The sequence below is a fragment of the Rhododendron vialii genome, chromosome 2a (assembly GCF_030253575.1).
Source record: "Rhododendron vialii isolate Sample 1 chromosome 2a, ASM3025357v1".
NCBI classification, from domain to species: domain Eukaryota; kingdom Viridiplantae; phylum Streptophyta; class Magnoliopsida; order Ericales; family Ericaceae; genus Rhododendron; species Rhododendron vialii.
In genome coordinates this window covers 16,876,928-17,002,387 of record NC_080558.1, presented here as the reverse complement: position 1 = coordinate 17,002,387, position 125,460 = coordinate 16,876,928, and the positions used below count along the sequence as shown (strand labels likewise).

At 38.1% G+C, this 125,460-nt stretch overlaps 9 protein-coding genes and 1 pseudogene across 11 annotated transcripts; 9 read left to right on the top strand and 1 right to left on the bottom strand.

The window, feature by feature from the left end:
• Positions 1 to 1,962: 1,962 nt before the first annotated feature.
• On the top strand, positions 1,963 to 7,239 carry LOC131311062 (glucose-6-phosphate/phosphate translocator 1, chloroplastic). Of its 2 annotated transcripts, XR_009195386.1 has the most exons (6): positions 2,002 to 2,785; positions 3,511 to 3,736; positions 4,100 to 4,322; positions 5,038 to 5,251; positions 6,837 to 7,047; positions 7,103 to 7,239. XR_009195386.1 is itself a non-coding variant. In XM_058338385.1 (5 exons), the coding sequence occupies exons 1-5, from the start codon at positions 2,285 to 2,287 to the stop codon at positions 6,846 to 6,848; spliced, it is 1,176 nt and encodes a 391-aa protein (XP_058194368.1). In that variant the 5' UTR covers positions 1,963 to 2,284; the 3' UTR covers positions 6,849 to 7,239. The 2 variants fall into 2 exon arrangements, 1 of the variants encoding a protein (XP_058194368.1); XM_058338385.1 differs by having other exon boundaries at positions 1,963 to 2,785; positions 6,837 to 7,239.
• Positions 7,240 to 10,230: 2,991 nt separating this feature from the next.
• Positions 10,231 to 17,877, top strand: LOC131311017 (beta-glucosidase 46-like). Its single transcript, XM_058338332.1, has 12 exons — positions 10,231 to 10,897; positions 11,404 to 11,470; positions 11,565 to 11,623; positions 14,111 to 14,186; positions 14,446 to 14,520; positions 14,678 to 14,765; positions 15,542 to 15,794; positions 16,655 to 16,770; positions 16,854 to 17,109; positions 17,194 to 17,296; positions 17,376 to 17,484; positions 17,614 to 17,877. The coding sequence occupies exons 1-12, from the start codon at positions 10,643 to 10,645 to the stop codon at positions 17,810 to 17,812; spliced, it is 1,656 nt and encodes a 551-aa protein (XP_058194315.1). The 5' UTR covers positions 10,231 to 10,642; the 3' UTR covers positions 17,813 to 17,877.
• On the bottom strand, positions 17,845 to 28,196 carry LOC131311045 (RNA pseudouridine synthase 6, chloroplastic). Its single transcript, XM_058338364.1, has 9 exons — positions 27,894 to 28,196; positions 21,585 to 21,713; positions 21,206 to 21,460; positions 21,039 to 21,120; positions 20,219 to 20,334; positions 20,079 to 20,133; positions 19,761 to 19,872; positions 19,064 to 19,233; positions 17,845 to 18,639 (listed from the first exon to the last, which is right to left on the bottom strand). Exons 1-9 carry the CDS (start codon positions 28,115 to 28,117, stop codon positions 18,367 to 18,369), a joined length of 1,416 nt encoding a protein of 471 aa, XP_058194347.1. The 5' UTR covers positions 28,118 to 28,196; the 3' UTR covers positions 17,845 to 18,366.
• LOC131311081 (uncharacterized) lies at positions 23,781 to 25,202 on the top strand. Its single transcript, XM_058338406.1, has 2 exons — positions 23,781 to 24,302; positions 24,420 to 25,202. Exons 1-2 carry the CDS (start codon positions 23,925 to 23,927, stop codon positions 25,086 to 25,088), a joined length of 1,047 nt encoding a protein of 348 aa, XP_058194389.1. The 5' UTR covers positions 23,781 to 23,924; the 3' UTR covers positions 25,089 to 25,202.
• A 19,765-nt stretch (positions 28,197 to 47,961) lies between the features above and the next one.
• On the top strand, positions 47,962 to 54,165 carry LOC131311035 (cytochrome P450 77A3). Its single transcript, XM_058338353.1, has 3 exons — positions 47,962 to 48,841; positions 53,041 to 53,266; positions 53,448 to 54,165. The coding sequence occupies exons 1-3, from the start codon at positions 48,023 to 48,025 to the stop codon at positions 53,927 to 53,929; spliced, it is 1,527 nt and encodes a 508-aa protein (XP_058194336.1). The 5' UTR covers positions 47,962 to 48,022; the 3' UTR covers positions 53,930 to 54,165.
• Positions 54,166 to 65,285: 11,120 nt separating this feature from the next.
• On the top strand, positions 65,286 to 70,930 carry LOC131311072 (N6-mAMP deaminase). The gene is made up of 11 exons (XM_058338395.1): positions 65,286 to 65,583; positions 68,108 to 68,178; positions 68,271 to 68,362; positions 68,439 to 68,498; positions 68,764 to 69,000; positions 69,088 to 69,164; positions 69,266 to 69,335; positions 69,435 to 69,548; positions 70,021 to 70,087; positions 70,246 to 70,350; positions 70,441 to 70,930. The coding sequence occupies exons 1-11, from the start codon at positions 65,489 to 65,491 to the stop codon at positions 70,563 to 70,565; spliced, it is 1,113 nt and encodes a 370-aa protein (XP_058194378.1). The 5' UTR covers positions 65,286 to 65,488; the 3' UTR covers positions 70,566 to 70,930.
• A 1,972-nt stretch (positions 70,931 to 72,902) lies between these two features.
• Positions 72,903 to 84,216, top strand: LOC131310984 (phospholipase A I). Of its 2 annotated transcripts, none has more exons than XM_058338284.1 (18): positions 72,903 to 73,680; positions 75,927 to 76,074; positions 76,261 to 76,339; positions 76,459 to 76,612; positions 76,704 to 76,913; positions 77,004 to 77,249; positions 77,349 to 77,511; positions 77,593 to 77,853; positions 77,943 to 78,064; positions 78,414 to 78,575; positions 78,672 to 78,864; positions 78,983 to 79,119; positions 79,540 to 79,678; positions 79,886 to 80,089; positions 80,196 to 80,676; positions 81,313 to 81,529; positions 81,630 to 81,719; positions 83,588 to 84,216. In XM_058338284.1, exons 1-18 carry the CDS (start codon positions 73,081 to 73,083, stop codon positions 84,032 to 84,034), a joined length of 4,053 nt encoding a protein of 1,350 aa, XP_058194267.1. In that variant the 5' UTR covers positions 72,903 to 73,080; the 3' UTR covers positions 84,035 to 84,216. The 2 variants fall into 2 exon arrangements, with proteins under 2 accessions (XP_058194267.1, XP_058194276.1); XM_058338293.1 differs by having other exon boundaries at positions 73,578 to 73,680; positions 75,909 to 76,074.
• A 1,363-nt stretch (positions 84,217 to 85,579) lies between these two features.
• Positions 85,580 to 91,280, top strand: LOC131311088 (cardiolipin synthase (CMP-forming), mitochondrial). Its single transcript, XM_058338417.1, has 8 exons — positions 85,580 to 86,094; positions 88,488 to 88,554; positions 88,675 to 88,749; positions 88,885 to 88,936; positions 89,152 to 89,237; positions 89,321 to 89,395; positions 90,410 to 90,504; positions 90,654 to 91,280. Exons 1-8 carry the CDS (start codon positions 85,664 to 85,666, stop codon positions 90,745 to 90,747), a joined length of 975 nt encoding a protein of 324 aa, XP_058194400.1. The 5' UTR covers positions 85,580 to 85,663; the 3' UTR covers positions 90,748 to 91,280.
• A 1,834-nt stretch (positions 91,281 to 93,114) lies between these two features.
• LOC131311096 (F-box only protein 6-like) lies at positions 93,115 to 109,385 on the top strand (annotated as a pseudogene).
• Positions 109,386 to 116,806: 7,421 nt separating this feature from the next.
• LOC131317229 (uncharacterized) lies at positions 116,807 to 117,958 on the top strand. Its single transcript, XM_058346796.1, has one exon. It carries the CDS (start codon positions 116,807 to 116,809, stop codon positions 117,956 to 117,958), a length of 1,152 nt encoding a protein of 383 aa, XP_058202779.1.
• The last annotated feature ends 7,502 nt before the right edge of the window (positions 117,959 to 125,460 follow it).

Here is a 125,460-nt window from a genome sequence, read left to right as displayed (position 1 = left end):
TTATTTGCTCAACAAAATGGAAGATTGTTTAGATAAGAACATCTTTAACGATAGTTTTAGTAACGCCATGTTCGGTTTGGATTTTGAGAGAGGTTTTTTAGAGTAAGAGCATCCCCATTGTAATAAGCAAATGGGTGTGGATAAGCAAATTTAACAACAATATTCAAAAAAATATCATATATTGTAATAAGCAAAGTTACAAGTCTTTTAGCAAATAACCAAATTCCACCCATTCCATAACCAAACTTAACAACTTTTACCAATAACCAAACTCAATAACTCAAAAACACTCCACATTAAAAATCGTCTCATCGAGATGAATAATTTGGTATGGTCAGATGCATGATTGAAACTTTTTTGCGATTGAACAAATGTGCATTGTGTAATGTAAGGGTTTTTTTTTTTTTTGTTAGGGATGCAAAAATAACCAATGTGAAGGTAGAGGTTGCTAAATTTAATTATAAATTAAATAGATAATCAAATGCTGACGTGACATATTTTGATTATTGGTTTTGATTATTTCTATTGCGAATGCTCTAATGAATAAAGAGAAATAAATAGGGAAAATGGTGCCTAGAGATTTTTTGCTTTTACTAGTATTAGGCCTTTTCCGCTTCATAAATAGCAACTCTCATTCAATTGGGTAAACTATAGTTAACCCCCTTTAACTAAGCCTTGCGTGCACATTGCCCCCTCTAACGTTTTTTTTTTGGCACTCAACCCCTCTAACTAACTGAAATTCAAACGGTCATAATTTCAAACGATCATAACTTCTTCGTCCGAAATCGAAAACATGCAAATTATATATCAATTTTGAGGTCTTGAAGTCAGCTTTCTAATGACACCAAAATCACATCACGATTCAAAGCACACAGAAAGTTATGATCAAAAGAGTAAGGGCTGGTAGACAGAAAGACCGTTTTGATCATAACTTTCTGTGTGCTTTGAATCATGATATGATTTTGGTGTCATTAGAAAGCTGACTTCAAGACCTCGAAATTGATATACAATTTGCATGTTTTCAATTTCAAACAAAGAAGTTATGACTGTTTGAAGTTATGACCGTTTGAATTTTAGTTAGTTAGAGGGGGTTGAGTGTCAAAACAAAAAGTTAGAGGAGGTAAAGTGAACGTGAAGCTTAGTTAGAGGGGGTTAACTGTAGTTTACCCTTATGTTTGATCCATACCTTAACCAGAATCGAACTACAATGGATCATAAAAGCTACCATCTATCAATTTCAATGCGGTCAATAGGCTATCCCATTTTTATCTCTCTTTATATTATAAAAATCTGGAGCTATCTCTTAATTTGTCTTTTCGTGGGCAATTTGGTTTGATTTTAAGTATGGACTCTCTTAATTTTTTTAATAAACATATTTTTGTTGTTAATAAATTATTTTTATTTTAAATTCAAAAATTTTCTTCCTAATTCCTCTGTACAAGAAAATCTAAAAATTAAATTACAAAAATTAATGTAGGGCTTCTTTTGATAGAAAAAGAATGATATTGATGTTCCTCTGTTTGATTAATGCACTAGTTTTTGTATTCTAGCAAAAACAAAAAAACAAAAAATCGTATCCTCGTCTATTTTTATTTGAAGGATTTTGACGTATGATTTTGAAACCGAACCGCTCATCGTGACTTGTCATTTTTTCCATCTGCATCCGTTTATGAACATTATCTTGTTTGGGCAGTTCATATATTAGAAAACAGCTCAAACCGTCCAAATCGAACTCGATCAGCCAAAATTCACACTATTATGAACCATATCCATCCGTACCCCATATTTGGTGAGTTCGCATACGGTTCGATTCGGGTGAGTTGGGCGGTTGGATTGATCGGGTGGGCACCCTAATTAATTGAAACTACAAGTCTACAACTATGAAAGTGTGAAAGTCATGTTTGGTAGTAAAATATTTAGGGCACGTGATTGTGTCAAAAATGGAGTCCGGTAAATGAAATTGCTCACAATCATACTCCCTCCTTTTCTCAGCTTTCTACTTACCCGCCGCTCTGCAGACCTATGTATACATATCACTCTCCCTCATCCCAGGTGATCATCCTCTCTCTCTCTCTCTCTCTCTCTCTCTCTCTCTCTTCTTGTTTAATCCGTCGAACAAAAACAATCCTCATTTGGAGGTTTCAAAAAATAAATCTCCTCTCATGCTCAACCGACCCTGTTTCTCCTCCTACTGTATTTTCCAAAACCGTCTCTCTTTCCCTCTCAAACCCTTTTCCCAACCCGGACGGAACTCTATTTATCAACTCATTAACCAATTCCCACAATGATTTCCTCCATAAAGCAATCAACCAACCTTACCACATTCTCCACTCCATCACCCAGAAAAAACCTCTCACCCTCAAAAAACACTCAAATCCAATCACTACCCACGATTCAAAACCCCAAACAAGCCCTAACCCACAAACCTCTCTTCATATCCTCCATTCAACGTTTTGGTCCCAAATCAAGAACCCAGAGACAAAACCCTGCAATTACATGCAAGGGATACGAGGCCGCCGACCGGTCCCAGCCCATTGCCATCGGTTTGACAGAGGAATCAGAGGCCGCACGGAGGGTGAAAATCGGTGGGTACTTTGCGATTTGGTGGAGCTTGAATGTGGTGTTCAATATATACAACAAGAAGGTTCTGAATGCGTTTCCTTACCCTTGGCTCACGTCGACGCTGTCGCTCGCGGTGGGGTCGGCGATCATGTTGGTTTCGTGGGGTGCGAGGATTGCTGAGGCTCCTAAGGTTGATGTGGAGTTTTGGAAGGCTCTGTTTCCGGTATGAGATGTTGGGTGTTTTTTTTTTTGTTTTTTTGTTTTGTCACTACATCGTGTATGAATTCAAAGTACCCTCAACTAATACAATAAATAAAACCCATCACAGGGAAGAAACAAAGAAAGAAATAAAAGGTATACGTTGAATCTATTAATTTGTCCTTTTCGAATTTTGGACCAAATTTTTACTGCAAGAAATATATAATCTCTATATACAAAAAGAAAAGATTCAAATTGTGTTGGTGGGATGTCATTTTTTCAGTTTGGTTTACAATTTTAAACTTTTTCGTGATTCGATAAACCCGGAATGGCACTACCCCTCTCTCCCAAATTGCTTGTTAACCACAAAAAGTCGTGTAATTTTTTGGTTAATTAGTAATATATTACCAATTTAAAATAATTCATGAGTTATTCGATTTTTTTGTAAAACGATATTAAAAATTATGCGCGAAAGTACTCTATTAATTTATTAAAAAACACAAGACTTCTTATATAGCACAAGCAATTTGGGATGGATGAGGTAGTAACTTTGACCCTTTATTTGGAAAAGTTAAGTAATAAAGACGAGAATATTCCTTAAAAAGGGAAAATCGAATCCCAAAAGTAGTATTTTTTATTTTTTTTTGTTTATATAACAATGTTTCGGTAGATGTCCTGTCTTTTTTGTGAACTTTTTTTACTGATGAAATGAGCGCAAATTTCTGTTGCTGAATTGGGTTTTTCATGTAGGTTGCAGTGGCACATACAATTGGGCATGTAGCTGCAACTGTGAGTATGTCAAAGGTTGCTGTTTCATTCACACATATCATCAAGAGCGGTGAGCCAGCTTTCAGTGTGTTGGTGTCGAGGTTTTTACTCGGCGAGTCTTTTCCAGCATCTGTTTACTTGTCCCTTTTGCCAATCATTGGTGGTTGTGCGCTTTCTGCAGTCACAGAGCTCAATTTCAACATGATAGGTAAGAATTGTCAATTTAGTTTATGGACATTGTTTACTTGTTCAACAAAGTTTCTTCATCTATTTTCGTTTTGGCTGTATAAATCCCAAAATACCCATAATTCTACTTAACTTAGCTATATGAACCCCACAATAAGCATAGTTTATTTGGTTATGATTTATATGTGGCGTGTTGTGATTATCGTAGTGAGATTTTGTGGGTATTTGAGGGTGTGAATTGTGTTCGTTTCTTTGGCTGTACAAATCCCGAAATACCCAATTCCATTTTAACTTCACGCAAAGTGATTTGTGAACTGCGTGTGTTGTGGTGTGAATGTCACATTTTTATTTTACGGTGTTTGACTTTTGTTTGTTTGTGTTGCAGGGTTTATGGGGGCTATGATATCGAATTTGGCATTTGTGTTTCGTAACATATTCTCAAAAAAGGGGATGAAGGGGATGGCTGTTAGCGGGATGAACTACTATGCTTGTTTGTCTATCTTGTCTCTATTGATCCTTACACCTTTTGCAATTGCTGTTGAGGGCCCTCAAATGTGGGCTGCCGGCTGGCAAACAGCTCTCTCTCAGATTGGACCGAATTTCGTATGGTAACCTCAATAACTTGCAACTCTGCTATATGCCATGCGGTTCTATTATGCATACATTTGTTGTTGTACACAAAAATTCAGGTTGGACCGAATATCGTATGCTTTGTGCTTTGAGTTTGATGTTTCGACAAAGCAAAAAGTTAATGGTCACTTGTACTGGCCTATTTCAGTAATAAGTTTATTATGCACTTAAGATGACGGGTCTTGAGGAAATTGGACTTCTGAGGACATGCATGAGGCCCGGAAGTTGAGCAGAGGGGCGTATTGTCTTGAAAACTGAACCTAGCAACATGTTCCCATATCCCTTTGTTGGCATCTCCCTCTAAGAAAGAAAAGAAAAAAGGTCCTTGTTGGAGATTCATGGACTAAATTGAGTTCATCATCTCTAAATTGAGTTAGTTGAGGCTCATTCAATTTTTAAGTCTAGGAAATCTGTTTGACTAGCCATTTAGTTTGAATGTTGTCTTTTCCTAATCGTGTATCAGCATGCTGTTTTTGACTTGAATCACGCAAGGTTGCAAGTCATTTAGTTTGAATGAAGTGTTGTGATTTCCTAAACTTGGTTTTTTTCCTGGTTTCTTCTGGTTGTTGAAATATCAATTTCTCACTGTGATGGTTTTGGTATTTGGTTGCACTTGTATGTCATTTGTACTTGAACTCTTATTCACATTCAATTCCATGCTGATGAGAAACTTCGCGGCTACAATTTGTATAGGTGGGTGGTGGCCCAGAGTGTCTTCTATCACTTGTACAATCAGGTATCTTACATGTCATTGGACCAGATCTCTCCCTTGACATTTAGTATAGGAAACACAATGAAGCGAATATCCGTCATAGTCTCCTCCATCATCATCTTCCACACGCCCGTCCAACCCATCAACGCGCTTGGAGCTGCCATTGCAATCCTTGGAACATTCCTCTATTCACAGGTAACATGTTTTCCTCTCTGTCAATCGCTTTGATAACAGGTAGTATGGATACACATGTAACATGTTTTCCTCTCTATCAATCACTTTGATAACTGATACTCGTAGTATGGATGGGGGGAGCCATGGGGATACAAAAGGGGTCAATTGACCCCATTGAGTTTGTTAAATCTCTGTGTATTTTCGTTCTTGGTTTTCAGAATTATTTACCAAATTCCCGTAAAAATTGTACTTTTTGTTCTTCTATTCTATTTTCTCCTATGATTTGCAGTTTTTTCCCTCAAGGAAATCAACTTTTCTCAATTGTAGGATAGACAATTTCTGTTCTTATTTCTAGATGAAGTTTTTCCATAGCTGGGCGAAGATTCCAGCTACGGCCGTTGGTACCTGTTAGATTTTCGTTAGGGGACAAGAAGGCCTTGCCATTTATGAGTATGAAATGCTCATGTTTGCATACTTCTTGTGACCATCGTTTGTGTGATGACAAAGAGACTGGAGAATAGCCTATCAATTGTTGTTAGGGAATTCAAGTCCTAAAAGCATTTTACATTGTGCAAGTCTAAAGGGATTCAACTTGAGACATTGAAATTGAAGTGTTTACAACATTTAGTAGAACATCTCATCACTTGGTTTACCATAGGTGGAGTCTTTTCCTCCATTTAATAATTCAGCAAATATGATTTGTTGGAGTTTATCCCACATCGGTTAATTATCTCCTCCAAAAAAACTAGTATATGAGTCTGGGCGGCCTCTTCACTCATTACCAATTGGTTTTGAGTTTGTTTTAACATGGCATCAGAACTAAGATTTCAGAGAATTTGTTCCCCCTTGTTTGTGCCATAAGTGCACTGTTGTTTGTTGTGATCCAAGTGTTGTGAATCGTTTGTTTACCTCTCCACGTGCGAGTCGGGCGTCCCACGTGCGGGGGAGTGTTGGAGTTTGTCTCACATCGGTTAATTATCTCCTCCAAGAAAACTAGTATATGAGTCTGGGCGGCCTCTCCACTCATTGCCAATTGGTTTTGAGTTGGATACTTTAACATGATTAATAGAAAAACTACAATGGTTAAATCTTAGATGGTATGGAACTTGTGGCTCATTTTAGGATGTTTTTCCTTTTCTCCTTCCATTAATCATCTCCTAGGTTTTCTGCATTACTCGTTTCCAACTGTATTAGTAGATGAAGTTGGATAAGACCTTCGTGAATACTAGGCTTTTTCTACATAGAACTTCCTAGAAAAAATTTAGGACGCCTTTTGAAATTTTCTTAAGTTTTTTATGTTAATGTAGCTGTTGTGTTACATTCTCTCCAGATGTTTAGCCTATTACATGCAATCTTTATTTAAACATCATGGAAGGGTCACTTTAGATTGCTAAATTCATCGTTTTGAAATGAAAGTGTTCCATCTTTCTCATTGTGCGTTCCATTAGTGATTCCCTGGGATATTAGTGTTTCCTTGTAAGACAGGTTCGACGTCTATTATACGAATATAAGGTAAGATGTTGTACTTGATGATACAGTTAGAGTTGCGATATTTTCCGGCTTGTTACCTTAGACTGATGACGATATTGGACTTCATTATTGACAGGCAAAGCAGTGAGAAATCCATCCACAGCAAGCAGATTTAATTTAGGAGACACCGATGAGACGGCTTTGCAGAGGAGTCTGGTAAGCACCATTTTGCTTACCATTTTAGTCGGCCGCCGGGTGTTTCGTGGATCACGAGGATTTCAAAAATAATTCTTCGTCGGATGATATCATTATAATGTTCATGAGGATGTGGTGATGTAGGTGGTCAGGTAGATAATGGTACCATTATAATGTTCATGAGGATGTGGTGATGTACGTGGTCAGGTAGATAATGGTACCGGAATCCTTCATTCACAATTAATCTCATTTTTTATTATTATTGAGAAATAATTAATTTAAGAATTGTTATGTTGTGTAGCCGTGTGCACCTTTATAATAATGCCAGTATCATACATGCACTATGTCTTGGTCCCAACACAATGTGTGGTGAAAAAGAAGCCCGTGACTCTGCCAAGTGGTCCTAGGCATTGAATAATTTTTCTAGTTCTTGATTTCAAGTAACTCATGTAGTCTAAATTAGAGGTGTCAAACGGGCCGGACTGGAATGGTACGACACGTTCAAGAGTGGCATGGCACGACACAATCCCTATAGTGAGTTTGGCTGGGCCGTTGTTTTGGGGCTCGTGAAACGGGTAAGAAAAAGCACGTGCACAACACAACACAAGTAAAATACAAAGACATAATAATTAACTACAAAAGTGGATGTACACTATATACATTATTTGTCCCATAATTATGAGTCACAGTGTCGATGATTATGGGTAGAAGTATTATAGTATTTATTTTGTAATTTTTGTGCGTTTATAAGGTTTAAGAATTGTAAATGATTGATAGTCATGGTTCAAGAAAAAGAAAATTACAGTTCTACTCCATTTTGTGTTTGATCATTGATGGCTTACAATCAATAATCCTAAATGTGAGGGCCGACACATATGCGAGAGAGGAGTAATCGGTAGGAGCATACATAGCATTTGTTGTAAACTTGTCTTAGAGACAGTGGGTTAGCCCTTGGCTGCCTCGTTTAGATTGTTGCGGCGGTGACAAAACAGAACAGCAGATCAACTAAGGTGGCGGTGAACCGGCTAAGATCGCGAAGGTTAAGGCGGTGGTGGTGGGGGTGTTAAATCTTTTAGAGAGAGAGAGAGCACGCGCGATTGTGGTTGATTTCTCCAGATCTTTGATTGAGAGAGATGCTTTCTCTTTCAGGGTTGTTGTCGATCTATTATTGGTTTGGAAAAAATACACCTACACGCATATTGTTGCAATCACAATCAAAGAGTAATCTTATTGATGTGAGATTATTTACCACAATGGGGCCCGGATGGAGGGCCGGGCCGGGCCGCTCTCTCAAGTTTCGAAAAGTTACGAAATACAGTACCCCGGTATTATAATTTTGGCATATGTTTAAGCAAACTACTAGCACTTTAGCCTTTACAATTTCCTTAAAACCATTATCATTACCTCACTAAATATAAAATAATTTTACCTTCAATATTCAAAATCTCAAATATTTTTTTACGAACGTAAAAATCCTCCGTTCACCGGTGGGAGTCAGGGGACCTGCTAGTTGGGAGGACTTGGTGTGCGCTAGACACAACAGGATTGGCTGTGGCTCGAAACGGCATCGTTTTGAGGCCGAACAAAATCCCAACAATAACCACTTCTGAGGCCTAGCGCACAGCAGGCCGGCTGGCTCTGGATTTGGGGATGCTGTAGGACATCCCGACTCCCCACCAGTGATGGAGCCAAAAAGCTTTATAAGGACTTGGGACTTCACATAATTTCCCATGATCGATCTTCCAAGATTATGTCCCCCATTTCGCATGTTCTTACTTTCATTCTGAATCGTTCATGTTTTGTCAGTTCCATTCCACTGTCATTTGTCTTGTCACTGCCTCTCTAGTCTTTTATGCTGTCAATGTCAATTACTACTTACCCTTTTAGCAATTTACCAACTTTGTCAATACAGTTTTTTTTTCTCGGCAAAATGAAGATTTTATTAGCTCGAAAGGGGTACATCGAGAGGAAAACTCGTTAAGCACAAAACGCTTACGAGCAAAAGAGAGTAAAAGACCCAAAACAAAGCACAAAGGTATAGAGGATCGTCCAATAGAAAATTGGACCACCCCACTCCTCAAATTAATACATTACAATTTGACCTTCCTCACGCCATCAAGATATTCCTTAAAGTTTTCCACCGAGTACACCTTTATGTCGAACTTCACTTTAACCCACATTGCTATCCTGGTTTTAATTAACTCCCCAGGATCCTCTACATGCCAAGAAATATTCTTGAACACAAGATCATTCCTTGCCAACCATAAAGACCAGGGGCGGAGCCACCTTGAGACAAGGGGTGGCATCCGACCCCCCTGCCTTCCAAATTACAATGGAGATAGTTATAGTTTTCACCCCAAAATTGCTTACTTGACCCCACTTTTACATTACAATTTGCCCCAGTCCGTTTAGAAGTTTGGAACTTGAGGAAAAAAAGAGGGCAAAGTAAAATATCCTCATTTCTCCCCCCCAAAAAAAACCCCAAAAATATCTACTTAACTCCTTTTTGTTTACCATTTCAACGTTTTTTTTTTACTATCAAGTAGTATGAAACAAAATTTTTTTGTGCTATAGGAAATTGACCCCACTGCCAAGAATTTCTGGCTCCGCCCTTAATAAAGACCATGTAGTGGCATGGAATGTTGTTTCCCATAGATATTCCTCCAGATTTTTGAAACCCATACCCAGCCACCAATTAAACAGATCTAAAAGGGAGGCAGGGCACACCCAAAAGACATGCCACTAGTCCAACACCAGAGACCAAACTTCCCAAGAAAATTGGCACAGTAAGAATAGATGCTCAGGCGATTCAAGGTGTAATGAACAGCGTGGGCACAACACCGACTGGCCTACGGGAAGCAAGTCTCTATGGAAAAGTACCGTTCTCGATGCCACTCTATCTTAGAGAGCCAACCACGAAAAGATTTCCACCTTTGGGGGGCTAATGTTCTTCCAAATCGATCCCATTACCCAATTGTTTGAAAATCCCAATTGCTCCCATTTGTTATAGACTGATTTAACTGAAAAGCAATTATCTGAAGCCCATCTCCACCTTAGCTCATCCCGTTTGGATTGACCCAAAATAACTGATTGTAATCTCAAAATCAATTCTTCAGATTGCTGCACTTCCCATTCCCGAAGCCTTCTGTCAATACAGTTTACCTCAAGTGAAAGTGTGAAAGTACCCCATGTGTGAGAGGGCTCTGTCTTCTTGCTTACTTGAAAGGTGCAAATGAGCCTGCCTTGGCCCCATTCTAACCATTGTTAGCAATTGCACTTTTTTTTTTTTACTGTTGATGTATTAGGATTGATTGGGAAATTGGCTACGCCAACAGTGACTAAAAACAGCATTGCAGTTGTGTCTCGAGTTCCACCCAGATTACAATCAATTATTATAACATGTTTGCAATCTGCACGATTCGATTAATGGGCAAGTAGCGAGGGTATCCACGCGTTTGCCCGTTGCCAATTTTCAAAACCATTGCCTACGTTTGACGTAATTTGTAATGCAAGGTTTTCGTGTGTATAATGGGTGTTCTGGGACTTCGGGATTTAACGTGATGGAGAGTTAAAGATGTCGCATGCTCATTATATTCTATCTCTTAGTTCACAATGAATTTCCTCTGTCAATCTTGTCCATGGAGAGAGGCTACCTAATTTTTTTGTGTTCTTGTATGATTGTGCTATTTTTCATTTGTCTTTTTCGCGTTCCTGTTTTGACAGAATAGGTCACATTGTGGATCTTAGATGTGCTTCTCTATTTATACCCCTCTCAACTATACTGGGACCTTATCTCTCTCTCTCTCTCTCTCTCTCTCTCTCTCTCTGTGGACAATATTGGGCAACATGCACGTTGCACTGTTGTTTCATGTTCTCTTTCTGCTTGAGATGTGCTTTTCTAGTCTCATGGTATCTTGTAATCTCATAACCATGAAAGAAAGGGAAAATCCATCTCCGTTTCCCAGCGACTTCCTATTTGGAACTGCATCCTCTGCTTATCAGGTTCTTTAACCTTCTTTTATCTGTCTCAAAACATAGGCATGTCTATTTCACCGAGCTCTCTCCCAGACAGTGTCCAGATCAATATTACACCTTTCGTACTGGTCAAAACCTTAGGACCGTTCGAATAATGTTTGTGGTCAATTTTTTTTCTTGTTACAAGGGTGTCCGAGCATTTCAAATCCCTCAATACACGTACCGGATCACCCATATATCAGCTTACCAACCTAAGCCTAGGTTGTCCATCAGTCTGCCGCTTAAGATTTAAACGTACGACTTCCCCATTTTAGAATTAAAACAGCAGCACTATGTTCGGTTCGGGTCTAGAGACCCAACTCTTTTTCTTTGTGTACGGTTCCTAATAAGTTTTCAACCCAACTATTACTTTTATTTCTCTATCTACTCTCTCCGCTCAATACTCCAAAAACCCCCCTCAGAGTGCAAACTTAAGTCAATCTAGTCGGGTTCTCTCTATTTTTGTTGTTTCAATGGTGGTTTTTTTTTTTCAGTTTGAAGGAGCTTTCTTAAGTGATGGAAAAGGCCTCAATAACTGGGATGTTTTCTCCCATAAACCTGGTGAGAGTGCCCTCCATGTTAAGACTCTTGTACTGTTTCAATTTGAGTATTGATTTTCATCTCAATTACAGTAGTATTTGGGGGCCTCTTACAGGTAATATATTGGATGGGACTAATGGGGATGTTGCCGTTGATCATTACCACCGTTATCTGGTAAACTTTCTTCCTTCGAGAATTTGCGTTCTTCTACTGCTGCCACAATTGGCACCAGTAGTAGTGGTGGATAAGTGGTGAAGCTCACTTAAGCATTCTACGAGGAATTCCTAGTAAGCGCGAGTCATCAGCTCGCGTTGACTATGTCCCTGTTCTTTGTACACACCACCCAAGGAAAAAAAAGAAGAAGAAGCTCACTTAGCGTTACATTCTTCACGTAAAATTGAGATTAAAAGTCTGTAGGCTTGTTAAATCAATTACTGAGAATACGTAGCATTTAAAACAATAAACCATAGTAATGTGTTGTCTATTCGAAGAAGAGTAAAATTTAAGGGGTGAACATAACCGGGCGTCAAACGCTCCTTCCATCCATCCACAGAAAGGGACCGACGGATGAAGGTGCAGGCAGTGGCGCGTCACCCCCAAAACTCTAGTGTAACTTTATAGAATTTGGCTTGTCCGCGATCTAGTAGTCCATGCAATTTCAAACATTTACAATAAAAAATAAAGAATTAATCCTTCAGATTCATTAAAAAACCTCTAATCAGTAGTCTATTCGTTCTGGACGGAGTATTTATCATATGGAAACTAATTTTTGCGCTCCATTTTTTACTGATAGCGCTCCATTTTTAACAAAGTGAAGCGCCATCAATAAAAAGTGTAGCGCGAATATCAATTTCCTTATCATATCTGGCCAAATTGTAGAAATAAATGTATGAGATGCAACTGATTTGTTCAATCCGAGGTTGGACCGCAGAAAAGCCGGTCCATTTTCAAATCTCCGTGTGTGATGGACCAGATCATGATTTTGTTGGTTCGCGCGTCACATTCAACAGTTAAATTCGCATATCCTCTTTGTTTTAATTGATGACCAAATAACTCTTTTATGGAAAAGTTTTTTTTTTTTTTTTAAGAAAGAGTTTGAGCGAATTCTGATCATTTACTACATCAATGGACAGCTAAAAATTCGTTGTGTATTATGTTTTATACAACCGTTATGTGTGTAGCACTTTTGTGAAGCACCTCCTATCAAAAGTTCCTCTCTCTTTTTTCCCTCGGTTTATGAGTTATCTTCTAGCCTTCATTCTGAACAATACACTGGTTTGTTTTTTAGTGTGGGAAGGGGCACAAATGTAGTTGCCAATTATTTACTACTCCGGGAGTATCATGTGACATTACCATGTGATACTCTCCACAAAACGAAAGGTGAATGATAATGTCCGGCTACCGCATAGTTTATCGCTACGTAAATGGTCAGAATAGCACGTAAGTCGGAAGATGCATAAAGTTCGTACCCCGCAACGATTAAGCCTCGGAGTGAGTGTACATGGTCCACTGGTAGTGGTGGTGGTGGAGGCCATGCGATAATTTTTTATGCAACTAGAACGGGATCTTCCTTTCTTGTCCCCCGCCCGCGCAGTGCACAATTTTTTGTTTTTTGAGTTTAGAAATTTTTTCGCCAGATACAGAAATCTTTCATCCAACACGTACAGTTCCATGCATAATCGGAACAGATAGCAATATCGTATTGCGACGAATCATAATCGGAGTGTAGTGTGTCATTATTGGTTCATCTCGAGCTTAACATCATAATTTGAACTATTCATGATGCATCTGTTGATAAGTTGATTGGACAGTAACAGTCACATGATCGGGTGATAACTCAATAGTCATCGTGAATTAGAGAATGAATTATTAGACAAATGTGTCGACTCAGTATAGCGACAATTAGTTTGAAAATGGATCTCGCCAAAGTGAGCTACATACACTCTATAGAGAGCTTTTAACACACACTATAACTCAGTAGTCAGAAGACAATCACACAGGACAGACAAATGCATCACCAGCTTGCTCCAAAATCCTAATCTCACAGGACACATGGAATCCTTTAAAAATCAGATACACATAAAACTGTACAAGACTATGTGACTAATATAATTAGAAAATAAAATCAAGGTGCCGGATCCTCTACAAGGATTCTTCTCTGTGAGGATCGTGTGAGAATTTTTATGGTATCCGGACCGTCCATCTCAACAATCAATAGTCCATAGTCCGGATTAAAAACAAACTTTTCGATTTTGTAGCTTTTTGAGTCTTTTGACCAAAAAGCCTTTAAAAGTCTCTCCGCACATAAAGCCAAATAAGAGAAACAACTTGACTTTTGTCTACAGTTTATAGGGGAAAAAAAACCAAGAGAAACAGCACGAGTGTTCTAAAAACACGGTCGTGCCAAATCAATGTATAATGAGTAGTCATGTATCCACCTTGTCTCTTTTTATACCAACAAGATAAATACCTGACCAGTATTGGTTGGGCACACTACGTGATTGTATTCCCTAACAATCTCAAGAGACACCGTGGTTTTCCAAACTACATCCATGTGTTAGTGTGTATACGTTTCGTACTGTTTTGTTTATGAATGTACGTTTAGTTTCCTCGAAAATTTGGCTTTTAGAAAAAGATTTGGTTTGTGATGATTGAAATCAGGAGGATTCAGATCTCATGGAAGACATTGGAGTCAATAGCTATCGATTCTCTATATCTTGGGCCAGAGTTCTACCTAGTAAGTTTTACACTCTTCCAAGACAAAGCTTCAATTCATTTTTTTACTAACTCAGGTTGTCCAGTCCAGTTTACGTGCATCTCGACTAATCTTGGAGGCCTAATCTCACCGCTCACTTGCGGAGAGCCCAATCAAAGCCGGAGCCATATGAACTGGCCTGAAAAAACTTCAATTTTGATACAAGTTATACAACAACTACTTGCATTTCTTCCAAATTTCATTATCAAAAGCTCATTGGCATTCTCAACTTTGGAAACAGGGGGCAGGTTTGGGAAAGTGAACATGGCAGGCATCAGACATTATAACAAGCTCATTGACTCGCTCTTGCATAAAGGTTTGAATTAAATTCTTGAGAAAAAATTCAGGTTTATGTTTTTTCGCTACCGGTAACAACTTCATTCTTACATAAAGGTTTGAGTTTAATCATTGAGAGAAAAAATCAGGTTCATTTATTTTCTGCTACTTGTAAGAACTTCAATTTTTGGGTTTAGGGATCCAGCCATTTGTGACATTAACTCATTACGACATCCCTCAAGAACTAGAAGATAGATATGGAGCTTCGCTAAGCCCAAAAGTGCAGTAAGTCGTGTCTTCTTATACCCTCCTGTAGTTGTTTGTTTGTTTTCATAGTAAATCATGCTGTGACACTTGATGCATCAACAAATTGTTAGAAAAATAGTTCTTTAAAAAGAAAAGAGACTAATTTCCTGCAAGAGAGAGAGAGAGAGAGAGAGAGAGAGAGAGAGAGAGAGAGAAAAAAAATGGCTATGATCAGTAACGCAATAATGCCAGAATGTAATGGCGCAAATTATTCACTTCTGATAAAAAATTTATGAGTTATACAACCTTGTAATGGGAAATACTCTTGCCATGGTTCCATCTTGTGGTTAATGACAGACCTAAGAAGCATGTACATGGATACAAGACACGAAAATTCAGAAGGCATGGAAAGGGACAATGCTTTTCCAAAACCAGGATAAGGTACTTGTTACGTACCTGAATCCCACACAAACCACAACTAATAACAATAACAAAAATTCAACATGGAAAACCTTCCAGGCACAAGTAAACATCATTCAACACATTTTCCACTTGCATAATGATTCCAACAAAGAAGAAGAACCCAGCAATCCACTAAACTCATCAACAACCTAGTGCATCTAAGGTGAGATGTTTTGGCACAAGACACACTTTCAAGCTGTCTCTAATGTGTCAACCGAGAAACTAATAACAAAAGGAGAAGGTACACCATCGGATGTGTCCGATGTGTATCCTATACAGGTGTCGTTAAAATTAAATTTTTGTGCTTCATAGCCTGGAATTATTTTAACTAACGGAGACCGTATGTTTTCCAGAGATGATTTCAGATACTATGCAGATATATGTTTCAAATATTTTGGGGACAGAGTCGAGCACTGGGTTACCTTCAATGAGCCCAACGTTGCAGTAATTCGCGGTTACAGGTCCGGCATCTACCCCCCATCTCACTGTTCGGGTTCCTTTGGGAATTGCAGCAACGGCGATTCAGAAAGAGAGCCTTTTATTGCTGCCCATAACATTATTCTGTCCCACATAGCTGCTTTTGATCTCTACCAAACTAAATACAAGGTATCGCAACAAATATATGCACATATTTTTCTGATCATGAACTATAGCTTCAACCACCCATGGTAGTAGCATCTTGGTGCTCAATGGGTTACTCCCATAGGGTTTGGGCCCTGAGAGGTCATAAATTTGAGTCGTGTTAACCAAGCACCCTCCCCTCAAGTTCCTGCCAACTGACTGCTTGCTTGGGGAGGGCGGTAGTTGCTATGGCTCTTTGGTCCCTTTCGTCATCTGCCATGTGTCTTGAGTGGTCACCTCCAAAGAAGGGAGGGTGACAACGCTTGGTCGCCCCCTCCTCCACCCTTTTTGCAGAGCGAAATCAACTACAGCTTGGGTCTAGAAACATTAATCAAAACCCTGTTACTCTTCGCACACGTCAGTTTTTTGTTTTCTATTTTCTTTTGGCAAATAACAGGAAACATGTTTTCGCTACACATGTTTCAAGAACTTGTTTTCAAAACAAGAGCAGGTTTGAAGGTAGGGTTGGCGGTTGGAGAGGGAGTGGGTGGAAGCTAAGGCAGGATCTGTGAGTGGTGGGGTCAAATGCCTAGAACCATAATCCATATAATCAGGTGTGCAAAAGGTCTGAAACATCAATAAAACTCTTACCTATTCTCACAGGGAGTGGTCGAAGGAGGTAGCTGGAGGAGGGAGCAGTGATTGGAAACTCATTTTGAAAACAAGACAAAAACACTTTCTTTTGTTTCCCCTATGGTTGAAATTTTAAAACAAGCAACTTATTTGGGCAATGAAAATTGTTGACATACACGCATTTGTTTCCAGTCTCAAATTTCTTTGGATACAGAAACCAAGTACCAAAAACATTTGCGTAACCAAACTGTTCTATCTTGCTACACCGGCAGAAAACACAAGGAGGAAGTGTTGGCATTGTTATGAATGCCATATGGTTTGAACCCATCACCAGCTCCTTAGAAGACAAGTTGGCAGCTGAGAGAGCTCAATCTTTCTACATGAACTGGTAAGAAATCTAAAATCTTACCGCATTCCTAATATATTGACATAAGCATGACCAACAAGTAATTGAAGAACATGAATTTGCAGGTTCTTAGATCCGATTATACTAGGAAAATACCCGGAAGAAATGCATAAGATTCTGGGATCCATTCTGCCCAATTTTTCGGAAAAAGATTTGGAGAAAATGAAAAGGGGGTCAGATTTTATAGGCATAAACCATTATACTAGTTTCTACATCAAAGACTGCTTATTCTCTGTGTGTGAACGGGGACCAGGAAATTCCAGGACAGAAGGATTAATTCTACGAACTGCTCTAAAGGATGGAAACCTTATTGGAGAATCTGTACGTATACTTCATAGTTCTTATAACCTAAACTTAGGACTGCAGCATTTCCCAAATTAATGAAACCTGTTGTCAACCATGTAGACTGCAGTGGATTGGCTATATGTTTACCCCAAAGGAATGGAAAAAATTGTGTCATACATAAAGGACAGATACAACAACATACCAATGTTCATTACAGAAAACGGTCAGTGAAGAACAATTTTGAAGCGCTTTCTGAAAAGTTTTGGCTATGAGTGTTTCATAAGTTTCTTATGGTTGTGTAGGGTTCGGTGAGATGAACAATCCCAACACAACAATCGAGGTTTCCCTCAACGATGTCAAACGAGTGCAGTATATGAATGGTTACTTGGATGCCCTAGCAAGAGCTATAAGGTACGAATTACAATCCCCAAAATCAGTTAGAGAGTGACTCAAAGATACTGTCTATATTTTCCAATTGCTGGAATTGAAACCTGAAGCTTAAACGAATATTGAAGCTAGCTTCTGCATTTAAATGAGTAGGAAAGGAGCAGATGTGAGAGGGTACTTCACCTGGTCCTTGCTTGACAACTTTGAGTGGATATCTGGATATACGATAAGATTCGGGCTTCACCATGTTGATTATACCACCCTCAAGAGAACACCAAAACTATCTGCAATGTGGTATAAACAATACATTTCTGGACATAAGGCTCGCAGTACTTTGATGTCGAGGAAATAGCAAGTAAGCTTGTGATGATATTTCAGCAGAAATGAAGGCAAAATGCAAATTATCATTCACTTCTTTCTTAAAAAATCAATCTTGCGGCACGTTCTATCATCTATGCCCTTTGGTGCCCATACAATTTTACTGAACGATCAATTCCTTCAGTATCATTACTTACTCTTTTGTCTAAACACCCTTAAAAGAGACCCTCAGGACTACAAGAATAGATACGCGTAAGAAGAACTTCAATTGTATTGTGCCACTCATCCCCAAACCCATTTTCATTTGACATGCTGTCCTCTAACCATTTTGAGTCAACATTTGCTTCTACGGACACATGAAATGATATGGTAAATTCAGGTGACAGTTGAACCAAGTCTGAGCCACTGCATCCCCTAAATCAACTGTGGTGCTGGATAGCACTGCAAATTCCTTTTGGTTCTAAAATAACTTCCTTCTTGAGTTTTGACGAGGTTCCTCCAACAAGTGTGGCCATGAAGAGTTTGTTGTTGATTATGGAAAGTGATTTTTCTAGGTGGCCCTTCTCTATACGTGCATCTGTGGTCTTCCTATCTCCACCAGGGTGATCCAGCCTCATAAAAGTGCTCCCCATCATCCCAGGAAATCTGACAAGCTTGAAGACCAATAGCAACACTGGGTTCCTTCCCATGATATGCAACACGCTCCTGGATAGAAACTGCTTCATCATTCTCAATTGGGTACTGACGCTTGTACTTGCCAAATGGATTAACTGCAGGACTGATCATTTCCGCAATTGCAGCAGGCATGTACATTGAGTCACCCACTATTGGCGCTCCACAAGCGGCCAATTGTGCTCGAATCTGGAACAAATAACTAGATATTGTCAAAGTACTAATGATAGTAGCTGAAATCATAATGTTAATGATTTCGAATGAGGCTCTCACAACAAGTGAAAATAAAAATCTTGCAATTTGCTGTGTTTTTTGCCACCAAAGCCCTCTTCTACTCGATGCCTTTGGAACTGCAAGTATTTTCTCTCACTTCAAATAAAGCATTGTATTTTAGGACATTCCTCAACAAGATTGGGGGAAATAACTGTGAAAATTTGTAACCACTTGTGAAATTTTTTTATCAGAACCACTTGTGAGTTTGAGCTGCCCCAAAACCAAACAATAGTGACGCAACATATGCTGCAATTGTCCACTCTCATTGCTTATGAAAATATGTTACCAAAGGATCCAACAATAGTAGCAATCAAACCAAAAAGGGCCTAAAACAAAGTACCTGATGCGTCCGACCTGTCAAAAGGTTTATTTTACATTCATATGCAAAATCTTTCGAAGGCCACCCACAGTCTTCAACACAATATTTCGCTTCGGTTACAGAGTTTGGCCATGGAACCTTCTTGCATTCCAAGACCTCAAGTTGGCACAAGGGCCATCCCTTAATGAATTCTGCATGGCATAACAATTTTAAAGCTGAACCAATCAGAAAAGGAGAAAGACGAAGTTGTTTCTGCACAACACCACCACTCAGAAAGACCATTCAGCAATTTATACAGCACCATGCATTGTTGTCATTTTAAAACAGGAAATACCATAAAATGTTTGAAAACTAATTTATTCTCTCCTATAGCAACACCCACAGAAGCCTCCAATGATAGGGTTTGTATCAAGTGACTTTTCATGGTGTATGCATAACTTGAGGAAAAACTTCCACACTACTTGAGGAAGCCTCCGAAAAAAGAAAAATAAAGAGAGAGAGAATCATACTATTTCCTAATCTCTAATATCTTGCAAATTAGCCAAATGCAATTAAGCACTTTTAATTCAGTCAAGTCTAAGAATACACAAAAAATGATCACATCTATCCAGGTCATACCATTCATCCATTGCAGTATGGTAGTACCAACAGACATACTCTAGCCACAAACCCTAGTAAAATGTATAAAACGAATGTGTGGATTAACAGAGCTGGTTACCTTCCGAAATAAGTCTTGGAGCCATATTGACACGCCGCATATAGTGGGTAATTACTCCAACAGGAAGAGGAGCAGCAGCAAGAGCTAGATACAACTTCTTCACCTTTTTGTCCTGATGATAGACAATACAAAGCTTCAGAGGGAAGGGACCGAAGCAGAAATGTAAAAGAAATAGTTCACAGCTAAAACAACATAAATTTCATCTTGGATGGGCGTTGTCCCCCTTATGGGATGTGATGTACACACTTTGGGCTGCAGCTCTTCACTGGATATGTCACAATGTACTCTGTAAATCAGAAAATGAATTCACCAACTTACTCTGATCTTTCCATGGAATACTGAACAATACTCCTTCGTTCTAGCTAACACAAGGCTGCAATAGATAGGAAGAGATTAACAAATACTCGTTATAAAATGCCGAAACACACAACTATTTTAATCCAGTTGAAATATCATACCAGCCTTCAGTGCAATTATCTATCTGATGGGTAGTTTTAAGTGGCTCTGTAAATCCCAAGGCTCGAGTAGCAAAGGTTGCACAACTTTCTTCAAGATTGTCTGTAGTTCCTCCTACCTTAATCAAAATAGAGGTGTGCAGTCAGCTATCGGTAAGGTACAAAATACAAAATCAATGGATAGGGGGGGAAATTGTGGGAAATTGAAGAAAGAAGCCCATGTAAACTCTATCAGCTAGCCAGCTGAGAATTTATGCATTCTGGCAAGTAACACTAAACCCTTTGAAAAGAACAATGGAAAAACAATGAATTGTGCTGCTCAAATATAAAAGTTGGATTTTGACATCACGAAATGCATTGTTTTGATTGATTGGTCGACATAAACATAAAGACGAATATATATAACAATATACGGATTGATATTTATTCTTGTTGTTTTGTCCCCTCCAATGGCAAGAGAAAATATAGATAAAGAAAGAAAAAGATTAAAAAGATAAGGTCATTTCATTGCAATAAGTTGGAAATTCCCACAGTTGAAGCTTAGTTTTGCTCTCACAACATCTTTGCTTTGCAATCAGGAAAATTGAGGCAGAATCGTTGGAATCAGAACCAAGGGGTAACAAAAACACATTGAAAATGACTAGAAATTTCCTTACATACAACCAACCATAAGTCATATCTTACATCAGAGCAGAAAAGCCATGATGCACCTAATTTCCTTAAGTACAAGTGCTTCACTATGAGATCACCACATAATCATGTCACAACTTTGCCAACGTCACATCAAAAGAAAAGATGGATAATAAATGGAACATTTACATACCGATGTACCCGCTGGTTTATCAAGAACAACGTAGGATTCAGTTACAGCAATGATTCTTGATTTCCAGTCAATCTCATAACACCTGAACAACACAGAAATGTCAAAAGAAGCCAAGCTATTGTAACAATAAAGCTAATAATCGTAAAGGATGATAACTAATACGTAACCTTGGGGAGCGTTTTGGGTGCACATGCACCCTTAAATAAGTTCCAGCTTCAACAAACTCGTTAACATGAGTTATTCGAAAAGTTTTTTGAGCTTCTCGAACAGTTTTCCCTTTAATGGAAGATCTCTTCATCAGAACTGATGGAGCTGTAGCTTCCTTAAATATTCTAATTTCTTCTGGTGTTGCAGTTGGAGGCGGCTCAGGGCATACAAGGGCATAATACACGGCTCCAAAATGGATAAGATCTGCAACATACCTTAAATGGAAAGACTTTTTTATTCAATAATTATCCTGGTTAATGGCTTGTTGTAAGTAGGGGCCACTGTAGATATTTATATGAGAATCAACTCAAGATACTCTAAAAATGAGGCAGCACTCACGATGGAGGAAGATCCAAAGCTTTACAAACATATTCCAGAACAGGCCCTCCAACAGATACAACTAAGTGCTCAACTCGTGGCGGACGATTTTCTGAGGGGCAAGGAAGCAAGCGATGATATTCGGGATAACTGGAAGAAAATGAAGGGCTAAACATCAGCAAATCGAAACAAAAGCCATTAAATGGTAAAGCAAATGTGAAATCATATGCATCTCACATCAAACTAACATGTAGCAGCTCAAGCTTTAATTGAGCATTGTTAGTAAGTGTTCATCCATAGCAGAGGTGATATTATGCCTCACCAAGTTTAATCACCTAGATATATGACTATGAGTGAAATGGAAGACTATGACACATTCTGTGGATTCGTATGTTATAATCCAAGAGACATTTGGTATCCAAATAAATTGTATACCCTATGTTCAGGGGCGTAGGTACCCTTAGAAATTTCAAAGTCCCTTTAAAGGCTGTAATACATATCAAATAGCCCGCCAGGTGTTTAACGTTCCTTCATACTACTTCGTATTTCATGAATATCCCTCCAAAAATCTCACATCATTCCACTTTTTCTTGTGTTACCTAACAATTTCAGTTTAATTATAAGATAATTCTTGTTGTAATCAAGAAATCCAACTTTTTAGATTTTAACCCTTTTTCCCTTTCCAAAACTAATTTTGACCTCTTGAAGCCTAATTCCTCCTTCATCACTGCCAATGTTGAAGTTCAACCATGTTTGAAGGACGTTTCTACACAATCGACTTACAGCAGCACTTTTAAAGAACCTGAAATCGTAAATAGCGTAAATTGGAACACTGACTTTCCACTCTAACGAAAACAAAACTACTAAAGAGCAATCTAATTTTTTTTTTATCAGAAGAGCAATCTAATTTGGCACCTTGAATTCAACTAAAGTAGGTTACAACCAAAATCAATCATGTCTTCTTAGTTTTTCTCTCACCAAACGCATTAGTGGTGGGAGGGGCTCCACTATACCGGGTACAAAAAATGCACTAAAAGTTCGTATCTTTTTACTCCTACATCTAAATTAATTTTTCTTTACTATTGCTGGCACGGAATCATAAATGCAGCTAAAGAAAATGAAAATTCACTTGAACTTATTCATGCGTATCTAAAGTAAATGAAAATTAACTTACATCTGTGAGTAAGTCAATAATATAGCTCAACAAAACAAAATGAACTAGGCCTAATAAATCTTGGGCCTTTTACCTCTAGGTCCAGAAAATAGAAAGTAATTCCCACCGGGTCTCATCTAATTAATGAAACGCTGAAATCCTATGAAAGTGCCTAAAACCCTAAACCCTTAAATTGCCTAACCCCTAGGGCACCCTATGAAAGTGCCTAAACCCTAGGGTACCCTATAAAAATGCTTAAACCCTTAGGTATCCTATGGAAGTGCCTAAACCGCTAAAACCCTATAATAGGAAAGTGCACCCTAAAACCCCTTTGAAAGTGCCTAAAACCAAACCCAAGGGTTCTATGAAAGCGCGTAAACCTAAACCCTAGGGTACCCTAAAACCATATGCTACCCTAAGAGCATCCCCAATGGGGATGTAAAACCAGGTGCTATACTTATAATACAACCCAGATGTAAAAAAAACTGCTCCAATGGGGATGTAAAATAGCAATTTTGGAGATGGAAAATAGCACAAATGGAAAGGGAGATGTATATTTACATCTCCTTTTGGCTGCAGCTATAAATTACAGGTCACCAAAATCATCCAATCCAACTGAAATACCAGAATTTTGGACAGCCGGAGGTTACCTGATTTCGTCGGAAAGGCATCGGAAATTGGAAGAACACGCCGGAATCCGGTAGAACACGCCGGAATCCGGAGATGACCGTCTCGTACCCCGATTCTTGACGATCCATGGACGGCGCATGCCGCCGGCTGTTCGCCGGCTGTACCCTTCTGAAACTCTGGCCGGCTGTGCCTTTCTGTCTAGGATTTCTCCCTTCGGTTCAGAGAAAGGGAGAGGAGGGCTGGGTTGGACGCCAGAGAGAGAGAGAGAGGGGAGTCTGCTACAGAGAAAGAGAGAGAGAGAGAGAGAGAGAGAGAGAGAGAGAGAGGAGCCGTCTGGTTTGAGAGGAGAGAGGAGGGGTGGAGTCTGTCTTCGTAGAGAGAGAGAGAGAGAGAGAGAGAGAGAACAGATGATAAAAGATTAAAAGAAGAGAAAGAGTAAAGTTGGACACCGGTTGGAATCCGACCGTTGGTCTTTTTTTTTTTTTTTTTTTTTATTAAAATCCGACCGTTGGTGACCCAACGGCTGTTTGGGTGTTGAAAAAAATTTGTAACGGTCCATTTTTTTCCCCTGCCTATAAATGTGTCTTAATAGAATTTTAGACAACAAAATTTTTATTCATTCTCCACAAACACTCTCCAAAAAAAATAGTGTATTAATTATGGCAGAAGGAAGTCGTAGTGCGAGAGGAAAATCGTTCAACTCCGATCAAGATGAAGCAATTTGTAATGCTTACTTGTGCATTAGTCAAGACCCGATTATTGGTACCAACCAACCAAGATCTAAATTATGGGATCGGATTGCAAAAAAATACACTGAATTCACAGGAGGCGATGTACGATCGGATGCTTCTATCAAGTCTCGATGGCAAGTCATCCAGCAGGCTTGCAACAAATATCGTGGATATTTAAGGCAAATTCAAAGGCAACATCAAAGTGGAATGACAGAACAAAATGAGGTATTATTATTTTGTTAATAATATTATTTTGTTAATAATATTATTTTGTTTTCATAAGAATTTGTTAATATTATTATTTTGATAATTAATTAAATTATTTTGTTATTATTTGTATAGATTGATCTAGCGAAGAGACATTACAAAGATACTGAGACTAAACCTTTCGCCAATTTGGATTGTTGCTGGGCAATCTTAGAACACAGTATGAAGTGGGCGGATTTAACCCCACCCAGGTCCGACCCAAGATCTTCACAAATGGATACAAGTTCGGTCCCGCTATCTCCTGATTTCTCTCAAAATCCAAATTTAGACTCTCCTGATTTCTCTCAAGTTCCAAACACAGCGACTACATTAGAAGATAGCAATCCTACGAGTGGAGGTAGTGTTCAGTCTCCAAGAAAGAGGCCTCCCGGATGTAAAGCATCGAAGGCAAAATTATTGAAGACCAAAAAATCAGGAAATGAAGAACGTGAATGGATAAACTTGATGGAAAAATTCAACCAAACTACATCTGACAAGGAAAGTAGGAGAGCTGAAATGGAAGCAAGAAGAGTCGCGGCTTTGGAAAGGTCTACAACAAATGATGAGAGAAGGGTGGCGCTTGAGGAGAGAAAGGCAGCAATAAAGGAAAAAGAGATGGAAGATAGGATTATGCAAATGGACTTGGATTTGGTTCAAGACCCCCAAATGAAGGCTTATTACCAGTATCGCAAGGGTGAAATCTTGGCTAAATGGACGGCTAGCTCAAGTTCGAACGGTTATTTTCCTGATTTTCCTGATTATTGATTGTAATAATTTTTTATTGTCATATGTAATAGTCTTTAGCAATTATGTAATAATCTTGACTTTGATGTAATCGTTGAGTACTATTCGATAATAAAATGCATTTTATTTAGCTAATGAAGTACAAGACTCGATAATGAAATACAAGACTCGATAATAAAAAACAAGACTCGAAAATGAAATACAAGACTCGATAATGAAATATAAGACTAGAAAATGACATACAAGACTCGATAATGAAATACAAGACACGGGAACCTCATTCTTCATCTCCATTACGGGCCCATAGGTGTTCAATAAGATCATTGCGGAGCGAATGATGTGCCTCATTTGATCGAATCCTGCGGTTATTTTTAAAGAAATCAACCAATGCAGGAGTGATATCTCTCGATACTTGAATTGGATTGGAAGAAAGAAGTTCAGTAATTTCATCACTAGCATCGTGATCACGTTGGTCTTCAATTATCATGTTATGCAAAATGACACATGTTTTCATGATGCAGCCTAGATCCTCCTCATTCCAGAATCGCGCCGGTCCTCTCACAATTGCCCAGCGCGCTTGGAGTACGCCAAATGCCCTTTCAACATCTTTGCGACATGCCTCCTGCATCCTCGCAAAGTGTTGCTTCTTTCTTCCTTGTGGTTGAGAAATGGTTTGGACGAGAGTCGCCCATTTTGGATAGATACCATCAGCAAGGTAGTACCCCATGTCATACTGACTCCCGTTAACAACAAAATGGGCTGGAGGGGCACGACCGGCACTGAGATCATCAAAGAGATGAGATTGATCAAGAACGTTGATATCGTTGAATGACCCAGGCATGCCAAAGAAAGCATGCCAAATCCACAAATCATACGATGCAACTGCTTCAAGTACGATAGTGGGTTTTCCGCTGCGGCCACTGAAGAAGCCGTGGTAAGCAGTTGGACATTTGTCCCACTGCCAATGCATACAATCTAAGCTGCCTAGCATTCCAGGAAAACCACGCTGATTGCCCACATGTAAGAGCCTTGCAGTATCTGCTTCATTTGGTTTTCTCAGGTATTCTGCTTCAAAAATAGAGATAACGCCTCTACAGAAGTTTTGAAGAGAGTCAACTGCTGTACTTTCTCCAATCTTGAGATACTCATCAAGACTATCAGCAGGCGTCCCATATGCCATCATCCTCAGAGCTGCTGTCATCTTTTGGATACCAGAAAGACCTGCAGCTCCCGTTGCATCATTCCTTTGGACGAACGTCACGTCATGTTGTTGGAGTTTGCCCAAGATCTTGTGAAATAAGGGTCGACTCATTCGAAAACGTTGCTGAAACAACTTTTCGTCGTAGAGCGGATACTCACAAAAGTAATCATCATTGAGTCGTTGGTCAGCAGCAACTCTGTCACGGGGGATCCAGGCTCGACCGCTTGTAGAACCAACATGACCTCTTTGTTGGCGTCTTCTTTGAAATTTTTGGTATTGCCTGGCCATGATCAATTGCGCCATTGCAATCTCATCATCATCGGAGGAAGATCCGTCAAATTCTCCCAGTAATATTCTGTGGGTTAAATTGCTCATGATGATTTTTTTGGAAAGAGAAGACTGTATATAGATTTGAGTGTGAGAATGAATAATGGGGAGGATAGTATATATAGAAGGTAAGTAAATGGTGTAGTTGAGAGTAGATAAGAATAAATGACTGAAGTAAATGATGTAGGTGAGAGTAGATGAGAGTAAATGATGTAGGTGAGAGTAGATGACAGTAAATGATGTAGTTGAGAGTAGATATGAGTAAATGACTATAGTAAATGGTATAGTTGAGAGTGGGGAGTAAATGGATCAATTAAATGACGTGGTTGAGAATTGATGGGAGTAAATGGACGAAGTAAATTGTGAAACTGAAGTGGATGAGAAGTAAAAACAAAAATATGGGACGGAAGTATTTTTTTTTTTCCGGAAATATTTTTTTTTTTAAGTTCTCGATTACCGGATACCAAAATTATTTTTCAACGGAAGTAGTACTTAAATTAGAATTAAGAAAGTTGAGGAAAATTAAGAAGGATTGAAAGTTTGTTAATTATCCATCTTTTTTTTACATCTCACCATTGGATAGGCATAGGTTCTATTTTACATCTAACCAACTTTTAACCACTTTTTTCATCTAAAATAACTATACAACCTCTTCTATTTTACATCCCCATTGGGGATGCTCTAAGATTTTAGGGCCCCCAAGGATACTAGGGTACCCTAGTGACCCTTGCATACTCTAAAACCCTAGGGTGACACTTCCATTAATGGTAAATGTATTTTTGTAAACGTGAACCTAGTGGTAATTAAGTATTTCATGTCTCCTTAATGGGAATTAAGTGTCACTTTTTTGTACTTAGAGGTAAAAATCTAATAAATCTTCAACCACAAAACAAGTATGTTTATTCTACATGAGCTTTATATACAAAAGCAATTGTCTTTTACATTTTTGTCAGCAATGAACTAAAATCCTTGAGCTGCCCATAATTAGTGGTTGCACAGAGTTCACAACTGTCCTTAATTACGAACTTGAAACCCAACAAAACCGCTCAAGAGAGCTTTGGGCCAACGGCATTAGGGGTGCACGTGCACCTAGGCGCTAAGAGTAAGGTGGTCAAGAGTTCAACTCGGTTAATCTCACTACACTAACAATACTAACTTTCTCCGAGCAAAAAAAAAAACTAATGGCAAATTGCAACAATCAATGCTCTAACGCATAACATAATTAAAAATTACACATAAACAGCGAGGCACCCAAGTACAACATGATCGCATAGTATAAGAAGGTGAAATTAGTGTACCGACTGGGGGAAGCAGCGGGAGTTGAGGGTGTAACATCTGGTGATACCAAAGCAGAGGATTGAAACCTCTTTCTCTGCTGTGACGTCCGGTTGTTGTTGTTGAGAGAGTGGGCGGAGGCTGCTAACGAGCGCACGAGGGACACCGGGGCGCCGGCTAAGGTCCGGCGATTCGACGCCCTGAGGTTGACAATTATTGACGCGAAACCGGCGGCGATAGTCGCCATGGGTTTTGGATTGTCTTGTGGGTTGGTCTCCGAGACCAGAGGATAGATAGGAACAGAAACTTGGGCCGCGGAGTAGGCAATCGGCTATCTTTTTTTAGTACGGAGTAATACTTATTTTTGTCGTTTTTAAAAAACATTATAAGTTCCCATTAAAAAAATTTACTTTTTCGATTTCATTCTTTGAGTCGAATCATTAAGTCATAAAAATTTAACACAAAATCAACAAATGCGAAAAAAATTAAATAAAAACAAAAAAAAGTCATTTCTTACTTTTTAATCCAAACCTAGCCTTGATCCGACCATAATTTTCAATTTCTTTGTCAAATCAAATGAGTAAAATCCTTCCTCTAAGGTTAGGAAATTTACCGGCGTTTCCGCTAAGCGTTAAGTTATGGATTACGTTTTGTAATCCAATCCATAAACTTCAACTTGTTTTCACTAAACTATAAGTTGTAAAGAATATGTTGGATGAAACAAGTAACTTTTGACAAAAAAATTTAGTTTAGTATGAACAACTTCACAAAAGCCAATAAGTTATGGTGCAAGTTTTTTTAGTGGAAACGGGGTATTGAGGTTAAGCACCCGGTCCCATTCTTCCTAAAATTTTGGTATTTTTTATTTGGGTACTTTTTTAGATCACGTTATATTTTTAGTATTAATCATTCATTTTGACAAGATCGGAGTTTAAAAAGTAAAAAATAATGACAAAAATTACTAAGGTCGAAAACAAATACTACCAAACATCTAGTAAATTTGGTATTTTGTCGTCTTATATGAACTTTATTCAATTTCGGTCTGTATTTTTATATTTTTTTAAAGTACAACGAAAAGTTAAACAAAGAATTACGAAAAGCAAAAATTTTGTAAAAAAATACCAACCAAAATTTTATGGAGAATGGGGCCTAACCTGTTATGCATCCAGCATCCCAATCTAGGTTGAATAAGCTTTTTAAATTGGTTGTGTTTTGAGAATCGGTTACAGAAGTGAAAATCGACACGAGAAGTTTGCAATATGTTTAAAACGTAGTAAATTTTTTGAGCTTAGTTTGATTAAAGTGCACTTGAGGTTGGCTCAGTTCTTGGAGTAATATTCTTGGAGGATTGAAAAGAAAAGTGGCTCGCAACTGAGATTGTTGACTAGGTAATTTTGGTCTGGATCCTCCTCAGTCAAATGGTTTGGACCAGATGACACAATCCAAATCAAGATCGTTCATTGGTATAATTAATGGTTCGAATTTGTCCAAAAGATCTTCTATGTAAGTTTTTCAATAAATCTCAATTATTCTCATGACTCTCGTACAGTCCAAAAATACTTGAGCTTCTCAAGATCTTTTAACTGAAATTTACTTGATAAGAACTCTTGTAAGCGGTGGATAGATGCTAAATTGTTGCCTGTAACAAGCAAATCATCAACATAAACGAGAACAAGAAGTATAGTAGAACCAGTTTGCCGAGTAAAGAGAGAGTGATTAGCTTGAGATTGTTTAAAACCAACGGAGATGAGGACTGTAGATAGTTTAGAGTACCAATTGCGGGATGCCTGTTTGAGCCCATAGAGTGATTTTTGTCATCGACAGACACGCATCTCCCCCTGTCGACCATAGCTCGGAGGAAGAGACATATAAACATCCTCGTCGAGGTCACCATGTAGGAAAGTATTATTAACATCTAACTGGTGTAAATGCCAATTCCGAGTGGCAGCGATAGCTAGCACACGACGGACAGTGACCAATTTCGCAACTGGAGCAAATGTGTCATGATAGTCCAACCCCTTGACTTGAGTGTAGCCTTTGGCGACCAAGCGCACTTTGTATCGTTCTTTGGATCCATCTGCTTTTAATTTGGTTTTAAAAACCCATTTACAACCAACCAGTTTTTTGCCAGGCGGAAGAGGTGTGAGGACCCAGGTTTTGTTTGTGTCAAGTGTATGGAGTTCTTTAGAAATGGCATCACGCCAGTGTGTGTGCTTGATGGTTTGACCATAGGAATTGGAGTCATGTGAATGAGGTAAAGCCGAGACAAAAGCAAAGTGAGATCGGGAGATGTGGGAATAGGAAAGGAAATGACTGAGAGGATAAACCGTACCTGAAGATGGAGACGGAGCAGTGGTACAGGCAGCCGTGGTGGAGGGAAGGGTAGGACATAGGTAATTAGGTAGTCCCGAAGATAGCCTGGAGGCCGATGTGGTCGGGATGGCCGAGAGGAGATGGCTGGGGAATGGCCATGGGAGTTTAGTTCGGGTGGTTCGGGATTGGTGGTGTGGGCTAGTAAATTAGCTGGAGGGATTAATTCGGTGGAAGGGTTAGATGGTGGGGGGTCGGGATCATTTGGAGGGGGAATGGTGGGAGGATTATTTGTAGTAGGGGTGTGATTGGGTGGAAGAAGATGCATGGCTTAGAGGTTCGGCCGGGTATGAGTCAGTGAGACTAGGAGATGGGTTGGCGGGCGGAGGAATGTAATGCGGGCTCAGGGTATGGAATGGAAAAATACTTTCAAAATAAGTGACGTCCCGAGATATAAAAAAAATGTTCATGTCGAGATTGAAAAGACGGTATCCGCTGTGGCGAGGAGGATATCCCAAAAACACACAAGGGACACCGCAAGGTTGAAATTTGTCTCGATCGACACGGGATGTCTGTGCATAGCATAAGCATCCAAAAACATGTAAGAATTTGTAATTGGGGGTTCTACGAAAAAGCCGTTCATACGGGGAGGTATTTTTTAAAGTTTGCGAGGGGGTGCGTGTAACACCCGTTCCGAGCATGCACGTGCATCGCATATGACATTTAACTTATGTTGCATAGGTCATGCTATTTGATACATGTGTTGTGTTATCATTCGCATATCATTCATTAATTGTTTTAGCAATACATGATTTAATTTGAGGGTTTAATTAAGTTAATTAAAAGGGATTGACTTGGTAGGTGGAATGAAGGGTAAAGAGAGTTATGACTCATTTGAACCCATACACCCAACCTCATTGGATAATTCCTCCCTAATAAACCTTCTAAGGTATTCTACACCGTTCCACCCCTCCACCGTTTTGTTTTGTATAACGTAGAGAGAGAGAGAGAGAGAGAGAGAGAGAGAGAGAGAGAGAAGGGGAAAGAATTGGGGAAACTAATTGAAGGTAAACCCTATCTTATACCTAATTTATGTTTTGGGTATTGATCAAACATGTATATATCTGCATATTCATGTAGTTTAAATCCTAATTAGGTCTTAGGAGAATGGATTTTGTGTAGTTAAAGTAGTTTAGAACAGAAATTACTTGGTTTAGAATTCTGAAGAATTGGAAAATTCATGTTTGTCTGATTTTGGAGAATTTTATTGAGATAGTTCGGAAGTTCTGAAATTTCTGGGAACTTTTCTGAGAGTTCCTCTATGAATCTTCTATCTACAATAAAAATTTCAGGATCTAATTCAAAGTATTGAGCTCTATAGAAAATTTCAACCTAGCATCACTCAAATTCGGAATTGAGCAATCAGCACCGACATAAGTTGGAAAAACAATCATATCTCCTAGCTCGAGACTCGAAAACACATTCCGCTTGCTTTGCTGAAAACTAGACACATAGAGTTTTCCAACGATGCAACCCATGCGCTGTATTTAGGCCTGAGCAATAACAGAATTGCTGTTAAAGTTTACTCAAAATCTATCTTTGCATCAGTTTTAGTATTATGTTAAGTTATAATCACGAGGCCGTAGTAAGGTTACCCGAACTTTGTTTTTGATGAATGACCTGTCGATTCGAAGAGGAAGAAGTTAACTTTTCAACAGTTTAAGTGAAATTCTTAGAATTCACGATTATGTAATGGATATGGTCAGAACCGTACACGTTGGCCATGAACTAAGCCTTATTCTTGAAAATTCTTGTGTCAAACCTACTTGAATCAACTTTGGAGCATTGAATCACATCATCCACCACTTTTATTGCATTGGTTTCATTTAGTATCATACGAAGGATGAAGATTAAAAAGAAGATCATATGCTAGACTTATTGATGCATTTTACTTGCATTTTAACATGAGTTGGAGTATGAAATATACTAAGTGCATGTAGTGTCAATCATATTCTAGGATCGGGGGACGAGTCTCCACCTCAAGGTTGAGAAGGAGGCTTTTCGCTTTTGTCTTTTAGATCTCTAAGGTGAGTGTGCTATTCCATTGAAGTGGCTAGCTAAAAATAAACTTATACTTTTTCTGCAAATGTTGGGAATTTTTGACGGTTGTGGATATGAATCAAGTTGCTTGAAACATGATTTTATTTCAAGAGCATGTCATAGTTGTGTTGTTGGTTGGAATTGTTTTCTTCTTGATGTATACAAGAAGGGTATAAATTGTCTTTTTGCTGTACACAAACAGGGTATAAATTGTTGGAAGTACCCTGTTCACAGGGTCACGGTACCGTCATAACTCTTGGTTGCGAGGGAAGCAACCCTATGGTTTCTTGAAATATTGTTGCTTACTTAATGGTTTGAGAAAAATAATATGTTTCTTGCAAAATATGATTAGAAGCATTACTCGATCCATGTTTGCTCGTGTAAACTGTTTTATGCTTTCCACTTGACTGAAGTAGTAACACTCACAATTCTTTCAGGCAACCAAAGTAGAGTTTTGGTCCACAACTAGTCTGACAGGCTATAGGAGTGGAGGTGAGGGGCGACTTGGTGTCCTTCTGGCATAGTACTTTTTATGAAACAAATTTTTTGGAAGTTGTTGTAGCTTTTGTGGATGTGAATTCATCTTGTATAGTTCTCTTGTAAATTTTATTTTGGAAGCTGGTTGTAATCTACTTAGTCAGCATTGTCTTGTATTTATGGAATGAATTTTATTAAGGTTGATATTTAGCTTTTATTGAGACAGATTATGTTAATCTTTCTAGAGCGGGTCGTTATAGTGCGGTTAATAAGATAGACCTCGGTTAAGACACATTCGCCCCAAAATTTGATGGGTAGATGGGCTTGAAAACGTAAACAGCGAGCCACATTTACTATGTGTCGATGTTTACGTTCAGCGACCCCATTCTGTTGAGAGATATCAACACAGGTTAACTCTTGTAAAATCTCATTGTCATGAAATAATTTTTGTAGGGGACGAGATAAAAAATCCATGGCATTATCCGAACGAAAAAATTTGACTTTTGCGTTAAATTGAGTTTGGACCATAGTGATAAAAAAATTGGAGCTTGGAAAGAGCATCTGATTTGTAACACAATAAGTACACCCATGTAGTGTGGGTGCAGTCATCAACTATTGTAAGAAAATACCAAGCCCCTCAAGTTGAAAGAGTATGATAGCCATCCCAAATATCAACAAACATACGAGCAAAAGGAATATCACTTTTATTGAGATTTAAAGCAAAAGGTAGTCTTATATATTTTCCACATAAACAGGCATCACAGGGAGAAATATTATTCTTGCGGCAAATGAAAGAAGGTGGTAAACTGGTGGGTGCGGGGTGACCTAATCGTCAGTGCCATAAGGTGGGATCATTAGACGGAGTTGCGATGGCGATGGAGGACGAGGTGTGGAGGTTGTACAAGCCATGGTGTGCCTCACCTTTTCCAATCACAGTCTTCGATTTGAGATCCTGAAAGAGACAAAAAGTAGGAAAGAAAAAAACAATGCACTTAAGGATCACAAGTTAATTTCTGAACACATAATAGATTGAAACGAAAACTGGAGACATGTGATATATCAAAAAGAGTGATAGAAGGGGTGACATTTATATCTCCGGTATAGGAAACGATATGGGTGGAGCCAGAAGCGGACCGGACTGGCAAAATATTATTAGTAGTTGTATATGAGTTAAAAAGAGATAGGTGAGGCGTCATGTGAGAGGATGCCCCACTATCAATGATCCATTCGTTTGAAATAAAATCGGTATTACCAGTAAAAAAAAAAAGCAGATGGATTATCGTAAAAATCAGATGCTTGGGTTGCCTCTGCGAGACTCAAGTGAGAGTTGAACTCCATGACCAAAGGTTATGCTGCATAATAAGACCAGCCAGATGATTGATTTGAGAGGCGATTGAAGAACCAATCTAGATATCCATTGAGCTCAAAACAGCCCGACTTGTAGTGACCCGTTTTGTTGCAATGAGCATATAGGGCGTTCAGGTCTTTGCTGGGTCGAAGTTGTGGGTCGGACTGTTGAGCTTGCTGTAGTTGGCATGGCGGGTTGATGCGTGTAAGAGGCGACTGCCAACTGGGTTGTTGTTGTCAGGACTGAGGTGCAGCATAAATGGGCTGCGAAGGTTGGTTCAAATGTTGGACCCGTGTTTGATTTTGCGAAAAAACGCGCTGATTTTGCAAGTTTCGCTGCTGTCCATCGTTGGGTTTAGGCCGATTTTGCTGGTTGTGAAATTTCTGACTCACCATTGCCGAGTCTTCTTGTATGGGCTGAATAGTGGGGACAGATTATGAGATTTTGGTTGGTTCTTCCGAGATTACTAAGCCATGGACTTTTCCAAGATCGGGAATCAGGTCCATGGCGAGGATCTGAGTGCGAATGACCCAATATGGTTCGTTGAGGCCCATCAAAAATTGATATACACGTTCATTAAATACTCTTTTATGCCATGCTCTAGCGGTACCACACGTACATTCCGGAAATGGTTCAATGCCATCAAGTTTATCCCAAAGAGTTTTGAACGTGTTATAGTAATTGGTGATATCAAGATTACCTTGTTGAAGGTTGGTGGTTTCCCTTTGAATTTTGAAGATGGTAGCATTATTGTCTTAAGTGAATCTTGACTCCAGATCACGCCATAATTCATATGGCGTCTGGCAACTCGCTAGACTTGGGGTGATCGTCTTGCTTATGCTATTAAGCATCCATGAGAGAACCATTGTTGATACGCGTTTCCAAAGAGGCTGAATATCTGGGTCTGTTGGGCACGACAATGAGTTGTCGATGAAGCATAATTTATTTTTCATGCAAAGAGCCATGGTGATGGCGCGACTCCAGGAGCCATAGTTAGTGTAGGTCAAGGCAATATCAACAAGGGGAGTGCGGGGATGATCGGCGGGGTGCAAGAAATAGGGAGAAGAAAGGTCAAAGATTAATTACTGAACCTTTTCTTGAGCATTGACCATGTTAGGAAAGATGGACAGAAGGTTGAGGCTGTCATGTTCTTCCAGCTTGTGGTGGATGTTGTTTTATGTGGAAGAAGGAGAGCAAGGACGTGAACAATCATGCTCTGATACCATGATAAGAACGGTATTGTGATGAATATTGTCTGTATTTCTCATTGAAAATCAAGGAAGGATACAACCATACATATAGGAGCTTGTGGTGGATGTTGTTTTATGTGGAAGAAGAAGAGCAAGGACGTGAACAATCATGCTTTGATACCATGATAAGAACGGTATTGTGATGAATATTTTCTGTATTTCTCATTGAAAATCAAGGAAGGATACAACCATACATATAGGAAAAGATAAACATGGAAGGAGAATACTTATCCTATAATTATGGCAGTGATGGATCCTAATTTGATTGTTACCGATCAGAGTGAGCCAGCCCTTAATTTCCGTTGATGCGGTTTTCACTAATAAAACACTACTACAAAATGATATAAAGATCACGGTACAAAAATTAAAAAGATCTCACTTTTTGTAAAAGCGTAGTAAAATCTTATAGACTATAGTTTTCATCTCAGTTATACGAAAAAACTGAGATGGAAAGATTTTTTAATCTCAGTAATCTAAAAAGTGAGATCGTAACTTGAAGAATAGATCTCATTCTCAAAAACCTGAGATTATATATGAAAGAATATATCTCGTTTCAAAAAAACTGAGATGAAAAGATTTTTTAATCTCAGTAATTTAAAAGTGAGATTGTAACTTAAAGAATAGATCTCGTTTTTGGAAAACTGAAATTGTATGTGAAAGAATATATCTCATTTAAGAAAAACTGAGATAAAAAGAATCTTTAATCTCAGTTATCTAAAAACTGAGGTTGTAAGTTAAATGCATATGTTATATATTAAATATTTCAATTATATATTGAAAAGTGTGAGTGGTGTAGTTAATTAAAGCTTCTATATAAAACTCAAAAGACTTGGGTTCAAAACCCAACAGGAGAAATAGAGTAGAATTTTTTCCCTTAGGAAAACACCACTTTTAATCTCGGTTTTTTCAAAAATTGAGATTATTTCTCTAAACAACCACGGTTTTATAATAAAACTGAGATGTTAAGTTATTAAAGGTCACGGTTTTATCAATTTAATCATAGTTTTTATGTTTTTAGTCACGGTTTAAATGAGTTTTAATCACGATTTTTATCCTGTGGTTAAGAGATAAAGACTTTTAGTTACACCTTGATAGACCACGGTTTTGAATGCGAGATTAAAAGTGAAAGATCACACCAAATGACCGAGATCTTTATCTATTTTTGTAGTAGTGAAACCTTTGGACCCGAGAGGATCCATTTACGGTTTTTCTAACAGCTGTTGCACTTGCCCGGATCATAACCTTGAACAGTGGCGAAGCCAAGATTCATAACCGGATGTTGTACCAAAAAATATTAACATGCTTACCACTTAAAATAGAACAATATTCTAAAGGGGTGTTTGGACAAATAAACCATTCATAATTGATAATACCAAAAGATCTACACGCTTTTATAGTTTAATCATCCGTCATATAGACGGAAGTAGTTTAAAGATCTATCCAAATGGAACTCGATGTTCTTTTCAATTCCGAAAAATTATCCAAAGTCATTTTAAACTAAACTTCAAAGATTTTTTTTTGAAAAGAATGATTTTTCTATTGAATTGGACTGAGAGGGAGAACAATTTTTCTTTGTTGAGAGAGCAATTTTTCGTAGACCTACATTTTTTTCTCCATTATTTTTGAGACCTGGGAGTGGCATGTGCCAATCACCACCACCACACACACACCCCTCCGCCACTGACCTTGAAGTTATTAACCAATCAAAATTAGATTTCAAGCACCTTTCATTCCTAGGCCTATTTTGGCCTAATAAGCCATTTTTTCTGTCTTTATTCAAAAAAATTGAGTTTCGATTGTAATTTTTTATTTTTTTAATTTCTCTCGTCATGACGAATTAATAATTCACAAAAATTGACAAAAAAATTAATAAATGCAAGTATTTTTTAAATATATATATATATATATATATATATATATATATATATATATATATACACAAATTATCAAGTAAGGGATCCCTCACTTTTTTAAAATGCAGGACTTTCATTTCCCGATCAAATTTTGAAAATCCGAACCGTTCAATGTGTGCAGAACGTGATTTTAAGGGTCCCCGCGAGAAATCAGCAAAAAAAATGACCGGGAAGGGCTTCATCCGAGCAGTTTTTTTTGAACCGTTCAATGAAAACTGCTCGGATGAAGCCCTTCCCGGTCATTTTTTTTGCTGATTTCTCACGAGGACGCTTAAAATCACGTTCTGATCTCTTTGAGCGGCTCGGATCATCGAAATTCAATCGGGAAGGAAAGTCCCGCATTTTAAAAAAATAAGGGATCCCTCACCGGAACCTGACTGTATATATATATATATATATATATATATATATATATATATATATATATATATATATATATATATATATAACCATCTGGCTTATTAGGCCACGATAGGCCCTAGTTTCCTTCACTTAAATTTTCTCACAGTGAACGTCACGTGTTATGTATACGGCTCTGAATTACATCAAAGCCTAAACCTATGAATCCATTAACTTTCAATTTATTCACATGCATCACATTTTTCTTAGTATAAATCTGTTTTGTTCGTATATCTATCGATATTCAATCAAGTTTTTTTTTTTACGTGAATGACATACTCAACAAATTCTGTCAAATGAACGTTTTCAATTATTGTTGTCTGGACAGATGCACTGGTACACATATATGAACATGAAGAATTATGCGTCCTAGGATTTTGTTTTTTTTTCTGCAGAAAATGCGTGATCTACCGAACCTGGGAGGCATTGAATTCTTCATGTTCATATATGTGTGCCAGTGCATATATGGAGTTTTATCTACCCAACCTGGAAAACATTGAATTCTTCTTGTTCATATTTGTGTACCAATGCATATATGGACAGAGCGCTTCCCCAAGTGAATGAGTTTTATCTACCCAACCTGGACTTATTGAATTCTTCAGTCCTTTCCCAGTCCCCCCCCCCCCCCCCCCCCCCCCCCCCCCCCTCATGGAGCTGGCTGTGAATCAGTTTTTAGAAGTTGCATGCTTTAAGCTCCTATAAAACGTTAGATCAAACTATGACAAACACACATTTTAAATGGTCTGTTTCCAAAATTATCCCACACGTTTTACAAAAACACGTGGGCTTGTTCATTTAGGGTATTCAAAACCTTTACACACGGTTCTCAATAAATTTTTCTATATCTATCTCTCTCCACTTCATACATTTTGAAACCTCACTCAAAATGCAAACCGAACAAGATTACTTTATATAGTTAATACATATCCACCCAGGCGGGTCCAATGCACAATCAAGAGTAATCATTCAGTGGTTCCGGAGCATGCCTAATTCTATGCCACCAGGGCCGGCCCTGAGGTGAAGCCGGAGGTACGACCGCTTTAGGCCTCCGAATTTTATATATGCAAAACCAAGGCCCCATTGTCCATATAATAAAATTATATATTAGTTTTTCCGTGATATTCTAGAAGAGAAGTTCTGGCCGAATGGCGACTGCATGGTGCACATAATATATGATGATTGTTATCCCTCTTATATTTTTAACTACTTAAGCTTTAGTGCCTCAAGATCAAGGTTTAAATCTTTTGCGCACCGTAAATATTTTGATAGGGATTTTTTGTTTGGTTTAATTTTACTTAAAACTTTGCCATTTGCAGCAGCCCCATCCCCATTACTTCCTCTCACATCTCACAATTCCCCACACTCCATCCTCTCTTTTCCTACACAAGCAAACCCCATTTCCTTTCCCCATTTATCTCGGCAGAGACGAGAGAGAGAGAGAGAGAGAGAGAGAGAGAGAGAGAGAGAGAGAGAGTGCATTAATATATTACAGTCCATTTTCTTTTTCTTGGTGTTTGTTTGTTGCTCTTTCTTCTAAATTTTCCGAGAGGGAAAGGAGAGTGACAGGTATAGAAGAAAAGAGGAAGAAGGAGAAGACCGCACCGTTGCTGCCGCGCACCAAGCTCCAGTACTTCCGAAAACACCATTTTTATCCGCCGCAGCTAGGACTCCACGGACCTAGGTAGATATCTCGTTACTCCTTAATTCTAAGTATATTAGTCTAGTTTGATGTAAATGATGTATATTTGTGGCTTGGATCAAGCCTGTGCAGAGAGAAACCGGAACCACCAAACACTGTCAAACCAGTCAAAACACCTTGCGTACACCAACCGCGGCGTCACGACCGCTATCTCGAGTGTTGGTTTTCGGACCAAACACAGTTTTGATCCTAGTGCATGTTTCACTACTTGTTATGCCCTGGTTGTTTATGTTTATACCGAGTATGGCTATGCCTTTCTTTGATGCTTATGCTTACTTATGTACTCCCTCCGTCCTAAATTCTTTGTCCGGTCTGCAAAACGGAGTGTTAAAAATAATATAATTTTTTCAAGAAAAAATTCAAACTTTTTTCACAAATTAAAAATACTCATTGATATCTAAGTAAGTTGTTGAAAAACTTTTAATTTTTTCTTGCAAAAATTATTATTTTTAACGCTCCGTTTTGCGGACCAGACAAAAAATTTAGGACGGAGGGAGTATTAAAAAAAAGGTATTAAAGGATGAGAGGTAACTATACTGGGAATGGTTGTTATAGGAACAGAAAGTCTACAATTACCGATCGGGAAATCCCGATCGGAATCCCGACGCTCCGCCGGGCACTCTCCGGCCCACCGGATGGCCGATCCGATCCGTCCAATAATTCTAAAAAAAAAAATCGAGTGGGGCTAAGCGAGAATAAATGGCATCCGACGTGTGTAAGTAGCCGATCCAAGCACTCCTTTTTTGGCCGATCCAAACACAAAAATGGAGTGCTTGGATCGGCCACTTACACACGTCGGATGCCGTTTATTCTTGCGAAGGCCCACTCGGTTTTTTTTTTTAGAATTATTGGACGGATCGGATCGGCCGTCCGGTGGCCGGACAGTGCCCGGCGGGGCGTCGGGATTCCGATCGGTAACTGTAGACTTACTCTTATAGGAAAGCCTAATAGTCACCTATTCAAAGAAGAGAATAAATTCTTTATATTGCGCCATGTTTTATTAATTGGGACCACTATTATGACACGTGTCGTAATACAATTGATTTGAAAAAAATAAATGTTTACACTGGCAGTGTAAAGAATTTATTCTCTGCAAAGAATAATATGGTAGATTTTAAGAAATGAAGTCTTGAAAGATAGAAGGTATTTTAAATAAAATAATAATAATAATACTATAGTATTAGTCAAATTTGAAACTTTTCATTTTGCTTACGGGAAAATTATAAGGAATTAATCTTAGAATGTAAAGGATGTTAAGTTACAAGTATGTTATGATTAGTTTAGCGATAATTAGAAACTCAAATTATAAAAAGAATTACTAATACAGTAGGATAATAAGTTTTTTCTTATTTCATGAAGAAATAGATGTGTTAAGAAAAAGAAGTGTTAATTTAACAAATAAAAGTTGTACGGTTTTAAGTAAAACTTTAAGTTAATTAATACTTTGGTTATATTATTTATCCACATGCTATTACTCTGTTACGAAGACGTATCAAGATTGTTGTGAAGTTAGTTTGGACTTAAGCTCGTAGGAGAGAGATGCACGGTGGTTCAGTTATCCTGCGTATATGGTGATATTATGATCTGTTTACTTGTCATTGAAATAATTGCTTTGTCGATTGAGCCGACAATGTAGAAAGGACATTAGGGACATTGAACGAGTTGTGGACTTAGAGAAATTACGTAGACGTTGTATGGTTAATGGAAAAATGAGATAGATGAAAGGTTGTGGGCTTAGCAAGACCTCGGGGGTATCCTGACAAGATCTCTTGTTATCGAGGGTAGCCTGGTATGACCTTGAGATTAGCCTGAAAGACCCGGTGTAGCTAGGGTGGCCAAGCAGAACCTCAGGGGTAGCCTGGCAGGACTTCAGGTATTGAGGGTAGCTTAGCAGGATCTTAAGGACAGCCTGATGGACCTAGAATTGTGAGAGTAGCCTACTAGGACCTCGGGATGTTGAGGGTAGCCCTGCAGGACCTGTAAAGTATGTCAAGTAAAATTCTAAGTTTGGGAACGTGATGATTATTGCGGTGCTAGAACGATTATACAAGTTGAGATTATGGAATTTACTTAAGTTGACGGTTATATAATTAATGAACAAGTTTTGTGCTCTTCAATTCTTACCTCTTATTATTATAAATGTGGTTACTTGTAGAGTAAGGGCTAACGGCTAGGATTTATGTAGTGAGTGTCAAAACTCATTTTAGTGCCGATTGCCTTAGTGTTTCATGCTAGGTACTCAGGAGACAAAAGGTGATCATCATTTTGAGGAAGAGAATCCAATTGCTAAGACTAGGCAAGAAGAAGCTTGAAATCCGTACCAGAATTAGAGTCATGCTCTGCCCTTTTGTTAAAAATTAAGTTGTCAAACTTCTGTACTTGTACCCTTAGATGCTTTGACTTATTTTAAATACTAAAATTCGGGTTCCAAGAAATGTAATCTTAAATGATTAACTTCTTCTTTTGTAAGATTCAAATTATATTTTCTTTAATTTGAATTTTAAGACTTCCGCTGCTAAACTTTGTTTTGAAGATTAATCAACCAAAATTTATTTTTTAAAGTTTTTAAATCTTTTGAAAAAGATTAAATTAACGTTTCTGAAAATTGAGGCGTTGCATTTCCAGTAGCCGGCGTCGGTGTCGGTGTCGGCGTCGATCGCTCCGCTACCCCCCACCCAAAGGTTTGTGGGGTATTTTGGTAATGTGTTCCCCGGATAAAATAAGGTGTCTAAAATTAAAACCCCTACTGGGGGATATACATATCCAGGGAGAATTTTATCCGGGACTCAAACTGCAAACAAACAATGGATATGGTTCACCCAGATATTTATATCCGGGTCATAGCTATGTACTGTTGCCAAACATGCAGTTTGTGTCAAAGAAGTGAATTAATGAAAGGGTAGTAATGCAAATACATATGAATATACAAGTCAAAAAAAAAAAGGAAAGTGCAATAATAAAAGGGATTTGCAAAATTCAATTTACTATCATATTTTTATTACTCATATACTAACTTCATTGTATTGCATGTGTAATGACCCGAATTTTCAAGTCATTTTTTTTAATTAAATATTTTATTATAATTCTTTTACTAATTTTTTTTATCATTTATTAAAGTGTTTGTATTATTATAATTTAACTCTAGGAGCTAGCCATTAAAAATCTTTGATATCATAGTATTTTTATTTCTATTTTTTTCATATCTTGAACCTTGATATCCTTGTACCCAACTATTATAGAACCCTAACCCTACTTCATAATCTTAAAAATCTAGGATAAGATTACATTGGATTATGATAAGATATGATTGGATATCCAATAGATATACTTAGATTTGTTTAGATTTTACTAGATATCCCTATATTTAATAAGATATCCTAAGATATACTTAGATAGATACATTAAGATTTGTTTGGATTTTATTAGATATTATTAGATATTATAAGATTTTGTTTAGATATAGTAAGATTTTCTCTAGATTTTATTAGATAATTCTAGATTTTGTTAGATAATATAAGATATTGTTAGATTATATAGGATTATATAAGATATGATTTGGATATTCTAGATATGATCTAGATCCTTCCTTCATTAGTATAAATAGGCCTCCACTCCCCTCCACACACCACACCACATCTCACTTCTCATTCCAATTGTTAGCTGAGAGAGAGAGAGAGAGAGAGAGAGAGAGAGAGAGAGAGAGAGAGAGAGAGAGAGAGAGAGAGAGAGAGAGAGAGAGAGAGAAAAAACTTGAGAGTTTATTTTATAAATAGCTAGTGATGTTTTGGATTGGTGGGCTAGTGATGTTTTGGATTGGTGGGCTAGTGGTGTATTTAGTCGGAAGGCGGAAAAATGTTTTAATGCATTGATTCGTAGATGTAACAGCCGGGCATATTTGAGGTAATCCGGGGAGTATATGATATGCTTCCTACTTCCGGAATCCTTTATTCACTCTCATCTTTGTACTCCTTTTGATTATCTCATGATATTTGTTCAATCTTATGGATATCATTGGAAAGTGGAATAATTAGTATCAAATATGATATTGTTGGCTGAGTACTATAGAATTGTTTAGTACAGATATCAAGTGAACTCATGCACCAATAGCCTATCCAATAGCCAGAATGGGTCGAGGATGACTCGGTGAGGAAGGTATTAGGGGAGGGTCACTGGTCATGTGCTGAGAAAGACATGGTATTAGGTCCTTGTGATTGTTGCTTCGAATTGGTGGTCGATTATCGTTTATTGATTCCACTTATGAGCTTTGTTATTCTGTTGTATCATATACTTTCTGGATAATTTCCTTTTTTAGGTGTGGAGCTGAATTAGTTGAAATTGAATCGGTGCATATAAGGATTAATTTGGAAAGGTCTTGGAAGAGTTGATAATTTTAGAGCATCTAGAAGATTATTTAGAAGGCGGCGTAAGTTTATTTTGGTGATGTAATTTATTTATGGAGAGAATAGGAGCTTAAAAGTGTTTGAAATACAATGTATTTTTGAGTTTATTTTTAGAAAATAGCAGGGCGTTACAGCATGTCTATTCAAGTTAATGTCATCCAAGGGGAAGTTTGCCTTAACTTATTTTGGCTTATATTTGTCTTTTGTGAACTTTTATTTAATTTTATAGTATCAGTTTTTGAATTACTTATTCTTGTTGATAAGAGAAATTAAAAAATAAAATATAATGACCAAACTCAAAGCAGTTTACTGAAGTAAAAATATTTCTAAATATGTAGACATATTTTTTACATTACCTTTATCTTTTCTTAACATTGTTTTTCAAGTTTGATTCCTAATGTTTTGTTTTTCTGATTTGCCTTGTCGAAATGAACAAATAATTAGAATGATAAAGCAAAACTAACAAAACCAAATCTATTTTTTGACTTGCTACAGTGTGATTTTGCCAAATTTTGACAAAATTACTCAATGGTACCAAAGCTATTTTTTGGCCACAGAATCACTCTCTATCCCAGCCATGGGGATAAACGGCCAGGCCAAATTTGGCCGAAGAAATCGCTTGGCCAAGCCATTGGAGAGATGTAAAACCTAAAGTCTACCCCTACCACTCTCATTTATCGCTCTCAATTTCACCATCCACAAGTATTTTGGACGATTCGGCTTAAAAATAAATTATTACCGGTCAAAGTTTAAAAATATATCTCTCAATCATTAATTGCTGAGAAGGACGGTGAAATTGAGCGAGCGATGAAACAAAGCGGTAAAACAAAGCGGTAAAGGTAGTTGGATTGGATGTAAAATGGTCTCTTGGAGCCATTTCAATTTCACTCCACCCGTTCCATTTTCTTTGGACTTTTTTCAATACTTATGCCGTTTTTTCTTATATCTTTCAATATTAATATCAAAAAATATGAAATATAAATTTTGTTTGATAATTCTCGATTAGATTTATAATACAAAATTTTCAAAATTATGAAAAATATTATAAATTAAGAGATGTAAGAGTTTGAAAAATAGTACGAATATCGAAAAAGATAAAAAATAATAATAATAATAATAAAGAAAAGAAAAGAGGGAAGTGAGGGAGTAGCTCTGACTGTAAATATGACTTGCCGTAGGAAACGCCTTTTAAGAGGTGTGGGAGCTAGGGACCACCAAATGGTAGTAAAGAATTAATCTCTACTATAAACATCAACCCTAGTCATACGGTAGTACTTTTCAACCACATCAATCCATGGCATGGCTCTGTCCCATGAGTAGTGGAGTAATAATATGTGTTTCTCTGTAATTGGGTAAACAGTCCTGCTACATATACACAGCAAACTGTGCACAAATTGTGAACAGATTTTATTATGGGGTCCACCATAGATTCTACACAAATCATCCGAGCTGTTCATTAAATGTAAAATATTTTTTCAAAAATTCCCGTAAAAAATAAGAAATTGCCTTCTTTTTTTAAAAAAGTTTTGTTAATGTATGCCCTCTAGGCATATGATAAACACTAGTATATATTCTCCTCCATTTATTTCTTTTTGTATTGGAAATCTAAATTCCAAACACTAACCATAAACTCTTCATTTATTATTTTTGAAAAGATCAACTTTTTTTGTTTTGGACTGAAATACCCCCATCAAATATACACCTTCCCTCCCAAAAACGTTCGGCTCATTCAACAGTCGAGATTTGAATCATTCAACATACGCATCTCTTTTCCACTTAATAATGCTTCACGACACCAGCGAGGTGATAGATAAGTCGGTCAAATTCGGTAGCAATCTTTGTGAAGAAATATACTTAGAATTAATGTGACGGCAAAGGATGCTCCAAAATTCAAAGTGCGTGCATGCACAGGTGCTCTTCTCACCATCCCACAAGACCTTGTGCTTTTGACTACACCTGTCCTTGTAATATTGCAACACATTGAATTGTGGATGCATGTCAAAAGTCCATGGAATGTGAAAAGGCAAAAAAAATGGAAGGATCCAAATGAATTGTGGAGGAAAAAAAGAAAAACTAATTGAATAATGCATAAACTTTTACCCGATCAGTTGTCCACTGGAGGTTCATTTGATTGGGAAAAATGAACCAATTAATTTTGGGAGGGGATCGATGAGCCTAAAGTTTTTGCAAGGGACAGAGTGTATATTTGATGGGGGTATTTCAGTTCAAAACAAAAAAAAGTTGATCCTTTCAAAAATAATAAATGAAGAATTTATGGCTAGTATTTGAAACTTAGATTTTCTATACAAAAGAAATAAATGAAGGAAAATATATACTAGTGTTTACGTTAACAAAACCTTTTTTAAAAAGTTCTTTTTCTCAGAAAGCGAAACACCCTTTTAATCTCTACAACTATAAACATCAACCCTAGTCATACGGTAGTACATTTCAACCACATCAACCCATGGCATGGCTCTGTTCCCTGAGAAGTGGAGCAATAATAGTGTTTCTCTGTAATTGGGTAAACAGTCCTGCTACATACACAGCAAATTGTGCACAGATTTTATTATAGAGCCTATCACGGATTTCATACAAATCATTCAAGCCGTTCATTAAATGTAAAATATTTTTTCAAGGGTCTCCGTAAAAAATAAGCTCAATTCAATATCTATAGGTGTTTCATCCAACCATCTAAATTTTCATTCAGATTTTCGGATAATGAAAAGTTATATGATTGGATCGAGCACCTATAGGTATCGGATTGAGATTATTTTTTGTAGGAACCTTTGAAAAAATGTTTTACATTTAATGAACGGCTTAGATGATTTGTACAAAACCTGTGGTGTGCTTCACAATAAAATATGTTCACAATCTGTGCATAGATTGTATGTGTGTAGACTTTCTGTTGGGTAAAACGTCAACCCCACCGGGGCCTAAATTCTGAAGTGATTTTGAGTGTTTTGTTAACACCTCTAACGATATCGAACGAAACTCATTTTTTACAGAGATCTTAAATAACATATTTTGAACAAAATGAGCGACTCCGATCATCTTTATGCCATCCGAGGAGGGAGAAAATGGGATTTGTGCACAGCTTGCTGTGCATGTAGCACAACTCATTCTCTTGAAAGTTTCAACACGTAAACAAACCCCTTCAGTACCTCTGTGCAACCGTACACTTACATGACAGAGAAACTTCAATAAAAGATTCAATGCGCTCCAGTTGGGCTGGGGTAGGTAAAAACTCATTCAAAGCAATTAGGGCTGCAAGCATACAAACAAGCATAGTCGAGCTGAGTTTTGCTTTGCTCGAGCTCGGTTCGTCTTAGTTTTTTTTAGCTCAAGCTCGAATCAAGCTGAAATATGTGAGCTCGAACTCGGCTCGAACATATATTCAAAAACTCGAGCTCGGCTCGGCTCGGCTCGAATGGCTCGTTCGGTATATGTATGGGTGGACCCGGGGACCCTGCCGAGCGGCACCCCTGCCGAGCGGGTGCCGAGCGGCTAATCCGGCCGTTCATCTCGGAATCAACGGCCCGAATCGAAACATCTTTTTCCTTTTCTTTTTCTTTTTTTTTAAATCCGTTCGGTACCTTTACATCCGGGCCATCCAAAACACTTTTGGACGGCCGAGATGCGCTCGGCACCGCTGCCAAGCATCTCTGCTTGGCAGCATCTCCCAATCCATGTATGGGTATTGGTATATGTATGTGTGTGTGTGTGTATATATATATATATATGTATATGTATATGTAAGCTCGAGCTCGAGCTCGGCTCGAATGGCTCGTTTGATATATGTATGTAGCTCGCGAGCTCAACGAGCCGAGCATCAAGTGGCTTGAGCTCAGCTCATTTATGAAATGAGCTAAAAATGTTGGCTCGAGCTTGTTCATTTGCTTGATGAATCAAGCTCGAACTAGCTGTTAGCGCGCCGAGTCACGAGCCGCTCGCGAGCGACTCGGTTCGTTTGCAGCCCTAACTGCACTCTCTCTGGCAAAATTATTCGATACTTTCGGCGTATTTTTTTTTTTTTTTCACTTAACATATGGGGTTCATGCAAAATTGAAATTCATACGTCTCCCCCACACGTATTTAGGCATGATTTATGCTATGATCAACACTGAGAGAAAAGAATATACGCCCGAAGTTCTGAATAATTCCCCCTTTCTCTCTTATCCTCTATTTATACTCCCCAGCCAGCCCCCCTTTCACCTCATCACCCTACACCCCCTCCCCCTCTCTATCTTCTTTCTCACATGGAGTTGGCAGACCTAGTTTTCCTCCTCTCAGCATTTCTCTTCCTCTCATTATGGTGGCGACACTGGTCGGCCACCGGCGGAGGTTCCAAGAACCTTCCGCCGGGCCCACCAGGATGGCCACTCGTCGGGAACCTGGGCCAGGTCGTCCTCCAACGCCGGCCCTTCATGTTCATAGTCCGCGACTTGCGGGCCAAGTACGGCCCGATCTTCACCATGCAAATGGGACAGCGGACCCTCGTCGTCGTGACCAGCTCCGAGCTCATCCACGAGGCCCTGGTCGAGAAAGGACCCGTCTTCGCAAGCCGCCCACCCGACTCCCCCATCCGGCTCGTCTTCAGCGTCGGGAAGTGCGCCATCAACTCGGCGGAGTACGGCCCGCTCTGGCGGGCCCTCCGCCGGAACTTCGTGACCGAGCTGATCAACCCCACCCGGATCCGGCAGTGCGGCTGGATCCGGAAGTGGGCCATAGAGAGCCACCTGGGCAGGCTCCGAGAGGAGTCCCGCAATAAGGGAGTCGTCGAGGTGATGAGCAACTGCAGGCTGACCATATGCAGCGTGCTGATATGCCTGTGTTTCGGAGCGAAGATATCGGAGGAGAAGATCAAGGTGATCGAGGGGGTGCTAAAAGAGGTGATGCTTGTTACGCTGCCGAAGCTGCCGGATTTCTTGCCGGTGCTGATGCCGCTGTTCGGGAAGAAGATGAGGGAGGCGAAGGAGCTGAGGAAGAGGCAGATGGAGTGCTTGGTTCCTTTGATAAGGAGCAGGAAAGTGTTTGTCCAGAGCGGGGGAAACCCCGGCAGCGGATGTTCGGAGATGGTACGTACGTACGTTGGAATTTTAGTTTCCAAATTTTGGTAGAATAACATTTTCAAGAAAAAGCAAAGTAGTAAGAAAATGCATGCATTTTTTTAAATATTTTTCTTTTTTCTCTTAAACTGAAGTTGTGTTCCACTGATTTAAATTTAAATATTTATTTTTTGAATTAAATGTGATATATTATGAAAGAATAACATGTATTGTAAAATGAATTAGTATCTACAAAAGAACCTTAACGGGACTGAGTTTTAAGTTTGATATGAACCAATCGGCATAGGAACATTGATTATAAGCTTGAGATGTTGGGCTCCCTGAAAGAATAACATGAAACAGTCAAAAGAATATTTGTGTTGCTGCTGGATATCAAAAATGCATCGAAAAGTGTACTACATCTTCAAAATAGGGCATAGGGGTGTGTCTAAGGATACGGACCCTCTCGAGTCAATTTTTAGACTCTACGAGACAATTTAAATCAAGACCACTCAATGTTTTAGATTTGTTCAAAAGCTCTCTCACTCAAGAATTAGCAGCAAAAGCTCAAAACTGAACGGCATTAGAAAAAAAAAATGGACTATAAACCGACCCCTTTACACATAACATATCTCAAAGTCAAAGCCAAACATGAAAACATGAATTTTTTTTTTCGTCACGTGTTAAATTAATCTATATTTACCCCTTTGTCGGAATATTTTTTCAGAAAATAAAATATTTCTCCCCCTTGATATTCGCATTTTCATACTTTGGTAATGGTAGAAAATAAATGTAGTACATAGTTGCTCTGATCCTGCATGAGCTAGCTGCAGGGGCACAGGTCACAAGGCTAAAGGGGAAAACTTTAATTTTGCTGTTGACTCTTAAGTACTTGTCCAACGTCTCTTCTTCTCTGGGCATAAATGGTGGAGGGGAGCCTCTTCTCGCACCCCCTGACACACTCCCTCCTCCCGGCCCCACCATTTTTTCCCCCTTTGCCCCTCCTCCCTTCCTTTTTCGAATTTTTTTTTTTTACTTTAATTATTTTTTTTATTTTTTAAAAGTAAATAATTACTGTTTTTTTTACTTTTACTAATTTTTTTATATTTTTAAAATAATTTAATTACTGTTTTAATTTTTTTTAACTTTTACTAGTTTTTTTTCTTTTAAAAGACTTTAATTACTGTTTTTGTTTTTTTATTAACTTTTAACTTTTACTATTTTTTTATTTTACTTTTAGTAGTTTTTTGTTTTACTGAATGTGTGGTTGTAATTGAAGATAAAAAAAAAATTTAAATGAGTGGTTATAGTTGAAGATAAAAAGATAAAAAGAAATCTGAACAAGTGATTAGAAATAAAATAGATAAAAGAAATAAATAAAAACAAAATTAATGAATTCAATAACATAAAAGAATTATAAAATTTTAATAAGAGTAAAAAAATAAGAGTAAAATTTCAATAACATAAAAAAATTTATTCACGTATATAATATTAAATAATTTAAAAATACATATAAAGAGTAAAAAAATAAGTGTTCCGATTTTTAATTCGTTTAAACCGGTGCGAAGATCTTATTTTTCTTATCATTTCATCCTAAATGATCGTAATGAATTTTTGGCTCTAAGACCTTTCAATGAGCACCCTAAAGAGAGACCTGAAACTAAATAATAAGTCTTAGGGTACTTGTTGAAAGGCTTTCGAGCCAAAAATTCATTATGATCATTGAAGACAAAATGATAAAAAAAAAAAAAAAAAGATCTTTGCATTGATTCAACCGGATTGAAAATTGAAACACTTAAATAATATTAAATAAATAAAAATAAATAAAGATATAAAAGTTATTAAGTAAATAAATAAGAAATAAGAAAATGCCGTGGGTTGAATTATTGCCAGGGTATAATATTAAATAATTTAAAAATATATATAAAGAATAAAAAAATAAGTGTTCCGATTTTTAATTCGTTTGAACCGGTGCGAAGATCTTATTTTTCTTATCATTTCATCCTAAATGGTCGTAATGAATTTTTGGCTCTAAAGCCTTTCAATAAGCACCCTAAGAGAAACCTGAAACTAAATAATAAGTCTTAGGGTACTTGTTGAAAGGCCTACGAGCCAAAAATTCATTATGATCATTGAAGACAAAATGATAAAAAAAACAAGATCTTTGCATCGATTCAATCGGATTGAAAATTGGAACACTTAAATAATATTAAATAAATAAAAATGAAAAAAGATATAAAAGTTATTAAGTAAATAAATAAAAAATAAGAAAACGGCGTGGGTTGAGTGAATTATTGCCGGGGTAGTTTGGTGGGGGTGGTGTCGGGGGCGCGCAAAGAGATTTGCATGGTGGAGTTATGGGTTTAGGTAAGGAGAGAAATTTTTGGGTGCGTAACATGTGGCGGTACCCGTCGGCGATCTCAATTGTCCAAACGTGTTTTGAACGGTCTAAATTTATTCGTTCTCTCGCCCCTCACTCTATCACTCTCTCTTTAAAATCCAAACCGCCTAAAACACGTTTGGACGGCTGGAATCACCGACAGGATATGGAGTGGCTCAAGTTCCTCTGGACCTACTAATTTCTTGTATTTCCATGCACGAGGTGATTTTTAGTTTTAGGAGATAGTATGATATTTCATATTCGGGCTTTTTTTTTTTTATTGTAGACGCTCCACTTTCAATGTGAAGTTACTAGTAACTTCATGAACAAAGTGGAACGCCTGCATCAAAAAAAAAGAGCGCGAATATCAATTTCTTTTCCTAAACAGGATAATCTCTAAACAGGAATTTGCAGTTAAAAATCACTTAATACAGTATATAGTAGGGACTTCGGGTTGGTGTTGTGTTGCGCACCTCCGAGCCGTCTGATCGTGCATCTGACGGCTCAGATTTCATCTTAGCAACTAATGATCGAGAGACATTCATTGTTGAGATAAGATCCGAGCCATTAAATGTACAATCCGATAGTTCAAAAATGTGTAGCACGATGCTGCACACGCTACTACAGAACACCAACACCCAATTCATACAGTGGATGCGTACATTGAAAATTGGGTACGGAGCGAACTTCCGCTTGACCCGAAAAAAAATTGGGTACGGAGCATCCTCTAAGCAGGAGAATCTCTAAATACGATTTTGCGGCTGAAAATGACTTGGTGAATGGATTGCTTAACTGAGATTGGGTGGAGAGGTTGGGGTTGGATCCCAACTAGTTAGCTTCCAACTAGTTCGGTCTAGATATGGATCATTTGTGAGCCCTTTTAGGTTCACAACAATGATCGAAATCGTTCACTTTTTAGAGCTCGTCGAGAATATTGATCACGCCAAAAATCACATTGATTGGATACCATTTGATAAGATGACGAAATGCATTAAGCTTGTAAGAAAAAAAAGTGTGCAGTACTATATTGCAACCCATTTGACACAGTTTATATGAAGATCAATGCATTTCGATATCATATCAAACGGGATCCGATCAATTTAATTTTTGACGTGGTCAATATTCTAGATGAGTTTTAAAAGTGAACGGTTCCAATCATTATTGTGAGCCGGGAAGGACCCACAAACGGTCCATAACTGGACCAAACTGATTGGGATCCAACCCCGGAGAGGTTCTCTGGCTAGAGATAGATATGGGTCTTGGCAGAGCTACTTTATTGCTCAAATAATCGTTCACCCTTATTTCATTTGCTATTTACAATATTTTGAATCGATTTATTCGTATTCGTGCACTTCTCTTGTTTTGGGTCCAATATTTTTTTCCGTCTTTTTTGAATTATTGCTAGATTCAAGTCTATTTTTATAAAATTAGTATGGCACAAAACGAAAAGAAAGTTTATTAAAAATGAAAACAGACCAAACAGCTGGTATTTTTGATATTTTTGTCGTCTTATAGGAGCATGAGCTTGTTTCAATTTTAGTCCACATTATATACTTTTCTGATTCCTTTCGTTAAAATGAATGATTAATCCCAAAAATTACAACGGAAAGCTAAAAAATTACGAAATGAAAAAAATACCAGAGCAAAAACTTAGGGAGAATGAGGTTCTCTTAATTAACTCTTATTCTAGCTAGGTAAATTTCGCATTACCATAATTTTCGTCAGTTTAAATGTTTTAACCTTGTACTAGTTTACTCATTTTAAGATTTAGCAATATTAATTTTTCTAATCAGAGTTTGGGAATATTATTGGAGTCCAATGTTTTCATGACTCAAAAATTCCCCAACAGGTGAGTCCCTTAGGCGCAGCTTATATCGATTCACTATTTGACCTAAAAGCACCTGGTCGAGACCATTTGGGAGAGGAAGAGCTGGCGACTCTGTGCTCGGAAGCCATCAACGCCGGTACCGACACAAGCGCGACCACCGTGGAATGGGCGTTGCTTCACTTGGTTTTGAACCAAGAAATGCAGGAGAGGCTGTACAAGGAAATAGTTGCCTGTGTGGGAAAAACCGGTACGTACCCTAATATGAATTTTTGAATTTTATCTCGTAAATTTGCATTATTATGTCAGCATGCTTGTTTTATTCTTGTGTTTAATTTTCTAGATTATTGATTTCCATTTATGTTTTTTTGTTGATTTCTATGTTATTGACTTCTCAATTTTTTATGCTAAAAACCTAAATTAATCAACAGGTACAGTCACGGAGGAAGATGTCGAAAAAATGCCCTACTTGGGCGCGGTGGTGAAGGAGACATTCCGTCGCCACCCTCCCAGTCACTTCGTCTTGTCCCATGCCGCCACAAAGGAGACAGAGCTCGGCGGGTACACCATACCCGCCGATGTCAACGTGGAGTTCTACACCGCATGGGTCACCGAGGACCCGAGCATGTGGACCAACCCTAGCGAGTTCCTACCCGATCGGTTCTTGACAGGCGACGGGGTGGATGTGGACGTGACCGGGACAAGGGGAGTGAAGATGGCCCCGTTCGGAGTCGGGCGGCGGATCTGCCCGGCTATGACTCTTGGTACGCTGCATGTCAATCTGTTGCTTGCCAGGATGGTGCATGCCTTCAAGTGGCTACCGGTACCGGGCGCCCCGCCGGACCCGACCGAGGCCTTTGCTTTCACTGTTGTGATGAAGAACCCTCTCAAAGCAATTATTTTGCCTAGGTGAACAAAATTGAAGGTTGGAATAGTAATTGCAGTTCTTGACTATATATATTGTGCCATTTCCAAAGGGACTATTATTTCAGTGTGGTGTGGAATGTTTTATGGTTTTAATTTTTTTTTTTAAATCATTTTTTATGGTTTTGGTTTGTATCCAATGAAACTGTTTAGTAGTCTACGTACTCATGTGATGTGATCGATTTTTATATATTTCTGCCAATTTATTGTTTTGGTATTTTTTAATTTTTGGATTAGTTATTCGCTAAACGGGAAAAAAAAATTCTCAAAAGATTTAAAAAAGAGAGAGGTTGAAACAGCTTATTTTTCGTTTTTAATGTCGTCTTAACTTAATGTTTTCAATTTTAGTTTATTTTCTTGTTTTTCTTTTCCTAAGAAAAATAGACTTTTTAATCTTTGAAGATGGAGAAAACAAAGAATAAATTAAGGGACATTGACACACAGACAAAAAAACGCCTTCCCACCCCAAAACATTCAAGAAGGCAATACGCTGACCCCCGAAAAGGAAAAAGAAAAAAATGTCCACACCCAAATCCCAAAAGTTCTTTTTCTTGTTATTCCTCCCTTTGACAAATTATTGCTCCTAAAATTTTTTGATGTCAAGCTAAACATGATAGAAGAAATTAATTAGCCACCCCATTTGCCCTACTTATTTAGGTGCCCATCCTCTTAGGATTGAATACTTAAATTGACATCTTGAAATTTAAATAATACCTAAAACACCCTTAATCATGACAAAGTCATCCGAAATCATGACAAAATCATGAAAAATACAGAAATTATGACAAAGTCATCCGAAATCATGACAACATTTATGTTAGTTTAAGGTTAGTAAAAAATTTTAGGACATTAAACTAATTTTTTAAGTTAGTTCCACATCCCGAATTTCTTTACCTATATAGTAAAGACTGTTAGGACCTTAAACTAACTTTTTAAGTTAGTTCTACATCTCGAATTTCTTTACCTATATAGTAAAGAATTTTAAGATTTTAAACTAACTTTTTAAGTTAGTTCTACATCCCAAATTTCTTCACCTATATAGTAAATACACTACAACACGAAAGGGCTTTGGCAAGGAAATATGGCGAGAAAAATGTATTTCGTCGCTAAAAGTACATAATCTGCGAGGAAATTGAATTTCGTCGCCTTTTCTAGCGAGAAAATCTGTTTCCTCGCCACAAAGTATTTTCTAGCAAGGAAAAACAGATTTCCTCGCCTAAAGGTTACATTTGATAAGTAAATTTTTGGTCACTTTTTTTAGGACTCATTAATTTTTGATATATATGTCATTATTAATTATGTTCATATGTATTTGTAATATCATGATGATAAAGACATAATCAACAACATATATAGTTCAATACCATTATCAAATTTATTAAAATAATAGAGTGATAAACCGGAAAATTTTGTTTTGTAACTTTTCTTATTCTTATTAGCAATGAAAGATATGTTTCTCACTAATTCTATGCATTCCCTTTTTCTCAATTTAAATTAATTGTTAACAATGTCAGTTATTCAAATTGTCATAATATTCATTGTTTGAATAATTTTTTTTAAAAGACATGCTAAAAAATGTTATCGCAAAGTAGTTGAGTATCTTAAAGTGTAGGTATCAATGAGTTATCCCATAGTAATAAAAACTCAACAAAAAATAAAGTTCTTTGAAGTGATATCGTATTGAAAATATCTTCAAGTTAGATCAACACAAATCTATTTTCAAAACATCTACATTACTGCTATCTATGTAAAGCCCTGAATTTTGGGAACGTTAAATAGACAATTTCATTGAAAAACTAAATAGAGTCTGGCTCAATATTACATCATAATCTTAACAAAAGTATTTTTATTCAACAAAATAAGGGGGAACTCGAGTTTCTAGCTACTGCTCTACTTGTTCCTCCATCCTGGCTAGCTCCTCGGCTCCTCGGCTTCCAAGGTGTAGAACTCACCATGTTTGTCTATAAGGTCTGACACATTATACCGGCGTCGCCACCAATATAATATGTCAGGGTCACCAAAGTAACACTGTGAGCTACAAAAGCTCAATAGAATATCTCATACCCTCTAACCCTTAACTTACATACAATCAATCACAACTTTAATATTTTCCACATAATTCACACATATTTGACAAAACGGTTAACAATAACACATCCTCGTTTATTATCCAAACTAACGTTTGTGTCCTTGATTTTTTGAGTTTCTCCTACGCAACTTCTCGTAGACCGTGTCACCGTTTCCCACATTTCATGAACCATATTAACATTTCTAAAATCGTTTTAACACACCTAATCTCAGTTCCGCCGTTCCGGTCTCCCGAGTATCCTCACAATGGTTCCGCCGCACCAGGTTCCCATTGGCACACAAAACACACACCACACAATGGGCTACCACATCCGGCCACATTACGGTTTCCAAAACATTTCATCTTTCCAAAAACACGTCTTTTCATTAACCACACCCTAGGTGTCATGTTTCTAACTTTCTCGATTTTTGTGTCACATTTTCATGCATAGACTTCGCGGTAGAACTTTTCACATACGTAATCATTCATTGAAATCTTGAAACTAAACTAGCATGATTATCTAACTCTGTATTACTAAGCATGCTCAAATCACAACTTAAAGCATAACGCCACATGTACGGACGCCTTTAGAGTGAAAATTATTTATACTTTACAACAAGACAAGTAATACAAACAATTCATAACACATGCTCATAACCATCTAAAGATCAAAATACGAATACTTCTATCAACGATAACATCTAATCTTTTAAAAAACCGTTCTTTCTTCCTTTGTAGGAAATTCAAAACAACACATGTTTATTAGAGTAAAAGTTGATTATTCCAACATGTTCATACTTCCATTAGCGAGAATAAGTTTACTAATTATCATGCATTTCAAAACATTATAAGTGATAGATAACCTTATATACGAAGAATCTACTTATACTTCCAACATACGGTTCTATGCTATACGCTGAGTTTAGTGGATAAGGGACCCTACCTTTCTTCTTGGCGGTGGTGGCAACTACGGAGAGAATGTGTACGTCGGGCGGAGTAACTTCCTACGGTTGGCTTCCGGTAGCTTCGAAAGAGAAAGATTTTCTCTCGAAACTACTTCGTAGTTAAGACTACTAAACTTTATGGATCGAAAAGGTGGTTTGGGATGAGTTTCTTGAAGAACATAAGAAGAGCTTCAAGAACAAGAAAAAATTAAGCAAGAACAAGTAAAAACACAAGCTTTCTTCTTGACCGATTTCCTAGTCCTAAATTAATGGGTTGCCCCAAGCGTAGGGCGGAGACCGACGTAACATAATATCCGGTAAGACCAGAGTCGAATCCACAGAGACGGTGATGTGTGCTGACTAAAAACTCGGGTTGTTACTAATTTAAACGGGCTCTTAGGTAGCCACCCTTTGACGATTGATTAGGATTTAATTAAAACCTAAAAATTGATTATTCTTTTCAAATAATTAAAAAGGAGGTACGGTCACAGGGTTCATAGCACTCGTAATCAGTCCGGACTAACCTGCTCCATTCGGTGTTTTTAAAAACCTTCAATTTTATATTGAAAAAGATACCCCGCAAGATGCGAAACCTTAGGGTCGCCGTTTACCCATGCGCAGCGAAGAATGAGTTTTGGACCCCCATTCCCCCATTCACATGGGCTCCGACAATGCCCGGGTTCGTCCACGGGAAGTATTTTTCAATCTAAAATCGTTTTCTTTATTATTTGAAATTAAGAACAGTGTCCGAACTGGTCACGGTGTGCTAATCACCCCGCGATCCTACCTAAACGACTACTCACTAATCATCATGCATAAAATAAAAGAAACCCTAATTTGAAACATACTTCTATTGCGCGAGATGAAAAATAAACAGAAAAATATCAACTAATCAGAATCAGCGAATAACTTTTATAAAGAACATAAATTAAAATGAATTACCGGAGTGCGAGTATTTAAGCAAAACTTAAAATAACATGAAGGAAAAAAAAATGCAGAAGAAAACTTAACAATATTTGGAACAAAGATCGCAGTCCCTTTCTTTGTTTTCTGTCGATTCATGTGTGTTACCCAAGAAGATACCACAACAGCTTCTGTTCTTTTTTTCCTCCGTAAAAGAAAGCTACTGAAAAGAAAATAGAACAATTCCTCTCCGGCGCAACCCCGTCCTTCGTCCTTTTTATAAGTGATGATGAGAAGTGCCGACCTATTTTTTAATTCCCTTCTGAGTGGGCTCCAAGGGCTCTAGCAAAATTCCAAATATGGTGGACCATACCACTGCCGAGAGAATTGGCTTGGGCTCCCTAATTCTTTTTTTTTTCTTTTCTTTTCTTAGTCCAAGACTAAGTCAAAATAGGATGTAAATAAATGGTAACTCTTTAGGCCCACCAAAATAACCTGTATAACTTTTATTCTTCTGCTGCCAATTACACCTTCACGATCACGTGCACAGTTGAAACATTTGTTAAGGCCCAATTCTTGAAGCTCTAGCCAGGATCTGGAATGTATTTCAATCTATTTTTCAAAATTCCTACAATACAAAAATCAAGCATTAAAACACCAAGTAATAAAATAAATAGACTTAGCAATGATAAATTAGGGGGCGCGTATGTGAACATTTACGCGCCTATCACTTTCTTAGAGAGAGAAGTTGGAAGATGAATGTATGAGTTGAATGGTGAGTGGGGGGTGCTATTTATAGCAAAAATTTGGCCCTCTCTCTCCCTCTCATGGCCGGCCTACCCCTCTCTCCTTTATCCCTTGGATTTTGCTCCATGCTCTTGTCATTTCAAGACTTTAATCAAAACTCTAGCCTTCCCTCACTTGTCAATCCAATAATAGGCCAAATCCTAGGTTATAATGAAGGGTTCATGGCTTGTCAAGTCCAAGGATGGGCTAACTTGCAAGAAAGAACAAGATATTAGGCTAGGATCATACTTAAAGTAGTCTAGTCATGGGTTGTCAAATAGTACCTAGGTTGAGTGTGAGAAGACTAAAAGAAGTAGCTTGTTGGAGTGTCCAAAAGCATGCACACACACACCTCTCCCTCTCTTTCGGCCTCTATCTCTCTCTCTCCTCTCCTCTCTCTCGGCCTCTCTCTCTCCCTCTCTCTCTCCCTCTCCCTTGTACTATGTACAACATATATATATACACACACACACACACACACACACACACACACACACACACATCTAGGAAAGTAAAACCTAAATAATTAGGCTTAAGGCTATAAGTTTCTTAGGTTTGCATGCATGCATGGCTAGACTTGCTTCTTTTGAAAGCAAAATAATGACTATGATTTGTCTTGTCTAAGTCATACACACATTGGCAAGTCAAAGGACCAATAACCAAGTGATAATAATTCCCCTAGTATTTATTAACCAATGGACAAGGAAATAAAGAAGGTAGGCATGGGCTTGAATAACTAGTCATGGGGAAATGATTATCTCTAATGGCCTAATGGTTCAATTAGGGTTTAGGAGGGTTCATAAGGTTCAAAGATGGTCAAAAAGCTCCAACTAAGGTTAGGGAAAAGTAACTAGGTGAATTGGTAGTCCGGTTCCTCCAACTAATCGGTTGGAAATTAACTTTACTAGCCATGTAGGGCTTTTAATCAAGAAATAAAATTTAAAGGACTAAATTCTAATTATGACGGATTATAGAAATTAAAAGTAATATTAAGTAATTAAAAAGAAATTTCGATAAATAAATGAAACTTTTATTCATTAAAAATTTCGAGTCGTTACAATCTAGGAATAAACTATTTCACAAAGAATACACTATTTCATATCTATTGTGCATTCATGCTGTAAAGAATTTTTTTTTGTAAACCGTTAGTTGATTTGTATTCAATCCAACTTAAGTGATTCTAATGGTATTCCTTAATTACCAGATAAATATCTTAAATGTTAATTTCAAATGCAATTTTGTAAGTATCATACATATACATATTGTGTGTGTGTGAGATATAGGGCAATTGAAAATTTTTAAAAATGTTAAAAATGAATTTTTTAAAAATGTATTGTCTTTAGTGCTTTTAGGATAATCTTATCTGAATATTTACAAATTTTTTCATATTATTATAGAGATGATAAAAAAAACTTTAAAAATTACTACAAATCTATTATACTCTTTGTATTTGGCCAAAAAAAGGTCAAACTCACTTTTAAACAATAACGTACAGTGATGCATCTTGTCATTTATAATGTGATTAAAAAAATTAGAATAATAATACATATTATTAGTCCTTCAAAAGTTGCTACCATATACCAATATAACATGTTTTAATCAAGAAATAAAATTTAAAGGACTAAATTCTAATTATGACGGATTATAGAAATTAAAAGTAATATTAAGTAATTAAAAAGAAATTTCGATAAATAAATGAAACTTTTATTCATTAAAAATTTCGAGTCGTTACAATCTAGGAATAAACTATTTCACAAAGAATACACTATTTCATATATATTGTGCATTCATGCTGTAAAGAATTTTTTTTTGTAAACCGTTAGTTGATTTGTATTCAATCCAACTTAAGTGATTCTAATGGTATTCCTTAATTACCAGATAAATATCTTAAACGTTAATTTCAAATGCAATTTTGTAAGTATCATACATATACATATTGTGTGTGTGTGAGATATAGGGCAATTGAAAATTTTTAAAAATGTTAAAAATGAATTTTTTAAAAATGTATTGTCTTTAGTGCTTTTAGGATAATCTTATCTGAATATTTACAAATGTTTTCATATTATTATAGAGATGATAAAAAAAACTTTAAAAATTACTACAAATCTATTATACTCTTTGTATTTGGCCAAAAAAAAGGTCAAACTCACTTTTAAACAATAACGTGCAGTGATGCATCTTGTCATTTATAATGTGATTAAAAAAATTAGAATAATAATACATATTATTAGTCCTTCAAAAGTTGCTACCATATACCAATATAACATGTTTCAACCAAAAACTTATGCAAGTGGAGTGTAATGCAATTGTCCTCCCTTATATATTCCAATGTACATGGGGCAGGGTTCGATCCCTGTAAGTCTCATCCCCCTCCCCAAGTTCCCTATAGGATAGTGTAGATTAAAATTAACGAATTAATAAAATCAAAAAAATTATTGTGCTAGCAAAAAATTAAATTTGTTCAAATAAAGTTCAGACATTATAAGAGTACAAAACGTCAAAAGACCATAATTAATGTTGAAGAAAGTAGTTTTGAGAGGTAAAAGACATGCTAAAACAATGATATCAATACACTTGTAATAAAAGGACCTAGCATGGTAAGCCAAGGCATGGTGTGAAATTACATTATTGCCTTCCAAACTTTTTCTTTTCATTTTGCCCTTGCAAGTGTTGGTGTTTGGATAGTTTTGGTATTTGACATTATCAATCAATACACTTGTAATTAAAGAATGTAGGATGGCAAGCCAAGCCACTTGGTGAAAATGACCGATTTGTTCTTGTAGTTTGTTAGGAGAGTGGCTACACCAAGTATAGCCATAATGTGATTTGACATAAATGCCCTCATTTATTTATGATGAAAGAGGTATTTTTGTAGTTTGGTATTTTGTTGGAGGGCAAAATAGGGAATTGTGTTTGGCATAGCCATATCGTGAAAAGATGAATTTGCCCTTGTAGTTTTTAAAGGGACCGTATTGGACTTTTGAGGGTATTTTGGACTTATCTTGTTTAAGAAAATTGAGTGGTTATCCTTATTTTGTGTTTTTTTTTCCTTAATTTATGGTTTACTTTTGAAGTACTTCCTTCACTTTTCCCCCCTTAATTTATGGCTTACTTTTGACCTTTGAAGTACTTTTTTCATTCCTCCCCCCACCCCCCCACCCCCCCACCCCCCCCCCCCCCCCCAGGTCCCCTCTTAATTTATGGTAAATGTTGCTTTGTCAAGAAAAAAATGAGGTACATTGTGAAAAGATGAATTTGCCCTTTTAATTTGGCAAGGATGGATTTAAGAGGTTGATGTATTTTTTGTAGCTTGATATTGAGTTTAAACGCAAAAGGGAGAAGAGTGATAAGCATAGCCATTTCATGAATATATGATATTACCCTTGTAATTTGGCAATAGTAGATTTAATAGGTGGGGTATTTTAGGTATTTTTTGTTTTCCTTTGCTTAGTCAAGAAGAAAATGCTTTTCGAGGGGTATTTAGGGGATTTTAAGTCTTTCTTTTCTTAGTCAAGAAGAAAAGGTTTTTCGGGGATATTTTAGGTATTTTAAGTCCTCATTTTCTTAGTCAAGAAGAAAAGGTTTTTCCGTAATTTAAGGGTATTGAATCTATATAAAAACCTGTCTCCTTCTCTCTTTGTTCTCGGCTGCAAATTCGTCTTCATCATTGTTCAGAAGGTCCTGATCTCTTTCTTAGTTCATATGTTGTTTAATTTAGTATTGCATATATTTGTTGGCATGAAATTGCCATATCCATATTGTTGAATGTTTGCAAGCGCTTAGAGCTGCAGAAGGATTGGAAGCTATTGCAACCATAAAAGCAATCAACACTAGCTGGCTGCATCCAACAATTAACCAATGTACACTGCACCGAAAGCCCATTCCTCTAATTATGCTAAAATTTTCTCAGTTATTCAATTTTATGATGCACTTCATGTCCTTATGGTTCTTGAATTTTGCAGAACTTGGAATCTGATGTCACAGTCGACATTGTTCCAAACGTGAAGAGCATGAAGTCTATGTTGGTACGTATTTTAGTCCCTTTTTTCAAAAATTATGAAAACCGCAGAAGCATAATACTTAATCTAGACATATGGTTTATTGGTTAAAAACCAAAAACCTTTAAGTGTCTTTGTTACATGTTTTTGCTTTGCTGGCAATGAAGATAATATATCTTTTGCAACTTATATAATAATCAAACATTTGAACATTTTGTTATCTAAATTCCTCATATTCCAACATTGCTTAGCGAATAAATAATATGTCAACACTCACTAATCAAATTTGCCTATTTCATGCAGGTATCTCCAACTCATTTGGCTATGGTTGGCATAATGTGGTGGTCGTTTTCGCTCCATTCAAGCCTTAGATGAAGGTAAATCGAAGTAACCTCTCTCTTCACCTTTTTCCTTTTGAAAAAATTTGGTTTTGGTATCATTTTGATTGTCTAAAGCATAACTACAAAATATTCGAGTATATCACGGTTTTGTCATTTTATGATATTTGAGTGATGGTTGTTGAAATTAAACCGCTCAACGTACTTGAAAAATATACAGCTGGTGATATGAACAAAAATAACATATGTATATTAACTTCCTGACTATCAATTAAATTAATGAGTATGCAGAAACGTGCAAAGCACGAGCATTACACTAGTATACCCAAAAGTTCACTAATTTCACCAGAAAGTTAACGTGGCACAGTGGCGCAGTTGTTAGGTGAAGTGCTGCTTATAGTTGAGGACCCAAGGTACAAGGTTTGAATAACGGGGGCGGCAGTGAATGCGGAGAAATTGATTTCTTTTGGGATGTCAATTTTTTTAGCGAGGAAAACAAATTTGTCTCCAAAACTACAATTAGCGAGGAAAAAGTTCCCCCCCTTTTGCAATGGTAGTAAGTTTTCCTCGCCTAAACATTGTCACAAAAGGTATTTGCGAGGAAACTGAATCCTTGCTAGCCCTTTCGTGTTGTAGTGAGAATTTTAGGACCTTAAACTAACTTTTTAAATTAGTTCTACATTCCGAATTTCTTCACCTATATAGTAAAGAATTTTAGGATCTTAAACTAACTTCTTAAGTGAGTTTACATACTGAATTTCTTTACCTATATAGTGAAGAGTTTTAGAACTTTAAACTAACTTTTTAAGTTAGTTCTACATCCCGAATTTCTTCACCTATATAGTAAAGAATTTTAAGACCTTAAACTAACTTAAAAGGTTAGTTTTACATCCCGGATGATTTTGTCATGATTGCCGTTGCGTGAACCAAATCAACAAAGTCAATATCCCTTATTTAATTTGGTCTGCTCAGCGGCAATCATTAAAATATAAAAAATTTATGAAAGGTAATATAGGTATTATTTAAATTTCAAGATAGCAACATAAGTTGTTAAACCCTGCAAGATCAGAACATAAGTATATACACGATATTAATAAAAGTGAATAGTGAATGTCCAAAGGAGGTAGCAAAAGCAGAACCAAATTAAATTTGAAGAGTCATGTCATCAAAACACCCACCAAAGGAAGAGGCAAACTTGCTACACCATTTTGGTGTAGCTCCCAAATTGCCAACTTGTCAATTCTACTATTTTTAATTGTTGAATTAATTGATTACTTCGGCATTCTGGGTCCTTTAGAGTCAAATAAAGAATAAGATGTTTAAATTTGAGGAACTCTTTGGAGTGCACTTACATCATATAACTCTTCAACTTGTCACATAAGTTACTAAAGTACATGTTTGAGGTAGAATTTTGCTTTTTTCCATGGAGACCGATTTGTCCTTTAAGACAGATTAGTTTAGCCCAATCACATATATTTCGTCTCCTGATTAACAAAAACAAATGGAAAGAACTACTAGTAGTTTATTGGCAAATGGGCAGGAAAGGGGATGGGATTTCACGTAAGCAGGTTTTAAGAAGTTGTTCCAAAGATTTGGGAAATGATTTAAGAAGTTGTTTCCAAGATTTGGGAAATGATTTTGCCATTTCCTTTTTTCTAACGTCACTCCCTTGCAAGTGTATTTTTGCACTAAAAATATACTTGTAGAAGAGTAACGTTAAAAAAAAAAGGGGATGGCAAAATCAACGGTCCATATTTTTGGACAACATTTGTAAATAGCAAAGATTACACATTAAACCCAAGAGTTCATCCAGTTGCAAATTCAAGCTCTAACCACATCCAAAGCGAACGACACTCATGAATGGGTGCGAATGAAGAAAACGGCGTACCGTCGCAAGCAGATTGATTCGGGAACCAAATTGAATTGTCCATAACCGATCTGCAGGCAGCACTAACCATTACATTCATTCAAGTTTCAGCCATTCACTCTACCATCACATCCATTTCATCATTCATTCAAAAAGCACCCTTTGGTTTTTTTTACATTATTTAAAGTCTAGGTATTTTTTGAGAATTAGCTTATCCTCAATTGTTTTAGAATTTTCTCATATTAATTCCTTTCATTTAGGCTGTGTTTGGAACTTAAGAAAATGAAAACTCAAAAACTTTCCCTCCTATTATTTGGTTGAAAAAGAAAGAAAAAAAGAAATAACAATTTTAAATTTTATGAATAATAAAATTTTCCTCCAATTTTATTTTATTTTTCTTGAGTTCCAAACATGGCCTTAGTTTCATCTGGCACAAAATGTCAACAGGCTTTGATTCTACAAGGAATATTTTATTATCTCCACTAGGAAAAAGTTGGGAGGTTTCGTATCAATAATTCTACGGGTACAGCAGTATCAATTGGGATCTGTATTTCCCTTTCCTCTGTAGCTTCGGTTCATGCCCTAGCCCTTGCTACAGCAGTCAACAGAGAAGAAGAATTGAAGACTTTTACTACTCAGTACTAATGGAGAAACAAAGAGATATGGATTGGTGGGTTTCAATGCCAAAGATTGAACTACATGCCCATCTCAATGGTTCTGTCAGAAGCTCCACTCTGCTGTATGCTCTCTCTCACTGCAACTCTATTGTCCATAAATACTCGTGTACTGCACTGTATATGCATGCCCATTGTATTTCTTGCTGTTTTGAAAGATTTTCGATGGTACTGGTTGTAAAGTGGATTTTTATGAGCACTTTTTTTTTGGGTTGACCATTAGGTGTCCGGGCTAGCTTACGCTCGCCTAGTCCCCTTCCTGGTCCAGTCAAATGTAGACCATCCATGTTGGACTAGGGAATTCACATAAATTACTTGCTTAGGACCCCAAGAATCGAGCCTGATCAATTGTGCAGGGAGTGAACCTTCCAACCAACTGGACTAACCTTTGGTGCTATGAACAGGTTTAATTTTATTCCAGGGAGAACTTGTTTTGGGTGGAAATGTGCTTATTTTTATCTTTTGGATGCCATGATACATAGGGATTTGGGCTTACTAAATTTAAGTGAACAGGTAAACCACGGATGGATAGAGCTCAATGGAAAAATAATCATTTAGCTGACTCCAATTGATTGAGACACAAGGCTTGGTTTAGTTTGGTTTGGTTTCTTTAGGTTATCAATTGTTAGCACCCAGAAAGGAAATTGTTGGAGTACTAATTTTGTTTTGTAAGAATTGTCCTTTACTTATGATGAATGAACTATGATCCAGCATTACTAGGACTGAACCAATCTAAAACTAAGATAAAAATCTCACATGATCATCAGTTTAGAAAGTAACTTGCGAATTAATCATGAAATAAACTATTGCATCTGATTACAAAACTTGATCCATCAGTCGTCTCGGATACTAGTAGAACGGCCTTCTGATAGTCGGCGAGTTAAAACAAGCAGCTTATTATGATGGTAAATATAAAATGCTCTTGCTTTTGTTGAATGTGTGTTCCACTGTTCAAGAACTTAAAAGCAGTCATCCGGCTGTTGATGTCGATATCTTCAGCATCCATTACAGCCTTGTAAAGCTCATTAATTATATGCAAGGCTGACTCTTCTCATAGTTATCAGCAAGTCTCGCCATGTTAGTCGCAACAGCAGCCATCGTTTCTGCCGCAAGCTCTTGTCCTTTTGCTTTCTTTGAGTGACATGGCAATGGCTTTGAAGATCCATGGCTGCACTTGCCTAGTATTTGTAATTGGCTACTAGAACTCTCTTGTTGAATTGCAGATCCATTTCCGCCGCCTATGCTAATAAGATATAGATATACGCATATGCGTATAGGATCAAGTGCAACAAAGCTTAGCAAAAAATGTTAATGAACAGTGAACACTGCACATTTTTTTTCTTTTCTATCCACATATCTTTCAACACTCTGACAAAACTATCTGTTTTACATATCTTTTGTAAAATATCATTTCTTTGGGCTTGGGATGGGACAACCATGGAGAGAGAGAAGAGAGGGAGAGAGAACCTGTAGTACAGAACAATGAGAGAGAGAAAGAGATAGCACAATAGAAACCTGGAAGGTGTGAACAGTGGCTAGCTTAAAATACCTAGTTACTATTCCTTTAGGTATTTTACCTAGCTCCAATTGAGCCTCTTGGAGGACCTGTTTTGGACCTTAGGCTATCTAAAATAGCCAAATTTGCAATTTACTGAGTCTATTGCTCTTGCCCTAAGACAAGGAAAAAGGGAAGAAAACTCAGATGTCAAAGCTTTTCGAAATGCAAAGATATGTCAGTGTAAAGTATTTTGGGATCGTGGGAGATAAATAGTGGAAGCCAATTAGGTTTTGGTGGCAATGAATTGAAAGAAGGGACTGAAAGAACAAAATTGGAGGTGGAAACAAAAGAACAAAATCGGAGGAAACAGAGTAAAGCAAAATTCAGGAGAAAAGGTGGAGGGAAAAGGGTAAATATGGAAGTCATGTTAGTTGTTGTTGATTGTCAAAAGAAAATAAATTAGCTAGCATATTTTGTGAGGAAAAGTAAGCCAAGTTCAATGGGTTAAGAGGGTTGTACGGGAACACTTTCCATCACTTTGTAGGACATTCTTGCCAAGTGAACACCAAAAAAGCAGTTTTTTTTTGTTTTTTTGTTTTTTTTTCCTGTTTCTTGCATTTTCTAGCATTATCTTGCTTATCAAACGGACCCTAAGACTATGTGGTTGATTTACAAGTATTATAGGGTAAAATTTGGTACTAGAGAGAATTTGCTAGAGTCAAGGGTGGAAATGGTACTTATTCCATAGCATGCAGCTTTGTTCGTTTGCCATTTTAGTTTTGTTTTAGTTTTGTTTTCCAATCATTACCCTACTTCTTTCTCCAATCATTACCCTATTTTTCTAATTATTACTTTCACATCTCTCTCTATCTCTCTCCAATCATTACCCCTATCTTCAATCATTACTCTATTTCTCTCTCCGCCCACTACCAAAACTAAACTAAACTAAACTCTCAACCAAACACAACGGTTGCATCTCAAGTTATCTGTTCGCACCCAAAAGGATAATTTTTAAAGCGTTTCGGTAAATATTTTGCTTTTGAAGCATCTCCATTGTTTGAAGTCTTAGTTCAGTAAATTTTTCTGTACAGGGAGCTTGCTAAAGGTTTGGGTGAAAAGGGTACTATAGTTTTCTCGGATGTAGAGCAGGCTATCCTAAAGAGTAAGCCCATTTTTCTATGTATAATTTGCATTAACATTGTAAATCTGATACTTTTTATACAGCCCGTGCATAAAACTCTGTTTCTGATGTAGGTGATCGTAGCCTTCGCGAAGTGTTCAAGTTGTTTGACCTGATCCACTTGGTTACTACGGACCTCCAAACTGTTACAAGAATTACTAAAGAAGTATGAGAAATTGGCCCCTCCTATAACATTTTAATGCTACTCAAAACATTTATTCACCATCTTTTCTATGAGTTAGGTTGTCGAGGACTTTGCTGCAGAGAATGTTGTTTACTTGGAGTTAAGAACTACTCCGAAGGTACTCCTTGGTGTTGGTATCTTGTGCTAAATTTTTGTTTGGACAAAAGTACTACAGCCCTTCTGAAACCAATGGTGTAATAATTGCCTTTCATGAAGTAGATGATTGACGGCTATGTCAGTTAGTTTGGATCTGTGGCGTAGGATGATAGGACATATGGTGTTTATCAGTTATTGAAGTTGGTTCTATTTGCTTATGTGCGGTTCGTGGACATTTTTTTATCTTTCAATTGAAAAGAATGAATGAGTTTTCACCCTGAATACAGAAAAATGATTTGAAAGGGATGAGCAAGCAGTCTTATATGGAAGCAGTGTTGAAGGGTCTGAGGGATGTCACTACAGTTGAAGTTGATCTTGCTCCTCAGGATTTGGGCATGGGAAATCCTGTGAATTCTGGTGGCAGTGGCAATTTATGTAATGGAACTGCAAGAAAGCAGAAGATATATGTTAGACTTCTTCTCAGCATTGACCGTCGTGAGACTACTGATTCTGCAATGGAAACTGTATGTTAATGAAACCTACAAAGAAGTTTCTACTTCACACATTCGAAAGGCTAAGGCTGTAAATTTCTCTGTGCCTGATTTCTAAAGGTTAAGCTTGCACTGGAAATGAGGCATTTGGGTGTAACCGGTATCGACCTTTCTGGAAATCCTATCGTGGGCGAATGGTACTTTTTCGCTATCCTAACAATTCAAGTTAGTCCATTTGCATTACTCCCCATTTCTGTAGAGCTGTTGTACATTTGTTTCCTCTTTGCGTTTGTGTCAGGGCAACTTTTTTACCAGCTTTACAGTTTGCTAGGGAGGAAGGTCTCTCTATAACTCTTCATTGTGGTGAGGTGCGTTTTGGTATTCTCATATTTCTGGTTTCTGTTTCGGTTTCTTGTCATCAAAGGAGTTGCCTTGACTGGTTTATTTTCATGACTTAGTGCTTTTAGGTACCTAATACGGAGGAAATCCAATCAATGCTAGACTTTCTTCCGGGGAGGATTGGCCATGCTTGTTGCTTTGGAGAAGAAGAATGGAGAAAGTTGAAATCTAGCAAGATACCGGTTCGATATTTGACTTCTTTTGTCCCTTTGTTTATAATGCTATACATGTACACAGCTACATACTTCTCGTTTTTGCAACAATGGATGCCATTGTGAAGGCACTGGCCCACTTTCTTTGATATAATAGTTTCACCCCAGTCTTTGTCTCTGTCTTCTGCTTCTTGTTGTTAAATGGTCCCTTTTCACATTGTCGATGTTTGGTTGACCAGAGCTTCCGGAGATGGGATCTGACTATCGAGTCAACCTAGATTTTTACTCTTCATGGTTTTTCAACTCCTTTGCATCTTTTCTGCACAAAATCGCAAAATCTTATTCACCTGAATGGATTGGATTAGTAATCATCAGCTCTTTGCGCAAAAATTCTTTTAGAATTGTCTTGTATTCATGGTTTATCACACTAGAAAAAACAATAGTTGTAGTGTTTTATTAGCCATTTGATTTTTGTCTTTTTATCTCTTTTACAATTTCGCAGGTTGAGATATGCTTGACATCCAATATCTGCACTGAAACAATCTCTTCCTTTGATCTTCATCATTTTGGTTAGTTCTTTTGCTTCTGTCTGTTTCTGTGTGCGTATATTTGAAGGTACAGTATGATAGAGAACTTGAATATTCACTTGGATCTCTGTTGATAATGATCTTTTAGAAAGTTTGCCTTGATGATAATAACATGCATGTGCAATGTGCTGGCATTGCAGCTGATCTGCATGAAGCAAATCATCCAATAGTCCTGTGCACTGACGATACAGGGGTATTTTCTACCAGTCTTTCTCGCGAGTACGCCCTTGCATCTTCCACGTTCGGTAGGTCCTACAATCCATATGCATACGAACAGGAAATCTATTGATTAGTACATCATCATCTAACTCGTATTTCATGTGTTCATAACCTAGGTCTTGGAAGAAGTAATATGTTTCAGCTTGCCCAGAATGCCATTGACTTTGTATTTGCTGATGACGTGGTGAAGACGGAACTCAGAGAGATTTTTTATTCCGCTGAAACAAAGCTGGATTTCTGATAGTTTTTGAGCTGGATTCTGATGTTAAAAAGTACCACAACCCCTTCTAGGGTGTAATCTTAGCTACTTTCCGCCGACCAATTGGGCAATCACCATGACACTGTGTTCATTGCTTCTGCAAAAAGGGGAAAAATTCGCTTACTAATACATGTTAGATGGTTCCTTTGATCATTATGCTGATTGTATGAGATTGAGAAAGTTGTATGTTAGGGGTTTGTCCTGGAGGCATGATGTAGGGCAGCAACTTTTTATCTTCTTTTCTAAATTATGTCTGGCTGAATTCCTCATTGTTGTCCTATGGTGAAGCAAAAGTTTTGTGGGACTCTGTCAATATTATGGACTTGAATTCTAAGGGTCTCTAGGTACGGCGAATCTTCAAAACAGGCTGGCTGTATGATACTATATCTTGACCTGGGTCGACGATGATGATCAGAAGGACAATTAGGGAAATTACATCCCCTTTAGCCATTAATGGGTTTGGAAGGAATAGGTTAAAATTTTGCATCATATGGATGAAGTAGTTGCCGCCTTGCCGGTAGGTTCGGACTCATCACCTCAAGGTTAATAGGCCGAGTATTACAACTGAACGAGAGACTCCCCTTCCGACGTTTTTTCGAGGTGGTTCTTTACAGGGTGAGGGGACATCAAGTAGTCGGCTTCGAACTCCCAACTCGATGAGCCAGCTTCATTACCGTAGGCCAAACTCCGGCGGCCAGGAACGAGTAAAGGGTTGACCTGTTAGATGGGTACGTGCTAACCAAAAATGATGCTCAAGTGCGAGTCAAGTGATGTCTCCACTGCAATTTGTAGCTTCATTTTTTCCAATTTTCCTCACTCCCCAATTTTGGAAAAATGATGGTCTTAGAATATATCATTCAACATATTTTGGCAAGAACCACAGGAATTAGAGAGAAAGATCTGTAAAAAAAAATGGATTTTAATTTCATGTAAGAGTGATCTATTGCAATCCCAAATATTTTTCTGTAACCCCCCAAATTTTGATATTTCTTTATGACAAGTTTACCACTCTATACAGGACCGGCTCATATATTTTGGAGGCTTGAAATGAATTCTTATATTGAGCCCCCTTACGTATTCTTGATTAAATTTTTTTTTTTGATAAAAGTACAAAAATAACAAAAAAAAAAAAAAGAATCAAACTTAAAGGATACAATTATGACCATATAAATGTAAAAAGATATTATTGCAAGAGTTTTTGAAGAAAATAAGATACAATTGTGTTTTTTATTTAGAAATATTCTAATATTACTCCATATGTAAATTACATTACAATGATGACCTCAATTTTGGACCAAAATTCGGGGGCCGGAAGCGGCCGCTTTTCCAACGTACCTCATGAGCCGGCCTTGACTCTATAAAAAGACTATGAATTAACAAAAGATCAAGTACTATTTTATTTGGTGACTTTCTCTCTCTAAAACCAAATCTCTTTATCTTATTCTTTTGATAAACTTTTATATATGAGATTCAAAATTCAAACCCGAAACACGTATAAGTTTTGCTTCTTATACATTTGATAGGTTAGTTGAGCTCTCTTCTTTTAAGGAATGAAAACTATTATACACAAACACTATTAATAACTTTGATTGTCATGTGATTACGACATAGACTAATGACCTTGATGGAGATGAAGTAACAAACCCAAATTAAATTTCTCAGACTCAAAACACAACATTGTAAAGTACGTGAGGTGATGAATTTCAATTTTAAAAGTCTAATAAAAAAACGGAAGTTTGTTCAAAGTATGTTCACATCTACGGAGCGCAACGTTTTCTTGCATGACAGATGCACATAGCTAAACCTATGAATAATAATTTGCATAGTTGAACGGGTATATACCCAAGCATATATATTAAAAAAACAAAACCCAAGCATATATATTTATTAGAAAAAACAAAGTCTAATAAAAAGCATTGGTTTAAAAGAGCAAATTCTCGAAAATATAGTTTCGCCTTAAAACGTACTACTTTAAACATTTGCTTTTATTTCCGGGGAACTAGAAAAATCAAAACCAAGCAAAGTGGCCTAATACAATTTTAAAAACAATTCGGTGCATGTGGGAAATAAATAAAAATAACGAAAAAGTTTGAAAAAGAAAAAAAAGAGAGAGAGAGAGGATTCCCAAGACTCTCATACGACGTCGTCCAGGTTACTTAGCGAACCCGCATCAAATTTTTCTCCCTCATAAACGGCGTCGCATCTCTCGTCTTGTTCGTTAAACCCCAAGGCCCCAAACCATAAAAAAAACTGATAAATGTTAGTAGTACTTACTAAGTAACGATTTCCCTCTCCCACATATATATATACGTTCATCCGTTCAATGTCATATTCCTTGATCTGTAAATCTCACCTAAACCACTTCTCTCTCTCTCTCTAGAATTCTCTCTCTAACCAAATTTATGAATTAGAGTACATTTCTTCGCATTCCTCAATTAGTTTCACGTCCGATTAGATCGCCCAATGCGATAACGGAAGAAGGAAGGAAACCGTAGCCATGTCGTGGGGGCTGGGGTGGAAGCGCCCGTCGGACGTCTTCCACCTGGCGCTGAACTACGGCGCCGAGGAAACCCTAGACGACCGCGGAAGCCGCACGCCCTCGGCGTCGGCGTCGTCGCGATCGTCGTCGCCGCCATTGTCGTCGTCCTCGAGGTCGTCGTCAGCGTCGGCGATCGTGGACCAGGAGATAGGGTTTCGGATCGATCTGGACTGGACGGCGGGGGCCGACGACGAGGATCAGGTGGCGCTGAGGCTCCAGTCGCAGCTGATGGTGGCCTTGCCGCTGCCGCAGGACACGGTGGTGGTGGAGTTGAAGGAGTTGGAGAGCTGTGGGGATCGAACGGGGGATGGGGCGGAGGTGGGGCTGGAGATGAAGGTGGTGAAGAGGAGGGAGCCGCTGAAGGCGGTGACGATGACGAGGGTGGGAGCGACGGGGCAGATGAGCGACGGGATTGGGGTGTTTACGAGGTTATTGAGGTCGAATTCGGTGGCGGCGGGGAGTGGTGGTGGTGGAGAGGGAGTTGTGGCGGTGGGGGGGTATCCTGCTGATCATTGGATGAGTGTTACGGTGGTTAGCCTGTGTGGTTGTGGGATGTCGGTGAGTGTGTTTTTTTTCGAATTGTGTGTTTGCAACTTTGCATTGTTGCTTGATAAATCAAACACACACACGAGAACAATAGCATCCAAAAATAAAATCAATCGCAATACGAACTCACTGTTGACAAATCGGCCAAACCAACAAACACACGCTGCGCGGAGAATAATCAAGGATAGAAAACAAGAACGTAGAACATAGAGATTTTTACATGGTTCCCCAACTTTGAGGTTGAGTACATCCACGGCTCGCGCCAGTTTCCATTAGGTGTCTCATGAATAAAGAGGTACAAGTCACATTGGCAGCTGCGTATAGCTGATATTCATAACTTATAAGTAATAAATGTTTATGAGCTGGGGTTTACATCGTCAATTGCCATAATACCCCTGTCAGGTTGACAAATCGAATCAGTTTCACATGCCCAACAATCACGACACATACATATGTGGTTTGACAAGATTTCTTATAGCAATATTTGGTTAGATTACCAAATGAAGTAGAGCAGGACAACATCAGCTGATAGGGTGACAATTTGAGAAACACACGCCGGTTATATGTAGTTCGGTGTAATTGCATCTTTCAAGTTTTTATTATGTTTACAAATGAAGACATAGGGTACAATATCGGCTTATAGGGTAACAAACACACCCAATAGCAATCACATCAACAACTCATGACACCCACTTTATGTGGTTCAGCAAGATTGCCTACGTCTATTTTTTTCCTATATTACCAAATAAAGACGAGGGGGCCCAACATATAGGGTAAGAAACACACACGCAATATCACCAAGAATAAAACCAATCACGAGAATATCTGTGGTTTTGAAATATTGCCAACGTCAGTTACTTCATAGTACAGTCAAATTGTTGCTTCATCCTACACCAATTTTATGGAATTGCTAATTTTGCGAGCATAAATGACCACATGTTGTCTTTTGCAGATGGTAAAAGTGGGTTTTAGTCAGAGGGGAGAAGAGGTGTTAGGATGGAGGCTTAATTTGTTTTGTTTTGGAGATTAGTGGTTATTTTTTCTCCCGCTATGAGTAGTTTGCTTGGTTGAGGAAAAAACCTTCTTCGCACAAAATGCCCAATAGCTTCCTGCTAATTTTTTGATCGAATTTAGTCAAAATATGCATTATTCGCGTGTGAACTTGCACACGCAACGCGTGTGCCCTGGCCTATAGTATACCTAATGAAGAAGAGTACAACCTCAGTTGGTAGAGTAGCCATCATTGTATAACATTACATCAATCAATTATCGCCTTACCATTAGTGCTAAAAAGTTAGATCTGAAAATGTGAGGTGAAGTATCAAATAATAATCAAGCTCCACAAACCCACTATGTATCTGTATTAGATTTTGTCTTGTTTGGCTGTCCAGAAAGCCAGAGGAGAAGGATTTTGTAGGTCGTGATGTTTGATGTTTCCACTTTCCATTAACAAAAAGGGAAAAAGAGTGAAGCTCTACATGCTGGGTTTGGCTTGTTTTTGGGTAATTTTGAGGACAGAAACTTGATAATTCTCAGCTTGAGGGAGAGCATATTCATGTATGAGGGAAGTCTTTGTGCAGATACTTTCTAATCTAAGGTTTTCCTTTATGCTTAGTTACATTCTGGATTAGAGCATTGCAGAGACTGTTTTGTTACGTTTGTTTGGAAAAGTTCAAGTCACCAAATGTCCAAATTGGAGATTGATGTCATATTTGAAATAATTTCCTGCATAACTCGCTGGCTATCAAGGCTACATGATTGATGTGCTATTCATCGACTTGAATTTTATGTAAACTTTTTTTTATTTTTATTTTGTACGTGGTTTAGAAAAGGCTTTTTCAGTATGTCATGTTCCTGTTGTGATTTGGATGCATTTACAGACTGGGATGTTTTTTGCACTATGTTTTGTAGAAGTTTAACTAAGGCATTCAACAAGGCGTGAACTCTAAGAATGACATTTGCAATTTGGCTTTTGAACTTTAGGTGTTTGTTTGCGTTAAATTGGGCACTTAAAAGACAGTCAGTCTACCTTCTCTGCTAGGGAAGCATCAAAGTGTTGCCTTCGAATCTATGACACATTCTGGATCTTTAATTGTGGCATAGTTTGAAATGAATGAGAAAGTTTATGCTGCCTGTCCACTTAGGACTTATTATGATGTTCAATAAGCAGTTCTATTCTTAGAGGAGTCAAAAAGTACAGGCTTTGATGAATAATGTGAAGGGGAATAACCTTTTTATAGTTCGGCACTTGTTGACAGGTATTGCCGGTAGAGTTAACTCGACTGCCACTTCTTGAGAAGTTATACCTTGATAACAACAAGCTTTCAACTTTACCATCTGAGCTTGGCGATCTGAAAAACTTAAAAGTTCTGAGTGTTGACTATAATATGCTGGTTTCAGTACCTGGTAAGTTCAGAATTTTGGTTTTTCTACCTCCTCTGAAGGGAAAAAATCTGGCTGTCTTATCTTACAACCATATAGATTTGTTCATGGTCCAATAAACTGAACCCAAAACATATATGCAGACCTCAAGGGCAGATTTCTAACATACTACTTATGCCTTCTGTTTGGCTTTGCCTGAAAATTTAACAGTTGAACTGAGACAATGCGTTGGACTGGTGGAATTATCTTTGGAGCACAACAAGCTGGTCCGGCCTCTTCTTGATTTCAGGTTATTTCAGGAGCAATTAATGACCTTGATTGGCCAACACTTGTCATACTATTTTGAACGAAGTTTTTTTGTATCTTTTGTTTCCTCTAGGTCTAATATTCCTCTCGATTTAATTTCAGGGCTATGGCTGAGTTATACATTCTTAGACTATTTGGTAATCCCCTCGAATTCCTACCAGAAATTCTGCCGTTACACAGACTTCGCCACTTGTCCCTTGCAAACATCAAAATTGTAGCCGATGAAAATTTGAGATCAGTGAATGTGCAGATAGAGGTATCAACGGAATGCTTGGGATTTGTTTCTTAGACCACTTTAGCCCTGACAAGTTAAAAAAGGTTTTTATTGACATAGGGAATCGTGGCAGGTGGAGAACAGTTCTTACTTTGGTGCATCTCGACACAAACTGAGTGCCTTCTTCTCACTTATCTTTCGTTTTTCCTCTTGTCACCACCCACTGCTAGCATCTGCCCTCGCAAAGATAATGCAAGATGAAGGAAACCGTTTATTTGTTGGTAAAGATGAAAATGCTATTCGGCAGCTCATAAGTATGATAAGTAGCGATAATCGCCATGTGGTACGTCAGTAATTCTAGTTTCGATCATCGTTTTGTCTCTTTTCAATATTTCTGTCCAATATTTTGTCTAAACAGTTCTGTTTTTATCAGGTTGAACAAGCATGTTCTGCTCTTACATCTCTTGCTGCGGATGTTTCTGTGGCAATGCAGTTGATGAAATCTGACATCATGCAGCCCATTGGAATAGTGTTGAAATCTGTTGGCCCTGAAGAACTTATTTCGGTGTTACAAGTTGTGGCCAGCTTAGCTTTTGCATCTGACAGTGTGGCTCAAAAGATGTTGACAAAGGATTTAGTGAAATCATTGAAAGTCCTATGCGCCCATAAAAACCCGGAGGCAAGTCCTCTTACATCTGACTATCTGAGTAACGCTTTGTTTCTATGGCTGGCCTATATTACTCACAGTTGTATAAAATGACGATTTATCTTTCACTAGGTTCAAAGGTTAGCTTTATTAGCGGTTGGAAATCTAGCCTTCTGCTTGGAGAACCGCCGAACTCTTGTTACTTCTGAAAGTTTGCGGGAACTTCTTTTACGTCTGACAGTTCCATCTGAGCCACGTGTCAATAAAGCTGCTGCCCGTGCTTTGGCAATTCTTGGTTTGTGCCTACATCGGTTGTTTGTTTATTTCCACTTTCATTCTGGTTTGACCTGGCATTCCTAATGTTATGCCTCCACAGGGGAGAATGAGAATCTGCGGCGCGCCATTAGAGGGAGACCTGTTGCAAGGCAAGGACTGCGCATACTTTCAATGGATGGGGGTGGTATGAAAGGTCTGGCGACTGTACAGATTTTAAAAGAAATTGAGAGAGGAACAGGGAAACAGATACATGAGATGTTTGACCTTATATGTGGCACATCAACGGGTGGTATGCTTGCTGTTGCTCTTGCAATCAAACTAATGTCTCTGGAAAAATGTGAAGAAATATACAAAAATCTCGGTGGGTAACCTGTAGTAGAAATGAGCATTGGAAATTCTGTTCGATTTCTTGAATAATTTTCATTGAGATTATTTGTTGTAATTCTTCAGGAAAACTTGTATTTGCTGAACCTACGCCAAAGGATAATGAAGCAGCAACTTGGAAAGAAAAGTTTGATCAGATTTACAAAAGCTCGTCGCAAAGTTTTAGGGTGGTTGTTCATGGATCTAAAGTATGCCAACCCTTTTCCTCTAATTAGTTCCTCTAAATTATTTCAGGGATGCCGTTTCTTTGAAATTCAGGATTTTTCCAGTGTTCGATAGTATAAAATCTTTGAATTTCCTTTATAAAAAGTATCATCACTTGCAAAATTTGATATGGTCTCATAACAAGCATTCAGTATTTATGGAGACATAATTTAGAAAAAAAATCTTTTTTGTGTTCTTGGATTCGCAAAAAAGGTGAAAAGTAAAAAAATAATTCCATGGGCTACATGTTGAGAAATATGTGGGAAGATGGATGGAAATAGGGTAAATCTCTCACTATACCCTGTAGTAAGATGACTTATTTTTCCATTGCAGCACAGTGCAGACCAGTTTGAGAGGTTGCTAAAAGAGATGTGTGCTGAGGATGATGGTGATCTCTTGATAGAGTCAGCAGTGAGAAGCATTCCCAAAGTGTGTGTTGTGTCAACTCTAGTCAGCACGGTGCCAGCTCAACCTTTTATTTTTCGCAATTACCAGGTTCATATAATGAGTTCCATTTTTTTTGACATGGACATATTATCATTTTTTTTGTGGGTTATCTGTTTGATAAATTATTTATATGTTTCTGTGTAGTACCCTGCTGGCACACCAGAGATACCTTTATCAATGTCAGAAGGTTCTACTATAACTGCGCTAGGAGCAGCTACTACCAGTCCTCAAGTTGGATACAATCGCAGTGCTTTCATTGGAAGTTGTAAGCATCACATATGGCAAGCTATAAGAGCATCATCTGCAGCTCCATATTATCTTGATGACTTCTCTGATGGTACTCTCTTGCCAGGCTTTAAGTTAGCCATTTTACTATGTTTTGCATTGATTGTTCAGTGTTTACATTTCCTTCTTTGTCCTTGCAACATTTCTGCCTTCACATTTTTGGCACACAGGCGTACACCGTTGGCAAGATGGTGCTATTGTAGCAAACAATCCTACCATATTTGCCATTCGAGAAGCACAACTTTTATGGCCGGATACAAAAATTGACTGTTTAGTTTCCGTTGGATGCTGTTCAGTTCCAACAAAGGTAACCGCATCCAGCAAACTTTGTTTGCTTTGGAGATTTTTATAGTTTCTGATTTTTATGTTTGTGGGTGTTAGTGTTACCAAGGTTTCGAAGAAGACAACAGAAGTTGTTGAAATGTTGTGAAAACTGTGCACTTACTTGAATTTAGTACATCTTTCTGGACATTTTTTTATTGTGTTCTTAATTCATCAAAAGATAATTTAATAAAACAAAGGGAAATTGCTCTGGAGTTTTGTGCTATGGATCTTAGACTCTTAGTCACAGATTTTTATTGAAGTAAACGTAGAGGTGAAACAGCTAATAATCCCCTTTGTTTGTCCGCTCATATGTGGATTGAATGGTACGTTGTGCTCTTTGCTGCAATAGAACTGTATAATATTCTCGGATTTTAAGTTTTAATTAGAATGCACACTGTTGTAGATTCGGAAAGGTGGATGGCGTTATTTGGATACTGGGCAAGTGTTAATCGAGAGTGCGTGCTCAGTGGACCGAGTTGAGGAAGCTTTAAGTGCCTTGCTCCCAATGCTTCCTGAAATACATTATTTCCGCTTCAATCCGGGTAAAGTTTGTCTGGCCATTATTGATCAACTTTCACTATTTGCTGAAACATCAAGAAAGAGTTCAATTGTTCTTTGGCGCTATTTTAAAGTTTTATGAGTTATATCAGAGACTGATGTAGATTCTGGATAGATATAAAGATGAATAATGGTATTGTGGTTGGATAGTGCTTTCATAATTGAAGATTTTACGTTCGTTTGCATTTCAGTGGATGAACGTTGTGATATGGAACTGGATGAGACCGATCCTACGATCTGGAAGAAGTTAGAGGCTGCAACCAAGGACTACATCCAAAACAACTCTTCTGCAATGAAGAGTGTCTGTGAAAGATTGCTCCAGAACCAGCATGAGGAGAAGTTGTCAGAGTATATGAAATCTCAACACTTACCAAATGGAAAGGCTTCAAATGCTGGTACAAGTGCCAAATTCCTCTATCAGCTTGCTATAAGTTTTGCTCTTTCAGATGTTCTTTGTATCATACCTAATTTTACCTTTGATTACTTTTTGGTCTTTGGCAGCGCTGAAAGAGAATGTTCCCTCGCTGGGTTGGAGACGTAGTGTATTACTTGTGGAAGCGTCTCATAGTCTTGATTCAGGAAGAGTTTTCCACCATGCTCGGTCCCTGGAAACATTTTGTAGTCAAACTGGAATAAGATTCTCTCTTATGAATGGACTATCAGGGACAATCAAGGCTGTACCCGGAACAACATTCCCAACGCCGTTTGCATCGCCTCTCTTCACTGGCAGCTTTCCATCAACCCCAATTCTATACAGTCCGGATGTTGGCCCTCACAGGATTGGTAGAATAGATTTGGTCCCACCTTTAAGCTTGGATGGGTCCCAATCTGCGAAAACAGCTGCTTCACCACCCGAATCTCCCCCAGTTACCAAGCAGCTCTCCGTGCCTGTAAAATCATTGCACGAGAAGTTACAGAATTCACCACAAGTTGGAATAGTACATTTAGCTTTGCAGAATGACACATGTGGCTCAATATTAAGGTCGAATTTTCCCTCTCTTGTTCCTCTTCTATGCTGCTTTCATATGTAAATGTGGCCATACTCAACCCTAAGTTTCCGTTTAGTTTGAAGGAAAATATTTTCCTCATTTTTCATTGTTTGGTTGGACAAAATATATGTGAAATGTTAATTTGAATATCTTATTTTTCCATGGAGAGCCTAAAATATGTACATCTAAATTTCCCTGTCTTTTTTCCATCGAGACCATCTTCCACCACATTCAGAATTGAGTGTGGCTGAACCCATGCAGAGTCGTGATGAAATTAACTGTTCATCCAACATGCCCAGCTCTCTCTCTCTCTCTCTCTCTCTCTCTCTGCTTACACAAGTATATATGCATGTGTGTCTTTTTTGTGGTTGAGGATAGATTCACAATTGGCTGTCTTGGCACAGTGTATCCCGGTTACATTGACATATCAGTAGGTCTCTGTGATTTGATGGACGGAGCAATGACTAACTTTTGCTTGAAATATATTTTTGAAACTGGTAGCCAAACACCAGGATATTATTAGAAAATATACTTTTTTGGCCAAAATCTTTTTGCGTGATTTTTTTCTGGTGTTAAATATTCATAACGAACAAATGGAGTCTCAAGTTTGCTCTGGTTTTGTAATGTAGTTGGCAGAATGATGTCTTTGTGGTTGCTGAACCTGGAGAACTGGCAGACAAATTTGTACAAAGTGTTAAATTTAGCTTGCTGTCAATTATGCGGGGCCGGCACAGGAATTATACATCAGCCATTACAAACATAGCAACTCTTGCTGAATTAGTTGCATATAGGCCTTATTTCCAGATTGGCTGCATTGTCCACCGGTATATCGGACGCCAAACTCAAGTATGCTTCTTTGGCTCATGCCTTTCACATTTTAAATTTGTTGGCTTGTTGTTAGCAACTAAGAAATACAAAAATGCCTGTTTTTCTTTTTTCTCTAAAGGTTATGGAAGATGATCAAGAAATTGGGGCGTATATGTTTCGTAGAACAGTCCCTTCTATGCACTTGACGCCTGATAATGTTCGTCGGATGGTAGGTCTTTTGGTCTTACTTTTGAGTGTCCCTCCTTCCCTATCACTCATAATAATCCATTTTGTCACAATGTTAGTTGCTAAATATCCGCAATTGTTTAACTAGAGTTTTCTCTCTGATATGTTCTGGTTGAGATCGAGATAGTATTTTCCTGGCTTGATTGAAGAAAGCTCCTGTAGTTGGCCATCTTCTGTGATCCATACCGCTTCTTTCAATTCGATTTAAAATTGCACAGGATTATTTCATTGGTTAATAAAATGCCGAGATATTTGTTTTATGCTGCATCAAGGGTCAGCCCTGAGCCCATACCTCTTTGCCTTAGTTATGGATGAATTGACTAGACAATTTCAAGAGGATATTCCATGGTGTATGATGTTTGCAGATGACATTGTCCTCGTAGATGAAACCGCTAGAGGTGTTAATACGAAACTTGAAATTTGGAGAGAAGCATTAGAGTCAAAGGGTTTTCGGATAAGTAGGAGTTAAACTGAGAATATGGTGTGCAAGTTTAGTGGTACTAGTAGTGCGCATGAAGAAAGAGTGATGATCCAAGACCAGGAGATACCAAAGAGTGATCATTTTAGGTATTTACGCTCAATTATTAGTAGAGATAGAGAGATTGCTGATGATGTGACCTATAGGATCCAAGTGGGGTGACTCAAGTGGAGAAGCACTACTGGTGTACTATGTGACAAGAGAGTACCTACAAAATTGAAGGGAAAATTCTATAGAACTGTTATAAGATCAGCGATGATTTATGGGACAGAATGTTAGTCTATTAAGAAACAACATGTGAGCAAAATGAGTGTAGCAGAAATGAGAATGTTGAGGTGGATGTGTGGTAAAGACTAGACGAGACAAGATTAGAAATGAAACAGTTCGTGAGAGGATAGGTGTAGCACCTTTAGAGGAGAAGTTGAGGGAAAATAGGCTAAGGTGGTTTGAGTATATCTACCGTAGACCAGAAGATGCAGTAGTTAAGAGAGCGGATAGGATAGCTCTAGGTAGCAATGTTACGGGGAGGGGTAGACCTACATTGACATTAGATGCTGTAGTGCGCAAAGATGAGTATAATGGGTCTGTGTGAACAAGTGGCACTTGACAGAGTCCAATGGAGGAAACGGATTCATGTAGCCGACCCCAAGTGATTGGGACGTAAGGCTCGGTTTGGTTTGGTTTGGTTTGGTTTGGTTTATTTGTTTTAATTCTGGTGAATGCATTTTGTTTTCGGTTGGCCTTGTTTACTAGTTACTGTGATGTCGGCACAGTCAATGTATGGAGCTCTTATTTTAACTCTTTGGGAGGATGTTTCCTCGTGTTAGGTTATGTTCATAATCAAACACTTGGTAAAGTTGGAGATTCCCTGATCATAGTAGCTGAATGTTTAGTGACATCTAATTGTACCATATAATCACTACAATGGAAAGAGATCACTATACAATTACCTATGATGATAAGTAGACCACGCAGAATAGATGACAAAATGCCTCATCTAGTCCAAGAAGTAGAGAAAGGAGCCCCTGTGTCCCCGAGAATTTGGAATACTATGATCTTGAGTGTGCAACAGAGGACCTAAAACCTGGCTTTTCTTCACCCTGTATGAATCGGTTAGTCTCACACTGGCTTGTGGCCTTCTGTAACCAGTTTTACATCATGTAGTTCCTTACAATGTAGACCCTAGGATATTATTCTCTTTGAATCTTTCATCGTCTTGTCATTTACTTTATCCATATTGTTGCCGGAATTATGTGCTTGGTAACTCCACAAGGAGTTATCTCCCTAGTTCTACCAGTCTTTATGATATTTGGGTGGTTCTTCTCTCCGTTGTGATTTTGTGCCTGATGCGTTGTATTTCTGTTGAAACTTAGGTTGGAGCCTGGAGGGACAGGATCATAATCTGCACTGGCACATACGGGCCTACCCCTGCTGTAATCAAGGCGTTTATAGACTCTGGTGCAAAAGCAGTTATATGCTCTTCCGCTGAACCCCAAGAAATGCAGTTAACCACATTTCAAGGATCGGGTGACTATAATGCTCTGGAGAATGGGAAGTTTGAGATTGGAGAGGAAGAAGTAGAAGACGAAGAGGCGGAGCCTGCCAGTCCGAGGAGCGATTGGGAAGATAGTGAACCTGAGAGAAGTGGGGACCGCTCAGCGGGGCTTTGGGACGACGACGAAGAGGAGTTGTCTCAATTTGTCTGTCAATTGTACGACTCGTTGTTTCGGGAAGGTGAGAGAGTGGATGTAGCTCTCCAACATGCCCTTGCCTCTCATCGGAAGCTGAGGTTTTCATGCCATCTTCCCACCATGCCATAGTTCATTGATAGCTTTTACACAAGAATGTGGAATTCAAGGGAAATTTTTTTGTACAAAAAAGGAAGAGAAGAAGAGTATATACAGGTATCAGCGAAATAATCGAGATAATCAGAGCGAACATTCAATTTTGAGGCTTACAAACAAATATCTTGTTTGTTATAATAATATATCCTTGAGTTCAATCAAGTGTTCTTTTTGGAAGTAAATTTGCTGAACCAAGAGTACATTGAGTAGACATGTATATGATGTTATGCCCTATCTCACATATCTCTTTTCTGGAAGCCTAAATCCTCAATATGCGCAGAATAGTGATCATTTATGTTGGTGCTTTTGGGAAGAGGGTTAAATGTCTAAAACCTGCTCATTCGAGCATCCGAATTGCAATCGTTTGCCATGTGCAGTAAGATGAGAAGTGAATACTTGTTCTTCCATTAATGGTGTTGTACTATCACTTGGAATGTAGTTTTCAGAATATATTTTCTAGCTGTTTTTCATACTCTGAAGCGTCAATTTTTCGGAAAAGAGCCGAAGGAGACTGTGAGAAGCCATTGTTGAAAGCCTTTAGCAATCTCGGCTGTGTTTGGTGAAGCTGTTCAAATCCAATGAAATTTTGCGAAAATTTTGCTAGTAGATCACAGGCACTCCGTGATGACACCCTCCTTCTGTCCTTGGGCGCAATGGTTCATTTTGGATGATGAGAAGACCTTAGAGCATCCACAATGTAATAATCAAAATTAAAAGGTTGCTAAAGTTAGTAATGTTTGCTCAAAAAAGTGCTCACATTATAATAATTAAACTTAGCAACCCTCTTAGCAACTCATCAAATTTTGACATTTGAATAACCAAATTTAACAACTTTTACCAATAACCAAAACTCAATAACCAAACCCAATAACCAAATTCAAAACTGAAAAATTAAAAAACACCTCACATTATAATCGTCTCATCGAGACGAATAATTTGGTGTGGTCGGGTGCGTGATTAGAACTCGTTTGCAATTGGACATAGATGCATTGAGTATTGTAGGGTTTTTTTTATAGGGATACAAAAATAACCAATGTGGAGATCAAGTTTGTTAGGTTTGATTATGAACTAAATGGATAATCAAATGCTGACGTGACACATTTTGATTATCGATTTTGATTATTTCCATTGCGGATGCTCTTACTCACTCCTGTGATGCTTTTTATTGCAGGCCTTTTAGGGGGTCAGGGCTATGGATGGCTTCTGGTTTCTCCGTGCTAACTCTAACATTTCTACAAAGCTCCCCTGATGTATATCGTTGTGGCAAAAAAAAAAAAAAAAAGATAACAAACAAAAAGTTAAATAAAGGTGGCTTGCTCGTATTTTACCCATTTTTTCGTCTGTTCATCGTGAAAGTTAAATACCGGTACTCTGACGAATAACTACGAACCGCAACACCGACCTTCGCAGCATGTGTCCGAAAAGTGGAGTCCGCCCACACTACACAGTGCATGAACCCACCCTTATTATGAATATGATTATATGAGTGTATAAACGGGTGTGGTATTAAAATGTTTGCTCTCTCTGAACGGCTAAACCCCTGCTAAACCTTACCCCTCTCTCTCTCTCTCTCCCTCTCTCTCTCTCTCTAGCAATGCGTCGTTAATGGCGGTCTACAGATCTCTCAAAACCCTAATCCGTCGAACAACCCCTGCCAACAAATTCTACTTCACATCCCCCTCTCCCTTCCCATCTCCCACGTACTCTTTCCTCTCTCCTCTTTCCCGCTCTCGCTCTCTCTCTCCTCTCTCCAGATGGATCACCCCCTTCCACGGCCCTCTCTTCCTCTCCTCTCCCCCGTGGAAGCTCTCTCAGTCCGCCACTCCCCTTTACTTCCAATCCGACGTCGTCCTCGTCCCATCCATCCCGGCCTTGGAATTGCTACGGAGGCGGAAATTTCCGGTCAATTTGGAGTGCGATCGGATCGTTAGGAAGGAACCGAGCGAAAGCGAGGCTGGTGAGCTTGTGGAGAATTTCGTGAATTTGCCGAACTTGATCTCGATCGGCCGATTGGTCTCCGGCCCGTTTCTCGGATGGTAAAAATTCGCTATTTTTGTTGTGTAATATCTTGTTATCAATGTGATATATGATTTGGCATTAGTTTCTTTAGTAGAATGTACAAATTCTTGTTAAAAAAACCTTCAACTTGTTTTGCAAAAGTAAAAAATTATGACATTACCCTAATTGTTTTGGAAATATACGGAATTTTATTTAACTTTGTCTAAAAAATAAGACAGAAAAAATATCAAACAGTTGTCCTTTTGTCTAAAGTGTAGTATTATATGAACTTTTTCCACCATCGGTTCATATTTTTATACTTTTCCGATTCATCTCGTTGAGACGAACGATAAACTCCAAAAATTACTATGAAAAGCTGAACAAAAAGTTACGAAAAATAAAAAATTCTGTAATAAGTTCTGGACAAATAAGTTAGCAAGAAACCAGCCTAAATTTTTTTGTCGTGGCAATAGTCAGGTTTGTTTCCGCTATATGGTATTTTAGTTGATATATGTGAGGAGAATGAGCCGCGCAGAAATCCATGAGAACATGTGTTTTAGTCCATTTAGTCTAGTGGAAACAACCCCTTAGCATTGGTGTTTTTAGTAGAATGTACAAATTCTTGTTAAAAGAATCCTCAACTTTAGGTCGATCGTGAATCGCTTGTCAAACTGGAAAGACGTTGCCTATTTAGTGTGGGTCGTCATTTGATTTTCACCTTGGAAATTGTGGAGAACACGTTATTTTGTGGGGAGTGATTATTCAGTGCTCCTAAAGCACCGATGCTTCAGGTTCATTCTCCGCCATATATTGTTGGCATCACACACTTTGTTATGAAACCCAAAGTTATCAATCCCGTACCGGCTGGCATACCATTTTCTCTACTGGAACGGTACCGGTGTATATCTCGGTACCGTTTTGGATTTACCGCAATATATTTGTTCATAATTTTATATACTTCTAATACTATTTTTGTATTATGTGTACAAATTAAAGTCGAGCTAACATGCATACATATAGAACTAAATTATTATATGGAGCATAATAAAATTTTATTAAATGAAAAATATTGGACAAAATATTAGAATTCAGAATTACAATATTCACACAAATTACTAGAAACATTATGCAAATGTTGTTTGGGGTTCTTATGTAATAAATTGTAGTTGTAATGTGTAATCCCAGACAATTCTTACGTTTCCCAAGCTCTGGACAAGAGGGTTTTTGTTGTCCTTTTTCGTACCCTTAGATTAGGATCCAAGGGCCAGCTGGTACCTAGTCTGATTCCTACCATTTACTAGGGGCTGCAGCACGGGAAAAAATAAAAACAAAGTGTAATTTTGTACCGTCCGGAACACCGAAAAATGTCCAAAACAGCCCGGTATCGTCCGGTACGTCCGGTATTGGCCAGAACAGTCCGGTATTTTAACCAGAACAGATCTCTAGTCTTTGTGTTCCGTTTAAGCTCCGGTATGGTACGTACCGGCCGGTACGAAACGGATTTCACAACTTTGATGGAACCTTCTCCAATGTGTGGTGGGGCTGGAGAAGGACGCTCGAGCACCACGTTGTGGTGTTCTTAGAGAACTTTTAATAACTTAAGGATGAAGGGCGGTCATGGGATACATGTTAATAAATAATGTTATTGCTCGAGATTAATATTGATATGATTGTTATGCAAGCATTAACTCCAACGAAATGAGGCCTGTTGTCTATTTTTAGCGACTGGAGCACAATTTTTTACTCCATCTCCAGCTATTTGGCTACGCATTTTACCAATTTGCATTTTGACTACCTGCATGTAGCTAGCTTTTGGAGGGTAGAGAAATTTTGTTAACCAATAAAAACACCACATCATCAGCTATCTTAATATGTGTTTATCTGTACCTATCTAGGAAAAATCCTAGTAGTTTTGGGGCACTTTATATAAACGACTGGTTTTTTTGAACTGCAATACTGCATATATAAACAGCTGATTAGGCAAAAGAAAATTGTCTAGTATACTTAATGTTTGTGTACTTTACTAGTGTTGGAGGCGCTCAGTAGCCAATAGTGTAATTGCCTTCATACGTAGAGTTAATAAAGAATGGCCTTTTAGAAAAGAGTTGCTCTTTATTAACTCCATTGTAGATTCCTACAGATTCGTTGATTAAGTTGCCATTGATTTCTACAGCGTTCTCTTCATGATGAATGTGCTTCCATGTCCATAATTGGGTATCTTTTTGCTTTGGCAGTATTTTGCGTTGGACTTTTTGTAATCAGCTCATATCAGGAACCTGAATGCATGTTTGAAACTTTACATGACCTTTTATTGTTCCTTAAAGTTCTATGTCAAAATTTTATTCTAACCTATATATCCATTTCTTCCTCGCTAAGACTTGATCTGGTTTTCACATGAATTTCTCGTGAAAAGTAGATTGTGCTTTTGCAGGATGATCTTACATGGAATGTATCTTCCTGCATTTGTCGGACTAGCTATCTCTGGGGCATCTGATTGGGTGGGTATGAACGAGTGTGTTATCAATCATCATAATCTGCTGTGTATTAGTTTTTTAGGACTATCCTTACAATCTGGATGTGAACTCTACTTGCTTTCTGTATCTTCGTTCATCTTGTAGCTTGATGGATACGTGGCTAGGAGAATGGGAATCAATTCTGTTGTAGGTTCTTATCTTGACCCTCTTGCAGACAAGGTAATTTACTGTCTTTTCTTCTGAAAGCTCAGTGGCATTGGGAGACCGGCAGTTCTCCATAGTGGGGTTTCTGGTTCATAGAGACCTACTTGGTGGTTGGATTTGTCTAATAGTTGCCACCCGTAATTATTTCAGGTTCTAATCGGATGTGTTGCTTTGGCGATGGTAGATAATGGTCTTTTACACCGTAAGTAGAAGTGGTATTTCTTTGCTGAGTTGCTATTAGACGTAGTTTGAGATTTAAATGATCATGAAACCATTAACAAAGAGTATGTGGTGTGAGTTTTGGTCATGGCAATTACACTACTCTGCTCAAACTGTAGCAATTCAAACCTTGACATAAAATCACATAAAACATAGTTTCATGGATTCTATTTTAATAAGGTTTGTTTGGTTGTGAAGCTGGACTCGTTGGCCTTGTAGTGCTGCGAGACGTTGCGCTTATTGGTGGTGCATTTTATAGAAGAGCTAGCAGTTTAGGTTTTGAGGTGAGTTTTACCTACCTTGGCATGTCAGTTGGACTGAAATGTTGGTTGACTCACATTTTTTGAACTGAATCTTTTTATCTCAGTGGAAAAGTTGGTCAGACTTCTTCAATATTGATCGGACCCGTCCCGAGAAGGTTGAGCCTCTGTTTCTCAGCAAGGTAAGCTTTTCATCCTCTGACTTCATTTATAAACTATGATGTAAGATATTGCAGTTTACTTAACCTAGTATGGTAGGTAAGCTTTGAATTTTGCGTCTTGATTATCAAATGTGATATGACACTGTCCTTAGCCTACAAAGGCATCTGTTCCGACAGTTTTTTCTCTCCCTTCGAGAGCAAGTTTGTTTTTCTGTTTGCTATTTGGGTGGGGATGAGCAACCAGACAGCTGGAAACACAAACTCAATACTTTATTCAACTAGTCAGGTGGTGTCCTTATATTTATGTCTATCAAATTCTGGTTTGCGAAGGCCAGAGATTGTGTAGCTGCACTTAGTGCACTGAAAATTTGGGTTTGACTATTATGGAGAGGACATTGATAATGGTTGTGATGCGAACATTCTTGTAACCAAAAGTAAAATTAAAGGAGATGAGAGAAGAGTCCCACTTGGGGGGGGGGGGGGGGGGAGGGGGGGTGGTGGGCGGTGGGGTGGAGAAGACGTCTGATTGGTTCTGATAGAGGAGAACCTAACCTGTTTCTTCACAATAGAAGACTTTTAACCATATTCAACTTCAACTACCACTTTGTTGATTCACCACGGTTATATTTATAAAAGAAAATTAAGTACCCACTAGCACATTACCCTACAAATAGGCAACTCAGTTACCCCACTATCTAACCAACTCCTATCACTACTCAATTTCATTGAATGCAAATTACTTGAATAAAATAGGTAAGTAACGCATTGTTGGCTCGGGTTGTGTTCAAGTAGTGTATTGCAGATTCTTCTAGCATATCGAAAAGAAAATATGGTCTAAGTTAGCTGAAGCTAAGCCTGTTCAGTCAAACTGAATATGGAAGGCTATGCATGTCATCCTTGAGTTTGTCCTCTAGAGTCTGGACAGATATTGTGAGGGACGGAAAAGAGAGGGAAGGAAGAAAAAGACCAAAAAATAGCAGACATGTATTCAACTCTCCAGTTTCCGCTAAGTACTTCAATCTTGACACTTGGCAGGTTAATACAGTTTTCCAACTGGCCTTAGTTGCTGCTGCTCTTCTTCAACCAGACTTTGGGACCCCAGAAACCGAGGCATACATCACATACTTGAGGTATCCTATTTTGAAGTTAATTCTTTGTTTCTCTAGAATTGCTCACATTTTAACGTTTTGTAAGCTCCAAGTCTCTCTCTAGTTTTGATACTCTATGATTCAATAAGTAGAACTCCGTCGAGCCCACTATACTTCTCAATTTCATGCAGTTGGCTAGTAGCTTCAACAACAGTAGCTTCCTCTGCAGCATACGGAGTGCAACATTTGAGGGGTGGATATGTGACAACCATAGGGAAGCATTAGCTTGAATTTCAAGCTAGAATTATAGAGCAACTCGTTTCACCAGCTTTGAGAAGTGGTTTTTCCATGACATCGGGATAACTGAAATAGACCTGAGGCCATTTAAGTTGTGTTTGGATCTTGGATTTCTGGAGGGATCTATGAAGGAAATGGAAAGGTAAAGGGATTTCTCGTTCTCTATTCACCTCGTGACAAATCATTCTCCTATATTCTTTCCTCTTCAAATTATTGCACGACTTGGAAATTCAAGTTAAGCCTTAAGTCGCCTCTGGAACCGGACCCCAACACACGGGCTTAGGTCATGAAGCAAGATTTCTATGTACCTTTGAAATGGTGAGAACTTTTGGATATGTTAAGTCACCATCGTCGCCAAAGAAACACACAGTTGTAAAGATCATTTTGTTTGGAATAGGCAGGAGTGATTCTTGTGAAACACTTCATGTACATATATAACTGAAAAGAAGCATAATTTTAAGGAAACACACAAACGTGGGTTTTCCGTCGTAGTTTACAATCCATGGCTCTGGTTGATTCCTAGATTCTCTTCATTTTGTTCGTAGTTTATTTCAAGGTAATTGAGATATTGATTTTAGAGCACTTGTTTGTCACTTTTCATCAAAAGAATGGAACGCTGTGCTTTGTCACCCAAAAGTGTGCCCATTTCCAAGTTTTTTTTTTTTTTTAATCACAACTTTATAATGCCCATTTCCCAGTTGAGATGATGGATTTCCCTAAACTTCAATTATGTGTGTAAATGCTGGAGTTGAAGTGTATGGATCCAGAGGAGGAAGGGAAAGAAAGAGAACATAGAGGGGGAGAAAAAAGGAGGAAGAAGAGCACAAGTGTTACTTAAAAAGTAGTAGTATGAACAGCAACACCATTCATTAACTTTTAAGCAAATAAGCTAAATAAGTTAGTTTAACAGTGCTAGCAAACGGGGGGGCCATTGTTCATTTGCAGGAGTCACGATCCATCCCACAACTCAAAGATTCTGGTGTGCTAGTCTACCGGATGCGAAAAATGCTAGCACTGAGTTTTGAACCCCGTGTCCCTCCCTTCCAATACTACTCCTATCGTTTTGCCGCAGTTAGTTATTGCCACTATAACCTCCTTTGCCGATATAGTATTTCACTACCTCTAGTAATAAAACCGCCAGCAAAGTCAAAATTTGGCGTAATGATTTACCATAGTAATGTTGTATAAAAGCTCTCCATTGGTTGGTTGTTAGACGGGCTTTAATGGGTTTTAGGGAGCTGCAAGAAATTAGTTTTGAAGTAAACATACATACATACATGCTTGAAAAAAAGTAGAAAATAAGTGCCGAAAATGAATATACTTCATGGGCTTCAACTGAGCTTTTTGTTCTGTTTTAAGCCTAAGCATAGTGAATTAGTATTATTTTCAATACTTATTAACCAGAGGTAGCCGTACTTCTCTAGGAGAATAGGAGAAGTAAAGGAGTTATGGACAACCAAAGATAGTACTCCGTAGTAAACAAAGAGCAACTGGATTTCAATCATCTTTCTTAATTGGAGAGTGCACGAATCTAACTCGTGTAATCAATTTTTTTTTTTCTTTGTGAAAGATTGTATTGATAAACGTTCAGCGATACTTAAGAATTTGGACAAAACCAAACTAATCGTCTAACAAATACAAAACGAGTAAATCACAAGGCAATCGATGTCTTTTATCTTAAACCAGACATGGCTTGATGCAACAACGACACTTTTAAACTGTTTAACATCTAATTAAGAGTAGAAAAAGTGCAATACACCTCGCGCACTTCACCTTTTTGCCTATGTTAGGCAAACTTTCTAAATTACCCTCTCAATCAAATACTAGCATACAACATGCAGTGCATCGTCATGTGGGACCTACTTCGAGATTCTATACTAATGATCTGAATTGTTTAATAACTATAAAATAATTATTCGAGTGGTTTTGGAAAAACTCGACCAAATTGTGTATTTGTAATTAATTGATCTATTTCGTTCAACTTTTTTTTTCCAGAATTCAAGCCCTAAAATCTGAAGTAATCTTTAAGAAAAGTTAGAGAATTGTGTGCTCGGTATTTCCTTAATCTGAACCGCAGATATAGCAGGGTATGTTGAGAAGAATATTTATTAAAAAAATTATCTTTATTGAATATCGACATGTATTGAAACAGTTCATATTTTTTTTATGAAAAATGATCTTGGCATTTCACTTTTTTTACAGCGACGTTCCAAAATTTGTCTTTTAGTATTACTTACTATGTATAATTTCTAAACTAAAAGACAAGTTTTCATCGTAAAAAAAATAAGGTGCGAAAATCATTTTCTATTTTTTAAATCATCTTTGCGTTTTGATACCTATATAAGGCAGAGTCCCGTCTCTCCCTTTCTCTCCAGAAATACACTACTCTTTTTGCTTACGAAAAAGTTAGGGTTTCGACGACGATGCAGCAACCGTCACCGAACGGAGTACCCCAACAAATGGCCGCTCCTCCTCCTACGTACGACCACCAACAGCAACAGAATCAATACCTTCAATACCAACAGCAGAAACAATAGATGATGGCCAATCAACAACAACACCACCCCCTCAACAGCAGCAACCTTACCCGTGCCAACCGCAGTAACAGCATCTGCATTACCAACAACAACAGCCTCCTCAGGCAGCGGTGGCGGCCGCGCAACCGCAGTACCCGGCGGCTGCCACTGCCCAGCCCGGTGGCGCCGACTTCACTATATTTGTGGGAGACTTGGCTCCTGATGTCACGGATCAAGTGCTGCAACAAACATTCAGTCCGCACTATCCCTCAGTTAAGCGTGCAAAGATTGTAACGGATATGATGACTGGACGGGCGAAGGGCTATGGGTTTGTCAGGTTCGGAGATGAAGGTGAACAATTGCGCGCTGTGCACGAAATGAATGGAAAAGTACTGCTCAACCAGGCCCATGCATATTGGGCCTGCTAACAAGATGAATACGGGTAAGCCAGCCATACCATAGACGTATATTTTGGCTGAAATCAAATACCTCGGATAGCCTTTTTGTAGTCATTGGTGCTTTGAAACTCTTCAAATGTTATCATGTGCTTTAATTATCCTAATTTGGCCTCTGAAATGGTTGCCTGTTGTATTCTTTTTTACAGTATTTGTCTTAGTGCTGTCTGCTAAACATATTGTTAAATTGAATCCCTTCAGTTTTATTCTCTTGATTTTTGGATAAAGCGTCAAGCCATCAACTTTCAAAGTCATTTCCTTCCATTATTCTCGTAGAACTTGATGAATACTATAATACAACTTAGAAAATCATTGTCTTGAAACAGGGTGTTAAGAGGCTCTATAGGGGCAGGGAGCTGATTTCAGTTGAAACGTCAAACTCTTATAGTGTGTGCCCTTACTTAGGCCAGTTTCCTTTATTTCATTACTTTTCCCTTTAATCTACTTTTAATGTTTCTTCACTAATTCGGTTGTCAATCAAGTTATATGTCATCTTGTATTCCAGATTTTCCCTATTCTTTCTCATTTACCAGAAGAGTCGCTGGTTTGTCAGATCAAGTCTTGTGTCATCTATTCTTGAGTCTTGACTTAAAATTTTGCTTTTCCCCTTTTTCGTCCTGCTGTTGCTTGAAGCTTAAGCTTCATTGGATTTTTTTGAAAAATGAGTGTTTGATTTAATTCTGAGCCTATTGAAGACTTTGAAGCTGGAAATTGGGCCGAGGTATTGAATGCTTTGAAGCAACAATGGGTGCTTGTGTTTGCATTGGAATAGGGTGGAATTGAATAGAAAAACATTTCTGGAAAATTGATTGAGACTTAAGGCTCGGTTTGGTTTGGTCATTTACGAAGAATTGGGTTAGAGTGGATAGCATTGTTGGAGCATGGTTCAAGAAAATTGACTAGCTAAATTTAAAAAAAAAAAAAATCACTTTTTTCTTATCTAAAATACGTAGCATTTGTTGTGCATGCTCTAAGACCTCGTTTCTCTATTGGAAGCAACCGAGAATCAATTGCTGCATGATACCCAACATCTATTAAGTGGATTTCGGGAGCAATTATCAAGTTTTTCTCTATCGAATATGGGGATCAATTGCTGCAAGGTTCCGACGACGTCACCCAACGGAGTACCCCAACAAATGGCCGCTCCTCCTCCTACATACAACCAACAGCAACAGAATCAGTACCTTCAATACCAACAGCAGCAACAATGGATGATGGCCAATCAACAATGTTACCCAAATTATGCAACCTAGAGGGGGGGTGAATAGGATTGCTAGTAATAATTACCAATAAAAATTTATCTCTAACAATATATGCAAACAATAAGTATGCAATCAAAATAGAGAGATAGAGAGATAGAACCCGTTTATAGTGGTTCGGTCCGGATTTGTCCACGGTCCGGCCCTACTCCACTTCTCCTCAAGCAATTACTTGAAGGTTAGACTAATCTTTAAAAGATTACAACTTGTAAGTCTTGCGGGTGCTTACAAGAACCGAATGCCTCTAGCTTTCCCGAGGAGCTAGCACAACCGCAAGAATTTTCTCCGAAAACTTCTCAAAAACAATAACACCCAAATTCCAACCCGAATTTGGTCTTCTAAGCTTTCAAGTGTTTGACTCAAACACTCACTTAGGAAATACAAGTATGTGAAGAAGGTATGAAAATTATCGCTCACGACTTGTACAAATTTTCTCTCAAGAATAATATGAAAGTGGAAGAACAATGAGAATTTTTGGCTTTGATCTTTTGAGAATTTGCTCTTGCAATAATATGGAATGTTGTAGCTTGTGTGTGTGTACTCATTAATGAGTTCTTGATGCCTTATATAGCCATCCATATGCTTCCTAGCCGTTGGAAACTAGCCGTTGGAACTAGCCGTTGGAAACTAGCCGTTTGAAACTAGCCGTTGGAAACTAGCCGTTTGAAACTAGCCGTTGGAAACTAGCCGTTTGAAACTAGCCGTTGGAAACTAGCCGTTTGATAGAGTGGTCATCCGGGTGGTCGTCCGGTTGTCACAGCTTTCTGTTCAGACAGCCGGCTTGTCAGCCGGTTCGTCAACCTGTGGCTCACAATTTCATCTAAATAAACCGTTAAAGCATGTATTGAGCTCAATAAAGTCTTTGTAAATATAAATCATGAATCCAAGAGACTTTATGCTATATTTCAAGGTCACGAAAATATTTAATTCGGGAATCGACTTTTCGATAATTTTGTATTTGCCGAATAAAAATATCATTGAATTAATCATCAAAATAATTAATAGAGATGCATATAAATTTTCACAAATTATAATGCATACATTTTTCAACAATCTCCCCCTTTTTGATGATGACACAAAATGATAGTTTTTATTCAAGTAGGAGTTATGCCAATCTCCCCCTTAATACATGCACCAAAGCAGTTATCTATGATCAACGAGTAATAGCAATAATCATCAGATCATAGCAAGCAATTTTTTAAATTTGCCCAAAATGGCAAGATAGATCAATTAAAACTTGGCTTTTTCTCCCCCTGTGACATCATTAAAAAAAAAACTAAAAAGAGAAAAACAATAGGGCCATGGTTCCAGCACCATGCCGCTCTTGCCCTGTAGCACTCTATCTTCGTTCATTGAGAGCTTGGCGTCCTTGATTTTCGTATTCTCGAATAATGGCTGCTACAGCGGCAGCTACAATGCCAATCCAATACCACAGAGTATCCACATTTACATTCCACCCGAACCATGGTGGTATTCTTATTGTAAGTAACGCACACAGCAGAATGAAGATAAAGAGTTGCATCCAAATGGTTTGGATAAACAACCTGAACTCTGCTCGTTCGGCATCTCTTTCGTAAAACTCAAACGGTAACCCTTGCGGTATGTTTGCCATTGCTCGATTTTGAAGGATAGAGATTTGGAGAGTTTTAGGCCGAGAAAGAAGGAGAGATAGATAGATGAGGAGATAGAGAGAGTGTTGTGGAATTTATAGAGTATGAGAGAAGTGTTTGAGGATAAGGGATAGAGATGCGGCGCCGAATTGTTTGAAATGGTGCGCCGAATTGTTTGAAATGGTGCGCCGAATTGATTGAATTGCTGCGCCGAAAGAGAGATAATAGGGGATGCGGCACCGAATAGAGATAGGATAGGGGCGGCGCCGAATAGAGATAGGATAGGGGATGCGGCGCCGAATAGGACAAGAGTAGGGGAAGAAAATTGTGTTCGGGTGTTTATTGTTGTGTCCCCTTAATACATGCTCCCCATAAAAGAGAGCTTTTTAAAGAATGCGAGGGGTATTACCGAGAATGATTATCCCTGCAAGCTTAGAGACAAGAAATTCATATCGGCGAAGTATATAAGAGACAATTTAAGCACTAAGCCATGAAGTTCATACAAACTAAGTGTAACAGACTTAATAAATCAGAGTTAGCAACGCAAAAGCTTGAATAAGTCTCAATCCTCACGGTTGTCCGGTTGGACATCCGCTTGGACATCCGACTGACTGTCACGACCCTGACCCGCCCCTTGAGGTCTTAATCATGACAAATGCCAGTGATTTCTAGCAGAGGGCTCCCAAAAGACAGATTTCCAAAAACCCACGAAATTATCAGCATATAACAGATTTGTTCAAGACTCAAAATAAATGATCAAACTTGATTCTTGTACATCTAACCAACACTTAAACATGTAAAGAATGTAGGAGATCCCTACCTCGAGGGTTAGAAGCAAGCCCGAACATGGAGGAAACCTCAAAGTGCTCCGATCATGATTCTTCTTCGATCAATAGGAAGATCTCGTCGCGTAGAACAACTTTAGTACTTGGGATTTTTCCGAAATCTCATTCTAAGGCGATGAAATCGAAGAGAGAAGTTTGGAGGAGAGGTGAGAAAGAGAGAGAGTCGGTCGAGGGAGTAGAGAGAGAGAAACGTGTGTGTGTCTGCCCGGAAAAGAAAAGAAATATATGTGGGGGAGAATTATCCCCTACACACACCTTCACTTATACACCCATGCATATTACACTTGCATCCCGAACTTCTAAATTCTAGCACATTCGACATCCGAACTCATTCTCCATTTTATATCACAACTCATGCCTTAATAAAACATAAAGAATTATGGAAATAAAATACGGGTCTCTACACTGACAAATGCAGGTTAAGTCCAGAAAACGTTTAAGAGGAGTAGCATTAAAGACCATAAAACTGATTTTCTGCATACCAAACACAGGAAAATGAATCATATGATAAAATGTTTGGAGGGTGATTTCTTTATCAAGATCATTTGTACTCTCCATCAAGTATGATATTTACGAATTCAATCAACTCAACATTGAATCCAAAAAAAAAACTTTTGACATCAAGAACACAAAACTTTTTCATAAATGATTAGACATGCCGAGTTCTCGTCGAATGAAACAAAATTGTTCTTCACCAAGGGGTTTTGTGAAAATGTCCGCCAATTGCTTGTCGGTACTAATAAAGTTAAGTTCAATATCCTCTTTTTGAACATGATCTCTTATAAAATGATGTCTAATCTCAATATGTTTTGTTCGAGAATGTTGAATCGGATTCTTGGTTAAGCTAATTGCACTAGTATTATCACATTTAATAGGAATATGATCATATTGCAAATTGAAATCCTCCATTTGTTGTTTGATCCACAATATTTGGGCACAACAGCTTCCGGCCGCTACATATTCCGCCTCAGCGGTAGATAGAGCTACGGAATTTTGTTTCTTGCTATGCCAAGACACTAGAGAGTGCCCTAGAAATTGGCAAGTCCCACTTGTACTTTTACAATCAACTTTGAAACCTCCAAAATCCGCATCTGAATAACCAATTAAATCAAATGCAACTCCACGTGGATAAAACAATCCTAAGTCATGAGAACCGGCAACATATTTAAAAATACGTTTAATAGCTTTTAAATGCGATTCTTTAGGACATGATTGAAATCTAGCACACATGCAGACACTAAACATTATATCAGGTCTACTTGCCGTGAGATAAAGTAATGAGCCGATCATACCTCGATACATCTTTTCATTGACGGCCTTACCATTCTCATCTTTGTCTAGCTTAGTTGATGTGCTCATTGGTGTGCTCGTTGGCTTTGATCCTTCCATGCCAAACTTCTTAATAAGTTCTTTCGCATACTTGGCTTGGTTGATTAGGATCCCCTCATTAGTTTGCTTGATTTGAAGTCCGAGGAAGAAGTTAAGCTCCCCCATCATACTCATTTCAAATTCACCTTGCATACACTTAGCAAACTCTTTGCACATATTATCATTAGTGGCACCAAAGACAATATCATCAACATATATTTGAATAATGAGCATATCTTTACCTTTGGCTTTAATGAAAAGAGTAGTATCAATTTTTCCACGAGTAAAGCCATTGTCAAGCAAGAATGAACTAAGTCTATCATACCATGCACGTGGTGCTTGCTTCAAACCATATAAAGCTTTTGAGAGTTTAAAAACATGATCGGGGTATACATGATCTTCAAAGTCGGGAGGTTGTTTGACATAAACTTCCTCATTTATGAACCCATTCAAAAATGCACTTTTCACATCCATTTGATAAAGCTTGAAATTTTTGAAAGATGCAAAGGCAAGTAATATGCGAATAGCCTCTAATCTAGCTACCGGTGCAAAAGTTTCTTCAAAATCAATACCTTCTTCTTGATTATAACCTTGAGCAACAAGTCTAGCTTTATTCCTAACAATATTTCCGGATTCATCTAGCTTGTTACGAAAAACCCATTTAGTACCTATAATAGTGTGATCAAGAGGCTTAGGTACTAATGCCCAAACTTTATTCCTTTCAAATTGATTTAACTCATCTTGCATGGCCAAAATCCAATTTTCATCATCTTGAGCTTCCGGAAAGTTTTTAGGCTCAATTTGAGAAACAAAAGCTTGATTTTCACAAAAATTTCTATGAGACGAGCGAGTGGTTACCCCTTTCGAAACTTCTCCAAGAATCAAGTCCTTTGGATGGTTTTGCACGAATCTCCAATCCTTGGAAAGATCTTGGTTGTCTCCCATGGCATCTTGAGGTTGATTAATAACTTCATCTTCTTTGATTTGAGAGCTTTCTACTTGAGTATCACCATCAACTTTTTCTTGAATTGTCAAGTCATGAATCTTATGTGTAATCTCTAAGTCATCATTATCAACAACATCCTTAGTAGCACAAGGATTAGATTCATCAAAGGAAACGTGAATAGATTCTTCAACAAGATTAGTGCGCTTATTATAAATTCTATATGCTTTGCTAGTAAGAGAGTAACCAATAAAGATGCCTTCATCCGATTTTGAATCAAATTTACCCAAGTTATCTTTTCCATTGTTTAATACATAACATTTACAACCGAAGGCATGAAAGTAATTAATGTTGGGTATTCTACCATTCCAAAGCTCATAAGGAGTTTTCTTGAGGATAGGCCTAATTAAAACTCGATTCAAAATATAGCATGAGGTATTAACGGCTTCCGCCCAAAAATATTTTGGCAAAGAGTTTTCACAAAGCATAGTGCGGGCCATTTCTTCCAGAGTACGATTCTTTCTCTCAACTACTCCATTTTGTTGAGGAGTACGAGGTACAGAAAAGTTATGACCAATACCATGTTCATCACAAAACTTTTCATATAAAGAATTGTCAAGTTCTTTTCCATGATCCGTACGAATGTTAGAAATAACAAAGCCTTTTTCATTTTGAACTCTTCTACAAAGTTTAGTGAAATTAGGATAAGCCTCATTCTTATGAGCTAGGAACATCACCCATGTATATCTAGAGAAATCATCAACAACAACAAGACAATAATAGTTTCCACAAAGACTTGGAGAGCGAGTTGGTCCAAACAAATCCATATGAAGTAATTGCAAAGGTCTAGTAGTTGAAACAATATTTTTGGACTTAAAAGAAACCTTGGTTTGTTTTCCTTGTTGGCAAGGACCACAAAGTCTATCTTTTTCAAATTTGATTTTAGGAAGACCTTTTACCAAATTTTTTTTAGAGAGTTTTGAAATAGCATCCATACTTGCATGTCCTAGGCGCCTATGCCAAAGCCAACTATTTTCACTCAAAGCGGAAAAACATTTTATATCACAATTACTTAAATCATTGAGATTAAAAACATATACATTTTCAAATCTTTGTCCAACGAAGAGTGTCTTGTTGCTTTTGTCATTTTCAATGATACATTTGGATTTTTCAAAGATAACACGATTTCCTCTATCACATAATTGACTTATGCTAAGAAGATTGTGTTTTAAACCATTAACAAGTAAAACATCTTCAATAATAGGAGAATTACCTATATTGCCGATTCCTATGATTTTTCCTTTGTTGTTGTCTCCAAATGTGACATGTCCACCATCTTTAGACGAAAGAGAATTGAAAGCCCTCTTGTCACCGGTCATGTGTCTTGAACATCCACTATCAAGGTACCAACTTCCTTCCTTGAGAGAACTTTTGAAGCATACCTACAATAGCACATCAATTCTTGACTTTTGGTACCCAAATCATCTTGGGTCCTTGAAGGTTAGCATTGATACGGTTCTTAGGAACCCAAACCTTTTTTGCATTAGAAGATGAGTATCCTTTCATAGGACATGTAGGAGAAATATGACCAATTTTACCACAATAATGACATGTCAATTTAGAATGGCTAGAAGGAGGAACATCTTTTTCAAAAAGATTTTTGTGTTGAGTGGGATTATAACCAATTCCGGCCTTGTGAAAAGAAACCATTTGTTTTCCAAGAAGAATGTCTAAACTTTCTTTTCCATTAGTGAGTTTTGAAAGAGAATTAGTTAAATCATCAATTTGTTTTTCTAAAGATTCGTTTTTGGAAGTATCCTTCAAATACTCTTTTTCTTTTTCCAAAGAGGTTCTTAAACTTTCATTTTCTTCCTCCAAAATATCTTTCTCTTCAATTAAATCATTTATTTCTAGTGAAAGATCTTTAGCAATCTTTTTAAGAAATTTGTTTTTAGAAACAACCTTTTCAAATTCTACTTTCAACTCTTTATAGGCAATAAATAATTCATCAAAGGAATAGGATGAGTCGAGATCTACCTCGTTTTCTTCGATGGCCATGAAACACAAGTTAGCGACCTCTTGTTGCTCATCGTCCTCATCGGAGCTACTATCGTCACTATTGTCCCATGCGGCCATCATAGCTCTCTTTTTGTCCTTCTTTGAATATTTTTTTGCATATGGACATTCACTTTTGATGTGGCCGGGCTTCTTGCACTCGTAGCAAATGATTGGATCCTTTTTACTATTTTCTTCTTTGCCTCCATCTTTTCTTGAAAATCCTCTGCCTTTGTGAGATGCTCTATTTTTGAGGAGTTTCTTGAACGTTTTTGTGATGAGCGCCATTTCATCATCCTCACTTTCGTTGCTTGAATCCTCCTTGCTTTTTGATTTGCTTGTTGTACTTTTGAAGGCAAGATCCTTAACTTTCTTCTCTTTTTCACCCTTGAGGTTGTGATGCATTTCCTCCGTCATGAGAGATCCCATGAGCTTGTCCATCGTGTATGTTGAGAAATCTTTGGATTGTAGGATGATGGAGGTGGTAGTGTCCCAATTGGTTGGCATGGAACGGAGCACCTTCCTTGTCATTTCGGATTGACTGTAAATCTTTCCAAGAGCTTTTAAACCGTTAGTAATACTAGCAAATCTAGCAAACATTTGAGATATAGATTCATCCGGTTTCATTTTGAAGAGCTCATAGCTATGCACAAGAATATCAATTTTGGACTCCTTAACTTGACTATCTCCTTCATGTGACATTTCTAACTTATCCCATATTTCTTTAGCCGATTCACATGCGGAAACACAATCATATTCATTGGGAGTAATAGCACAAAAAAGAAGGTTCATAGCTCTATAGTTCTTTTCTATTGAAGCCTTTTCCAAATGACTCCACTCATAATCTGGTTTAGGTATAGTCTCTTCTCCAACTTTCTTAGTAGGAATAATGGGACCATTTTTGATAATTTTCCATAGATCATAATCCGTGGATTGAATAAAGATCATCATTCTATTTTTCCAATGAGAGTAATTTTCTCCGGTGAACAAGGGAGGTCTATTGGACGATTGACCTTCGATACAAGAAACATTACTAGTGGTTGCCATGGATCTTAACTCTTAGATGGTTAAATCTACAAACAAGAGCCGAGGCTCTGATACCAATTGTTACCCAAATTATGCAACCTAGAGGGGGGGTGAATAGGATTGCTAGTAATAATTACCAATAAAAATTTATCTCTAACAATATATGCAAACAATAAGTATGCAATCAAAATAGAGAGATAGAGAGATAGAACCCGTTTATAGTGGTTCGGTCCGGATTTGTCCACGGTCCGGCCCTACTCCACTTCTCCTCAAGCAATTATTGTTGAAAAATGTATGCATTATAATTTGTGAAAATTTATATGCATCTCTATTAATTATTTTGATGATTAATTCAATGATATTTTTATTCGGCAAATACAAAATTATCGAAAAGTCGATTCCCGAATTAAATATTTTCGTGACCTTGAAATATAGCATAAAGTCTCTTGGATTCATGATTTATATTTACAAAGACTTTATTGAGCTCAATACATGCTTTAACGGTTTATTTAGATGAAATTGTGAGCCACAGGTTGACGAACCGGCTGACAAGCCGGCTGTCTGAACAGAAAGCTGTGACAACCGGACGACCACCCGGATGACCACTCTATCAAACGGCTAGTTTCCAACGGCTAGTTTCAAACGGCTAGTTTCCAACGGCTAGTTTCAAACGGCTAGTTTCCAACGGCTAGTTTCAAACGGCTAGTTTCCAACGGCTAGTTCCAACGGCTAGTTTCCAACGGCTAGGAAGCATATGGATGGCTATATAAGGCATCAAGAACTCATTAATGAGTACACACACACAAGCTACAACATTCCATATTATTGCAAGAGCAAATTCTCAAAAGATCAAAGCCAAAAATTCTCATTGTTCTTCCACTTTCATATTATTCTTGAGAGAAAATTTGTACAAGTCGTGAGCGATAATTTTCATACCTTCTTCACATACTTGTATTTCCTAAGTGAGTGTTTGAGTCAAACACTTGAAAGCTTAGAAGACCAAATTCGGGTTGGAATTTGGGTGTTATTGTTTTTGAGAAGTTTTCGGAGAAAATTCTTGCGGTTGTGCTAGCTCCTCGGGAAAGCTAGAGGCATTCGGTTCTTGTAAGCACCCGCAAGACTTACAAGTTGTAATCTTTTAAAGATTAGTCTAACCTTCAAGTAATTGCTTGAGGAGAAGTGGAGTAGGGCCGGACCGTGGACAAATCCGGACCGAACCACTATAAACGGGTTCTATCTCTCTATCTCTCTATTTTGATTGCATACTTATTGTTTGCATATATTGTTAGAGATAAATTTTTATTGGTAATTATTACTAGCAATCCTATTCACCCCCCCTCTAGGTTGCATAATTTGGGTAACAAACAACAATCACCACCCCCTCAACAGCAGCAACCTTACCAGTACCAACCGCAGCCGCAACAGCCAACAGATGTATTACCAACAACAGCAGCCTCCTCAGGCAGCAGCGGTGGCCGCACAACCACAGTACTCGGCAGCTGCTGCTGCCCAGCCTGGTGGCGCCCACTTCACTATATTTGAGGGAGACTTGGCACCTGATGTCACAGATCAAGTGCTGCAACAAACATTCAGCCCTTACTATCCCTCGGTTAAGGGTGCAAAGATTGTAACCGATATCATGACTGGACGGGCGAAGGGCTAGCTATGGGTTTGTCAGGTTCGGAGATGAAGGTGAACAATTACGTGCTATGCAGGAAATGAATGGAAAGTACTGCTCAACCAGGCCCATGCGTATTGGGCCTGCTAACAGGAAGAATACGGCTCTATCGAATATGGAGATCAATTGCTGCAAGGTTCTCTGTCTCTCTCTCTCTCTCTCTCTCTCTGTGTGTGTATGCGCGCACGTGTTGTTATTTATGTTAGTTTTGTGCCATAACGTCAATATTAAGCAATGACAATCTGTGGTTATCTGCGGAGTTTGTGAGAGTAGAGAAATTTCTGTTTAAGTGCCAAGTACTTGCCCATTCTTTGTGTTCTTTCTTTCCCCACTTTTTAGGTAAAGTGACATGGTCTTTTGTTGTTTGCTTAGAACAAATAATACCCTTCTTTTTGGCTAGTATCTTACTTCATTTTTTATTATGTGATTGACGGTTTTGTTAACCAATGCCTTAAAGCACCTATTGAGAGAGGTTTAAATAACGAAATTCGAAATCTCATGCATCATGTAACTTTTACGGCATAAAAGGAAAACTTCACTGTTTTTTTTTTTTGAAAGTTCCCATGCTAGTTTATGCTATTGCTATCTATTTGGTTGTGTGAAAACTTCTTGAACGATTGTCAAAGTTCTTTATTTTTCTTGTTGTGGCCTTGTGGGTATATGGAGGTCCTCTGCCTCTAAGAGGCCATGGGAGGATCCTCCATCCCTCAGCGGCCACTGTGACCACTTGAATCCCATGGCTCACATATCACCTATAGAGACGGGCTCGCTAAGGATTCAAATTGCTTGTCTCCCAAAGCTCTAAAGCTCACAATAACTAAGGATTCACATCGCATATCACCTCCTGTGGTCCTGACTCCGAAGTCATTTTAGTAACTGCCATATGCCTGAAGGGGAACCTCATGTACTCTTCCCATTCTTCATTTGTGTGGCACCCACTGTTGTGTTGCAATCTTGCAGCACATAGATTGGTTCAAATTTCTTGCCCTATTTTGTTCAAATTTTAGTGTGCCTAATAGGCCATCCACAACCCGAATAAAAATAAAAAAAAGGGCCCATCCACAGCTTTTGGGGGCTAGAAAGGAGATAAAATTGTGACAATTTCTGCTGTTTTTCTTGTGCTGATTTTGATAGATGTATCTCTTTAAAGCAAAAATGGTTTTCCTTGTTAATCTCTGCATTGCATGGTGGTTAACATTACGATCTAACCTTTTTTTATTTTTTATTGCTATTATTGGATCATCGTCTTTATTCTTGTACAATAGGCATGTACAATTTCTTGCTTTATATTAGGCCTGTAAATTTTGGATTCTGCCAATGGGTAACAAATTTAACTTCAAATTTGACCATCTAGATGTGTTTTTGTTGAGAACTAGGCAGCACATACTTAGGGGCCGTTCGGTTAAATAAGTCACTTGGCTTATATTTTTTTATTCAAAATTTTTTCGCATTTGTTAGTTTTTTGTCAATTTTTTGGGGATTATTACTTCTTCATGAAAAGAGGAATCTAAAAAGTAAAAAATTACGATCGAAATCTAATTTTTTTTGAATAAAAACGAAAAAATTGGCTTATTGGCTTATTTTTGTCTTTAATCAAAAAAATTAGGTTTCAATCCTAATTTTTTATTTTTTAGATTCCTTTCGTCATGACGAAGCAGTAATCCCCAAAAAATTGACAAAAAACTAACAAATGCAAAAGAAAATTTGAATGAGGATAAAAAAATAAGCCACATGGCTTATTTAGCTGAACGGCCCCTTAATATCACTATATATGGAGTTGTGCGCACACACAATTGTATTTGTGGCTCAAATGATTTTGAATGCGAGTCTTATAAAATAGCCACAAAGCAACGTGTTTCTGATTTTGGATCAGTTTCACAACTCACAAGTTGCTTTGATTTCTTAGGAGAATGTAATCTGTTGGCATCAATTTGCTTTCGCTCACTCCTGTTATTTGCTAATTATGTAACTTGGTAAAATGAATTTCAGTTTTTATTTTAAAGTGCTTAGGGTATGTTTGGAACTTGAGGAAAGAAATGGGAAGGAGGAAAATTAGAGGGAAAGTTAGAAGAAATTGGATAGAAAATTGAACTTATTTTTGAAACTACCCCTTATCTTTCTCTAGGACCAAACCATGGAAAGAAAAATTCTTAAATTTTCTCTTCTTTGTCATTTCTTTCCTCAAGTTCCAAAAACACCGTTAACGATGGGGTGCACAAAAACTCATAAGAACTGCCAAACAGTTCCGGACCAAAGTAACCAAACCGTAAGGTTTTTGTGGTAATTCTGGTCCAAAACATTAACAAGTAACCATTAGGGTTGTAAATGAGCTGAGCAGCTCGCGAGTTCGGCTCGGTAAGGGCTCGGTTCAAATGATAAATGAGCGAGCTCGAGCTTGATTTTGCGGCTTGTTTGATAAACGAGCCAAGCTCGAACCTAGCAGGGCTCGGCTCGGCTCGAAATATATAGGTTCGGCTCGGCTCGAACATGCCAATATTCGGTTCGACTCGGCTTGTTTAGCCAATTTTTCAATATTAAGGCTGAACTATTGACACTTGACGAATTCGAGCTCGAGTTCGAGCAGAGCCGGCTTGTTTATTCCAGACCGAAAACTAACGAGCTGAGCTCGAGCTTTGTACATGCTTGGCGAGTCGAGCTCGAGCCGAGATTTTCCGGCTTGATTCGAACTCGAGCCGAGTTCGAGCCATACGAATTCTGATTGAGCCGAGCTCGAACATGCCAATATTCAGTTCAACTCGGCTCGTTTACACCCCTAGTAACCATTCAATCTGGTTTGCTCATCAGATTTTTATCTTTCTATCTTAAAGATCTCTCCTGCCCTTAATCAGTTGTTATCAGTCTTCTATTGGTGAGTAAAGAACTGTCGTAAAGCTTGTTCCTTTGAGCTTCTTTGAGCTCGGACAGTTTGAACCTTCGAAGGAAGCATAGGAGGAGTAGCCTTTCGAGAGGGATCTTTCCTTTAGTTTCAGAGGAAATAAGTATCATATGTCAGAAAGCAAAGACGAGTGGCTCTCGTCATAAGCTTATTGAAGCCAAATATAACCTGTTATTTATATCCCCATATGAAAGTTGAGAACAAATATTGCTACACCATACTTCGATATCTTTTGACTGCAGTGGTTACCTTAGTGGGCCGAGCATTGGACTTCTTATTGTGGTTTGTGATTCAAGTCTCAAAGTGCAGACTAATGGTGGAATTCCTTTAGTTTTTAAAACTGCGAAATCTCTGAGTCATGTGCAAGTCACCCCTTGTCCAATCATAGTTTTTAAAACTGAGAAGTCTTTCATTCAAAAACTGGGGTATCTGACTTTCTAAAAACTTGATGATGTCTCAGTTTTCAGAACTGTGAAGCCACACCACGACTAAGTTCATTGACTTTTGCACAAATTTTTTTGAAAAATAACACCTGTTTTTAGGAGATGTTTATCATGGAAGAGTTAGGTTCTACGTTTGTAAACTGTAGAAGTCTACCCATAGCATACCACAAATGGAATGATAAAACATCATTTACTAATAGGGGGACCACTCCGGTGATAATAAAAGCCCTGGGGGACCACTTTGACAGTCAAACTCCAATCACTATCTGCTAGTTGCCTGTTTTTTATCTACCATATCTATTGTATCTTTTTACTATTCTTTCTTCTTGCCGGTTAATAGAAGTGTATTTATATTCGTTATTTATTTCAGTTTACCTCAAATAGTTGCCCAGACCACATGGAACCACAAGTTTGGAAGGAACTTCCTGAAAAGTTTCAGGAAGCTGTCCTTGCAAGACTACCTGTGGCCACGGTCTTCCGTTTCTGCGCGGGCTGTAGGAAGTGGAATTCCTTTCTGACCTCTCATTGGTTCCGCAAGCAATTTGAAGAACTCCAACAATCCTGGCCCTGGATTTATGCCGTCTTTGATGATCAGCGTGATACAGCCTTATATGACCCTTCTATGAATAAATGGCACCGCTGTACCACCATCCATGGCGTGCCTGATATATTTGTCTGCCCGGTGGCTTCAGCTGGTGGCCTTGTTTGCTTGATGGATGTTTTGTTCGGAAGATATTACTTCGGGAACCCTCTTACTCAATCTTTCAAGGAGTTGCCTGTGACAGGTGACATCCCATCCTATGTTGCAGTGGGGATGACTCTTAACTGTGGATTGACTAGTGGGGGCTATAAGATTCTTCAATTAGGTTTACACGGGGACTATGAAGTTTATGACTCCATAGAGAACTCTTGGAAGCATACCCTTCGATGTTATGCTGAATTTGTCACATCACTGTAGGTGGGCCCAGACAGTGTCCATTGGTGACACGATCTACTTCCTAAGTTCCTACCCTGAAGGGATCGTGTCTTACAACGTGGAAACACGTGTTTGGCAGCAATTTGCTGTGCCCACACCTACCCATTTGGGTAATGACCCAGTAATTGCGGAGTGTGTGGGGAAGATCCTGCTTGTGGGGTTTCTGACAGATGAGAATGTTGCTTCCACGTGTGTGTGCATATGGGAGTTGCAAAAGGAGACCCTCGCGTGGATGGAGGTTGACAGAATGCCAGAAAGGTTTCATGAAAGGCTCAGTCTTGTGTTTTGGTTTGGTAACAAAGGAGGTTTACTCTTGTTGTGCATGTGCGTGCCATCGAGGCCAATCTACACCCTGATTGCTTACAATATGGTGGCGAGGGAATGGGTGGAGGTTCCAAGTTGTCTGCTGCCAGGGGGGAGAGAGCATTGGGAAATTGATTATGCCATGGCATTTCACCCTTGTCCTATAGCATCAGCTTAATTTATAAGTCATCCTTATTAATTGTGTCTTCGTATCTAGTAGTCGCTAAAATCCACTCTTTGTGGATTGTGGTAATGAAGTTGTTAGCCCAAAGGTTTCTATAGAATACGTTATTGATTTTGATGATAACAAAATATATTGGAATTGAAATATAATTAATATTGTGATATTTGGTACTCATTTGAATTCATGTTTATTTTGTAGGATTTGGTTAAAGTACACTGGAAACATTGCTACACCAAATCACTATCTTCAATAGCTAAGATAAATTGAAAGGAGGAAGATTATGGACAAATCTTCTCCTAACTTAATTGGCTAGAGATTGATTCAAATGGATGAGTTATCGGTTTCATGATTTTATATTTCCATCGGCTAATGGAGCTTCCCAAGTTACAAATGGATTGCACATTTTAGTGGCAAAGAAATGGAAACTACAAGAGTTGATTGGCTACCTAAATTGGTTCTAACGGCTAAATGATGGGCTCATTAAAAAAAAAAGGAAGATTGATTTCCTGATTGAAGAAATCAAGAATGGTAAGGGAGGAGCCTGTTGTGTCTAACGGTAAAAGTTCTCCAACAGTCATATTCTTTGAAGAATAAAAAGAGAAGCAAGAGGAAGCATTACACAGAGAACTTTCGAAGGAAATTGCCGTAAGCATCACTTGAAAATCTATCAGACATACAACTACACTTCATCTTGATATCTATACACTTGTGTGTGAGAGAGTTTGTATTTTGATCTTCATTGTAAAAGGGATTGTACACCCTTGTTCGTACTCTTGTGAGTGTTTATCCTTTTGTGAGTGATTACTTTTTGTGAGTGGTTTTAGAGAGCAAATCACTTGGTGATTAGGTGTTACTAGCACCGGAGTCAAAACTAGTTGAGTTAGGTGTGACTAGCACCGGAGTCAAAATTAGTCGGAGCGATTGGGGATAGATTGCTCGTTGTAAAGGTTGTCTAGCACCCGCGAAGCTAGAAGATTGTAACTATTGGAGATAGTGCAGCAAATCCAAAGTTGGACACTTGGGGAGTGGACTAGGCCGTGAAGTTACGGATCGAACTACTATAAATCCTTGCGTTCGATTTTCTCTTCCCTACTCTCTTTACTTTCAATTTTGCATATCTATATCGCATGAGTAAATTGATATATTATTGAATAACAAGTTGTGGTAGAATATCTTGAATAATCAGTCAATTAGTTTTTTAAATTTCGCATTATATTTGAGATACCCAATTCACCCCTCCTCTTGGGTTGCTATTTGGACCAACAGAAGTGATCCTCTAGGGAACCCTGATGGTATTAATTAATTCTTGGAGTACTTTTTTTTTTTTGGGGAGGGGGGGGGGGGGGGGTGTGGTGTGTGGTGGTGGTGGTGGGGGTGTTCTTATATTGACATCTTCTAGGTTAATTTAATTTCAGAAGACAACATAATCCAATCACTCTGTTAAGCTTTTGTTTTGGTGGTTAGAATGAAGTTGTCTTTGTTAATTTAATCGATGGTGGTTGCCTGGTTGGTTGCTGCTTCTGTGGCTACTTACTCCACCATCTCTCTCTCTCTCTCTCTCTCTCTCTCTCTCTCTCTCTCTGGGATTGTGCTGCTTTTACTTCTCCTTTTGGTTTTGTTTGGAATTAGGGAAAGAAGAAGAAAAGAAGGGAAAATGATTATGAGGGAAATGAGAGGGAACGTGAGACGGAAATTGAGAGAAAAGTTGAACTTGGATTTGAAAATTTCCTCTATTTTCTTGGAACCAAACTAGGGAAGGAAATTTTGTAAAATTTTTCCTTCCTTTCCACATCTTTCCACAAGATCCAAGTTCCAATTGTTCTTTATAACAGCCAAGTAAGTCATTTTCTTCTTTATAACATCTAACAAAATTTTCCCTTCCTTCCCGTACCGTTGAAAAGAATTTAATATTAAAGAACAAGAAAAGAACTTAATCTCATATATTTATATTTGGTTCTTCTGTAGTTTTTTTATTCTCATCTTTTGTTGCTACGAATAATTAATCTTATGAATTCGGATAAACATTTATAAGTTTAACTAGTCCCAAACTCTTCATTAATCTTAAATTCCATATAAATTTTGCTAAGATGCAGTTGATTAACTAGTCCCAAACTCTTCCTTACTTGAGTGCGGTTGGATCTGGAGAAAACTTCTATGGTAAAACGGAGGATTTTGGAGCCTTGAAAACGGAGGTAACCCCTTTGAACATGCTCCTCCAAGTGGTGGAGGGTTTGTGATGGCGTGATCCCACGGCACCATATTTGTTACCAAGAATATCTGCCCACAAAGGCTTTTTTGGGTTGGTGTATCTCTGATTGAGGGTGGCCATCGCGACTTGATTGACGAGAAAGTTATGCCGGGTGCCAAGGCCCCCTAGATTCTTCGGTTTGGTCACTTTGTTCCAGTTGACAGCATAGAGTTTTCTCTTGACGTTTCTAGTTGAACTCGAAAGGAAGTCACGGTTATTTTTGTCAAGGAGTTTGGTGACACTTGGGGGGCGGAAGTTGCAGTGCGTGATGTGACCAGGAATTCAGGAGGCATTGACACAAGGGTGGTACGGGGCACAAAGGAATGGTCTTTTTCCTTTTGAACCCGCGAGCTTGTTATGCATTGTATCAATGACGATCGAGTTTGTAAGAGTGCAAGTGGGGTCTGCCGTGGTGAGTTGGACAACCCACGTAGGTCCCAAGAGATAATGTACGTTTTGGGAATATTGAGGAGGGAAGACAACCCGTTGCTCGGAGAAATTATTCGTTGCCCCAAGGGCAACACGTCATCCATGCCTGGTGGTGCCTTTCACCAATCAAAGCCTGCCGTTTGGGAGAAAATATTGGAAAGTCTGTCACTTTGATTGAGACATCCTACTGACACATTTTTCACTCTCCACTGTACAACCTTCTCTCTCTAAAATAGCAAATAGGCGTGTAAATGAAAAAAAAAAATTTTGAATTGCCCAAAATTGTGTAGACAAAAAAAACTTAACACATTTTAGCACCTTGTTTCCATTAACAAAAAAACACAAAAAATTTAAAGCATTTTACCAATTGGTTTCCAATAATAAAAAGAAGTTTCACTCACACACCTAGTAAAAAAAAAAAATACTACCGCAAATAATAACTTGACATTTTTCATCAACTTAATTTAGGTTTTGTTCTTTTAAATAAGCCAAAGTGGCTTATTTTTTGTCCTTATTCAATTTTTTTTCGCATTTGTTAGTTTCTCGTCAATTTTTTAGGGATTATTGCTTCGTCATTATGAGAGGAAATCTAAAAAGTAAAAAATTTCGATCGAAATCCAATTTTTTTAATAAAGACAAAAAAATTGACTTATTGGCTTATTTATTATCTTTATTCAAAAAAAATTAAGTTTTGATTGAAATTTTTTATTTTTTAGATTCCTCTCAATAATTCTCAAAAAATTGACGAGAAACTAACAAATATAAAAAAAATTTGAATAAGGACAAAAAATAAGCCACTTTGGCTTATTTAAAAGAACAAGTACTACGAGAAACACTTAACAACTTTTCAACCACAATTAAAAATCTACAAAATTTCTACTAGCAGAAACACGCTCTAAGAAGACCCGCCCTGTTACTCTAAGATTTTTGAGCTTTTTCTTATTTTGTTCTTAATAAAAATGTTTTGTTAACAAACTTTTTACTTTTACCCTAATATTTTTGTTGTAATATCCGAGAGGCTTTATCTTGGATATTGAAGGTAAAAAAAAGTCATAATTTTTACTTTAAGCTGATTTTTTGGGCTTTATGATGAATATTTTTAAAAATATTTGGATTAAAGTCATAATTTTTCTTCTGTTATTCTCGTCGAGACGAATCAATAATCCACAAAAGTTTGTTGCAAAATTAAATTTTTTTTATTAAGGGCAAAACAAGAAAAAGCTCAAAAATCTTAGCGTAACAGAGCGGGTCTTCTTAGAGTGTGTTTCTGCTAGTAAAATTTTTGTAGATTTTTAATTGTGGTTGAAAAGTTGTTAGGTATTTCTCGTCGTAAATAAGTTGATTAAAAATGTCTTATTATTTGCGGTAGTATTTTTTTTTTACTGAGTATGTGTGTGAAACTTCTTTTTATTATTGGAAAATGCCTTAAATTTTGTGTGTTTTTTTGTTAATGGAAATGAGGTGCTAAAATGTGTTAAGTTTTTTTTTTGTGTCTACACAATTTTGGGCAATTCAAAATCTTTTTTTTTCATGTACACGCCTATTTGCTATTTTAGAGAGAGAAGGTTGTGTAGTGGAGAGTGAAAAATGTGTCAGTGGGATGCCTCAAATAGTGACAGACTTTCCAATAATTTCTCCAAGACGGCAGGCTTTGATTGGTGGAAGGCACCACCTGGCATGGATGACGTGTTACCGTTGGGGCAACGAATAATTTCTCCGTTGCTCGAAAAAATGATCTTGGATTCCTCAAAGCTGATTTTTCTGGGGGCTTAATTTGAGGAAGTGGTAGAAATGATTACGGATGGTAGTGATGGTGTGGCAGAATCGTAAAAATTGTACTCCATTAAACTGTATTGAAAAGTGTAACAAGTGTACTGGAGTGGTGGATGCTTTTTTGTCATGATCTCCTTTTGAAATTGCTGAATGATGCTCTAGATTCCGCTCCTGTCAATTTGTACGTCACCATGAGACACGCTCGAAAGAGGGTTTTTTTTTTTTTTTTGCCATAGTTTATGCATTAATGGGCCTTAGCGGAGGGTTAGTATGTTAGTCAACGGAAGTTAAGAGGCTATCCATAGCCTCTGAACTTCAAACCTACTCCTCGTGGGCCTCGAACACTGGCCACCATTGAGAAGACACATGATCAAACCAACTCAACTAAAGTTTGGTTTCTCGAAAGAGTTTAGGGATGTAAACGTTTTATATCTCGTCACCAAACAGCGCCAAACATGCTATGTAGAGACCCGTAAATTTCCTTATTTTTTTTTTATATAAATATTTTATAAAGGGATAAGTGATGGTTTAGTGTGGAGATTGTGGTTGTAGGTTAATGTGCAAGAATATGGAAATTATGGGTGTTAGTGTAATATAGTGCATGTGTGTATATGTGTGTGTGTGCCAGGAGAGAAAATTCATTTTCTCTCCTCCCTCTCCATCTCTCGGTTCTCTCTCTCCTCTCCCGGCTCTCTTCATCTCTCTCACTCTCTCACCCAAAAACTCGCCTCTAAACTCAAAACCCAAAACTATCAACCTCAACTCCATTTTCTACTTGTGTAATCGGGCTCGTATCGCATTGGATAGAGCTCGGTTCGGTGTATTTAGCTCGGTTGGGATTCCGGAAGCTAGGGCTTGCATAATCTCTTTGGTTTCGGCTTGGATACTCGAGGTAGGGAATTCTACCTCTCTTTATATGTTTTATGGGTGATTTGGTGCATGAATCGTGCTTGTAATGTCGTGTTTAAGTTTGGATTGAAAATTCGCAGTTGCTGTTAGAATTGTCTGTTTTTCCTAGATTCCTACCGGTAGGCCTGTCCTTTCTACCGGTAGAACGTTGTTACTTCACCAGAAAATCGATTCCCTACCGGTAGGAGCCTTTTCCCTACCGGTAGAACAATTGAGGAATTTCTTCGTAACCAGCTCAAACGTACAGCAGCAGCTCAAAAGCTGCTCAACGTATCGAACTTCTACCGGTAGGAATTCCATACCTACCGGTAGGTCAAGCACAAATTCGAATGTTGACCTTTCTGTTTCCAAGTTCTACCGGTAGGACTTGCTTGCCTACCGGTAGGTTGCGTGAATTGGAGTTTCTACCGGTAGGACTTGTTCACCTACCGGTAGGTCTAGGTTCTACCGAAATGTTGGCCTTTCTGTCTTCAAGTTCTACCGGTAGGACTTGCCTGCCTACCGGTAGGAGACTAGGAGTTTGAGCTGCTTTCAGCTGCTTCCTTGAGCTGCTGCAGTATCTTTCAGCTGCTTTCCTATATCCTTCAACTCGCGTGTCGAAGCTTTTCATTGACTCTATTGGGTTCGTTTTCGCATCATTTCTAGTGTTTGGAGAATAATACATATTTCATACCTAAAAACATGCCCGATGGACTTGAATGAACTTATTGAGTTAATTATCACGGAAACTAGGATCAACGGATTGACTTTAATGGATTACGAATATAATGTGATATGCTACCTCCTAATTTGAACTGAAAACCGCAGTGAGTAGTTGATGCGTGGGTCATGGGTTTAACTTGAAGTAAAAGGTTAGTAGATCGCTTAAAGGGGAATTAATGACGGTTTCAGAACATGTGAATAATAAGATGACAGAAACGGTAGCTAATCAATGAAACGAGAAACATGTAATGTAAGGATTGATTTCTATTGAACCTGAAGCTGGGAACAAAACATGTGATCAAATGTACGGGGCCTAAAGAACCCGGAATGAAAATCGGATATACGGGGTCCTGAGAACCCGGAATGAGAATTGGATGTACGGGGTCATTATCACCCGGAATGTAAATTGGGTATACGGGGTCCTAATGCCCGGAATGTCTTTTGATTGATATCGTGATGCGACGATGTGAAGGATTTCTTGTGTGCCCATCAAGGATCCATAGGGAACTTATGAGATACTAAGCGGTTGTAACGTAACCATATGAGGTGGATGCGTGAAGATCGAAAGATGAGTAAAAATGAATTCGAAGGACAAAGATAGGTTAACTGTCAAGAGTGAAGTGTTCGTTTACGTTCTAAATTTCTAATATAGTACTTGTGTCTCATCCATGCTCCCTTTGTTATTCGAAAGTCTATGTTTCATCGACATCTTTCATCTCATTTGCATATAGAGTTTGCGTAGACTTTTCTACTGGGCTAGTGTAGCTCAAGCCTTATATTATTTTCAGGTGTTAACCCGGAACCATAGCTTGCATTGCTTGGCGTGCTTGGAGTGTGGACATTATTTTTGAAAGTTAACCGAAGGAGTTGCCTATTCATCTTTGTAAATTTATTTTGAAAGATGTATTTGTAACTAAAATTGTAATTCTTTTGACTCGAAATATTGTAACCACTAATTCTTTTTCGAACTTCGCTACTTATGATAATCTGGGGCCGTCGAGCCAATGTAGTAATATGTTGGAACATTATGGACTTGGAAGCTTAATTGAGGGAATGGGAACACAGTGATCTTTTGGGTACAGTACGGATATTTGTGAGTATTTTTATTATGAAAATCATTTATAATTATGTTAAAATTCGAGGACGTGACAACTTGGTATCAGAGCGTCTAGGTTTGAATACTTTGAGACCGTGGGGAGACTTTAGTCTCATGGGTTCAAAATCATAGCAAAATTTTTACATGATATGTGTGCTTGCAGTAAGGAGTCAGTACATAGGCATTACATTGCATTTACGATAATGTAGATTGTCAAGGCATGGTTGGCTTGTGTTGGGAAAGTCGGACGTTTAGTCTCACGATGTAGTCGTGGTTGTTATTGTTGATAGTTGTTGTCGTTGATTGTGTTATGTTTTCAATCATTGTAGCGCGATGCCTCCGAGACGTCAAAATAACCTTGCTAGGGAAATTGTAGCGGCACTTGCAGAGTCAAACCTTCTGAACCCAGCACTTAGGGCTAACACAAATGACCGTGCCATGGAAGCAATGAGGGCATTCCATCGTATGAAACCACCTCAATTCGATGGGGAGAGTAGCGATCCTCTTGTGGCCGACCATTGGCTTGCACAAGTTCGTAAAATCTTTAACGCTCTTAGGATTACTGAAGATGACCTACGAGTGAGCATTGTGGCCATTCAACTTACTGGCGAGGCGAATGAGTGGTGGGAATCAGTTTTAGGAGCAAGAAGAGACATTAGGAGAATGTCAAGGACGGTTACTCGAATAAATGAACCTGATGCAGAGAACTTGACTTGGGCTGAGTTTGAAGAACTCTTCGAGAATCAATATTTTCCAGAAACGTATCGCGAGCAACTTAGAGAACAATTTGAGAAACTAGAACAAGGTAATATGACCGTCTCCGAATATGCTACGAAATTTCAGTCTCTGTCCCGTTTTGCTCCGGAATTAGTGGCATCAGAAGAAAGAAAGTGTAGGCGTTTTGAGAAGGGATTACACCCATCCATTAAGTTGTTGGTTGTGAGCCAGCGCATTGGAAGGTTTTCCGAGATTGTTGAATGTGCAAGGAGTGTTGAGAATCCAGTGGGTGCGCAGGGAGAACCAAAAGTGTGGGAAACTAAGCAACCGACCTCTAGTGCAAGTTTGCCTTCGGGAAGTTCTGAGAGCCAAGGGAGAAAGCGACAGCGAGAACCACATCAATCATTGCATGTTCAACAGAGTTTGGGGCCGCCTACTTCTTCGGGAAGTCATGGAGCTTTTGTCAGACCACAAATTGTGTGCCATCGGTGTGGTCAGTCAGGTCACTTTCGTGCTCAGTGTTCGCAACAGCGGAAGACATGTTTCATTTGCGGTGCACCTAATCATCTTGCGAGAAGATGCCCTCAAAAAGTAGGAGAGCATAGTGGGCCTAGTTCAGTGAGACCAGGGCAGAGTCTAGTTCGACATCACTCCCAATTCCAGTCTACTTCGGGTCAAGGGTCACGCGCTGAGCGAGGAGCGAGTTTTACCATTTCTCAAACTCCAGAGACACCAGATGTGTGGGGTAATTTCTCCTCTCTCGTTTAATCCTTTGCTAGGATTCTTTTAATTTGGGAACATATCATCTTTCCGTGGTTTGCATCTTTTCTTTTACTTGAATTTGAACACCAAGGATTCCTAGACCATTCTTATTTGTTGAGTAACACCTCCAGATAGTATTAGCCGAGACAATGAGTTGGTTGTTTCAGGTTATCGTTTTGTCTGTGATCTCAGTGTCTTACGTGAGGTGAGGTTTGGTCTTGTCTTGAGAAAAGATTGGCTATGCCAGTGATTGCTTGCTATATGTCGAGCGTGTCTTCATCCGAGTTTTTCTTTTCCCGCTCTTCTCTCTATGGTTTAGTTGAACCTTGATTGAAAATTGTATCTGGGCTTGCTATCCATGAAGTCGTTTGTTCATTAGCTTGAATAGATTTTGACATCTGCATCTATTACCACACGATCCTTTCAAGTGCTACTCTGTGCTACACGAATCCTTGTCATGAAGTACCATGTGGTGTACCTACTATTGATTTTGAAGTAACTATTGTTGAAATCTATGAGTACTTCTCGTCTATTATTCTCATTCTACCCCTTATGTTACGATTCATGGTATAAAATCTCGTTAGTCGAATTGAAATTCTATTGCTATGGTTACAAGTTTCTTAGTTTGCAGTAGCTATTCACTTGATCTCTGTTGTTACAACCCCTATCTATTAAAGCTAAGTTAGTAGTGATGTCTTCAACGACATCGCATCCTTTTGTGTTGTCAAATTCAAATCTTGTTGTGATTGTGGCCTCTCTCGGGCGTTTAAAAAAAAAAAAAAATCTGATATAGTCCTCAGCCTTGGAGGTACATAGTTTGTTCTATACTATTTCGTTCTAGATTATCAAGAGTTATGCACCTTTCGGTATTAGTCTAAGTATGGTTGCGCATCATTCGTTAGTTTTGGCGCTATCTTTCATATTGTGCTCATCATTGGTATCAGGATACTCGTTTGCCAAGGCGTATGTACTAGTTTTCTAGACTCGTGGACTAGTGGGGCAGATGAAGTTTCTTTTCCTAGATTCTTGGGTTTATTATGAGTTGGTGCATTGAGTTTGTGGCCGCTTTAAAGATTTTCCATATTCCATATTATACAAATTCATTGGTGCCATTAGATGCGGACTTGCCATTTTTGCCTACTTTAGCATTACAGTTTGTTGTGACTCCTCAACGTTGAAGTTACGAGATCTGAACTTACTTTTGCTTCATATCGGCTTGCTCAATTAGACTTTATTGATTGGTCTAAATTCCATCATTGCTGCTACTGGTCTATTTATTGAAAACTGCTACTCTACTCAAGTTCTTGTGTCTTAACACTCACTTATTGGAGACAAATTTTTGGTGACCTATTGGTTGATATTGATTTATAGTTATTGTTCGATTCAAATTCACTTGTTGTAGTTGGTCTCTGTCATGTTCAGATTTGTAGCCTTCGTGGTAGTCCCTTGACTCTGAAAGCATAAAACTCATTCTATATTGCTCAATTTCACTCTGTTAGAAGTTTTGCTTGTCCTTGGTATTAAACACATTGTCAATCTTGCCTCAGTTTGTTTACTTAATGAGCTGTCCTGTTGCTATGTGCTTGTCCCCAGTATTGAAATCTATCATTTGCAAGAGATTGTTCATAAACTCATTTGGCTTGTAGAGCAATAAAAAGGTTATGATCGGTTATTTCTATGTTCCTCGGTACGTTGAGTTGGGTGTTTAGCGAATTTAAAGATTTCATGTGTTCCTTGGATTCCGGATGCCTCGTCTCCATTCTTTGAGTCCTTGATCAGTGTTGTCTGAGTCTTGAAGCTCATTGTTTCGTTTGAGATAACCGAAGGATGATGTTGACCGTTGTTGATACCCCCTTGTCATTCGAAGTGGGAGGACGTATTTCGTAAATTATTGCCGCGTTGAGGTTAGTTTCGTTGAGGCAGAAAAAGGAGGAGCTTTTATAGTTTGAAGAATACGTTATGTATCGGATACGGTGCGTGTCTTTCGGATACCCAGGCGACAACTGACGAAATCCAGTTGGAAGAGGCGATTGATCACCGCCCATTCCAGATGGAAGTCTCGGGAAGTCAATTGGACTATCAGGTATTCTTGATGCATTTTAATACATAGGTATTGAGGAAGTATGAAACGAATCTGTATGAAACGAGTCTATTGCATGTGTTAGAGAGGTCCAAAATTGAGTTAAAAGCCGACGTGTCCTAAGGTGAGAATCCGACACGTATCCTAGATTTGTGTAGCCAAGTTTTGAGAGGCAATACGATACGATTAATATGAGTTTACATGGGGAAAGGGGGACGAAGTTCGAAGGAGATATCCACCTTCGTTTTAGTTGATTGATGTGAGTATGACGTAGCACTTTCATGATTATTGAACCGTTACATATATAAGTTGTTGTGATTTTGCGTATCTATATGATGCTTGGTAGCGTTGGACCTGGTTTGGCAAATTTCGGGACGAAATTTCTTTAAGGAGGGTAGAATGTAGAGACCCGTAAATTTCCTTATTTTTTTTTTATATAAATATTTTATAAAGGGATAAGTGATGGTTTAGTGTGGAGATTGTGGTTGTAGGTTAATGTGCAAGAATATGGAAATTATGGGTGTTAGTGTAATATAGTGCATGTGTGTATATGTGTGTGTGTGCCAGGAGAGAAAATTCATTTTCTCTCCTCCCTCTCCATCTCTCGGTTCTCTCTCTCCTCTCCCGGCTCTCTTCATCTCTCTCACTCTCTCACCCAAAAACTCGCCTCTAAACTCAAAACCCAAAACTATCAACCTCAACTCCATTTTCTACTTGTGTAATCGGGCTCGTATCGCATTGGATAGAGCTCGGTTCGGTGTATTTAGCTCGGTTGGGATTCCGGAAGCTAGGGCTTGCATAATCTCTTTGGTTTCGGCTTGGATACTCGAGGTAGGGAATTCTACCTCTCTTTATATGTTTTATGGGTGATTTGGTGCATGAATCGTGCTTGTAATGTCGTGTTTAAGTTTGGATTGAAAATTCGCAGTTGCTGTTAGAATTGTCTGTTTTTCCTAGATTCCTACCGGTAGGCCTGTCCTTTCTACCGGTAGAACGTTGTTACTTCACCAGAAAATCGATTCCCTACCGGTAGGAGCCTTTTCCCTACCGGTAGAACAATTGAGGAATTTCTTCGTAACCAGCTCAAACGTACAGCAGCAGCTCAAAAGCTGCTCAACGTATCGAACTTCTACCGGTAGGAATTCCATACCTACCGGTAGGTCAAGCACAAATTCGAATGTTGACCTTTCTGTTTCCAAGTTCTACCGGTAGGACTTGCTTGCCTACCGGTAGGTTGCGTGAATTGGAGTTTCTACCGGTAGGACTTGTTCACCTACCGGTAGGTCTAGGTTCTACCGAAATGTTGGCCTTTCTGTCTTCAAGTTCTACCGGTAGGACTTGCCTGCCTACCGGTAGGAGACTAGGAGTTTGAGCTGCTTTCAGCTGCTTCCTTGAGCTGCTGCAGTATCTTTCAGCTGCTTTCCTATATCCTTCAACTCGCGTGTCGAAGCTTTTCATTGACTCTATTGGGTTCGTTTTCGCATCATTTCTAGTGTTTGGAGAATAATACATATTTCATACCTAAAAACATGCCCGATGGACTTGAATGAACTTATTGAGTTAATTATCACGGAAACTAGGATCAACGGATTGACTTTAATGGATTACGAATATAATGTGATATGCTACCTCCTAATTTGAACTGAAAACCGCAGTGAGTAGTTGATGCGTGGGTCATGGGTTTAACTTGAAGTAAAAGGTTAGTAGATCGCTTAAAGGGGAATTAATGACGGTTTCAGAACATGTGAATAATAAGATGACAGAAACGGTAGCTAATCAATGAAACGAGAAACATGTAATGTAAGGATTGATTTCTATTGAACCTGAAGCTGGGAACAAAACATGTGATCAAATGTACGGGGCCTAAAGAACCCGGAATGAAAATCGGATATACGGGGTCCTGAGAACCCGGAATGAGAATTGGATGTACGGGGTCATTATCACCCGGAATGTAAATTGGGTATACGGGGTCCTAATGCCCGGAATGTCTTTTGATTGATATCGTGATGCGACGATGTGAAGGATTTCTTGTGTGCCCATCAAGGATCCATAGGGAACTTATGAGATACTAAGCGGTTGTAACGTAACCATATGAGGTGGATGCGTGAAGATCGAAAGATGAGTAAAAATGAATTCGAAGGACAAAGATAGGTTAACTGTCAAGAGTGAAGTGTTCGTTTACGTTCTAAATTTCTAATATAGTACTTGTGTCTCATCCATGCTCCCTTTGTTATTCGAAAGTCTATGTTTCATCGACATCTTTCATCTCATTTGCATATAGAGTTTGCGTAGACTTTTCTACTGGGCTAGTGTAGCTCAAGCCTTATATTATTTTCAGGTGTTAACCCGGAACCATAGCTTGCATTGCTTGGCGTGCTTGGAGTGTGGACATTATTTTTGAAAGTTAACCGAAGGAGTTGCCTATTCATCTTTGTAAATTTATTTTGAAAGATGTATTTGTAACTAAAATTGTAATTCTTTTGACTCGAAATATTGTAACCACTAATTCTTTTTCGAACTTCGCTACTTATGATAATCTGGGGCCGTCGAGCCAATGTAGTAATATGTTGGAACATTATGGACTTGGAAGCTTAATTGAGGGAATGGGAACACAGTGATCTTTTGGGTACAGTACGGATATTTGTGAGTATTTTTATTATGAAAATCATTTATAATTATGTTAAAATTCGAGGACGTGACATGCTATGAATCAATACCACAAATAGTCTAGCTTTTCTAGTCTTTTTGAGTACTTGGCATCGCGTTGGCATCCACTTGTAATAGAAAATAATGCTACATTTAACACGTTTCTTTGAGCATATCCCATCATCTTAAAATGACTCGTAATGGTCATTCAAATTAATTCTGTATGATGAAAGGATGGACAAAAGCAATTGTCAAGAAGCATACAATATTGACATAGCGCATATAAGCTCTCATGGATTTTTTTAGGAAAGAAGATTCTTTACGTTTTTCAATTGGGACTGTATCATGCAATTATCAAGATATATATGTGCCCTCGATTCCAAGGATTGGTCTATTGGCCAAGATTGAGGGAGTTATGAGATTGTTTCACTCTTAAGGTTTTAAGTACTAAATTTCTCGAGCTCTATTAACTCTTTTATTGGGCCAGTTCATATGGGACTCTATCCTGACTTTGATAGAACTCTCCGCTAGTAGACTGTAAAATTTGGTCTTCAAAAATTAGTTGAGATTTGTGTAAGCTAGCTAGACACGCTGAGTTATGAAAAATATTACTCCTATATGTATGATGTATGAGTTCCTCCTGCCCATCTCGCTGCTGTTTCATCCTTTAGAATTGCCATGTAAAAATTGAGTTCATGGGAAGCACTAATTTATTTTTGACAACTCAAGCATCGGCATCTTAAATATTTTGGGGCACCAATTATGTTGTTTGCTAGCGGGAGTTCAATTAAAGACAAAACAAACCCCATATTTATTGGCCTCATATGAGTTGCTTGCATCTTCAAACATGAGACCTTTGGATTAAGAAAATCTATAACTTTCAAGTCTTGAACCCCCAGTAAACTACTTGGGGTTCATGGGAAAACACTAATTGCCGAATGAATTTTGCGAGAATTCTCCGCTCTTTAACACCACACATTTATATGAGACCCATAAACATATTCGTAGGACCCACGAATATATGTGGTGTCAAAGGGCTCTCGAGCATTTAATAATTTTTTTTAAATTTCACATATCTTGTCCGTTTTTTTTACAAAAATGAACTTATTTTCCATAGTATCCAATTAACGTAAACTCTTGTAAATATAATCTGGTCAAGAAGTCCAACAAATCGAGTGATTGAAGATTATCTAGATTAATATTGGCAGGCTGCCGAGCAAAAAAATATTGGCAGGCTGACGTCACATGAATTTTACGGTACAATTCCAATTTGGTACTAGTAATTTATTACTACTAGAGGTCGGGACACATGCGATGCGTGTGCAAGTCAGATTTTCACAATATTTTTGTAAAAATGCTTTCCACTTATTGTTTGATCGAATTTTCACAAATGTTATGAAAATCCGATTTGCACACATATCGCGTGTGCCTCGTCCTCTAATTTATATACATTTAACATGTATATGCATGACTTTCAAAAAAAAAAAAACATGTATATGCATACCTATACATTACCATACTATACTAACGCCACACCCGTATCGTGTGTGCCCCGGCCCAACTATGGAATAACGTAAGAAGAAATAGAAAGAAAACTGCATCCAATCGAACCATACTGAATTTTGTGGACCTAAGCTCTTGGTCACCGACTTGAATTTTCCCCAAAGTGTTTCAAATCCAGGTTTTTTTTTGGTCTCATCTAGATGTGTTTATCCACGGAGTTTTTCCGAGGAACCTTTGTCCAAAGGTAAAAGGAAGGGAAAAATAGAAAAATTAAAAGTGAGAATACGGACAAGTAATTAAAGTTGGAGGAGAAAAATAGTAAACAAAAGATAAAGTAGAATAGTCGACAGCTTTTTGGCAGTCATAGTTTTTGGTTTGGTTTTTTCCTCCAAGAACGATAACAGTTCTGTGCGAAGTGCAGTGTGCAGAATTGTGTAAATGCTAGTGTTTATACGTGGGGCTTATAGGTGTGGTTGTGTAGGTGTGATTTTACCTTTAGAGCATGTACATGAGATGAGGTAAAAAGGCTTTTTCTCTAGTTGGGAGAGGAAAAGCACAAAAACAATCCTGCACTAAAAGAGGTAAAATACATTTGTGAAAAAGTGAATTGTGTAATTGCTAGTATTTGCTGGAATCGATCTTGACGGAGGTCTTCAACGAAGAAAGACTTGGGTCCGGTGACCTCAATCTCACTCGGCGACGTCAATCTCGACTTAGGTCTGCAGTTTATATACCATATCTACATATAGTATATATGAACATACTATATATACACATATACACACAAGAATTTTGTATTACGCCGTATTTTTTAATATTTAATACTACATAGAGAGGAAATTGTAAAGAGGCTGTTGTGGTGTGGATGTAAAAAAGTGATAGGTAAAATAGAAATTGTACTTTTTGAGTAGGTATTTTATCTAGTACCGGTGTACATGCTCTTAGTACTTACAGTTATTTGTGCAGAGGTTATGATTTGTTGCCCCCTTTTTTGTTTTTTGGTAGGACATTTTGGGGAGTGCAAAATTAGCCTCAAAAATTTGTCCACACCAAATGGTGCTCCCCTTTATATATTAGAATAGACCAACATGGATAGCAACGACAATGACGAACACTCAAAACTACTCCATTGAATGGTTGGACATCAACAGGCAAACACACTAAGTGAAACCAGATATACATTGAGTTGTGTTAGATTCACATCGGAGTCTCACATTTATTATCAAAGTTGTTTATTTTGTTTAAAATATTTAAAAGTTTTTAAAAAATCAATTTAATC

Excerpts from the sequence above, each read along its gene's own strand:
- LOC131310984 (XM_058338284.1), top strand. The coding sequence starts at position 73,081 with ATGTCGTGGGGGCTGGGGTGGAAGCGCCCGTCGGACGTCTTCCACCTG. Across the intron at positions 77,250-77,348 it reads GCGCCCATAAAAACCCGGAG|GTTCAAAGGTTAGCTTTATT; the intron begins GCAAGTCCTCTT and ends ATCTTTCACTAG. Across the intron at positions 77,512-77,592 it reads CCGTGCTTTGGCAATTCTTG|GGGAGAATGAGAATCTGCGG; the intron begins GTTTGTGCCTAC and ends ATGCCTCCACAG.
- LOC131311081 (XM_058338406.1), top strand. The coding sequence starts at position 23,925 with ATGTGTCTTAATAGAATTTTAGACAACAAAATTTTTATTCATTCTCCA. Across the intron at positions 24,303-24,419 it reads GAATGACAGAACAAAATGAG|ATTGATCTAGCGAAGAGACA; the intron begins GTATTATTATTT and ends TTATTTGTATAG.
- LOC131311017 (XM_058338332.1), top strand. The coding sequence starts at position 10,643 with ATGTGCTTCTCTATTTATACCCCTCTCAACTATACTGGGACCTTATCT. Across the intron at positions 14,521-14,677 it reads TGACTCGCTCTTGCATAAAG|GGATCCAGCCATTTGTGACA; the intron begins GTTTGAATTAAA and ends TTTTGGGTTTAG. Across the intron at positions 17,297-17,375 it reads AATGTTCATTACAGAAAACG|GGTTCGGTGAGATGAACAAT; the intron begins GTCAGTGAAGAA and ends ATGGTTGTGTAG.
- LOC131311062 (XM_058338385.1), top strand. The coding sequence starts at position 2,285 with ATGATTTCCTCCATAAAGCAATCAACCAACCTTACCACATTCTCCACT. Across the intron at positions 2,786-3,510 it reads TTTGGAAGGCTCTGTTTCCG|GTTGCAGTGGCACATACAAT; the intron begins GTATGAGATGTT and ends TTTTTCATGTAG. Across the intron at positions 3,737-4,099 it reads GCTCAATTTCAACATGATAG|GGTTTATGGGGGCTATGATA; the intron begins GTAAGAATTGTC and ends TTTGTGTTGCAG.
- LOC131311072 (XM_058338395.1), top strand. The coding sequence starts at position 65,489 with ATGGAGAAACAAAGAGATATGGATTGGTGGGTTTCAATGCCAAAGATT. Across the intron at positions 68,499-68,763 it reads AGTTAAGAACTACTCCGAAG|AAAAATGATTTGAAAGGGAT; the intron begins GTACTCCTTGGT and ends CCCTGAATACAG. Across the intron at positions 69,001-69,087 it reads CTGATTCTGCAATGGAAACT|GTTAAGCTTGCACTGGAAAT; the intron begins GTATGTTAATGA and ends TGATTTCTAAAG.
- LOC131311035 (XM_058338353.1), top strand. The coding sequence starts at position 48,023 with ATGGAGTTGGCAGACCTAGTTTTCCTCCTCTCAGCATTTCTCTTCCTC. Across the intron at positions 48,842-53,040 it reads GCAGCGGATGTTCGGAGATG|GTGAGTCCCTTAGGCGCAGC; the intron begins GTACGTACGTAC and ends ATTCCCCAACAG. Across the intron at positions 53,267-53,447 it reads TGCCTGTGTGGGAAAAACCG|GTACAGTCACGGAGGAAGAT; the intron begins GTACGTACCCTA and ends ATTAATCAACAG.
- LOC131317229 (XM_058346796.1), top strand. The coding sequence starts at position 116,807 with ATGCCTCCGAGACGTCAAAATAACCTTGCTAGGGAAATTGTAGCGGCA.
- LOC131311045 (XM_058338364.1), bottom strand. The coding sequence starts at position 28,117 with ATGGCGACTATCGCCGCCGGTTTCGCGTCAATAATTGTCAACCTCAGG. Across the intron at positions 21,714-27,893 it reads CCCGCTGCTTCCCCCAGTCG|TTATCCCGAATATCATCGCT; the intron begins GTACACTAATTT and ends ATTTTCTTCCAG. Across the intron at positions 18,640-19,063 it reads TGACAGGTCGGACGCATCAG|ATTCGAGCACAATTGGCCGC; the intron begins GTACTTTGTTTT and ends TATTTGTTCCAG.
- LOC131311088 (XM_058338417.1), top strand. The coding sequence starts at position 85,664 with ATGGCGGTCTACAGATCTCTCAAAACCCTAATCCGTCGAACAACCCCT. Across the intron at positions 86,095-88,487 it reads TCCGGCCCGTTTCTCGGATG|GATGATCTTACATGGAATGT; the intron begins GTAAAAATTCGC and ends GTGCTTTTGCAG. Across the intron at positions 89,238-89,320 it reads CTAGCAGTTTAGGTTTTGAG|TGGAAAAGTTGGTCAGACTT; the intron begins GTGAGTTTTACC and ends TTTTTATCTCAG.